This window comes from Momordica charantia (assembly GCF_013281855.1).
Source record: "Momordica charantia cultivar OHB3-1 chromosome 5 unlocalized genomic scaffold, Mcharantia_2.0 BLBB01000005.1, whole genome shotgun sequence".
NCBI classification, from domain to species: domain Eukaryota; kingdom Viridiplantae; phylum Streptophyta; class Magnoliopsida; order Cucurbitales; family Cucurbitaceae; genus Momordica; species Momordica charantia.
Window position 1 is genome coordinate 17,614,929 of NW_028275163.1, and position 144,179 is coordinate 17,759,107.

Genomic DNA, 144,179 nt, shown 5'->3' on the forward strand with positions numbered 1-144,179 from the left:
TTTGCCTATTGGCTTCCTCTGTGCGCAAGTGACTAATCAATTCATGCAAAGTCGGGTCTTTTTTTTGTGTTTCAAGTGGTTGCGATAATAGTGTAGGATCGATATGGCAACACTAGAGGGGGTGAATAGGGGTTGCTAGTGTTGCATACCAACTTTTAGATTTTAAAAATAAAATGAAGAATAACAAAAACCAAACAAAATTGAAATGCACAAATTAAAAGAGTAGAGAGAGAGATGACACTAGAGCTTTTTATAGTGGTTTGAAAATTCTTACTCCACTTTCCAAGACTCCTTTTTAGGTATTTTACTGCACCAACTCTTTTACGGGTTAGAACCAAACCGATCGACCCTCTTTTTGTCCTAGGCTAAAGAGAAACCCACAATCCTTTTAATTGGTTCAAGATCTAACAAATTTTTTTTTCTCACAACCTAAGGTATACCCACACCTTAATACAAAACCCAAAATGTAAAATAAGCAATGGAAATAAATTACCTCACTAAGGTGGATTTTCAAATTTCACACTAAAGCAATAACTAAAAAGATACATTCTAATATATCTCTCACAAAAAATATATATATATATATATACGACAACTTTTGAGCAAAATAATTTGAAGAGAGAAAGATGTTTGCTTTGATAATTGGTGTGTAGGATGGTGAAATTTGGTGGCTTTAAATAGAGTTTCAAGAATGAATTTTGGCCATATTGGATTTAGGGCAACAAAAAATGAATGGTTGAGATGAAGAAGAAAGATAAAGAAAAATGAGTAAGAATAATTATGGAGATTAAAAGAAATTGGTAGAGATTGAGAAATTATGGAGATTGAGAGTGATTGAGGAGATTGAGAGAAATTTGTGGAAATGGGCTTGTGGATATTGAAAGTGCCACATGTCAATCTTCTAATTTGTTCGATTGTTAGAAGCCATATCGGCATAAGTGTGTCCTCTTGATTCCACAAGTCAACTTCTGAGTAGTCCAGTTGTTCATGTCACCCGCCACGTAGAATTTTTCTCCTAACTTGTTTTGACCATAACTTGTTCGTTTAAACTCCAATTTGAGTGATTCAAAAGGCATTGGAATCGTCATTCCGAGCTCTTACACTATGAACACTTTGAACTACTAAAGTCATTAGTGAATACAATTTGTTATCATCAAAACATATGATATGATTGAAGCTCGTAAAGCTAACAAATCGCTTAAGGAATGAGAGAATTTCTCAAGCTGTACATTCGCCTGAAGAATCTCACACGTCTTCATGCCTTCAGACAACACATTCGCCACAAGATTTTCATACTCATGAACTTGAACCATTACTGGTTTGTCATCCAACATCTGAAATTGTAGCCATACCGATGACATCATTCTTGTTGCCTGCATCGTCCTCAATTATATATGGACTCTAAAGTATCCCAAATAATCTTTGCTAATTTTTGGACTACGAACAAATCAAAGAGAGTGTCGTTCATATGGTTGAGGAGATTCCCACAGACCTTTTTGTTGTCTTTCTCTAATTTGTCAATATCAACGACAACGATAGTAGACGTTTTTGAATCAATAGCGAGAACAGAAACGGTGACTGTAGTCTAAACAGTAGTGCCAGTAGCGGCGACAGCAGGCTCAGCAGCAATGAGGATGTAATCAATCTCTAACTGCTCAAAGAAAATCAATAGGTTCTAGGACCAACGACGATAGTTGTACCCGTCTAGTGCCTGGAATTTTAACAAGTATGACAGGACCTTCTTGGGTCGGATAGCAGCCGTGAATTTTGCTTTCAAATTGTTAAAAAGGAGAAGGGCAAAATTGAAACAGCAAGAAAATTTGTCATTATACTGTGAGCAAAACCACTACCTTGAAAGTAAAATTGGCACGACCTTAGTGCTACATCATTGTATTGCCAAAATGTTCTCCAAAGTTAGCACAACCTCCGAGTAAGGTGTTTAATCGTCAAAACGGAGTGAAATCAAATTCATGCTAAAAAAGACCTTAGAAAACTCTAATGAGAGAATAGGGTAGAGAATGAGATGATTTGGAGTGACAGACGAATGTTGTATATATAGCGATGAGAAGGCCAAAAATAGGTTTTTTATTTTCTTAAAAAAAAACTTAATGCAACCAAAACTTTCCACGTTTCATAAGTCACACTCTATAATGTACCTCTCACAAAAAGATGAGCAATTTTGTTTTTTAGGATAAAATGAAAGTTTTGTAGAATTTCAAAAGAAATTAAGGAGAGAAATGTTTTATGAAATGGAAGATGAATTTGATGACTTTACATAGATTTCGAGGATGAAGTTGGACCATTGGATCTATGGAAAAGAAGAATGAAGAGTGGAGATCAAAAGTCACAATAAGGAAAAAAAAATAAAGAAAATTGTGGGAATCGAGAGAAATTGTTGAGATTGAGAAAGAATTGTGGAGATTGAGATAAATTGTGGAGATTGAGAGTGATTATGGAAATTAAGGGAAATAAATCTGATATTAATTAATAATTTTGAATTTCCAAAAGTCCACCACATGTCTCTTCATGAAAAATATGCAACAACCTCTGTAGGAACTTCAATGCGAGGATTGAACAACCATGGACTGAAGTTAAAATCTCCACTATAATCAATAATGAGCTATACCAGATTCTCCCTAGCAACAACAAGAGGCATACAATAATAATATCTCGAGACAACAAATCTCGACAAATACGGGAATAAACCGGAGCAAAAAATTAGAAAGATCTCACTTAAAAGTGGCACAAACTACCTACTATATTTGATTATAGGCAACTCCAAAAGAAATCTCCACCATCAAGATTGAAGACTCTTGTGTTGTGAACATGCTGTTAAAATTTCACCTCGATCAGATCATGGATCGACCCCTAATCGTGCTAACAACCGTTTTATACGGAAGTTTTTGTTTTCTCAAATTACTTTCAGTTTCTCTCTCCTCGTTCTACGTGCAGCTCTTTTTTCCCTCTCTGTATGTGTTAGGCAATTGCACACATGTTATAAAGTTAAAAAAAAAAACCCTAAACAAAGTAATGGCCCATGTGGACCTTCATAATGTGAAAAAATAAAACCCAACACTGGAAATGTGTTGTTATTCTTATGGGTAACCTTTTCATCGACAATCGAAGGATTGTGAAGATGTAAGAGGCCATGGCTGTTTAGGAGGGGATGCAGAACCTCAATTCAAGTGGAGACCGATTCACTGAAGTGGCAAAGCTACTTCGAATGGAAGAAGATAATCTTATTGAAATAACATGGGTGGTTAGCAAAATCTTGAATCTCAAGGATTCTTGTGGCCGTGTCATCTCTTTCAATAAGGTGGATTTCAGAGGGTAATTGTTATGCCCACTGTCTAGCGCATAAGGTTTTAAGTGTTAAGAAAGTGAATGTTGTGAGTTTTTTATTCCTGATCGCCCGGTCCTTTGGCTAATCAAGATTTTTGTTTCTTAATGAATTTTTTCTTTCTAAAAAAAAGTTAAAAGTTCATGATAATTACACACAAAAATGCAATTTGTCTAATAAGCTGATTTTAAAAACGTCGAATATGTCGAAACTTATTATACACATAATTTAAAGTTTGCCCATTAGAGATTTGTAAAGTTGACTTATTAGATATAAAATTAAAAGTATGTACCTGACAGATTTCAAATGGATTCTATTATTTGATACCTAGTTAGATTACGAATCTTATTTTTACTTAAACAATTTTATGGATCCAAATGGTTGGATTTTTACCTGATTTGATAGAATTTCAAAATAAATTACTTATTAAATTTTGTCATATTTTAATTTATGATTAATAAATTTAGATTAAAAACTTCCTTATGAACTTTCAACAAAGAAATTTAATTTAATTCATTTCAAATTATTCTTATCATAAGTAAGAAAAAAAATGTCAAAACCAACATAGTTCAACAGTAGTTGACATATACTTAATCTCTCCCCCAACATTGTACTAAAAAAAATTAATATTATTTTTCGAATTTCAGGCCAGAAATTGAAATTTTTTCACTCTTTTTTTCTTCTTCTTTTCTTCTCAAAAGAGAAAACAAACCCTACGGTTGTGACCCTCCTTCCTTTGCACCCCACTGGTCCACCTCCCGTTCGTTTCTTTCTTCTCTTCTTCCCAGTCTCCCTCTTTGCCGCCGCCGCCGCCGCAGCCGCAGCCGCACGCCGGTACGTCCCCACCTGCCACCGGCCACCGGTCACCGCCCATCAGCCCCTTCCTTTCTTCCGTCGAGGTCCACGCTCTCTCATAAACCCTCCCTTAACCCCCTTGCCGTCCCAATGTTACGCTTCTACCACTCTCCCACTCTCACAAGAGTCCTCCTACTCCGCCGGTTTTCGTCGGCCGCCACCGCCGCCGTCCTCGATTCAGATCCCGAACCTCCATTTTCGTACTTGGAGGATCTTCCAAGACCCGATCCCAAGTACGCCGAGACAATCCTCGCCGTTCCTCGCTCCATCTCCGGCAAGAACATTTCCGCCAAAGAGCGCAAGGCTGGCCGTACTCCAAGCATTGTGTTCGAGCAAGAGGATGGCCAGCATGGCGGAAATAAGCGTCTCATATCAGTTCCCACCAATCAGATTAGGAAGCTTGTAAATCATCTCGGTCGCTCCTTCTTCCTTTCCAGGCTTTTCGATCTTGAAGTTCGCCCCGAGTTTGAGTCCGGGGAGATTATCGAGAAGGTTCGGGTTTTACCTCGGAAGGTAGTGTATGCTATGATCGAACTCGGCTGGTTAATTTCATTTTAGGAAATTATATGAAAATTCCACCTTAGTGAGTTTGGGAAATGACTTATGAGTAAGATTAGAATAATGCTGATTGTTTCATGGGTGGAAGTACTGAAATGAAGGGAGAAAGATTATGTTTTGTACTTTTGAATTCAAATGTTTTCACCATAAAAAATTTCATATGCTTAGTGCAACCGAGTTACTTGGCGTGTATGAAGAATATTAGAGCAATGTATCTTTTAATTTTACGATTGCTCCCATCATGATCATTATATTTCATCTATTTGTTTGTGTTCTATATTCAGAATACAAAAATGGTAATTTTAGTTTAGTTTTGATTATAAATCAGTGTGAGATTTTGTGAGAATGTATATGTGAGTTAGATAATACCTCTTCTGAACTAGAACCGTTCATGTTTGTTCAGATTCATCTCCATGCGGGAACTGATGCACCTCTTAATGTTACTTTCATAAGGGCACCTTCACATGCTTTATTAAAAGTTGATGTGCCTCTTATGTTCAGAGGAGAGGATGTATGTCCAGGATTGCGGAAAGGTACTACTACAACACTAAGTTTATTCTATTTGATTTTCTTTTGAGAGTAGAGTACAAATGTTGTGCAGTAATAAATGGGCTAAATTTAAGCGATTTGTTGATGACTGCCACAATGACACTCTTAGGACTTAGTATGGACTTCCAAATGCAATCATTTCTTTGATTTTTTAAACTGAGAAACGGACCCGCTCACTGATGGCATGAAAAGCACAATAGGGGATGAAACACCTAGGTCACCTAGTACAAGAGCCTAAAACATTGTTGCTAGCGGAATTGATTACAAAGATAAATAATTACAAAAAGGTTTACATTTAACCAAAGAGGATAGCTGGGTGCTACAAAATTTCCAAAATCTAAAAATACTAGATGGCTGCTTCTTCCTTCCTCATTGTCGATGCCCATAGAAAATCTATAATCTTCTTTCCCGTCTCTTTAGCGATCTTCAAAGATATTTCATTGGCAAGTTTGAAATAAGGGAGGAAAAAGAACCCCCTTAGTCATACAGCTTATATATGCGCTCTGCATTTGGGGAATGAAAGACAGTAACTACAAAAAGGGATTAGAATTGATATCCAAGTGGAGGCTACAAAAGGAAAAACTCCCTTTTCTTTGGGGGACATGCTTATGTTATTAGTATTCCACTTTACTATTTTTCCATTCTTAAAGCTCCGGTGGGGGTTGTAAGGGATATAGAAAAGATTACAAGAAATTTCCTATGGAATGGTAATACTCAGAAGGGTAATTACATCCACCTGGTTAATTGGGGGAAAACGTCACTCCCTATACAGTACGGGGGTCTTGGAATTGGAGGACTTCAACAAAAAAACAATAGTCTTCTTCTTAAGTGGTTGTGGAGGTTTTCACAGGAGACAAATGCTCTTTGGAGGAGGGTGATAGCCAGCATCTACGGTGAGTCCGCTCACAGGTGGTCTACTATTCCCCCAAAAGGGAAAGCTCAAGGGAGACTGTGGTTTGATATTGCGAAGAATAGCACGTTCTTTCACAGGTTTTTGAATTTCAAAGCTAAAAACGGGGAGAGAATTAGTTTTTGGAATGATAAATGGATTGATGACAGCACCCTTTGAGACTCTTTTCCACTCATTTTTAATATATCCATGAAAAAGAAGGCCCCAATTGCTGATTGTTGGAGGGAGGAGGAGCAAAGATTGGGACTTAGGTCTATGCAGAGGGCTCTTTGACTGGGAGATTGATAGCTGGTTGGACCTTATTCAAAGGTTGGAAGCCGTTCAGATAAGAGAAGGGGAAGATAAGGCTCTATGGATGCTGGAAAAAGAGCAAAATTTTACCACCAGATCAGCCTTTTTTTGAAATTAACAGAATGCACTCCCTTGCTGAAGGTCCCCCTCATCAATTCCATCTGGAAGTTCAAAATTCCAAAGAAAATTAAGGTTTTTCTTTGGTCAATGGCTTACAGAAGCTTAAATACTCACGAGATCATCCAAAAGAAAAACACAAGCTGGGCACTCTGACTCTCCCCTTCGGTGTGTAGTCTTTGCCTTTGTGGGGAGGAGACCATTGACCACCTTTTCATTCACTGTACCTTTGCAACAAGATGTTGGTCTTTTATTCTGGATTCTTTTGGCATTTCCCTATGATTTCCTCAGCAGATTGATGGGTGGCTTCCTGAATTGCTAACGGGATGGTTTCTTCCCAAAAAAGCAAGGGTAATTTGGAATTGCGCTACAAGGGCTCTTCTTTGGCATTTATGGGGAGAGCGAAATCGTCGTATATTTGAAGATATGAACTCTACTTTTGAATCTTTTTGTAGTGGTGTTCAACACACTACTTCTTGGTGGTGCCTTAACTATAGCAATTTTTTTTGTAATTACAATCTTTCCACCTTCTTACACAATTGGAAAGCTTTTGTATAGCTTCTCTGGGTGGGGTTGACTCTACCCCAGCCCTTAGGCTGTTTCTCTTTTGAGTTTTTCTAATCTAAGGTTTCTTATCAAAAAAAAGTTATTGCTATTCTCTCAAGTCTCTACCTACTTTCTTTTGATCTCTGGAATATCTTGTAGTATAGCCAAGATGATCGAGAGGATGTTCTAAGAATTATTCTAGTTGGGTTGAGTAAAACGTGAAAGGACAGGAGCTTTCAACATGAGGTTCTGTGGCATGGGATTGTGTTGCACTCATTCCAATGCAATTATTCTAGTTGCAAAAGCTTCTGGAAGACTATTTCTAGGGTAAGGAACTTGGTAGATGATGGTTGAGGGGTATTAGTTTGTGGTTGGAAACAATTTTTTTTTTATTATAATCGGGAGTCAGAGCTTTGTTGTCCTATACCCAATGGCATCCGTGCCCTCCCTAGGGCCCGGACCCGGGATACATCAAGGATTTATGGTATTAAACTCGCATGAAGGTTCGAACTTGAAACCTCTAAAGCTAGTATGACCAAGAGACCTCAAACCCTAACCAATTGGGCCATCTTGGGCTTGTGGTCGGAAACAATTGAATGTCGATTGTGGCAAGATCTGAGATGGGACTATCAACCTCTCTCTAATCTACCTTCTTTCCTGAATTTTTGCTTTATGCCATAGTGAGACCAGCCAATTGTGGATTGGTAGAATGTATCCTTATACTTTTGGTGTTTTAACTCCAGAGGAAACTTGAATGATGCAATGGTCAGTCGAATTGGTATTCTTTGATAACAATTGGTTTGTTTGATTAGATTGTTAAAATGTGGTTGCTTTGTAGGTGAAAGAAGAAAGATGACATGATATTTTTTTTTTCCTTAGTGGAAACAATTTCATTGATAAGATGAAATTAAATGACAAAGAGGGAGAGAACCCAATATGGGGGTTACAAAAATGCTCTCCAATTAGATAACAATGAAGCGAAACTATAATGATGAAAGAGAGGAGAGCATTTACACCAAAAAAAATAACCAAATAAACTATAGACTAAAAAATGTTGAGAAGAGATCACTCCTTGTCTTTAAAGATAGCATGATATGATGATTGTGTGTATAAAAAAATTATATATAATGGCTAACGTACCCCTCCCCACCCCCTTTTTTTTTTTTTTTTTTGTAGATATATTACTTTGTGGGTGGGTGGGGTTTACATCGAAGCTATACTTGATGATGTAGGATACTTGAATTTTCAAGTTAGATAGGGTATAGATCTAAATATGTTGACATCTGCCCCCAGTTACAGGGAAAAGGCTAAATAGCTTCGATTATGGGTTATTAAAAAAATGTTAACATCACCAGAAGCTAGCTGGTAGTAAATTGCAACCTCAGGTTTATTTTCTGATATATTAAGTTGAAATGATCTAGTATCTGTTTCCTTAACATAATTAGATCTTTTTGGAAAAAGAGATAAAATTGCTCCAGAAAAGAAAGCTTTGCTTGTATTTTTTCTGTTCCTTTTAGCTTTTACTTCTTCATTTGTACTTTTTGAAAAGTTCCTGGTTTCTCTAAAAATGTTCTGCATTCTCTAAAAAATACAGCTGTTGATCCTGAAATGTAGTCTTCAAACGACAGAACAATTATATGTATTTTTTTTAAATGTAGTCTACAAACGACAGAACAATTATAGTTTTACTCCTTTGATGATCATTGTTTTAAAAATTATTGGATAAATTGGACAGGATCTTATTTGAATACAATCAAGAAGACTGTTAAATACCTTTGTCCTGCCGATATCATTCCTCCATATATTGATGTCGATCTGAGTGAGTTAGATGTTGGCCAAAAGTTGGTTATGGGTGACCTCAAGGTTCATCCTGCATTAAAGCTTCTTCAATCGAAGGATGAGCCTGTATGTAAGATCGCAGGAGCCAGAGTTTCTGACCAGCAAAGGAAATCAAAATAAAGACCTCCATGATTATCGATCTATTAGTTGCTTCGGCTTTAAAGCTTCTTCTGTAAGATTATGGGAGGTGGGATTTTCTGACCAGCCAAAGAAATCTAAATAAAACCCTCCAGATTTTGATAGCCATTACTTTTAATTTTTTTAGGAGTTGCTCAGAAACCAGGTTGTTTGTTGATGGTTCATTAGCATATGTTTGATCTCTCTCTGTTCATCGAATGCTTGAACTCTGCTGCTGCATCTCCCTCCTGTATGTACCAAAATATTTTCTCATTTTTTGGGTGGGCTGAGATAGAGGGATTTTTTTTTCTTTCTTTCTTGAGTTCAGCAATTGTCGGGACTGAATATCGACCTTTGGATGGTAATCTGTACCTAATCTATTGAGCTATGCTCGGCATGGTGGAGGAAGGGAGTGTTTCGCATTTGTGTCTACAGTACATTGTGTCCTTGAAATTTGGATGCTGTTCAAGATGATTATGTTATGGAAAAAAATTAAAGAGAAATTTATAGCTTAGCCTGTCTTCCAACGAAACAAATAGAAAAGTGCTGCAAGGAGATTGAGACAAATCCTCAAAGAAGTTTGGTTTTGTACTTCTCGGATGAGGTAAACATGTGCCATGCCTGTGAAATTTTATAGTTCTAACTACAAAAATTTTAAAAAATATAAGGTCATTACAAATTATAACAAAAACTTGATTCTACGAGAGAGACTGATGAAATCACAACTAAGTGAATTGTAGTATTAGTCGAAGCCACTGTGCGAGTGAAGCCACTGTTGATGGAGAGTTGGGCACAAGGTGACAATGTAGATAATGTCAAAGGATGATTTTGAGAATGCAAAAAAGAGATTTAACACTAAAAAGACCAGAGAGAAAGAATAGTTAAGAAAAAATATAGCTCAAATCATGGTATATTCTCAAAAAAGAGATTTAACACTAAAAAGACCAGAGAGAAAGAATAGTTAAGAAAAAATATAGCTCAAATCATGGTACAAAATGAGTAAAAAATGTCATTTTATAGCGGTGGAAAATGAAAGGATTATAAAACTCTTGAAAGTTCAAAACTTTTTATATTAAAAAATTAAAGATAATTAAAGGTTATAATTCTTCAATTAATTTGAATTAAAACAAAACTTTTCATATTACATTTTATTATTTAAATTAAACTAATATAATTTAATAGTTATTGATATATTTTTTAAATTTAAAATTTTATATAGAAATAAAATTGTCCAAAAATATTTTTCAAGAGTAGATGTTTTTAATATATTTTATATAGTTATAAATTTATAATTTGTTTTTTTTTTAATTTATAACTTTTTGAAATTCCATTATTAATTATATAATTAAAGATAAAGTCATTAATTTTATAATTAGTTTTTAAGAATAAATTGAAACAATTTTATTCAAACTTTTCCATTATTTTCCTAGTTCATTTGAACTTAAATAAGGTACTAAAAAGATAAGGCAAAAAGAAAAAAAAAAAAAAAGAAAAACGAGGAGGGTGACGTGAAGCGAAAGGAGAGAGAATGAGTAGAATTCGAGGGGATTTGGAGAGAAAGAAGTGCGTGGAATTTGAGAATGATGGAATGACAAAATTGCAATTAAAATAATAAAGAAAACATCGAAATTAAATGGCAAAATAGGGAATAAAGTTTCCCCCCATAACCCTAGTATAGATAATATGATGAATGTTTTAATAATCTTGTTTATTATTTGGATTTTACTTTGCAGAACCTTGACAATCATCTCTCATGAATCAAAAGTCTGATTTTTTGCAAGGTGAATTTTCCTTTTTCTATAATTTGGTTAGTTAATCAACTGGTTAATACTAAATTTAATTAGGAAGCGCTCGTTTGGTAACGTTCTCGTTTCCTATTTTTTGTTTCTGTTTCTAATTTTTTGAGAAAGAGACATGTTTGGTAATCTCGTTTCTCGGTTCTAGATTTTGAAAAACTTTTTCAGAAAAGGGATCAATTTTTGGAAACTAGACTAATAATAATAATAATAAAGCTAGTTTGTTATTTACTATTCGAGCATTTTGTATGCTACTGTGAATTAAATAACGAATTGATAAGTGTATGTATATATTTTTCACTACAATTGAGAAGTATATTGAACTATATGGTTTAATTAATGTTGATGCAGAAATTTGGCTTCTTGGGATTCCGCCAAATTCACACGAATCTTTAAGAATAAAAAGACATCAACGAGATCTGCAAATCATAATAGTATTAAAGACCGGTGTAGCTCTTGGCACACAGACTTCGATGCTTAAGTCAAAATGAAAGTAGTTGAATATAAAATGTAGAGTGTTGTGAGCATACCTTTAGGGTTTGACTTACTTCCCTATGAAACATCTAACTAGCTTGCTAAAATATTATTCTATTTTTCTAAAGTTATAAATTTTTGGATCTTAGAAATTAAAACAATGAAGTGAGATGACACAAAGACGCTTTTTACGTGGTTCGATTTCCCAACCTACTCCACGAGGCCACGATTAGAGAATAAGATTAACAATCAAAAGTTAGTACAATTTACAATCAATATTGACTTATGCATAAAAGAACTCCCTTCTTAAATCATGCCGCAATACTTGATTGACTCCTCCTTCGATTGAATCTTTCCAAACACAAGCTCCCCTTGTGTTGTAAACCACCACTTGAACTCCCTTTCAATGGTGGATGTGTCTTCCCAATACTTGATAGAAATCTCACAAAAGAAAAACAACTCACAAAATTGCACTTATCCAATTATATAAAAATTATCTCTCAAGATCTTACACCATAAACAATGCTTGAAAAATTTGAGAGAATAAAACAAACTTTGCTCCACACTTATTGCTTGATATGTTCCAAGACTACACAATAAATAAACAAGAAAAATTGACATGAGAAGGAAAGTGAATTTGTCACAATTCCAATTCAACCACAAATCTCTCAATACAATTAAAATCCAATTCTCGTATAATCAATTAGTAAAACATTCCAAGAAAGAAACTAGTCGTTGGAAACATTTAAGAGCTCAAATTCAAATTCAAATTCAAACATACAAATAAATTAAATTATACACATAAAATAAATAGAGAAAATGATTAAATAAAACTTAATGTTTTTTTCCAAAAATGCCAATAAATAAAATTCCTTTCACCCTATTTATAGAAGTTGAATCATGATCCCTCTAGGATTGTGGAATTTGAATCCTGATACATCTAAGAAATCTGGTTATCTGAATCTGGGGAGAATCTTGACACAATCGGATATCTTCTCCTTTTGAATATAGGATATCTTCTCCTGAATCATAAGATATCTTCCCTTTTGAATTCTTTAAATAAAGAAATTTGAATTGTAGAAAATTGAGATTTTCTCATCCATAATAATAACCCCCACTTTTAAAGTTGAAGATTGTCAAAGTTCTGCTTTGAGAGTATTTTGTCGTTTCATGAGTTGACTTTTGTGGAATAGCCTCGTTTTTGTATGGAGCAGCGGTGGATGTTGGGGGTTGTCTCGAATTCCCATCAACCTCGCTATTGATTGTCGTCTAATTTGGCTTACTTTCCTAGCTCTCATTCTCTTTTGTTGTAGTCCGCTATTATCAAGTCTCTTATCATTAAGAGTACTTGTTGTCAGTTGTTGCTTTTTATGGATTGACTGTCATAGCCCTCATACCCTTTTGTCGTAGTTGGCTGTAGTCAAGTCTCTTGGTTTACTCTTGGGTTTCCACCCTACTTGGCTTTTGCCAATGGTTTTATACCCTGAGTCCAGTCAATACCCTTTTGTTGTAGTCGGTTGTCGTTTTATAGGCTGGCTGTCATAGCCCCCATTCTATTTTGTTGTAGTTGGTTACAATCAAGTCTCTTAGGCACTGCTATACGGTTAGTTTTTACCGTTAGATTTTGGCCTTCGAATTTAACTTTTCAGCAAGGTCACTGGTACTTCTTTGGGTTTCTAACCTATTTGGCTTTTGCCAATGGTTTTATACCCTTAGTCTAGTCGGCCCTGGGTTTCTAACCTTTTGGCTTTTGTCGGTTTTTTACCCTAAGTTAATCAACACCCCTAGATTTTTAACCTATTTTGGTTTTTACCAAATGGTTTTCTACCCCTGGGTTTCATTGATTGGTTGCTTTTTGTTTTAACCTTGTTGGGCCTGTACGCATGCCTTTTTCAGCACATTGGGATTCTTTTCCCTGGTTTCACTGATTGACTTTTAGCTTATCGGCCTGCTTCTAGGTCTGTCCCTATTCGAGTTCCTTGACCAGCTTGATTTACTTACCCATGTCCCCACTTGAGGGATTTTCATTTAGAGTAAAAGATAAATGTCAAGTAGTAAAGATATAGTTATATTTTAGATGTCAAAAGTCTTATTCATAATATACAAAGAGATAATTGCTCAAGTAATAAGTAATTAATTAAATTTCAGATGCTAGGAGCTTTTTTAAAATCACAAATGAGTAAGTATCTTTGGAAACATAATATCAACATGCAGTTACCAAAATCAGTCCTAAATTATGCGATTTACCAAATATGCGGTTACCAGAAAATTAAACTTAAACTCTCGTAATCATAAACAACCAGAATTACACAGCAAACTTACCATCGTCTGAAGTAGAAACTCCGTATGTTAATCAGTTGATTTTTTTTTTCTGGGATTTTATTGACTCGTTTATCCCAGAGTCTGTTTTGGAATCCTTCGATTTATCTTATCCAGGATCTATCTTGGAATTTGTTGATTCATTCGTTCTGGATCATGTCTCATAACTTATTAATTTGTTTTTTTCTTAGCTACCTCAGGTAGGGGAAGCCCCCAAGTCGTATGGCATTCATCGTTAGAAAGTTGTGGTCTGCCTCCATAATACATGTCGATTCGTTTCTTTCGAGATCTCCTTGGATTTAAGCATTTCTCGATCAATTCGTCTTCAATCGTCTTGACTTTTAGATATTAGTCGTCCCCACAGACGACGTCAATTGTTGATGCAGAAATTTGACACCTTGGGATTCTGCCAAATTCGCACGAATCTTCAAGAATAAAAGGGATCGACAAGACCTACAAAACAGAATAGCATTAAAGACCGGTGTGGCTCTTGCCACACAAGCTGCGATGGTTAAGTCAGAATCGGAGTAGTTGAGTATAAAGTGTAGAGTGTTGTGAGCATACCTTTCGGATTTGACTTATATAGGAGTTGAATCCTGATCCATCTAGGATTGTGGAATTCGAATCCTAATACATCTAGGAAATCTGGTTATTTGAATCTGGGGAGAATCTTGAAACAATCAAGATCTCTTCTCCTTTTTGAATATATGATATCTTGTCCTGAATCATAAATATCTTCCTTTTTGAATTCATTAAATAAAGGGAATTTGAATTGTAGCAATAGAGATTTTCTCATCCATAACAATTAATTTTATTAAAAAAAATTAGAATCAGTAATTAGAATCAGTCAACACTATTTTATTATTTTATATCAAATTAATAACAAATCATGAGTTTCTGAATTTCATTTTGGTAATGTACAATGACTAACTTTTTGGGACTTAAAATTTTAAGGGACATTACTACATGTATGCTTTCAATATTTTAAAAGCCTTTTAAAAATAAATGATAATAACTAAAACAAAATACAATCTCATAACATAATTATATAAAATTAAAATTAAAAAAAAACTTTATTTGGGATCCCGTAAATAGTTTACATAAAACATAATATTAAGATAAATGACTCATAATGCAAATAAAAACAAAACATGAAACTAAAGCAGAAGCGAAAACCCATGGCACAGCCTGCAGATATCCTCATCACACACCTTGTACGTATTTATTATTCCCTAAAAAAAATAAGTGGAAAGGGGTGAGTATTAAAAATACCAGTAAGTAACCCAGCTAACGGGGTCGCATACACATACAACATGAACATGTGGGACCTAAATACTTATTCAATCAAATTCTTTTCCTTTTCATTTTTTCCTTTTCATTTTCCTTTTCCTTTCCTTTCCTTTTGGTCAAAGTGAGCAATTAACCCAACCCTCACACAGACGATACCAACTCCATTATGGTACGTAGGTGGGTTTCCTGACAGACTCTACTCAAACTAATGGTAGTTGACACCCAGTTAGTAGAGCGAAGTCTCACCCACCTAGGTCCTCAATTTCAGTCTAGTCTGTGCATTACAGTAGGGTGGTTGCTACAACCTTTATATATATATAAATATATAAAACCAGTTTCACATTCAAGATCATGCATGAGACCCCATAACTGAACATTTTGTAATGCAGCACAACAATTTCACATAACATTCAATTCACAAACAGAAATCATCACATAGCAATTCAAAACATCATATAAAAATTCCAACCTAGCCTTAAGGCATTCCAAAGCAGAGCCACTAACCTCAATAGCGACTCAAAATAATTGTTGGCTCAATCTACGAAATTTACTGGTGAAGCCTAAATCAATTTCCCAAAAATTAACTAAAATAAAAAAAAACAATAAGATTCAATTGATAAAATTTAATACCTGGTATAAGATTACCAAACCAAAATTTATTCGTGACTTATCGGACTAACATTGGATGTGTGTGCGAGAGAGGGAGGAGAAAATAAAACAGTTTTGCCAGAGGGAAAATTGAGAGAGAGAGGAAAGGGAACGATATAACCTAGGGTTTGTGATATTCTTTTTAACTAATTCTAACCTCAACCCATCTTTTATTCATTTCTTTTTTTAATTTATGTTATCTTTCTTTCCTTTTATTTTATTTTCTTAATGTGCTTGATCTAATCCAACCTTAGAAAAAATCTCAGAAAAATAATAATTCTCTAGTTTATGGGCTAAAACACTAAAATATCATATATAAAAAAAATATGGGGCGTTACAATCTACCCACCTTAAAGAACTTTTGTCCTCGAAAGTTGCTAATTTACTAGATAGGGCAGCATTATTTGTGCTATATCACATAGATAGAACTTAACTCAACAATTACAACTCTAACCTAAACTTAATTTACCAACAAAGCATATATAAAAGAGTAAATCAAATCTAACACAAACAAATATCAATGCATGGTCTAAAAAAAAAAGGTAACGTACGTGTTACTACAAATCTAACTCCTTTCGCTCCATGTCAGGTAATATTTAGGGGGTGTTTGGCCCACGGGTTCGGAATCAATAGCTTGGATTTGTGTAACCTGGGGGTTGATGTTGGGGTGTTGTATAGCCTGGGTTTGTGTAGCCTGTGTTTGGGGTGCAGCGTTGGGTACCCTGGATTTGTGTAGTCTGTGTTTGGGGTGCAGGGTTGGGTAGCCTGGGTTTGGCAGAAATTTTTTATTTGTTTCTTAAAAAATTGTTAAATATTTGATATAGTCTAATTAAATTTGTAAATGTGTTTTAGAAGGCAATTAATCTATTTATTTAGAAATTTACATTTGTTAATTTATATATTTTTCAACCATAATTTTCTTCATTTTTCTGTTGAACCGCCACAAAAGTTTAATTTTAAAATCAGACAAATAGTTCACTATAATTTGGACCAAGATCCTATAATTTGAAGTAAAAAAAATTGTCTTATTTGAAACAAATGTGTTGATATAACATACATAATACTTGTACATTTAATTAGAAATACTTAAGACATTCCACAAGATTAATTAGAAATACCTAAGATATTCCACAAAATTACATCATAGGTTCCTGACATATCTAATATAGTCCATAAATTTACATAATAGACAACATAATTAAAAGCTTAAAAAGTCTTGGAATACGTACTGGTTCACAAAATTACATCGTATCCAACATGTAATTACAAAAAAATAAGCTTAAAAATTCTTGTAATAGCAAGTTAGTCCACAAAATTATATCATATCAAAAATATATGAAGATATTGTTAAGTATCACGATTATGGGTTCCTTCCAAGTAGACGTATGCTACTTACAATTTGGTGGGAAGTCAAGGAATGTGTTCACCTTATTGGAGTCCACAAGTAAAGTTTCTCCGACTACCAAACAGTCATCCAATGCCATTCCAGGGACGGACTCAAGTTCTGGGAACACTCGTCTCCTTTGAGCTGAGGCCCTTTCATCTCTTTCAGTTGGCTAAGCTGCGATCTTGTCCAGAACAACTGTCTGGATGTGCATCCCTGATTGGACTACTCCAACCAAGTCCCCAGACGAACACTGCTTCCTCTTGCTCGTTCTTGACGTTCCTGTGCCATCCGACCTGCTCGAAGGGGTCAATGGTATGTCTTCCCCGAGAACGTAATCGAAGGCTAGGGGTTCTGGTATGTAAGGTTCTTCGTTTTGCGTATTCAGGTCCTCGTCTGCACCCAGATTTTCAGCAGATGCCATGTCAGATGGAGTCTTCGCGCCTGCAGCTGTGGCCCTATCCTTCTCAAATACAGTGGCAAGGTCAACAAAGTAAGGGAATGGCTTGTTTCGAAGAGCCTTGACATTCGGATGAGTCTGCACATATTAATGCAAGCGTAAATATAACAGACTATTAATTAAAGTATTAATGCTTGTATTCGTTGTACCTTGACCCATTCATCGTACACATCCTTCTTTGCCTCAATGCATTTAAGTTTATCGTTCCAACCGAATCCACTACACCCTGGTCCCGTCATCTTAGCAATAACAGTATATTGTTTCTTTAAAATTTTGACTCTTGATTCTAAGTGGGGGTTCACTCGTATGTCAGACCCTGGAATTTTTTCTCTCATTAATTTTTCAACTTGCACTAAATAACCGGGCCTGAACGTCCCATTATCTCCCCTCCAGCCACCTGATTGCACTAGTTGCACCAGACATTCAACTAACTTCTCGTCCTCAAATGAGTTCCGTACATGTTTGGGTTTGGTACCATACTCTGCCATTGACACTAAAACACATGCGAAAAATAAAAAACACATTTAATTATGTAATATGTTTATCACAATTCACATGCATACATTCATATATATATATATATATATATATATATATATATATAAATAAAAGTAGTTCAAAATGCAATCTCCTGCAAAATTATATTTTAACGCGTCGTACATAATACAACAAAACATATTTATGCATTCGACCATTGAGCAAACATCTCGTTCGCGAGGCTATCTCTCCATGCAGTAGTTGTTTCGACAAAGTTTATGCTATCTCCACTGGAACCATCAAATTCATTGACAATAGGACACACTGACTCGAATGATGGATCTAGACCCATTTCTCTACATATCAAGTTATGTAACAGGCAACATGCTGTTATCGTTCTACACTGTATCTGGATGGGGTAATATGATTTTCCTCGTAGGATTACCCACCTTCCCTTTAGAGCGCCAAAAGCCCTCTCGTAATATTTCTTGCAGAAGAATGTCTCATGTTGAATAGCTCTTTCTGAGTAGTTGGTTCATTTCCCCCATCCCATTCAGTCAAATGGTATCGTTCTCCACGATATGACACCAAGAATTCTCCGGCATTTGGGTAACCAGCATCACACAAATAATAGCACCATGTGGTGCATGGATGAATAAGTTTTTTTAGTTGACAACATGGTATATGGTATATGCACTTTGTAACACTAAGCATCATCTTACCTCTTGGGACATTCAGACCATTAGGTTGAGATACTGCATCTCTTAGAACTCTTGAATCGGATGTGGATCCTTCCCACCCAGGCATAACAAATATGAACTGTCCATTCTGGGAGCACATAGCAAGCATGTTCATTGTAATCTCCCCCTTCTTATTTCTATACCTTGGGCGGTCGCCGACTGGTACGTTCACTTTTATGTGTGTGCAATCTAATGCACCTAGGCAATTCTGTTATGTAGAGATACAAACGTTGGATAATTGATTTTAAAATCACCATTTAGATTAAGAACCTACTTTATTTCTTATACCTGAAACCAGTGCCACCTCTCGTCCGTGCAAGAGTTAGTAATTGGCTCGGGTGTCTTCAAAAGGACATTGTGAAGTCTAAGTACGACATTTAGGACAGAGTTGAAATGTCTAGACACCGTCTCGCTGGACCTTGCAAATTGTCGCCTTACGACTCTAATCTTAACATCATGTGCTAGGATATGGAGAAAAATAGTGACCATCTCCTCGACATCCACATATTGAGTCGCTGTCAACTCCCCTGTTGTCCTAAGCAAGGTACATAGTATAGCGAAACATCTCCTATCCATCCTCGTACTTTCTCGACATGATAAATCGTCCGCATGAATAAGTCAGAAGAAATTCAGTTGTCTAATTTGGTGTCTAAAGTGTGGTGATTGATTCTCTATCCTCTTTTGGCTCTTTAGTATGGTATCTAAGACTACTATGAACTGGCGTTGTGTTGTGCATATGACAGTTAATATTGCAATCAACTCATGGGGTTCTATGTCCATGTCCATTACTAACAATTTTCGTTAAGGTCCTGAAACAAAAGGATTCGATACATGAGCCTCACAAATTTTTAATGAAACAACTTCCTACATACACTACAAGTATTCCAAGTATAAACCCTATTGCTAACAATCCGATAACATAAAATCTTCCTTCATATCCTCCTACGCGGTGAGTACTTCTTGTGGGTTGGGCGATAAAACCATGATTAGTAGGTCCTAGATCAATCGATTGGGCAACTGTGACTGCAATGTAGGCATACTCAGCTTCTTTTAGTGTCAAATATGACTTGTGCACCGCCCCAGTGAAGCCATAAACTTGTCTATTACAATCATATCATGTCTTGTAAATTTCAGGCTACGACCGACAAATACGACATAGAATTTCATTTTTCCCATATTCCTAATATGTAGAATAAAATCAGTTTACATCTACCCCTAAGGAATTGTAATCTATCATTGCTTCCCATAACATTCCTAAAATAAGTTGTCATTCATTATTTAATCATGGTTCCCATGGTCACTGATTAATTAAAAGCATATTTTAGTAAGCTGATTTTAAAATTAATTGTTACTTATTATTTCAAAATATTATCAGAGTTATGAATAGAATAGTCCATATTTATGACACCATTTTTCCAATCATAGATAGTCCAACTTTAAAAAAAAAAATTCAACCATTTTAAAATAATTTGGACATTATTTTAAAATATTATCATGATTATAAACTACTAGTATAAAATATTATCTACTTTTCCATTATTATATTAGGATCAAATATTTTGAAACATATTAAGCAAAAAAAAAAAAAATTCTCAAATTTTACGGCCATTTTTAAAATAATGGTGCAACCATTGCAACTGAAGACATATTTTAGTAAAACCATTTTGCAAGCATTTCAAAATAATGTTTATTGATTATTTTACAATATTATCATGGTTATAAATGAACAATATAAAATATTATCTACTTTTCATTTATTATATTAGGATCAAATATTCTAAAACATATTAATAAAAAAAATCTCAAATTTTACCGCCATTTTAAAAATAATGGTACAACCATTGCAACTTAAGGCATATTTTAGTAAATTCATTTTGCAACCATTTCAAGATAATCTTTATTGATTATTTTAAAATATTATCATGGTTATATATTAGTATTATGAAATATTATATAGTTTTCGTTGATTATATTAGGATCACAGAAAAAATTAATTGCAAACTTAGACATATTTTAGTAAAAGCATTTTATAACTATTTTAAAATTAATTGTCAGTTATTATTTAGAAACATTATCAAAATTATGAATATAACAATCTAAATTTATAACACTATGTAAAAAATAATTGTTATTGATCGAGTTCAAACGTTCTAAAACATATACCTAGAAATCTAATCTTAGCAAAAACATTTGTACATTCATTTACAAATATCATTATCATTCATTATTGGAAAATATTATCAAAGTTATACATATAAGAATATAATTTAATTAACCACTAGTTTTAGCATAATTTATTTTTAAAAAAAAAATCTTAGCATTCATTCCATGTCTTGAATACTTGGTGTTGGGATCTCATTCATTTCATTCTAAAAGAACATCTAAATTTCTCTTATTGTTATGAAAGATATGTAAATAAGACAATAAACTTGGCATAATAAATTAAAATATAGTAATGTCCAATACAGATGTAAGCTAAAGTTGATTCATAATACAATAAGTTAAAAAATATGTTTGAATTTGCAATCGCAAACATAAATGAGTAATGAATTTGAACAACATATAAAACTAATAACTATAATGGTATGTGCACATAGCAAAACACTAACAGATGAACCAATGCGTAAATATAGATTGAGAAATCGAATATTACGTAAATGCAAAGATGTGAGGTCGAGATGTGCAGTCACGAACTGCAAGGAACATGAACAATATAATAAGTAGGTGAGTGGGGGCATGAAAAAATAGATAAAAGGAGAGGAGAGTACCTTAGGAAGCTATGATCCGTGTGAAATGCATGCTACTAAATAAGAAATGCTTGTAATAAGAAGGTAATAAGAATAAAAATAAGGGAAAAAATTAAAGTGAGAATAAATAGGTTAGGTCATGCAATAAAAATAAAATATATAAAATAGAAGAAGCAAAATTTTGAAGTTGGATCCCTTGCTCATACATTTGAATAAAAACTAGTATGAGATCCAACACCAACTACTCAGATAATGTAAATATTGCAAATCAAAAAGATACATTACAGCTCATGGGAGATAAATTCATTTTACAAAGCATCACCAAGTAAGTTTTAAGGAAGAAAAAAAACTACAGTAACAATGAATAAGTTAGGGCATGTGTTAAAAAAAAAAAACTATGTATAAGAAGGAGGAATTTTAAAGTTCGGCTTCAGTTTCGAACCATTGCTCATACACGGTGAATCAAACAAGTAGTATGAGATTCAACACAAAGAATGGAAAATTTGAAAGACAAAATATACATAATACAACTTACCATAAAAAAGGCACAAGGGGTAGCAAACAAAAATTACAAAGAAGAGTCCGAGTGTTGGGGTGAAAAGAGGGTGAATTTATAGGGGATGTGGTTAGTTGAGGAGGTGAAGGTATTTATTATCCATCCATATAGGTTAATTAACATCCCAACCACCATTACACGAATATAAAGAAAATTAAATTGAACTTCATAGAAAATAGAAGTAATAAGTGAATATATTTCAGATTTTCAAACAAATAAAAAAAATTAAAAATCAAATAGGAATTATTTTTTTATAAAAGATTAAATATCCCAACCACAATTTTATTTCATGGGGATGAAGAAGAATAAATTGAAACTGACAGTAGAAGTAAATGGATATGAGGGCTATCTTTAACGCAATTAGTTGTGGGAATACGAATAAAAATCAAATATTATTGAATAATAGAAACCTCATGCATGGAACAACAAAGAACATAGCAGAACATGAAAACGTGGAACAACAAACCAAAGGCAACAAGAATATAACAATGCCCACGATGTGAATCACAGACATCTAATCATTTATGTACTCAGAAAATTAAAAATAATGGTAACAAAAGAAACAGAGGACATCAATGACAACCTAGTTCGAAATTAGTTTTGGAAGGAAGTTGAGAATCAAATGAAATTTCAAACTACACCAGAGAAATTTCCAGATTTAGTTTAAAAGGAGATTAATTATGACATCAATCTGAAAAAAAGGAGAGGCAAGCAAATATGGGAAGGAAGCATAAAAATTATAGATGATACAATAACATACAAAAATTTCAGAAAATGTTTCTCATCATCGGCCGTAAAGGATAGAAAGCAAACCTGTTTGAATACCCTCCCCTGCCAAGCTCCAACAACCCCATCAATTGTCCTACCAAGCATTCATCTGAGAAGAATCATGTTCTGTTCTTGTTGGGTGTGTTGCCCTAAACTCGTAGTTTGTATTTTGTAAAAACAAATGTCTATTTAATAAAGTTTTATTCAATAAATTTGTTGTTGAATCATAGCTTTGCATTGTCCAAAATCCAATAAACTAAACATCCAAGGTTATTTTTGATGTAATCGAGACAGTATATATACTGGGTATATAGTTGATATACGGAGTATATATTTGATATACCCCTGATATATGAATGGATAATGTCCCGTGAATAACCTAAAGGGTCTATAGTATATGGATAAGGCTAGGTACCTTATCCTGGCAACACTATGGATACGACCCGCTCTGTAAAGGTTACAGACGACTCGATCCAGGTCGTTCGTGTGGAGACATGCGAGTGGGGGTATCTTATACAATGAGTTTGTATAAGACCGGACCGCGAAATAGGCAATCTTTAGATGTAACACCGTTAACTAATAGATTGCCATTTCTTAGGATGACCATGCAACTCATTCTCAATCCTGAGTGAGTTATGGACTCTTGCCCGTTAGGGCTCGTTCTTTGATCTGTATGGGTGAGAGTGGCCCGAGTCACCGACTCAACATTCCTACCTTTTTGGGGACGAGACCGAGTGGGGAGTTGAGAACATAACTTTACAAGATGGAATTCACTCCTCCCCGACTTTAGGGGAGTAGATGAGTGTTCCCTTAAATGCTGACTCCGGGACTTGAACAAGGGGCCCCATCCTCTCATTGGTCGAGAGGGACTTCCGGTTATTGGTTGGACCATAACCGGGTTGTTCATTAGAGGAGCAGTGGTGTTTAAGGAGTAAGATGTAACTCAGGGGTAAAACGGTAATTTGACCCAACTTGAGTTACGAACACTCGTGAAGGATTGACTCGTAATTTATGGTCGTATTTCTGTGGACACGAAAATGTTCTGCAGTGAGAAGAGTGCAATTGCGGGTCTTTAGTGGAATGACCCGTAGTTAACGAATCTTGATTAACTCGGTCAATGAGTTTGACCGATTAATCTCGCATCGTTGGAACTTCTGATCTGTAGGTCCATTAGGTCTCTTTGCTAGCTCATAACGGGTACAACGAGGATTAAGGTTTTGGAAGAATTTGAAATATTCAAATTACTTAAGGGATTATATGTATATTGATACATTATAATATATAGTTAATTTTAAATTAAAACTATATATTATGAGAGAAATTATTTGAATGAGATTCAAATAAAATTAATATGAATAAGATTTATGTTAAAACTATAGGTTAAAAATAATGTGCATAAGATGTACATTAGAACTATAGGTTATACGAGAGAAATCTTATAGAATATGATTCTATTTTTATGATAAATAATTAAATGTTAATTATTTATTTGATTTATATATATATATATTAATTATTAATTGGATTAATAATTAATAATTATTTATTAATTAATATGATTAATTAATAAATTAATTTTATATTTTAATTATTATATATATATGTTATATATATATATATTAATTATTTATATAAATATATATATATTATTAATATTAATAATATTAAACTCCCCTGCAAAATTGCAGGGGAGTGGGAGATTAGTGTGACGTGGGGAGTTACCCCACGTCACTGTTTTTTGTTTTTGTTGCAATTCTGCAAAAATACAAAACACACAAAAAAGCTGCAAGCCTCTTTGAGTTTTTCTCTCGATCTAGCTCTCTCCCTGAACTCTCCCTGATATTCCAAACAAAAGGCTCCCACAAGCACGGTTCTCGAAACCAAAGAGGATAGCAAGGAAGACGTAGTGGTGGTGTTCGAGGGAAGCCATTGAAGAAACGTTCTTCAAAGGTATTGTTTCCCCTGTATTTTCCTTATTTCCAATTCGATTTTATATCCCGAAAAACAGCAACGAAGATCCGCTTTCGCTCCGGGATTCACATCCCTTCAATTGATATCAGAGCCAGGTTGTAGTTCTGATTTTTTGGGATCAAAATTGTTGAGTTTGGTGGGTGATTTCATATTTTCGAAATATGGGTTTGCGGGTTGGAAAATTTCCGGTTTTTGGCATTTAGATAGCGTGTTTCTTCGTGATTTGATCATGTAAGGGCTCGGTGTTTTGGACATTTAGTTTCTGTATTGTTTCTGTAAGTCCGGGTCGCTCGAAAGTCGTTCGTGGCGTCGATTTGGGCAAAAGTTGTAGAAAACAGCGAAGAAGACGAAGCAGACTGTGCAGACAGCGCCATGGCGCTGCGGGACAGCACATATCGCCACGGCGCTGCACTGTAGCGCCGCGGTGCTGTTGCTACAACATTTTGCTGTAGCAGCGCCGTGGCGCTGCCCTTAGGCGCCGAGGCACTGTCCCGGGTCTTTTCGACGCGGTTCCGAGGCTCCGGTTCGCGGTTCGAGGGCGGATGCAGTCGGTTTTCTTATTTTTTTTTATTATTTCGTTTTCTTAGGGTGCCAAAAACCGTTCTAACTTTTCTATTTAATTATTTTATGCATTATGAATGCATATTTTAATTAAAATCATATAGCATATTGTATGCCATATAGTTTTAAAATCCCACCATAGGTTACATGCATAATATGTATGTTTGATATATAATATGTATGGATGGTCATGCATCATATAGTTATAAATGTTATGATGTATGTATGCATGTTTTATTTTCATAATTAATATAAGTGTTGTATTAATTAGATAAAAATAAAGTTGCATTGAGCATGACATTATTTTGGATAATATAATTGTTATATTAATGTATGCTTTCAATGCATGTTTATAGTTTTAATTTCTTAAAATTTTATAAGAGTTATAAAATGTGGTAGATAGAAATTAAAATCTATAATAAAGAGTTGCATGCAAACATAAGGTCTAAGTTAATTAATTTTAAAGGGGCATAAAATTAATTAGACCTTAGGTTATATCTTCTAATGTGATTAGGGGGTAGTCTTTTATTTTGTTTTAACTAGGTTTAAAATGAAATAACAAAAAACTAAATATAAAATGTTGTCTATAAGGGAACCTTGTCTAAGGAAGGTTCTGTCTAGGCTGAGGTATTTAAATTGACCGTAAGGGAAAACCTCTACCTGGGAACCGACCTGGGGGTTGAATTAGTCAATATTTTATATACAAGCAATAATGTCGTTGGTTTATTAAAGTGTTTAACGAACTAAAACATTATTGTACAACTTCCGATATAATAGTTATATTAGGCCGACTAAAAATACACTTAGTTAATTTCACTTAGCCGGAATTTATCTAAGTAATATACCCTAGTCTTAGAATACTAAGTGGGAGCAAAAGAGAACATATAATATACAACGTATATATTTGATATACATATAGTGTTCAGCTTGTACGTATATATTTGATATACAACGTATATATTTTATTATTCCCACCTCATCTCACAGACCTTCTTGTACGTGGAGGCATATTCTAATAACTACAATAGTGTTCAGCTTAGTTTAACATCACACCAATAAACATCAAACATATTGCATGTTCATAACAATACAACATACTATTGTATATTTTTTATGCCTATACATTTTTTTCTTATATAAAACAAAATTTGCTAAAACAAAAGACATACCTGGCGGTGACAAGATATCTATGTGGCTGGCCATGGTAACATACTAATGCTTACGATGTAAACTGTCTACAAGACCATTAACTTGCTCTGATACCAACTGTAATGACCCGACTTTTTGGGACTTAAACTTCTCAGGGACGTTGCTGCATGCATGCTTTCAATATTTTAAAAGTCTTTTAAAAATAAATGATAATAAATAAAACAAAATACAATCTCATAACATAACTATATAAAAATAAAATAAAATAAATACTTTATTTGGGATCCCATAAATAGTTTACATAAAACATAATATTAAGATAAATGACTCATAATGCAAATAAAAAAAACATGAAACTAAAGCGGAAGCGAAAACCCATGGCACAGCCTGCAGACATCCTCGTCACACACCTTGTACGTATTTATTATTCCCTAAAAACAATAAGTGGAAAGAGGTGAGTATTAAAAATACCCAGTAAATAACCCAACTAACGGGGTCAGACATGCATACACATACAACATGAACATGTGGGACCTAAATACTTATTCAGTCAAATTCTTTTCCTTTTCCTTTTCCTTTCCTTTCCTTTCCTTTTGGTCAAAGTGAGCAATTAACCAAACCCTCACACAGAATACCAACTCCATTATAGTACATAGGTGGGTTTCCCGGCAGACTCTACCCAAACTAATGGTAGTTGACACCCAGTTAGTAGAGCGAAGTCTCACCCACCTAGGTCCTCAATTTCAGTCTAGTCGTGCATTGCACTAGGGTGGTTGCCACAACCTTTATATATATAAATATATAAAAACAGTTTCACATTCAAGATCATACATGAGATCCCATAACTAAACATTCTGTAATGCAGCACAACAATTTCACATAACATTCAATTCATAAACAGCAATCATCATAGCCATTCAAAACATCATATAAAAATTCCAACCTAGCCCTAAGGCATTCTGAAAGCAGAGTCCACTTACCTCAATAGCGATCCAAAATAATTGTTGAATCAATCTACGAAATTTACTGGCCTAGCTTAAATCAATTTCCCAAAAATTAACTAAAATAAAAAAAAAAACAATAAGATTCAACTGATAAAATTTAACACCTAGTATAAGGATTACCAAACCAAAATTTATTCGTGACATAACCGACTGACGTTGGATGCGTGTGCGAGGGAGGAGAAAATAAAATAGTTCTGCCAGATGGAAAATTGAGAGAGAGGAAAGGGAACCATATAATATAGGGTTTGTGATATTCTTTTTAAGTAATTCTAAGCCCAACCCATCTTTTATTCATTTCTTTTTTAATTTCTTTTATCTTTCTTTTCTTTTATTTTATTTTCTTAATATGCTTTGTCTAATAAAACCTTACCTAATAAATATTATCTCTTTTTTTTAGAAAAGATAATAACAAATAACATAAAGACTAAATTAGAAAAAATCTCTACTGTAACGAAAATAAAAAAAAAATTCCTAGTTTATGGGCTTAAACTACTAAAATATCATATATAAAAAAATGCGGGGAGTTATCTTCGTTCTTATATTTTTTACCTTTGTTTATTTTGGTTCAAGTAATTTTAAAAACTGATATTATTCATCATTTTGTTTAGGTTAAATTAAAATTTTGGTCTTTATGATTTGGAAAAAGTTTGGTACTCATTTTTAAAATTTTAATTTAGAATCTTTAGGGTCCGTTTGATAACCATTTTTGTTTTTGGGTTTTCTTGTTTTTCATTTTCTATTTTTAAAAAACAAATGTTTGATAACCAGTTTTTGTTTTTTGTTTTTAAAAAATAGAAAACCAAACATGTTTGGTAACAATTTTTAGTTTTCTGTTTTTAAAAAGTTAGAAAATTGAAAATACATATTAGAGAAAAAAATTTATATGTAGTGTAGAGATGACAATGATGTGAGTACGACTAGGATGCTCTCTCCAATTTTCGTGCTCGTGAAAATTTTTAGTTCCCATCTCCACCTCGTTCTTCGGTCCGAGAGATGTTCTCGAGAAAAATTATATGTTTTATAATTCTTTTTAATTAATTTTTAGAATTTAAGTATAAAAAAGTGTACTAAAAAAATATATGAATTATTAAAAAAATGGAATTGGAGACGGGGTTAGGACATGCATTTCCTTCAGGGCCTGGCCATGCGGAAATTTTTGTCTTAAATAAACTTTTGGAAGATAAATTTTAGAGGGATAAATAAAAAGATTTAGAAAAAAATTGTGAAATAAAAGTTAAAACAAAAAGGGAAAAATTTAGAGAGAAAAAGAAAGTAAAATCAAGAGGAAAATATATGTTAAAGAAAAAAAAGAATTTATAAAGAAAGAGAAAAATTATAGTGAAAACAAATTTAGACATAAAAATAAAATAAGTATTGAGCAAAGAACTAAATTGTTATAAATTTTACACTATAGAGACTAAATTGCTATATACTAAAATTAAAGAACTAAATTGTTATCATTTTGAGTACACGGACTAAATCGTTACAAATAAAAATTTAGAGACCAAATCATTACTTTAATGAAAGTACAAAAATCAAATTTTTTTATCGATAAAATATATCTTAACTAGTTGATCTATAGAACTTTTATCCTTTAGGGCCCGTTTGGGTTTTCTGTTTTTAGAAAGCAAAAACCATATATGTTTGATAACAATGTTTGTTTTTTGTTTTTAAAAAACAAAAAACTAAAACTTGTTTAATAACCATTTTTAGTTTTTTGTTTTTAAAAAGTTAGAAAATTGAAAATACATATTAGAGAGAGAAAATTTTATGTAGACTAGAGATGACAATGGTGTGGGTGCAAGTGAAGATGTTCTCCTCCATTCTTGGGCACGTGAAAATTTTTAGTCTCCGTCTCCACCTCGTTCTTGAGTCCGAGAGATGTTCTCGAGAAAAATTATCGATTTTATAATTTTTTTAATTATTTTTAGAATTTAAGTATAAAAAAAGTGTAATAAATATATATTAATTATTTAAAAAATGGAATCGCGGATGGGGACGAGGTCGGGACATCCATTTTCTATTTTTGAGACTCGACTCTGCAAAAATTTTTGTCTTCCCCTAATGTAGAGACATGAAAATAGAGATGTAAAAAAACTTTTGGAAGATCAATTATAGAGAAATAAATAAAAATATTTAGAAAAAAAATAGTGAAAGAAAAGTTAAAGAGAAAGAAAAAAATAAAGATATAAAGAAAGAGAAAAATTATAGTGGAAACAAATTTAGAGATAAAAACAAGATTCAAAATATAATTTTCCTAGAAAATAAATAAATACAAAGATAAATAAAAGTTAAGAAAATTAAATGGAAAAATAAAATATAATTTTTAGAGGAAAAAATAGATTAGAAAAAGAAAGAAAAGTTATAAAATATGAAATTTTAGAGAGGAAAAAGTTAGGAAAAATATTAAATTTTTAGAGAGAAATGAAATTAGTCTATTAAAAAAAAACAAAAATACATAAAAATTTAGAGGAAGACAAATAACACTAAATATTCAAAATATGAAAATTTTGGAGAGAGAAAAATAAAGTTCGTATAGAGAAATTTAGAAATAAAAAAAATTAGAGTGAAAAATAATTTTTTAGAGATAAATATGAAAAAGAAAAAAAAGTTGAGTATTAGAAGAAAAATGGGACAAAATCCTGTTTTTGAAAACTATTTTTTTTGTTTTTAAATTTACATAGAATTTAAAAATGGTTTTTGAAATGAAAAAAAAAAAAATTGAATTGATTATCAAATAACCACCAAAAATAAAAAACGAAATGATTATCAAACCAACCAAACGAAATGATTATCAAACCAACCCTTAATTATTTCTGTGATTTATAATTTGTTTGATTGTTATGCAATTAAATTGAAGTGTGATAGTCATTGAACAAAAAGTATGATAAAAGATTTCGAACATGCCAATATACAAGAATAGTTCGAGACAACACTTATACTTCGCAACCCTAATATTTTCAAATAAATTTCATACTTTGGTAGCCTTGTACAACATTTTCTCCATATATATTAGTAAGCAAAAGAAAATAATAAATCAATTTACTCTAAACCATGCAGCCAACAAAGATTAATTCTCTTCTTCCATTTTCTACAATGAAGTCTTTAAGATACAAGAATATTATTAAGTTTTGTTTGCCAACAATTTAATTGAAGTATGAATTGAATATTTAATATTTTCTAAAAAAATTTCATGAAAATGCAGAAACTTGTAAATAAAAAAAATATAGATCCTAATCTATGGAAACAAAAAACAAACCAAAAGCTCCAAGAACATAAGGGATTCATTTCCATGTGTCCATATCTATTCCATTACGAAAGCTCTATCAAAGAGTCGAATAGGACATGCAGTAATCTTCATATGAATAAATGTTTACCCAAAAGTTAGGGACCAAAAGATAGGAATTCTGGGACGAGCTTCTGCTTACTCTGCAGCAGCTGTACCGTTACGTTAATAGATCTCCTTTCGACTCGTAAAAAACATGAGTATACACGTTTGCTCCTGCTACTGTCGCATTTCTGTACATTCATGTCAATCAAGGTCATTGGGACAAAAACCACAGTTTTCGTTATTCCTGTCAAAATTTTCATGCACCCAAATAAGTTTGGGAAACAATATGAACTAAACTAGCAAGTTGTGGATACATGGCTAAAAACTTGTAGCACATCTAGTAAGAAAGAAACATACTAAAAAGGACAAAGAGGATTTACCTTGGTAATCTTGAAGTTGTGTGGCCCTTCCAGCTCAAATTTTCTTGCTTGCAGAACCAACACCAACAAACAATTTGTGTATAACACAAATAATAAGCCCATATGAATACAGCCTTTTCATTCACTGAAGTTTGGCATTGGAGATACTACTAACTGCTTGTGCTTTTCGTCTTTTCTTTGCTTATAGGTCTGTCTTTGGTTGCGCTTACTTCTTTCCGTATAAATTTCTTTTGCAGTTTTGCAGCATCCTCCAATGAATTACTCACTTTAACATTAGTTTGTTCAATGTTCTCCCTTCCAGCTCTCTTTGATGTGGCTTTATCAGGGCCCTTTTGAACTGCACTCTTGTTTCTGGAGGGGTTATCTGTATTCTCCTTTGAACTGGGATCCTGATCAGCATCAGGAAGCAGTGCACGACGGCTAAGGCGGAGCTGCCCCTTCTCATTTACCTATATCATTGTGATAATTAAGAGCTAAATAAATACAATATCATTTAACATTTACTCCAAAAGGACCTATGATTATCAACATCTTCCTCGTATTTGTCTTTCTAAATGTTTCTAATAACAGATACCATATATTGAAGTTGCAAAAAAAGTGAGCCAACAAGAAGAATTCTCCAGCAAGCAAACAGAAAAGCCTATAAAATAAGCTTGTACCGTTGAATTAATCCTAGGAGTTAGAAATCTTGTCGACATTATTTTGTTTCTAGTTTCTAGATGATGCTCCTTATCTAAAATTTTTTGCAACTATTCTTCATTTCTTATTCACAGTAATTGGGGATTAATAGAAAAAGTTAAGAATGTTGCCGACGTAGTGTGTGTATATATATATATTTGTTTTAGCTTCTAGATCCTTTTATTTATTTAATTATTTTTTAACAAGAAACAAACTTTTCTCTGTTCTTTTATCTTAAACTTTCTGCAACTATTCTTCCTTTCTGATTCTCATTATAGGAGAAAGTTTTTGAAATCTAGTTCCGAGTCATGCTAGGAATAGATTCCTTATCACTATCTTCCTTGTACATTTTGATCACTGATTAGGATCATTTAATGAATCTGCTTTTATGTTATTTGTTACTCTGCAATTTCCTTCTCATTGTTTGTGGGATAGATTCCTTATCACTATCTTCCTTGTACATTTTGATCACTGATTAGGATCATTTAATGAATCTGCTTTTATGTTATTTGTTACTCTGCAATTTCCTTCTCATTGTTTGTGGGATAATTTTCTTATGAGAGGTAGCTAAAAGCAAGTATAGATTGGGCTATTAGTATACTATTTATACTTTTAAAGTTGGTGATTAAAACTAAATATTTCTAAGATTGAAACTCAGCCCTACTTTGAATGTTACATAACATAACAATATTAAGAAAGAAACCAATAGTTAGCAGAGCTGTTCTTAGATTTCACATTTCCTACTAGTACTTGTTTCTCAAATATTTGTAGCATTTATATGATAATTAAGTAGGCATTCTATTTAAAGAATTTTTTTAGAAGAAACAATTTCATTGATGAGATGAAATTACAAAAAGGGAGAGAACCCGGTGAAGGGTTACAAAAAAGCTCTACTTAAAGAATAAAATTGAATCTCTTATGATTACTAGAGTAGGTCTAAATACTATTTTTGTACTTGAACTTTTATATTTATTACCTTTCAACTTTCTACTTTTATATTTTAGTTCTAGTAGCATTAATTTTTCTTTATTGCATTTAACAAAAATTTTAGACTATATATTTCAGAAAAAAAAAATAGACAATATGTTAGAAGACTTGATACACATAGTTTATATAAGTCCATGTGATATGCAAAATTTCTTCTAAATGCAATATGAAAACTTAATATGTAGAGACCAAAATGAATTTTATGTAACGTTCAAGGATGTAAATAGAACATTTGAAATTATGGGATTTGATAATACAATCTAGCTTTAATCCTAAGAAATACTCTACAAAATCTTTATTCATTAACCAAAACTATTGAAAATGCAAGGGACTATTCCTCTATTTATAGGAGGATGTCAACTCCAAACTAAGTAAAAACCAATTTATACTTTTTTTTTATGAATAAATTAAGTAGGTGAAGACTATATAAGTTATAACTTGGAAACAATCAATAATTCCATAAAATCTCAGAACACCTCTAGGGCATAGAATCTAACCTCAATGAGTTTGACATCAATTTTGTCTCCAACTTTAAAAGCCTGCCACAGGAAAAAGAAAAAAAAAAAACTTTTTATCTAAAATGTCATAATCTTCACAACTTTGACTGAAAGAACATTGGCAAGAGTCAAAAAAAAAAAAAACAGAAAAAATTTACTCACGTCTTCTGCCTTTGCCAACCAATCTGAGCTCAACTCACTAATATGGCAAAGTCCCTGCAAGAAAACTTATAATAGGCACAAGTCAAGGGACCGTCTAGTTTTGCATAAAATGGTTTTACGAAAGTCAGAAACTAAAATATGACAAGAAAGGAAATGGGAAATAAGGCTTTTAAAAATAAACAATTATGTAACAAATTGCTAATTTTATAAACAAGGAGAAAAAGTTCATCAATCTCATTGTTTATAATGACAATATAAGTTTAATTGATAGCATTACCATAGAACCTAAGAGTTTGAAAACTTCGTAAAGATAAATTTGAAAGTATAGATCTAAGGCAAGATATTACCTTTATTTAGGGGTGAGCAGAACCAAAATAAGATACTAGTTTGTTTCAAGGATATGTACTCTAGATACATCGAACAAAACTGGAATGGTACATTGTAGGGTACAAGCACACACATCTCAGTAAATTTACAACAAAGATGGGTAGATCAAGAAACTTCCAAAAAATTAGTAAGTTAATAAATAATATATTCATCAAGTTGTAATGATGTTGCTCTAGCAATGAGCATTCTAGTTACTAGTTAATGTAGGTAATTCCACATCAGCTGAAAGTGAGGGAGTTCGGGGGTTTATAGGTAAGGAAAAATGTCTTACATTGACTTAAATTCTCTTGATAGAATCCATACATAAATATATGCGAGCTTAGACCCAAAATGAAAAGTATCACCAATCATAGTAGAGATTTGAAGGATTCATTGTCCTAATCAAGGATCTCATTTTCTGTCATACATGTTAGCTCAACTGACTAAGAAAATTATCAGCACAGCAAAGAATCTCTCTAAAAGAAATGCAGTGTAATTAGTAGTACTTTCGTAATTGTTTGTTTGAGTTTGTCAGTTGATAATTGGTTAATAGTTGGGTTGTTAAGTAGTTTGTTAGTAATTGGATAACTGGGTTTACATCCTCTCTTTTATTGAGGGCTAATCTTTTGTATCAGCAAGATGTGTATAATAATAGAGACTACCAGTGAGAATTCTTGAAGTTTTAAAAAGCTTGCTAATACAAGAAATTAACCCTCGACTCAATTTACAGAGGATTTAAGCCCACCAATCCAATCACAAACAAACGTACAATCAACTTAACAACCCAACTAACTAAATAACAACTAACAAACTCAAACTAAAAATTACAAAATCACTACTAATTATACTTCATAAAGGTTTCTGCCATCATTTATGCATAAAAACAGTTTCAAGTTTCTGCCAGGCATTACCTCTCGTCCAGGTGCTATCTCAACAAAAACACCGTAAGCAGCAACCGTCTTTATCTCACAGTTCCTGGAAGGAAAAAGAAAGAGAGTCCGAGGTAAAACTCCAGTAGTTTTGTTCAAATAAAATATAAATTGTTTAATATAGAGGACACTGCAGCAATTGATAGATTTATAAGTATGAAACTTTATTCATGTTAAGTCATCACTCAACTCAAAAGCTTAAGTTGATGAGTTACAGTAACTTTAATATTTTATCAATACTTTAATATTCTCCCTCATTTGTGTGCTTGCTGCTTATGTTCAACAAGTCAAATCAATATTAATGGGAGAGAAAATGACATTACAGGGGTTTGAAGACTAGACCTCCTCTAATTCCATGTTAAATCACAGCGGAACTTAAAAGCTTAAGTTGATGTATTATGCTAAATTTAATCTTTAATCAATACTTTTTAACCCGATCACAATAACTTTGAAAATAAAGAGATCTGCAGAAGCACTGTACCAGAGTAATGAATGAGCCAACAATTGCACGAAAAAAGCTCATTAAGCTCTCGTGTTCAAAATGATTACATGATTCTTAGAACTTTTCTTCATATATTTATATATATTTAACAAAATGCACAGAAAAGTAAATAATCAAAGTTCTGTATAAAGTTACAATCATTTGGATACTTTAATATCCATCACATCAACATTTTATACATAAAAAGTGTATGTGTCAGAGAACTCTAAGGCATTTTTAAGAGTCTTTAAACTAAACTTTTTTTTTTTTTAAAAAAAAAAAGAGAACTATGAGTTTTAATAGATAACACTGGTAAATTTATAACAATGACACATAAAACCAATTTATATCATAATTGATCAATCTCAAAAATATTTTAAAAATATATATACAATTTCAAAACTCACGAAAAACTAGAAATTTTGAACTTTTATGGAGAATCATCAAAATAATTATTTTCAACAACAAATTTTTTTTTATATATAAAATAAAGGGTTAATTTTAAATGAAAGAAAAAAGTTATTTTTCCTTTTGTTGGTTTTGAATATTATTTGATTTACATGTTGGAGTTTGAATAGAATGCAGTATATTTAAAACTTAAAATATTGTCCATGTTAAATTGGTATCAACAATATTATGGTTATCGGATAACAAATACAATTACTTGACAATATTGTCCTTGGCATTATTAAAATTTCCAACATCAAATTATGGGACTAAATTACAAAATACACATGAATCCAAAAAAATAAAAAATTACAAAATACCCATTAGGTTATACACTTATACAAATGGTTTGCAAGTATATCATTAATTCTTCATCTCAATTCTAACAAAATATTATTTTAGTAATATTTGATAATCCATACAGCATGCACATATATAGAGAACATCATTGATTTATCTTCCGTTAGAACCCAAACAAGAAATACTAGAACTACCAAGTAATTTGAGGTACTTGGACCCTCCCCTCCTCTCCTGAGTATTCTTACTCAAGCCTAAACCATATTCACTCCATTGGATACCTTCATCCTTGCACCTCCATTCTATTTATAACAACACTCCCTAACCACTTTCCTATCTAATTACTAAGGTACCCTCGATACTCTAATAATATCCCTTTATTACCCTAAGGGTGATTCCTATCATCTTCAAATATATTTCTGTTGTTTTTAATATTAATTTATTTCTTATTAAGTAGAAGATCTGTAGATCATATATCATTTGCATTTTTATTAACAGTAGTACTTATTTCTTTGTATTTTAATAATTTAAATTTACTGTTACACAAAAAAGAGAGCTCCTATTGTTAATTTTTTTAGACTAAATATTTTTGGAATTTTTTTCTATGTATAGCTAGTCAATAGAAGAGGACTCAACTTACATTTCATGATCCTAAACAGTAAACAATATATAATTATATTTACCGTTATAGTTATTTATTTGTTTATTTTGGTAAGAAACCATTATATTGATATCTGAGAAGAGGACAAGAAATTCTTCCAAGAAAAGAGCTAGAAAAAGGCTCTACATATGCATTTACCAGAAAAGAAGAACAATTAGAAAAAAATATTGTAAGATGACAGATATGGTGACCAAAACTTGCAAAAAAGCATAAAAATTTGACAAAGATTAAAAATCAAGTGAAGCTTATCAAAATTTCAATAATTGACAAGTACTCATTTTCTCATAAATATAACTCCTTACAGCAAGATTTAAAAATAAATAAATAAAAAAACAAAAAACACCAACCCATTTTAATATAAGTAGTAATTTATTGCGAGAGAAAATGAAATCATGTGAAGCCTAAGTCAACTGAAGTATAAACCATCCCAAGTAGAAGTCCTTGAATACACATGGAACCTTCCTTGAAAGTAAAACGATGTTAAGAATTATTTGGAGAAGTAAAATTACCTATAGATGTCACCCACAGTTGGAACCATCGTCAGATTGCTAATAATAGCTTTCGATTTTTCCAAGCTCGACAAATCCTTTGCAGTAATTTTAACCTACAAAAGCGAAATATATCAAGGTTGCGGCCAAAAGAGTCAGAGTTGGCTAAATGAAGTTGAACTGAACATACTATCCCATCATCTTGAGTGTCAATAGCCTCGACTCCTGTTTCCTCTATAATGCTCTTCACTTTTTTTCCACCGCTACCAATGATTAGATTTATTTTTTCAGGTTGGACCTATCAAAGAATCAGAAAAAAGGAAGAAGTAAAAATCAAGTTTTATTATCAATATACTAGGCCAAACTACAACTACAACATCGAAGATGGGCATCGCCAAACCTTCATGACATGAATCAATGGAGCATATTGTGAAAGTCTTTTCGAAGGTGGAGGAGAAGAATTCAACATTTCAGCTGTCAATTGAAAACGACGTAAAATTGTGAAACTCCAGGAATATCACAGAGCTTTACAAACTTATGCCATGGATCACCACAAATTGGTGATTAGAGGGTCAGACAGAATTTAAAAAAAAATATATATATATATATATATTATATTGGACACTGTTGAGATTCAGTCCAAGAATGGAATGCGATATTCTTCTCTATCCATCTCAAGTCTGTTACACTTGTTGATCAAGACCATACTGGCAGAGAGCTTACATCCTTTTAACTCCTTTTATTTGTTAACCTTGTATATTTTCTGATATTTGCATAAATTTTCTTCTATATTCTTACCCATTAAACATTCATTTTTGGCCCGTTTGGATCACGGGTTTATTTCATGGGTATGGATATAAAATATCTGGGAGATAAATATCTGAGATATTAAATCAGCATAGGGAATAAGGAGGAAGTTATAATTGAAAGGAGAAGCCCGAGCTGGATGTGGAATTTCAAAAGGTTTTTCTAGTAAGTTGTGTATATTTACTATATAAATTTATACTTCTGATTTATTATTTAATGGGAAGCTTGCTTCAATCAAGCATCGCTCTTTAGTTGCCTCTCACTTGAGGCAATCAAAAAACTTGTCATCTTTTTTTTTTAGTACAAAAAAAACTAATGCGTACAAGTATATGAAATAATCTCATTAGTGAGGAGTAAAAACAATAACCAACTTACAATATATATTAAACATTGAAAATTAGAGGTAAACCTAGCAAAACCAAAAATCTTAAAGTTCTCTCTTTAAGAAAAAACCACCTTTTGCTAACTGCCAAAATTGCTCTGTGGGAGAAAGTAATCAAATTTCTCCCTCAACAACAAATTCATAACTATGAAAAAGTTCTAAATAAGGAGTATCAAATCAGGATTTACTGACCAAGAATATGCTTACGGCCATCCTTAGCTTGCAGGAGCGCCTCTCTCATAATGGGTATAGTGATGCCTCCAACCTATCATATTGAGACAAATTCTTATCTTCTCGTGGACTTTTGAACCATATCAAGTGAACATATTTAGAGAAAATGACATAAATATAACTAAATCAATGAGAAAGTGAGATAAAATCTAAGAATAGCATACCTTTATGTCCATCTGAAATGCTGTTATGCCCATTTCGTTACCAGCAACCTGTAAACCACCAATTTTATGCATAATATTTGGAGATAGTAACCACCGACCGTCTTAATATTTTGCATATATATGGGAATCTTTTTTGCATCAAAAAATTTTTTTTTTTTTTATAACACGGAATTGGAGCTTTGCTCCCCCTACCGTGCCCACCCCAGTAAAAAATCAACTAATAAGCTCTAAATTTAAAAATAATACCTTAAAATCCATATCTCCAGAAGCATCCTCGGATCCTGTTATGTCAGACAGAATAAGTGGAGTTCCATCTCCCCCAAATTCCTTTGTATCAAGAACCAACCCCATTGCTATACCAGCAATTGGACACCTTATTGGAACTCCAGCATCCTGCAAAGCTAAAGAGCCCCCACAAACGGATGCCATGCTAACATGGAAAACTAATAAATATTAAAAAAAGAGTTTTCAAAATTATATATAATATAACGAACAAAGATATCATAGTTTAGATGTTTTGACAGCACAAAAACATGTGAATCAGCTAACCTCGAGGAGCCATTGCTTTCAGTGATTGTACTCTCAACACGTATGGTATAAGGAAAATCATCTTCAGAAGGTAAAGATGGTTCAAGTGCTCTCTCTGCAAGCGTACCATGACCAATTTCTCTTCGGCTGGGTGCACCAATACGCCCAACTTCTCCAACACATGATGGGGGAAATGAGTACTAAATATGGATAATAGTTATTATATTAGTAAGAATCACCCCACATAATAGTTATTACATTAGGCCATTTGTTATAATAAACTCACAAAACTAAAATCTGAAGAATATGTAAATGAGATAACTGGGACAACTGTGCACAAATTGCAAATTGAACAGCCATAAATACTGATAATTTTTGGTTTACCAGGTCTAAAATAACTCCAAAAAAAAATTCTTCACAATAAACATGATTAGATTTGTCATAATAAGAGCATACAGAAATCAGTATCCCTCTTTACAAGAGCATATGGAAGGCAGATATCTAAAAATGAAAATTTTCCTATGAAAGCTTTAGTCACAGAGGTATTGATACACAAAAGGTGATCCAAAAGCAATGACCAAAATCTTTCTATTGCCTAATGAAGTGTCATGCAAAAATAGCAACAAATTCCAAGAGTACCCAAAAAAAATTATATCTTCTTGGGAAACTGGTCTTCATAAGACTAGAATAAGCTCCTGAGTCCTGATGGATGGACAAGTTCCTCGAAGCCTGTAAGTGTAGCATCCTTATGGCTGAATCAGATTAGAGGCTTTCTTTGGAATACTTGGCTAGAAAGAAACAATAGATTCTTTTGTGGAAAGGAGAGGAACTTTGCTTATTTATTTGACCTTAATTTGCATACGGCTGCCACTAGGTGGAAGCTAGACAAATTATTTTATAATTATTCTCTGCTAATTGGACAGGATATTTTGTGACCCCATTACCCTTGGAGGTTTTCCTCCTTTTGTAATTTCATTAATGTAATGAAATTTTGCTTCTCTGGAAATAATAATAATAATAAATTTACCCCAACTGTGTCTACATCCTGTTTCCTACAAAATGCCTTGTGCCTTTGGCTTTTTAAGCTTGCAGAAGGATTTCTAAAATTAAACGACACTACACCTGATTTGATAAATTGGAATTAAAGAAAACAATAATTTATGATGGTTAAAGAATTGGATGTCATACAGATATATGCAAGCAGTGTTGATAGGTTGAAAACTTGATCAACAAAAATTAAAAAATTAAAATTAAAATTAAAAAATCTATAACAACCTGAAGGTAGAACCTCTTCAACTCATCTACATCGACAAGGTTGTCCACTCTTTGGGCCATTTGCTTATCCCCAAGTGTAACCACTGCAAGTGACTGAAGAAAAAAGAGCATATAAATATTGAAAATATGGCGATATTATGACTTGATACTTTTCCTGCCTACCAAATCAATCCTGGCATACCAAGGGGCAGGAGCAAGAATTACTGGCCTTTAACATCCTTCCATTCCTTGCTTTATTTAGGACTGACTTGAGAGTTTATTTAGTTTCGCCAGTTACGGATGGAAAACCAAACAAAAAGGAACTACAAGATTTTCCTACTAAAAAGCCAAATAAAGCCAGTTTTTTGGGATTGAACCCTAATTCATCTCTCTTTTCTTTTCTAGATAAGGAACATAAAAGAGGTAGCAAAACCAAAGAAGTTGCAGAAAAGATCCTTGATTGATTTATATTATTTACAAAGAGGCGTTTACATTCACACGATGATCTGGTGCTAAATAAGCATATACAAAAATATAGAAATAGTGATTTCCACACACATGCAATAATGATTGTCACAACCTGAGTTTCTCCACGAGTGAAAAGTGTGCTGCCATGTGCCCGAGGAAGTAACCCACATCTTGAGTTAATTGGACGTATCTCAACAGGTGTCCTCCCATCACTTCTTCTTCCACCCTAGCAGTAACATGCAGAGAGAATATGAAAACATTGCCATGGGAATAATTTTGGTTACTGAAAACCTTCTGCTATATCAAACTAAGTTCTTTGAGCTACAAAATCACCTTTCACTAGTAAACAACGATTTTTATGACTCCCCTTGACTTTTGATTCTCTTATTTTAGTCTTTCTTTCTCTTTTCACTCTTTCAGGAGTTTGTATCCTTGAGCCATTTTGTTCCTTTGTATTTATCAATAAAAAGCTTGTATTTTGTTAAAAAGGAAAAAAAAAAAAAAAAGAAACAAAGAAACAAAGACTTTCAATGGAGAGGAGTTTTTTTTCTTTTTTTTCCTTGTTAATAAAGAACAAACTTTTCATCGATGAGTGAAAAGTTACAATAATGCTTGTACATAACCAACTCCCATAAGAAGTAAAATAAAATAAAATTACAACCTCCTACTTGAAGAGCATCAAAATTGCATAAAAGCCCCCAATTATGACAACTATCATTGAAAGAGTAATTAACAAAAAATGGAGATAAAGAACACTACCAAGATTATTCAATTTTAGCTAATTCAATACATTCACTCCATATTGACAACACTATTATCCAAATTGCAGGCCATAAATTGAATGAGAAGAACTATCTACAATGGTTGAAATCCATGCTCCTATTATTATTATTACTATTTTTTATTTTTATCAAAAACCATGCTTTCATTGAGAAGAATGAAATAATACAAAAAGGCATACAAAAAGATAGCCTAACAAAAGGAGCCAAACTAAAATAATGAGCTCCAATCTAACAAGGACAATCCTAAGGATTAATTACATAAATATTTAGATACAAAAGCCCAAAGAGAGATGTGAGACTAAGTAAGGGCACAAACCTCTTCCCAATATCTCTCAACCCCTCTAAAAATCCTGTTGTTTTTCTCATTCTACAAGCTTCACAGAATAGTGAAAAAACAAAATCCATGCTCAATTGGAAAGGAGAAGATCAGTATCTACTTGGATATTAAAAGCAACCAACCGCTGATGACCCAAAATTTCAAGCAGGTAAAGTCGACAATAGCCTGGTACTGTCCTGGTTAATTATTTCAATACATACTTACGTGGGGAAAAATTCTCACTTAGGCTCAAGGCAAAGAAAATCAGGGGCAATATTATGGAAAATTTTTCTGATCCAGAAAATACTGGAATGCTCTTTGAAATTGAAAGAAAACTATATGATTTCAAGAACGGGAGCTACCACTAAGACTATACTTGAGTGCTTACACAGTTATGGCAAGAAGACATGTATGAATGCTATGATTGATAATGTGCAACTAATACCAAAATCTACCAGAATATTTTGGAGAGATCAAATCTACAAATTTACGTTGGGACAACAAAAATTTGGATAAGTTAGAGGTAGAACCCTACCGATAAAGCCTCTCCCTACTATTCATGAGGCATTTGCTAAAGTACGACATGAAGATTACATTGTGGAAAACATATTCCATAGAGTATAAAGCAATCATACCTCCACAATGCGTCTCCTGAGAAACTTGGATGTCACTTCTTTAAATACTAACTTCACGTCTACCTCAGAAAAGAGCTATAAGAAATAGAAACATATGGTGTTAAAGAAACTACATAATATAAAAAATCATATGAAGAAAGAATGCAAATTAACAAAAGATAACTATTCTAAAAACAGTGCAACCAAAAGAAGACATTTTCTTAACGAAGAGCACATCATAATACAAATACAAATAGATATGGTCGCGAAGGAAAACCTGAGTGTGTCACTTTCAAGTTAGTGGTGAAGACAACTAAAAATAGAACAAAATAGGAAAACATTCAAAATTTACCCCGAAGTTAACAAGGTGTGTCAATTTTTGTACTAAAATTTCAATTTCATCCGATTGAACCTTTACTTTGACATATGTACCAAGTGTTACCTTTTTCATGCTTCATTAAAATAATTCCCACATGCATTGCAATTGATTACAATCGAACATTTGCAATGAAATTGATGGAGTATGGAGTAGAAAGAAGACGCTAAAAGTGGAATTTTGTTGAAATTGGAGTTTTAGGAGATTTATTCCACAGTCAATCTAGATCATTGATTTACTAGAGCTTGATTTGTGAATTGATTTGTTGGAGCTTGATCTCTGTTGAAATTAGTGGATTTTGGGACATTTCTAACTTGGTTTTTTGTTAAATTTAGAAGCCTAATGCAACGGAAGCCTAACAAAAGCCAAAAGGTAATAGTTGCAATAGTTATCCGAGTCTAAGATCTAATTCGATGAAATTCAAAATATAGGGTAAGAACTTATTCACCTTCCAAACTTCATAATGTTTTCCAATAAAATAAACAATTATAACCATAAGAGAATAAATAGGCAATATCCATATAAAAAATATTATCAAATAAAAAAATGAAGCAGTGTGAAACAGAACAAAGAGGCAGAATCTACATAAGATATATTATCAAATAAAAAAAATGAGGCAGTACGACACAGTGACTGGAAGTAACAAAGTTTTATCCAAATGATTTTTTATATTTATCGAGTAGAAACTTGAAATTACCCTCATTAAAATATGATGCCATATCCTACTTAAGTGGCTGGAAGGAGATTTAGATTCATGATGTTGGTTCACATATAGAAAAGCACTTCACTAATTTGGTTGATATTTGAGGTTTGAGCAAATTCTCTCCTCACGCAAGCATTTTACTGATTTACTCAGTGAAGCATTGGGTTATTTCAGATTAAAAATATTATTGGGGCTATGATGGTTTGTTTATAATCATATATTATGTCCACATTACTCTTGGAACAGAAGAAGACTAGAAGAAATAACCAAATACTATCCAAACAACCAAATATAACTAGGGTAGAAGAGTTGAGCATTACTGTCAGAACAGGCTTGCGTGAAGTTGGTTTTATATGGACATCACCTTCATCGACTTCACCATCAACCACCACTTCATCATCCTCATCTTCATCCTCCACCAAATCAGGTATAGGTTCTAGACCCCCTGAAGTAGTATCTGTACTGACGTAACCTTCTTCTGTCAATATGGTAATAACTTTTTCTTCTAATGATGAGAGAGCCTTTCTTCGAGGAATTTTGTTTCTAATTTGGAGGACTTTTTCTATCTCATTTCCAGCAATTTCCTACATGAAAAATTATTCTAGCAATCATCCATCATATGAATAAAGAGCATTCCACAAAACAAGCGGACATAAAAGATTAGTGAAATGTCTTCCATTTAAAAATCATAATAAAGCAGAATTCAAAGATTCTAAGAACTTGAAAGCTCCAATATTAGAAACAAACACCATAGTGTCCATTGACGGACTGTAACATTACCATTCAAGTAACTGAATCATGTAATTGAATCACAATGACAATAACACAAGCATTATTTACCATCACTCTTCTCGGTTTACAGTAGCAAGGATATAAAAGAAAATGTAGTAACAATAGTGAGCACTATAAAAAAGATATGCTCTTTTATGTAAAAATAGGAACTAAGAGAGGAATAATCTATTTATTTGTTGTGAAAAAACTGATGCTCATTCCTTCAATTGGAAGCATTGATCCAATTCAATAAAATTATGTTTCGTAGAGAGATTTCTTTTCTAGTTTTGTTGACTATTTTGACAAAGACATCATTTTCTCAAGGACCCTAAATGAAGGTGCAAATCTAATGTAATTTTCTTTGAATTGTTCTCTTAAAAAGAAAATGTACAAAATCTACCAAAGGCATGTATTGATGCAGAAGAAGAATTTCTTCAGGCTTTCGCACATTATATTAATGAAGGTGAAACCATCATGGGTGGCCCATCGGTCCAAAGGGGTTAGGGTTAATAAATGGGGAATGGGTTCAAACCCCATGATGGCCACCCACCTTAGGAATTAGTAATTTCTATATGTTTCCCGACACCAAATGTTGGAGGGTCATGCAATTGTCTCATGAGATTAGTCGAGGTGTGCGTAAATTGTCCCGGACACTCACGGATATCAAAAAAAAAATATATATATATATTAACGAAGGTGATGAAATTTTGCTTTGCTTGGTAAGTCTTCTGCAAATAATGAAAAAGTTACCACCACTCTTCACACTTGGTTTCTTATTCTTCCAATTGGCTGGTTTCCCACGAAGTTTTCAAAAGGTTTCCGTGTGCCGCAATGTATTACAATAATTACACTAGACACGAGATTTCTCATACCCTTAGCAATTGCTTCCGTCACCAACATAAAACCTTCAATAGTGTTGCTTGTACTTTTCTTACGAAGCATAAAATTTTGATGGCTCTCATCACTTCGAACTTCAGATGCCTTTCTACCAATGATCCTACCTCTTACCTCACCAAATTCCACATTACGACCAGCAAGGAAATTGTAAATTCAATCGTCCTCTATTGTTTTCATGTGATGTTTAGTGTCATCTAGAGATTTCCATTTATAAGTATGAAAAAGGTCTAGGTCTTGCCAAATCCTTTTCAAAGAACCACTTAATTTTAAGGTCATTTGAAATACCTATGACTAATTGCCCAAATTAGAATACATCTCAATCTCATTTACTTTATCTCATAACTCCTTTGCAGTAGTAGAAATAACACAAATAATTTGCATGGTCATTCCATATAATTCATAAACTACAATTTTGCTTCAAGGTTTTGGGAAGACTCCTAACTACTTTGGGGTGGAAACAGCCCTGAATAACCATCCCTCAACCTTCCTTGACTATCTCTTGTCTGGTCATCCTTTCAAAAAAAATAATGCAACTCTCTAGGTCCAGTTCATCTGGGCTTACCGTTTATGGTCAGAGGGGAACAATAGGATCTTTAATGACAAACCCTCCCTTCGAATCTCTTTTTGATAGAGCTACTGTTTTAGCTCAAGGTTGGTGTTGAATTAGTTAGAAGTTAAGATTATGTGGACTTAGTTAGAAGTTGTTTTAAAGTTGTTTAGATTTTGTGTTTAAATTTAGCAAATAAATCTTCTTTTTTGTTAGGGAAGTTAGGAGGTTATTCCTAGATTTTGTTTCCTCTTGTAACCTATAAATAGTGCCTCTATTCCTCATCTTTGATCAATCAATTTGAGAATTTATTTCTTCTCTCTTTTGTCGTGTATGTCTCTCTGGTGTCTCTATCCTTAGTTTTTATGGTATCAGAGCTAGGTTTAGATTGACACCAGAATGGTTAAAACAGCCATGATGACTGATGTGCGCAAGGATGAGAGTTCCGACGGATCAAATACGACCTCAATTTCTCTCCCTAAAAGCACATCCACGACACCTCACATCTCTATCTCTGAAAACACTTCGCTCCAAATTACCTGTCCAAAACTCAACGGAAAAAATTTTCTGCAACGGTCTCGATCGGCCCTCCTAGTTATTCCTGGCCGCAGTCGACTCGGGTACATCAATGGCACGATAGCAGAACCAGATGAAGCTGACCCTTCTTTTTCCGTGTGGGATGCACAAAACTCAATGGTCATGGCATGGCTCATTAACTCGATGGAGGAGGACATTAAAGAATCCTTCATCTTCTACTCAACAGCAAAGGATCTTTGGAATGCGCTCACTATGGCTTTTTCTGATTTTGATAACTCAGCTCAATTGTTTGAATTACGCAATAAGGCACGTTCCTTACGACAAGGTGAATCTGATGTCACCCAATACTACAGCTCATTACGTAGGTTGTGGGCTGAACTTGATTTATGTCTCAATCTCGAATGGGAGAACTCGAAGGATGCTGAACGCTTCCGCAAACACGTCGAGAAGGAACGAATTTATGATTTTCTTGCAGGTCTTCGTCCGGAACTAGATGATGTGCGTGGCCGCTTACTTGCCACAAAGCCAATCCCAGCCATTGACGAAATCTTCGCAGAAGTTCGCTGGGAGTCAAGCCGTAAACGTGTGATGATGGGTGATACACACACAAAACCTCTGTCCCTCCCACTGGAATCATCAGCTCTGGCGGCACGAGGTCCACCATCACCTTCATCCCGATCTACTCGTCGAAACAACCTATGGTGTGATCATTGTAAGCGCACAAACCATACAAAAGATCGGTGTTGGGAACTCCATGGTCGTCCTCAACGGAAGAATTTATCAGGGGATTATCGGCCACCTCCACCTACAAATACTCCATCTTCTCGAACCAGCTCCTCCGGCTATCAAGTGGGCCCTAGTGTGTCAAACTCCCAAGATTTGGCCATCTCTCTCCCTCCATTTTCGAAGGCACAACTTGAATAGCTCTATCGCCTCTTAACACCGCCGGTTGAGTCTACTCCTTCGTCAAGTTTTGTGGCACAACGAGGTATTTTTAGTACAGCTTTAACAAGTCAGCAGCATTCCGATTAGTGGATCTTAGATTCGGGTGCAACTGATCATATGACCGCTTTTCATGATATGTTTACCATGTACTCACCCAACCCGATTCAGACACATGTCAAGCTTGCAGATGGGTCATCGGCCATTATTAAGGGCTTTGGTTCTGTTATTCTTAGCTCAAACATTACATTGCACTCAGTGCTCCATGTGCCTAAATTATGTTGCAATCTAATTTCTGTTCAAAAGTTGACTCATGATTTAAAGTGTCAAGCCCTGTTCACTGACTCTAAGTGTTTGTTTCAGGACTTGATAACGGGAACGACGATTGGCAATGCTGATGGCTTTGAAGGGCTTTGAAGGGCTCTACTGTATTGGTTATAGTCATTTATCTTCAGCAGTTCAGACCTTGGCTCTCAATCTGGAAGCCAATGAGGTACCAAAATCCATTCAAGAGGCTATGAGCAATCCACAGTGGAAAAATGCGGTAGATGATGAAATGAAGGCTTTGAAGCTTAATGATACGTGGACGGTAGTTGATCGTCCTCAAGATAAACCAACGGTAGGATGCCGATGGATCTTTACTGTCAAATATAAGGCTGATGGGTCCATTGAAAGGTATAAAGCATGATTGGTGGCCAAAGGATACTCTCAGACTTTTGGGGTAGACTATCAGGAGACATTTGCACCCGTTGCAAAATTAAACACAATCCGTGTCCTCTTGTCTCTTGCTGCAAATCTGGATTGGAAACTACAACAACTGGATGTCAAGAATGCATTCCTCAATGGAGATTTGGAAGAAGAGGTGTACATGGACCTTCCTCCTGGATTTGACATTGATAAGTATGATGGAAAGGTGTGTAAGCTGAAGAAATCTCTCTATGGTTTAAAACAATCCCCACGTGCATGGTTCGGGCGATTTTCAAAGGCTGTTTGTAAACAAGGATATACCCAAGCTCAAACTGACCATACAATGTTCTATAGGCACTCTCAAGGTAAGATCACCATCCTCATTGTTTATGTCGATGATATTATTGTCACAGGTGACCATCATGAAGAAATAGAGAGACTAAAACAGGCACTTGGAAAGGAGTTCGAAATAAAGGACCTGGGAACACTTCGGTATTTTCTAGGGATGGAAGTTGCTAGGAGCAGAACTGGTATATCTGTGTGTCAAAGAAAATATGTACTAGACCTCTTTAAGGAAACCGGAATGCTTGGATGTAAACCATCTGATACTCCAATAAGTCCCAATCATAAGTTGGGAGAGAGCCTAGATGGGGTACCCGTTGATAAAGGGAGATATCAGCGTCTTGTGGAAGATTAATCTATTTATCTCACACTAGGCCGGATATTGCATTTGCAGTGAGTGTTGTAAGTCAATACATGCATGCTCCTACTGAAGAACACATGGAAGCCGTGTATCATATTCTTAGATATCTTAAAGGAACTCCAGGGCTTGGATTATTTTTCAGAAAGGATGATGACAGAAAGATTAAGGTGTTTACAGATGCTGATTGGGCAGGTTCTATTCAAGATAGGAGATCTACGACAGGATATTGTACCTTCGTATGGGGTAATCTTGTTACATGGAGGAGTAAGAAACAAACAGTTGTTGCAAGAAGTAGTGCTGAGGCTGAATTCAGGGCATTATCTCATGGTATTTGTGAGATAATGTGGCTGAAACTCCTCCTCCAAGAACTCAAGATCAGGTTTGATAGTTCAATGGAAGTCTATTGTGACAACAAGGCTGCAATTGCTATTGCACACAATCTAGTGCACATGATCGTACTAAACATGTTGAGGTTGACAGGCATTTTATCAAGGAGAAGATTGAAGAGAAAATTATAAATCTGATGTATGTTCCATCATCAGATCAAGTTGCAGATATCCTAACAAAAGGACTCTTGAGACCCGTATTTGAAAGGTTGTTGATCAAGCTGAAACTGTTCAATCTGTATAGTCCAGCTTGAGGGGGGGTGTTGAATTAGTTAGAAGTTAAGATTATGTGGACTTAGTTAGAAGTTGTTTTAAAGTTGTTTAGATTTTGTGTTTAAATTTAGCAAATAAATCTCCTTTTTTGTTAGGGAAGTTAGGAGGCTATTCCTAGATTTTGTTTCCTCTTGTAACCTATAAATAGTGCCTCTATTCCTCATCTTTGATCAATCAATTTGAGAATTTATTTCTTCTCTCTTTTCTCGTGTATGTCTCTCTGGTGTCTCTATCCTTAGTTTTTAGTTGGTGTAAATGTTTCTATTCTCCCTTCAATAGCTACTCTCTAAGTGACCTTATCACTAATTGGAAGGCTTTCTTGTAATTGTCCTAGGGGCCTTTTGTATATTTCATACCATCAATGAAATAATTGTTTCATATCAAATAAATAAATAAATTTGCATGGTCATCCATGGAATTAACTAACCAAGTCATTACCATATTTTCAGTGGCCAAAGTAGGTAAATAAAGAATTTTTTTGCGGCCAGTACTTTTTTATCTCCAACAAGATAGTCGATTTTTCCTTGCCCACGAATACATATTCGAGAACTTTGAAGAAAATTGCTCTATTAAGGCGAATGTTAGTTATTTAGACAGGATGAGTTCTGGAGTTGAATCGGGTTTCAGAAATCTTAGCCTCAAGTTATTAAGAGTAGTATCACCCTCTCAAACCCATTAACATCGTATATATACCATACGCATACGATGAACATAGTGTATTTTTCAGAAGGCAAAGAAGATTGACCCGCAACCTTATTCACTGAGACAGAGAAACAAAATACATACTTCAACATGTTTATATAGCTGAGGAGGAGGAAGCTTAATTGCATCGAGCATTTTTGGTTTCCCACATTCTCTTACTAAAGCATCCACCTCTTTGCAAATCGCTGTCACAGCATTCTGGTATAAGAGAGGAAAATTTTGTACTGTTATTCTGGGTAGAGATAAACTTCCACATCATAGAGAAGCTGAACTTAAGAAATGAATGCAAAATATTTCTAAAATAATTACAGCTGATAAAAGATAAATATATCATGATGTCACACAAATTCTTCCACTCATACAAATTCACGTATACATACTCATCATCCCAGCCAAAACATTGAGTACTCAAGTCAAAATAGAGTTCAATACCATAAAGAAAATAAAATATAAATCAGGATAACATTTTTCACATATAGATCCTGTTTTTGTTTAATATACTCCGTTATGTTTCCTATCAAATAACAAATTCTTTATTAACAAAAAAAAAAACTCTTAATGATTTGAGATATAGACGTGGTTTAGCTTGAACAAATATCCAAACCTAAGACATCAACTTAAACAAAACTGCATAAAAAAGATGACCCAAATTACTGGAGTGTAACCAGAACACAAAACACGCTGGTTTACAACTAGGTCACAATCAAACTGAAGTTTCTTTGAAGACAATGTCATAATTTAAAGGACAGGAACAAATGTCAAAACTGTAAGAAAGGTTGCTCCATAGCGCACCGAAAAGCGTTTTTATGTTTTAGATACGAGACAATTTCATTCATATGAATGAAACTACAAAAGAAGTGTCGTCGAAGTTATAACAAGAATCCAATTGTAATGTAGTAGTTAGAGAATAATTAAAAGGAAAAAAAAAAAAAAAGAATAAACTTAATACACCAAGAAGAGGCCGAACGGACAATAGAATCAAAGATTTGAGAGGATTATTGACAAAACAAAAATAGTTAAACTTTAACTGCATAATGCATTCCACCAAATCAAAACAATAACAAGAAATATGCCAACTGTGCTTTTAAATTCTAAACAAAATAGAAACTAACTTCAAATACATCAGAAATAGGCTACATACTTAAATTAAGTAAACAACCTGCCCAATTTCTACAGCATCGAGCAATATCTCTTCTGGTAGAAAATTACAATAGCCCTGCATGGATATTTTAATAACATCTGTTACTCTGAGCACAATCAAAACACAAACGTAAACTCAACACATAATATCCAATCAGCCAATAGAAGAATGTCCTTGCTTCCATAGAATCAAGAATTTCATGACCTACTAAGCAGAAATGCGTATTCTCCACACAACATCTATTGATTTCCATAACGAAAATGATATAAAGGAACTAAAATCTGAGTTTTGCTAGTATCAGAACTAAAATCCCCCATGGACAAACTTCAAACACAAACGAACTACAGAGATGAACGACTTTGAACGGAAAGAGAAGAGCGCATACTTACCTCCAAACTTCTCTTTTCTCTACTTATAAAGCATTTTGTAAGGTTGATTTATGCCAATTAGAAGTCCTTTTTGTAATTGTCTGGACTCCCTCTTCTTATTTTAATTTGGCCCCTTTTGTATTCTTTCATTTTTCTAAATGGAACTGTGACTTTTTCATCCACAAAAAAAGTTCTCCTAGATAATAAAATTTTAGGTATTGTTTTATTCTAATTAAGATCCTAACAATTTGGTCTCAGAACACTTATTCAGCGATGAGTCTTGATTTAGAGTAATAGCTAAGGATAAAAAGGTTGACGCTTAAATTGAGAAGTATTGTAGAATCAAAGAAGATAAAAAAATGGAGGATAGATCCATGACGCTCAAATTCAAAATAGAAGTGGAACCCACAAATTGAAAATATGATAAGTTAGGCAATAGCAGTGAAAGAACAGAATTCAGAAATGAGAGGTGAAAAGTAACTTGAATCTCATCGAAGCAAGAAGAGAAATATCAGTTGCTGAAAGTTGCAAGGTGAACTGAATTGGATCAACATCAAGAGAACCTGCTAGAAATTATCAAGTGTTCATAAGTAAGGGTAGAGGGTAATCGAACATAGTGATCATACAAGAACTCAATCAACGGCTCTCAGCCTTGCCTCCCCCTCAATTCCCCACCCCTCTAACTCTCCCCTTCCTTCAAAGACCCCTCCTCTTTGACTCCCAACCACACAGAAATCCATCAACACCCGTCCTCTCCACCTCCCTCTCAGATATTCGTTGGAAATTGCTCTCCCTCTAAGTTATCTGCCAGCATCTTAGTCCTCCCAGCCACGTACTAGGCAGTATGCCCTACCTGCATCTCGCCATACCTTTGTCTCACTTTGACATCCATAGCCTCTCTCTCAACCTTACTCACTCTCAGTCTTGATTTCTGCCAAAACCAACCAACAAATAAGCGGCTAGTCAGTCGATCAATCGACTTATACGAACCTTCAAGTCGATTTTATTCGAACTCAAATGGTCTGTTTTCAATATCAATTTGTGCCCAAGACCACACCAACCAATCGACGTGCTTCTTCCTTGCTCCCCATTACGTGTGGACTTAAATATTGATTTACTCGAGACTTAGCACACGAACTATTAATGTAAATAGGAGAGAATAGGAGAGAAAATGATGTTGCAACCGTTTGAACTCAAGATCTCCTAATTTTAGATAAGAAATTTGTCCTTTACCTTCCTTTTCTAGGATTTGGTCAACCTTGTATATTTGTCAATATATATAGACTTCAGTAATGAGAATTATAATGATCTGATTCTCTCAAACCTTAGTTTCTACATGGTATCAGAGACCTAGGTTTCCTCTAAAAGTTTTTTTGGATCTTAGGATTTCGTGCCCATTAGGGTTTTGTGCCCACTAGGGTTTGAAGTTTGGAAACCTTCTTTCAAGTGTCCATTAGTCTCCTAGCTCGCCAACGCATCGTCGCCGCCGTCATCCGCTGCTGTTGCGACAGGACTCGAGCTCGGGATTTGTTGTGGCTGATTTCTGTTTTGCTTCCCGTTGCTGCCTTTCACCGCACGTCGTCGTCCGCCGCTGCGCTTCGCCGTTAGTCATCGCACCTCACCGTCAGCCGCCGAGAGTTGCTGTTGTTCGCCATTTGTCATGGAGTCTTTGTTGCCGTCTCTATCTTGCTAGGGTTTCTGTTTTCCATTGTTGTGGTTCGTGTTTCATTCTCCATTAAAGCTTGGCTACTAGGGTTTATATTTTTCAGAAAACATCTTAATTAGCCGATTCAGTCAATGAGGCCCGATTCAGCCAAACCGGTTCATTTGGTTCGATTTAATCGACCCAGGTCAGTTGGTCGGTTCGGTTCAACCAATTCGGTTCACTTGGCTCTGTTCACAATAAAGTTTCATAGGCCCTTTCCATGGAACCTTCAAATCTTATAAAATAATCTTTATCCAGAGTAATTCACAGATGCCCAATGTCATTGCTCTAAATTCTGCTTCTGAACTTGATCTTGCAACTACATCCTGCTTTTTACTTCTCCATGTCACTAAGTTTCCACCTAAGAGAGTACAATAGCCAGAAGTTGATTTCCTATCGTCTATCAATCCTGCATAATCTGCATCTGTATAAACTTCTAGATTGAGTTTATCACTTTTCTTAAATAGTAATCCTCTTCCAATAGTGTTCTTTAAATAGTGAAGTATACGATACACTGCTTGAAGGTGAACTTCTTTCGGACTATGCATAAATTGACTCACCACTCCTACAGCATACGCAATATCTGGTCTTGTATGAGAGATATATTAATTTTCAAACTAACCTCTGATAAGTTTCCTTATTTACTGGAGGACTCTCTTCAGTTGCACATAATCTATGATTTTGATCAATCGGTGTTGCCATTGGTTTGCTACCAAGCTTTCCTGTTTCAAACAGTAAGTCAATATCATATTTCTGTTGTGACGAGAATATGCCATGTTTAGAATAGGCTACTTCTATCCCAAGAAAATATTTCAGTCTTCCCAGTTCTTTAACTTCAAACTCTTGGATTAAACAATTTCTTAGTTTATCTTGTTCATTATTATCATTGCCAGTAACAATAATATCATCCACATAAATAATCAATGCTGTTACTCCCCCTGCAGCAGAATGTTTTATAAACAATGTATGATCTCCTTGACTTTGTTTATAGCCCATTTTCCTCATAACTTGAGAAAATCTACCAAACCATGCCCTAGGAGATTGCTTTAATTTATACAGTGTCTTTCTCAATTTACAAACTTTATTTCCTGCTTGCTCATACCCCGATGGAATCTCCATATAAATTCCCTCTTCCAGATCACCATGTAAAAAAGTATTTTTTATGTCATATTGTAACATGTCTCATCCATGGTTGACAACAAGGGATAGAAGTATTCGTACTGTGTTCATCTTGGCAACAGGTGCAAAGTTTCAAGATAATCAACTCCATATGTTTGAGTATACCCTTTAGCAACTAATCGTGCTTTGTACCTCTCAAGTGTTCCATCAGCTTTATACTTCACAGTGTATATCAATCGACAACCTACTGCTTTCTTATCTTTAGGCATATTAACCAACTCCCATGTTCTATTTTTCTCTAAGGCCTGCATTTCAAGATTCATTGCTTGTCTCCATTCTTCATGTTGTATTGCTTCCATATATGTTTTTGGAATATTTACCTGAGTAAGGTTCACCATAAAGCTTCTATACTGACTTGAGAGTTTGTCATATGATACAAAGTGAGATAATGGATATTGAGTACAAGTTCGTTTTCCATTCCTCAAAGCAATAGGCAAATCCATATCATTAGTAGATACTATAGCGTCAGGCTCATTATTGATATTTTTCTCGTCAATTTCAGTTCCAGAGATATGTTCAGACTCTTGGACTTGCTTATCTTTTTCAGTGTTCTTTCTCGAACAAACCTGTAATGGCATAGTAGTAGGGGGGTTGGATGTCTCTAATGAGGTGTCTAAAGATGAAGAGGATTGACTAAGGTCAATGTTAGTAGGGTTTGGTGCATGTGATGACAAAGGGTTTGAAGGGTTTGAAGGAAAGGTGAGGTTAGGAATAGGAAAATTCTTATCTTCCAACAATATGTCCTCCCCCTAAAGATAAGGTGATGTAAAGAAGCTAGTATCATCATAACAAGTGACATCGACGGAGATGAAATACTTTTTAGAAGGATGGTAGCATTTATATCCCTTTTGAGTGTTCGAGTATCCAACAAAAATACATTTGAGTGCTCATGGATAAAGTTTACCTCGTTGATGACTATGAACATGAACAAAAGCTACCCAACCAAACACTCAAGGAATCAAGTTATTTGTCGTACAGAAATCAGGGTAAAATTTTGATAAGATATTCATGGGAGTTTTTTGACCTAAAATAGCAGATGGTAGCCGATTGATTAAGTAAGTGGCTGTCAGTACAACTTCCTACCATAAGGATTTAGGAACATTTCTTTGGAAAAGAAGGGCACCGGTCACGGAAAGGAAGTGACCAATTTTTCTTTCGACAATCTCATTTTGTTGAGGAGTTTCCACACAAGAAGACTCATGAATGACTCCATGTTTTTGAAAGAACGATGTTAATGTTTGGTTGAAGTAGTCTCGAGCATTGTCAGACCTTAATCGTTTGGGTTTGATTCCAAATTGATTTTCGATCATATGGAAGAATGTTTGAATGGTAGAACCAACATCAGATTTTTGTTTTAGAAGATAAACCCACGAAACCCTAGTACAATCATCGATGAATACAATAAACCAGCGTAATTTGGAAGTATTTGGCACGTTGGAGGGACCCCAAACATCACTATGAATAAGAGAGAGGAACTAAAATTCGTTTATTATTACTAGGAAATGGAACACGCTTGTGTTTAGCAAATTCACAAATGTCACACTGTATTATTGAATCAAAACTAAAGTTTTCGAACAAATTCGGGTATAAAATTTTAAGAGATCTAAATGAGGCATGCCCTAGTCTATAATGATAGAGCCAAAGTTTATTTAAAGAGGGATGAGTTTCTGAGGAAACAAAGACTTGAACATCCTTCCTAACACTATCCTTGCCAATAGGTTCATCAAGATAATATAGTCCATCTTTTTCTTTAGCAAGTCCAATCGTCTTCCCATTGCTCTGGTCTTGAAAAATACAAGAAGGAAAAAATGTTACTTTGCATCCCAAATCTTGTAGCAAATTTCTTACTGATATCAAATCAACAGTTAAACGGGATATATGGAGCACATTTTTTAAGGTAACGTTTGAATTTATTTGGACGTCTCTTTGACCAGCCACTGTTTATAGAGTACCATCTGCAGTAGATATTTTTTTATTGCTCGGACAAGGACTATAGGAGATAAAATGACAACTACTCTTTGTCATATGGTCAGTTGCACCAGAGTCAATAATCCAAGTAGAGAGTTTAGGATGTGAATGTGTACCTGAAAAGGCTACTGAACATGTACCTTGATTAGGATTCTTTTTTAAGGTTTCCAAAAAACTTCTTAGTGTTTCAATCTCATCTGTGTTTAGTTTTCCTTTTTCAGAAATCTTTTCTGTCACAACACCTTTCTGACTTGATGAAATATGAGCTTGACTATTTCCTCTATTTGCATTACCTTTATTTGACCAATTCTTGGAATTCGAATTCTAATAGTTTGCAGGTTTTCCATGTAGCTTCCAACATTTATCCTTGGTGTGCCCTGGTTTCTTGCAATAAGTGCATACTACACGGTCTTTATTTCCTGTTTTTCCTACGTCACAATTGTTAGCTCCTGTACGTTGCTCTTCATCAGTCATTTTAGTACCTCTTGTTTTGATGACCGATCCTTCTGTCTGTGGTTCCAGCATAATACTACGGCGAGATTCCTCACTTCTAACAATACCAATAACTTCATTCAGAGATGAGGGATCTTTGCCCAAAATTTGTATTCGAACAGCATCAAATTCTACATTGAGACCGGCAAGAAACGTATAAATTCGGTCTTTTTCAACAAACTTTTTTTAGAGTAGCAGCATCATCAGTACATTTCATATCAATGCATCGATAATGATCCAGTTCTTGCCACAAACTTTGAAGAATTATAGAATATTATGTCACTGTTTGATTACTTTGTTTTGTCCGAAAGATACGAGTTTTGATATCAAATATTTGTGCGTCATCTTTTACTTTGGAATAAGTTTCCTTCATTGTTTCCATATGTCCTTTGCAGTCTTAAGAAACATACATGTATCACTAACAGTAGGAGTCATTGAATTCCATAACCAAGACATAATCATTGAATCTTCTTCATCCCATGCATCGAACTTTGGATCTTTCGGTTTAGGTCCTTCCCCAATAATGTGGTTCAATTTTCCTTTTCCTTTCAAGAAAGTTCGAATAAGTTGAGACCATTTTAAATAATTTTTTCCATCCAATCTATAACTAGGATGGATGTATTGTAGGTCTCCTGTGGAAGATTTATTAGTTTCTTCCATGATAGTTTCTTTGGAAGCTTTGGTGGAATCCGTTGACTTTGATTGGAGAAGAGTTAAACAAATAACTTGAGATAAATGGAGTAAACCTACTGAACCGGAACAAAAATGGCTAAACCGCACAAAAGTAAACCGAAACGAGGCTAAGCTTAACAGAGGTTAGAAACTGAACCAAACCAAACCAGAAATCGTGAACCAATCTGAACCAAAAATCGTGAACCGAACCAACAAATGTTTAGATTTCCCTTTTTAAACCCTAGCAGCCACCCTTTTCGACAACAACCCTAGCAGCCACGCGAAATCACTTCACCAATGACAGTCACACGAGGCAAGAATCCGACGACCAAGAAACCTGACGTCGACGGTACTTCTGATGGCGACTCCGACGACTGAACACCCGACAGTGAAGATGACGACCTTGGCATCGAAATAATGGCGATCCAAACCTCAAACAATTACGGCGCGACGTCTGAACGGAATCGACGGTACTGGTTGTACGGCATCTGAACAGGGTCGGCGGCAGAGGCTGGAAGAAACCCTTGAACAAGAAGGAGATGGACCCGAAAAGTAAGAAACAAAATGTAGTGTCGCGTTCAAGTGCTGAATCAGAATATCGAGCTATAGCACAGTCGGTGTGCGAATTAGTATGGATATATCAGCTTCTGACTGAATTGGGATGGCATCACCACTCCAATGAAACTTTGGTGTGATAACCAAGCAGCTCACTGTTAGGATCCCAAATACAGGAACCTAACTAGAACACTATATTGCAATTCAAAAGAGTAATTACATTAACGATAGCCTTTCGAGAGGACTATCTCTCTCCCAAGAACTCTCTCAAATCCTTCACCAAAATACTATTCCCAAGTATAATCTCCTTCTCCCCTACTACCCTTATTTATATCCATCTTACCCCTAACTAATTATCATACTAATTACCATACTACCCCTTCATACTAACAAACTAATATTCCCCTAGGGCTTTCACAATACCCCACCCTCCAAAGACACCTTGTACTCAAGGTGTGCATACACAAAACTATTTTTTTTTTCCTTTTTTTTTACAAGAAAATATCCACCCAAAAACTGTTTCAAATAGAAAGTAAAAGAAAAACCCTAGTTGGTCGACTGGTCTGATGAAAAGTGCGGCAAACGATGATAACCGGTGGTGTGCGACAGTCGGCGACGGTGGTGTGTGACAAACAACATCGGACGATGGTGTACCCCGGCGACAGCGTACGCGGATGGTGGCGACAGTAGAAAATGGTGTGCAGTGGTGTGTGACAAACAATGGCGGTGGTGGCGTGACGAACGTCAGTGGGCGATGGCGTACACCGACAGCATACAGCGGATGGCAGTAGCATTAGCTGCAGACAGTGATGGCTGAGGATTGACAACAACGGTGGATCCCCAAGTCACGATCGACGGCAAACATAGTGAAGGTGGACGGTGGCGTCACGTTGGGGTTAAGATGGAATTTCCCAATGACGGCTACTAGGGTTTCTCCCATCTCATAGGTAGGGATATGTCATTTCGGGTGGGGTTTTGGGTTTGGATTTAAAACAAATTTTGACCCGACCCGAAACCCAAACCTATCTTGCCTAACCTCCTTTTCTGAATCAAAATAGGCCTCACCAAAGTCATTTGATTTCAGTCGTCTCAACCCAGTCTCTCTTCCAGCCTAGGGTCCAACTTTTCCACAGAACCTTCTTCTTCCTTGCCCTTCACGTGATTCACGTGGTTAGGGTTCCTTCTTCCCTCTTTCTCTTGTGACCCCTGTTCTCCTTGAACCTCCATGATTGCCTCTTCACAGAACTTCCATCGACACCTCCTATTGAGCTTCTTCTCCGAACATGCCTGCTTTCGCCAGTGATGTCTTCCATCTGTCTTATGTCTCTTTTTCCTTTTGCTTTCACCATTACTTACACCTTTTCGCCAACGATTATTAAAACTCCTTCCCCTTCGAGTTTTCGATTCTCGTCACGGAACCCTCCATGGTCGACCTCCATTCAAAACTTCAGCCTTAGTCACAACATTCATCAGTTCAACTCGCCCGATCTTCGAATTTCGTCGAACTTTAATTTCTACTTCATCCCTCTTTTCAAACTTTCGTGATCTGTGTTGCCTTCTTCTCCTCCCCAGCTTCTTCCCGCTCAGTTGAGGATAATTTTTCTCATCCGTTCTCGATGAATCCCTGAAAGCTGACCTTTACATACCTCGATTGATTTTCCATCGAGCTCCCGTCCACGTTATTGGGTATGATCGCCGTCTTCCAGCAACTCTTCGCCCCTGCTTCCGACAATCCAATAACTTCAAGACGGGTTTCTTCACAGTTGGTTCTTCCGTATTTGGTCTCTTTTTCCCTCCCAAACGGTCTTGTTGTGCACTCCGTAAGCATATTTTGCATTTTTTTGAGTTGTCGTTGCAATTCTCAAAGGATTATCCTTTACTACCGCCCATCTCTTTAGCTTCTGCAATACTAACTCTGATACAAATCCAATGGCCAGGATGAACTTGCTCTGAGACCAGTTTGTTAGGATCCCAAATACAAGAACCTAACTAGAACACTATATTGCAATTCAAAAGAGTAATTAGAATAACGATAGCCTTTCGAGAGGGCTATCTCTCTCCCAAGAACTCTCTCAAGTCCTTCACCAAAATACTATTCCCAAGGATGATCTCCTTCTCCGCTACTACCCTTATTTATATTATATACATCTTGCCCTTAACTAATTATCACACTGATTACCATACTACCCCTTCATACTAACAAACTAATATTCCCCTATACTCCCAATAGGGCTCTCACACTCTCCATATTGCATCTATATCAGTATTTCATGAACGAACCGAACACATTGAAATTGATTATCATTATGTACGTGAGAAAATATAGCAAGGATTGGTGGCTACAGGATATTTGAAGACTGGAGAGCAGTTAGGAGATATCTTCACTAAAGCATTGAATGGAGCACGGATAGATTATCTCTCTAACAAGTTGGGCATGATTAACATATATGCACCAACTTGAGGAGAAGTGCTAGAGTATATATATATTAGTATATTTTATATTCTTGTAATAATATGTATTTATTTGTCTTTTACCTTCCTTTTCTAGAATTAGGTCAACTTTGTATATTTTTCTATATATATAGACTTCGGTAATGAGAATTATAATGATCTGATTCTCTCAAACCTTAGTTTCTACCCATATCAAACTAAAGAGGTACTTGACATATCAATCGAATCACGTACATTGATAATGCAAATTTCTTACTTAAGAAAAACAACTGCAATTGCAAAGCTACAAACAAATGTAAAATGCATAATGCAATCAGCAAGTATGAACCACTTCAAGGTGAAACTGAACATATTGAGCGTAAAATTCAACGACATTAGGTCTTAAGCATGAGCAAAATGTGTTAAATACGGTGTATAAAACCTATGAATAAAACAGATAACCTACCACCTCAAGAAAGTAATATCAGTCACGAAGATAATTTGTATTAATATGCTTAAAACCCTGCTATGGTAGATATGGATCAAGAGAAACCAGAGTTTTTCAAGTACTAATAAGGATCTTTTGATTAATTAGATCTTATGACATTTTTAGCTTCCTCTTGATGTACTCTCCCAAGAGATTATTATCAATGAAGTTTATTTCCCTTGAGTGCCCAAGGTATAGGCTCCGACTCCCGGTTATAAAATAAAAATAAATAAATAAAAAGCTTATTTCCCTTTTTTGAACTTTTTTATTGCCTAGATGAAAAATGTTGTCATATCAAAAAAAATAATAAAAATAGAACATGAAGAACACACGTGCACGATATATATATACACTTTATATTTTTGGGAAAAAACAGAACGTCATTTCATTAATATACTGAAATTTACAAAAAGGCTAGTTTTGTTTACAAAAATCCCTTCCGTTTAGCACAAATATCTCTAAGAGAGTAATTAAAAAAAAGGTTTGACCAACTTGCACCAGGTAGCTGATGTGAATAAAATAAGGTCAAATAAGTAGTAGTAGGTGCATAATCTTTTTTTTTTTTAATAAAAACCAAATATTCCATATGAAACGCACACTGAACTGAAGGATGCAGGGAGCACAAAAAGTAGAAACACAAAATCATCCTTCAAGAAAGCTAACAAAATGTACTTGCCTCTATCATCAATATTGCACTGTCTGTGCCAGCAAGTACTAAATCAAGCTTAGAGTCTTCCATCTCTTTCATAGTTGGATTAACAATAAACTTGTCGTCCACAAGACCAATTCGAACTCCAGCAACTACTTTTGAATTAGGAACTTCTGAGAGAGCACTGTACATTGAACCATGACTATTTAGAAAATGAAGGACTGAGATGAAAATGTATGTATAACATAAACGACTGCAGAAAAAGTGACAAACAAAAAGATAACAGACTTACACTGCTATGCCAGCTGCCGTAATAGCCAAACAATCAGGAGTGTGCAAACCATCATAACTCAAAACCTGTAAGAATATGGAAAAACCAATAGTTCTTGTAGATGAAGAAAAATCCAATATGATAGATACTTTTACTTGGGGCCTCGGTTATAAATGATCAAGGTTATAAATGATCAAGGGCTGGTGTGCCGCAATGTGTAAGGATAAGTGTTGGGGCGTTGGGTACAAATAGTCGAGGGCCAATGGAATGGGTTTAAATGAAGTTAAGAATTGGGGCCTTGAGAATAAATGGTGTCAATACGTTGCATTGTGAGGAGTTAGCATGAGGGCCTTGGATTTAAATGGTCAAATATTGATGCATCTCGTTGAGTAAGTTAGCGGAAATTAAGTACGAGGATATGCATATTAGAACGAACATGTGTTACTCTGGGTCCTCCATTTATAGATATATTATATGTTCCATATATTTGGATATATTTTGATTTTCATTATACTTCAAATTTTTCAGGTGGCTATATGGAGAATGAGATTGGTGATGGCGTGGAGGAGCCTTGAGGCTGAAACAACAATAGGTTGCTTTCTTGTTCTTTTCTTTTGCTATTAGTTGAAGGAGTTTCAATTTGAATTTGTTTATTCTTCGATTACTAGGATAATTTGATAAGATTCATTGTTAAGTTTTCTTTTTGAAACAATTTGTTATTTTCTAGTTAAGTTATTGAATTAGTTGCTTATTTCCCAAAATTAGATGTGTTCGTTCTTAATAAAGTCTAGAAAGTTTTCTTTATTAGTTTTTGTTTTTTAGTATGATTTGAAAGAAACTGTTAATTGATAAGAAAAGAAAATAATTCTTACTTGATTACACCAAATGATTGATACAAGGCTATAAATAGCAGTCACAAAGGAGAAACTAAAAAGAAATTCTTGCCTATTAGGATAAGGAAACACTTACCTATTAGAACAATAAAACCCTAACCTAAATAAAATAGGAAACCTTTAAAATAAAATAAACTATAATTTAACACTCCCCTCAAGCTGGTGAATGAATATTTTTCCATTCCCAGCTTGTTAATCAAATGCTCAAAGTTGATGTTGTTCAATCCTTTTGTAAGAATATCTGCTATTTGATTGTTTGTTGGTACAAATGGAGTATTTATGAGGCCGCTATCTAACTTCTCTTTTATGAAGTGTTTATCAACTTCAACATGCTTGATTCTATCATGTTGAACTGGATTATGTGCAATACTGATGGCAGACTTGTTATCACAATAAAGTTTCATAGGCCCTTCCCATGGAATCTTCAAATCTTCTAAAATAATCTTTATCCACAGTAATTCGCAGATGCCAATGCCATTACTCTAAATTCCGCTTCTGAACTTGATCTTGCAACTATATTTTGTTTTTTACTTCTCCACGTCACTAAGTTCCCACCTAAGAAAGTACAATAGCCAGTAGTAGAATTTCTATCGTCTATCGATCCTGCATAATCTGCATCTGTATAAACTTATAGATTAAGTTTCTCGCCTTTCTTAAACAACAATCCTCTCCCAATGGAGTTCTTCAAATAGTGGAGTATTCGGTACACAGCTTGAAGATGAATTTCTTTTGGACTATGCATAAATTGACTTACCACTCCTACAGCATACGCAATATCTAGTCCCGTCTGAGAAAGATATATTAATTTTCCAACTAACCTCTGGTAAGTTTCCTTATTTACTGGAGGACTCTCTTCAGATACACATAATCTATGGTTTTGATCAATCGGTGTTCTTATTGGTCTGCTGCCAAGCTTTCCTGTTTCAGAAAGTAAGTCAATCACATATTTCTGTTGTGATAAGAATATGCCTTGTTTAGAATAGGCTACTTCTATCCCAAGAAAATATTTCAGTCTTCCCAATTCTTTAACTTCAAACTCTTGGATTAAACAATTTCTCAGTTTATCTTGCTCATTATTATCATTGTCAGTGACGATAATATCGTCCACATAAACGATCAATGTTATTACTTCACCTGTAGCAGAATGTTTTATAAACAATATATGATCTCCTTGACTTTGTTTATAGTCCCTCTTCCTCGTAACTTGAGAAAATCTACCAAATCATGCCCTAGGAGATTGCTTTAATCCATACAACGCCTTTTTTAATTTACAAACTTTATTTCCTGCTTGTTGATACCCAGGTGGAATCTCCATATAAATTTCTTCTTCAAGATCACCATGTAGAAAAGCATTTTTTACATCATATTGTAACATGTCCCATCCATGATTTACAGCAAGAAATAGAAGTATTCGTACTGTGTTCATCTTGGCAACAGGCGCAAAGATTTCAAGATAATCAACTCCATATGTTTGAGTATATCCCTTAGCAACCAACCATGCTTTGTACCTCTCGAGTGTTCCATCTGCTTTATACTTTACAGTATATATCCATCGACATCCTACAGCTTTCTTATCTTTAGGCATAGTAACCAACTCCCATGTTTTATTTTTTTCTAAAGCCTGCATTTCAAGATTCATTGCTCACCTCCATTCTTCATGTTGTATTGCCTCCATATATGTTTTTGGAATATTTACCTGAGTAAGGTTAACCATAAAACTTTTGTACTGACTTGAGAGTTTGTCATATGATACAAAGTGAGACAATGGATACTGAGTACAAGTCCCTTTATCCCTTCCTTAAAGCAATCGGCAAATCCAGGCTTGATTCATCATTAGCAGATATTGTAATATCTGACTCATCATTAGTAGATACTATAATGTCCGATTCATCACTGATTATTTTCTCGTCAATTTTAGTTACAGGAATATGTTCAGACTCTTGGACTTGCTTATCTTTTTCAGTGTTCTTTCTTGAATAAACCTATAATAGTGTAGTAGTAGAAGGGTTAGATGGTCCCGGTAAGGTGTCTAAGGGTAGTGGTAAAGGATTTGATATAGGAAATGTGAGGTTGGGAATGGGCAAATCCTTATCTTCTAATAATAGTTCCTCCCCCTGAAGATATGGTGAGGTAAAGAAGCTGGTGTCTTCATAGAAGGTAACATCAGCAGAGATGAAGAACCTTTTTTAAGGAGAATGATAGCATTTATATCCCTTTTGAGTGTTCGAGTATCCGACAAAAATACACTTGAGTGCTCGTGGATCAAGTTTACCTCACTGATGACTATGAACATGAACAAAAGCAACACAACCAAATACTTGAGGAGTCAAGTTATTTCTTGTTCAAAAATCAGGATAATATTTTGATAGGATATTCGTAGGAGTTTTATGGTCTAGAGTAGCATATGGTAATCGATTGATTAAATAAGTGGCTGTTAACACAGCTTCCCCCCAGAAGGATTTAGGAACATTTCTTTGAAAAAGAATGGCACGTGTCACAGAAAGGATGTGACCAATTTTTCTTTCGGCCACTCCATTTTGTTGAGGAGTGTCCACACAAGACGACTCATGGATGACTCCATTTTTTTTTAAAGAAGGATGTCAAGTTTTGATTGAAGTACTCTCGAGCATTGTCAGAACGGAATCGTTTCGGTTTGATTCCGAATTGGTTTTCTATCCTATGAAAGAATGTTTGAATGGTAGAACCAACATCGGATTTTTGTTTTAAAAGATAAACCCATGAGACTCGAGTACAGTCATCAATGAACACAATAAACCAACGAAATTTGGAAACATTTGGAACATTGGAGGGACCCCAAACATCAGTATGAATAAGAGAGAAGGGAACTGATATTCGTTTATTATTACTAGGGAAAGATACACGCTTGTGTAGCGAATTCACAAACTTCACATTGAATTAACTCAGGATTAAGATCTTGGAATAAATCAGAAAACAATATTTTAAGAGTTCGAAATGAAGGATGTCCTAGTCTATAATGATTCAACAAAAGCTTACTTGAAGGATGATGAGTTTGTGAGGTGAAGAAGATTGGAACACTAGTCTGATCGACAAGTTCATTAAGATAATAAAGTCCATCTTTTTCATTAGCAAGTCCAATAATCTTCCCATTGCTCTAGTCCTGTAAAATACAAGAAGAATCAGAAAAAATTACTCTGCAACCTAAATCTTTGATCAAATTCTTTACTGATATCAAATTAACAGTTAAACGTGGTATATGAAGCACATTCTTTAAAATAATGTTTGAATTTATCTTGATGTCTCCTTGACCAGCCACTGTTACCAAGGTACCATCCGCTGTAGAAATTTTCTTATTGCTCGGACAAATACTATAAGAGATAAAATGACAGCTACTATTCGTCATATGGTCTGTTGCACCAGAATCAATAATCCATGTACAACGTTTAGGCTGAGAAGTTGTACACGTCAAAGTTACCGAACCTGTACCTTGACAAGGAGCATTATCCAAAGTTTTTAAGAAGCTCCTTAATTGTTTGATCTCATGTATGTCCAACTTTTTTGTAATTTTGGACGATTGTGACATTGATACCAAGACTAAACAACTCAAAGAATGGAGAACCACGCACAAAACTGAAAAATCAGCACTAAACAGAACCGAAAGAGGGCTGAACCTAATCAAAATCAGTTGAATTGAACCAAAATATGTCGAACCGAACCAGATCTGACTGAAACGAACCACTGTGAGAATCGAACCAACTGCCGAACTGGCTGAACCGGATTAATTGAACCAGACTATCTGAACCGAACCGTCCGAATCGGGTTGATTGAACCGGACCAACCGAAATGGCAAATGTTCTGAAGCAGAAACCCTAACAGATGCTACCCCACCCGAAACGTCAGAACCAGACCAAACCACCAGAACCAAACAAAACAGATGAATCAAACTGCACCGGATCAAGTGTTTTCTGAAACCAGAAACCCTAAGTGCTACCCCACGACAACCAGAAGGGCGAAGGCGACGGGTGGCACTTGGCGGTGACGAAAGCACACGGCGACGACGACGATGATTGTCTACGAGACAAAACCCACGAACAGCAATCGGAAAACAGCAGCACTGGCGAATCAGCAAACGGCAGCAACGACGGGCGGCGGTCGACGGCTGCGGCGGTCGGTGGCGGTGGTCGGCGGATTCGATATTGCAGTGGGTTGGATACAATGAACACTTGCAAAAAAGTGTTCAAAACTTCAAACCCTAATGGGTACAAAATCCTAATGGACACAAACCCTAATTCCCACAAAAATTTTAGAGGAAACCTAGAGCTCTGATACCATGTTAATATTCATGGGGTTCCATCTCAAAACCAATTGGCAATGAGAGAAGTAGCCCATGTCTATTATAAACCATTGTTAGGTCCCCTTTCTTTTCAATGTGGGATCCTTAACATGTCCCTTCAAGATCGTGGCTCTTTTGGCTCATCGATCTTGGCCGGATCTCATCTTTGGACCAGTTGCTCGTTTGAGCTTTTGGGCTCTGATACCATGTTAATTGATAAGAAAAGAAAATAATTCTTACTTGATTACACCAAATGATTGATACAAGGCTATATAAATAGCAGTCACAAAGAAGAAACTAAAAAGAAATTCTTGCCTATTAAGATAAGGAAACACTTACCTATTAGAATAATAAAACCCTAACCTAAATAAAATAGGAAACCTTTAAAATAAAATAAACTATAATTTAACAGAAACCAAATAATTTTCTAAGGGAAAAGAAGAATGGCTTTGGAAAGCTTCAGTATTGCTCAGTTCAAAACTTCTCAATGGTGTGCTATTTCTAATTTATTCTCTAATTACTCTCCTAGCATGATTTGCTCTAATTGGGAGGCCTTCTTGTGTATGATTTAGATTTTGTAAGCTCTTTGGTTTGCTTTTACCTCTTTATCTTATATTTATACTTTTCTTATTGTTAGAGTATATATTAGTATATTTTATATTATTGTATTAATATTAATTTGTCATTCACCTTCTCCTTATAGGATTAGGTCAACCTTGTATATTTGTCTATATATATAAACTTTAATAATGAGAATACATAGTATTGGATTCTCTCCAACCTTAGTCTCTACATGATATCAGAGCTCTAGGTTTCTTCTAAAATTTTTGTGCCCATTAGGGTTTTGATGCCCATTAGGGTTTTGTTTATTGCTATCCAACACTACGACCGCCGCCGCCGCCAACCGCCACCGCCGCCGCCGCAGTTTGCTAATTCGCCAATGCTGCTGTTTTCCAATTGCTATTCGTGGGTTTCGTCTCACCGTTCTTCGCACCTTCGTCGCCGCCAATCGTCGTGCGTTTCCGTCACCGCCAATCGCCTTCGCCCCTCTGGTTGTCGTGGGGTAGCACTTAGGGTTTCTGGTTTTAGAAAACACCTGATCCGATTCAAGCGGTCTAGTTCAACCGGTTTGGTTTCAAGTGGTTTGGTTCATCCGGTTCAAGTTCGGTTCGGTCTGGTTCGTCACATTCCGGTTCGATTTGGTTGATTTATACCGGTTTTGGTTCGGTTCATTTGTTTCAGTTCAATTGGTTTGATTCACTTGGCTCTGTTCAATTGGTTTGATTTAATTCCCTTTCCTCCTTCAGATTTGGTTTGGTCTGTTCAGTGCAGTTTTTGTTTGTGTCCATATTGTTGAAGCTATGATTGAAAAGAAATTAATGGTAACGATTTTTGCGGAAGAGTTTGCTAAATTCCAACAGTATCAAGAGTCATTGATGGCATCATCCTCTAATCCAATCACTGTGATTACTGATTCAGGTAATACCAATAAATGTCTTATTTCCTCCACGTCAAAATGGGTCATTGACTCTGGTGCTACGAATCATATATTAGGTAACCCCAATTTATTTGCTACTTTTTCACCATCTACATCTTTACCTGATGTTACAATAGCGGATGGCACCACTTCTCCTATTCTTGGCTCTGGCACAGCTCATCCCTCCAAAACTCTTTCATTGACCTCTATTTTAAATTTGCCACAATTTTTTTTAATTTGATCTATGTCAGTAAACTAACTCGTGATCTCAATTGTTGTGTCTTATTCTTTCCTAGTTATTGCTTATTTCAGGATCTTACAACGAAGAAGACTATTGGTAAAGGGCGTGAATCTAATGGCCTCTACACGTTTGATACACAAATACCTACAGCCACCGTTTGCACTCGAGTGCCAACTCCTTTCGAAGAACATTGTCGTTTGGGTCATCCATCTCTCTCCGTGTTAAAGAGTCTTCGTCCTCAATTTCACAGTTTGATTCTTTAGATTGTGAGTCATGTCAATTTGCTAAGTTTCATCGTCTCAGTTCCTATCCTATAGTCAATACACGAGCTAATGCTATTTTTGAATTGGTCCATTCTGATGTTTGGGGTTCTTGTTCTATTAAGTCCAAAAATGGATTTCGGTATTTTGTTACTTATGTCAATGATTTCTCTCGTGTAACTTGGTTATATTTGATGAAACATCGTTCTGAGTTACTTTCTCATTTTCGTAACTTTCATGCTGAAGTTCGAATTCAATTTGGTGGCTCTCTTAAATTTCTACGGAGTGATAATGCTAAGGAATATTTTTCTGGTGCTCTTGGCTCCTATTTAAGTGAACATGGTATTATTCATCAATCCTCGTGTGTTGATACTCCGTCTCAAAATGGAGTTGCAGAAAGGAAAATAGACATCTTCTCGAAACAGCAAGAGTCTTAATGTTTCAAATGCATGTTCCAAAATACTTTTGGGCTGATGTTGTTTCGACGGCTTGCTTCTTGATTAATCGCATGCCTTCGTCAGTTTTTAATGGTGGAATACCTTATCGTACTCTGTGTCCTACGCAACCTTTATTTCCTATTAAACCTAAAATATTTGGTTGCACTTGTTTCGTTCGGGATGTTCGCCAGCTCACCAAATTAGACCCTAAGTCATTGAAATGCATTTTCCTTGGTTACTCTCGTGTTCAAAAAGGGTATCGATGTTATTGTCCTGATCTCAATAGATATCTTGTCTCTCCTGACGTTACGTTCTTTGAAAATACTCCTTTTTCATCGTCCTTGAGTACCAGTCGAGGGAGAAGTCACAGGAAGATAATACCTTGTCTATTCTATTGTTTCTACTTCTACTTAAGAACTTCCTAGCAATACATCTCCCTCTGCGCCTGATCCTTCTCTCCCCACTATTACTCAAGTTTATTCTCGTCGGCAACCTCCTACGGACTCATGCCCTATACCAGCAGCTTCTTTGCCTGTGGATCCAGGAACGAGTGATGACCTTCCTATTACCCTTCGAAAAGGTAAGCGTAAGTGTACTTATCCTGTTTCTTCTTTTGTTTCATATAACCATTTATCATCATCTACTTGTTTGTTTATTGCATCCCTTGAATTTGTATCTATTCCTAAAACTGTTCATGAAGCTTTGTCTCATCCTTGTTGGCGGGCTGCTATGTTGGAGGAGATGACTGCCTTAGATGACAATGGTACTTGGGATTTAGTGTCTCTTCCTGCAAGAAAGAAACCTATCGGTTGTAAATGGGTGTTTGCTGTTAAAGTTCATCCGGATGGATCAATTGCCCGTTTGAAAACTCGCCTTGTTGCTAAAGGATATGCGCAGACTTACGGAATTGATTATTCTTATACTTTTTCTCCGGTTGCTAAATTGGCTTCTGTCAGGTTATTCATTTCATTGGCATCTATTCACCATTGGCCCTTACATCAGCTTGATATTAAAAATGCATTCCTCGATGGTGATCTTCAAGAAGAAGTTTATATAGAGCAACCACCAGGTTTTGTTGCTCAAGGGGAGAATGGAAAGGTATGTCGCCTTCGTAAATCCTTATATGGGTCGAAACAAAGTCCGCGAGCATGGTTTGGAAAATTTAGTCAGGTGATTGAGAATTTTGGAATGAAGAAGAGTAAGTCAGATCATTCTGTTTTTTATAAAAAATCTGAGTTTGGTGTTATCTTACTAGTTACTAGTTGTATATGTTGATGATATCGTGATTACTGGTAATGATTCATCAGGCATCCTATCACTCAAGTCTTTTCTTCATAGTCAATTTCATACTAAAGGTTTGGGACTGTTGAAATATTTCTTAGGAATTGAAGTAACAAGGAGCAAGAAGGGGATCTTTTTGTCACAAAGAAAGTATGTACTTGACTTGTTAACTGAAACAGGAAAGTTAGCTGCTAAGTCGCGTAGTACTCCAATGATACCTAATTTACAACTTACAAAGGAAGGGGAGTTGTTGAAAGATCCTGAGAAGTATAGGAAATTAGTAAGGAAGCTGAATTATCTTACGGTTACGAGGCCAGACATAGCTTATCCAGTCAGTATTATGAGTCAGTTTATGAGTTCTCCTACGACTGACCATTGGATCGCATTGGAACATATTCTATGTTATTTGAAAGGTGCTCTGGACGTGGCTTGTTATATAAAGATCATGGTCATCTTAATATTGAATGTTTTTCAGATGCTGATTGGGCAGGTTCTAAGGAAGATAGAAGATCAACCTCAGGATATTATGTATTTGTCGGAGGTAATTTAGTTTATTGGAAAAGTAAGAAACAAAACGTGGTGTCGCGTTTGAGTGCTGAATCAGAATATAGAGCTATCGCACAATCGGTATGTGAATTAGTACGGATACATCAACTTATGACTGAATTGGGATTTGGCATCACCACTCCAATAAAACTTTGGTGTGATAATCAAGCAGCTTTTCATATTGCATCTAATCCAGTATTTCATGAACGAACCAAACACATTGAAGTTGATTGTCATTATGTACGTGAGAAAATACAGCAAGGATTGGTGGCTACAGGGTATGTGAAGGCTGGAGATCAGCTAGGAGATATCTTTACTAAAGCATTGAATGGAGCACGAATAGATAATTTGTCTAACAAGTTGGGCATGATTAACATATATGCACCAACTTGAGGGGGAGTGTTAGAGTATATATTAATATATTTTATATTCTTGTATTAATATTAATTTGTCTTTTACCTTCTCCTTATAGGATTAGGTCAACCTTGTATATTTGTCTATATATATAGACTTTAATAATGAGAATACATAATTTTGGATTCTCTCCGACCTTAGTCTCTACACTTATATTTTATTTTTGCATCTCATCCCTTTGGGGTTTGTATCTTTGAACAATTACTGTTCTTTTTCATATATCAATGAAAAGTTCGTTTCTTGTTAAAAAAAAATAAAAAATTGAATAAGAGAATTGAGTTATGGGCTTTGATTACAGTGGCTAATTCTAATTAACCTACAGTAACTAACTCTAACCTAAGTAAATAAACAATAGTTAAGTAAATAAAAGAACTTGGACAGAAATACAAATAGACCCTCAAAATAAACAAACAATCTACTAGATCATTTCTTGAGCTTTCCAAAGAATCAAAATAATCTTCCTCCACCGTCAAGTGTGGCAGTAATTAGGAGAAAAAACTTGGGACCTTAACTTTTTCATGAACCTCAAAGATGAAGAAATTATGGATTCGCTCAACGGTCTCTCTATCTAATATGCCTGATGTGTGGGAATGGTTTTTGAAGCTTCCTAAATGCTTCCCCATGTGTTCCCTCTATAACATGCTTAATTCAACCATGAGTATCGACCATTCCCTCTAAGCAAATTCATTTAGCACGATACACCCCAATAAGATTTTCTTTACTGGGAGCTCAGTCCAAAATTAGCATTAATGACATGGTCCAAAAGAGATTCCCTCACATGCCTTGTTGCTAAATTGGTGATGGTGTGTAATTTGAGTGCAAATTCCCTCGAGCACCAATTTCTTTCCAATACCTTTGCTCAATAATAATGGATTTTCATTCTTGAAGCCTTCAACTGGCACATAGCCTTCAACCTACCAATTCATAAGACCTTCTTGCTTCCATTTTTTCGTAGGTCATCCATTCAAAAATGAGATGAATATCCCATGGCTACATTACATATTAACATGGTACTTTTTTGGAACCTATGGCTAGAGAGGAACAACCAAACCTTCAATAACCCTATGGAACCTTTTAACTCTTTCATGAATTTGGTCCTTTTTTTCCCAACTTTATATTAACATACCTCCTTATTGTAACTCACTTGCCTCATGAGGCTTGAGTTCCCCTCTTTTGTAATATTTCATTCTATCAATGAAATATGTGTTTCCTCTTCAAAAATATATATATGTATATTCAAACAATGGAACAGCCTAAATATAAGAAAAGACAACTGTATCAGCATTGAAACAAGCTAAAAGGTAACAACTTTCCAGGGAAAAAATATAAATATCTACATAAGAGAGAAAAAAAAAATTTAAAAAGGAAAAGGGACATGGGCTACTAGGCTTTGAGCCAACTGGATCTTCTTGGACGGGCTTTTTCAACTTGTTGGGGCTATTCCAGGAACAATTCTATTAAACAGTGAAAACAACTTTAGAAAAGGAAAAAAAAAAGGTTTATCCAGCCAGGTTTTCCATATTAAGAAACAAATTTTGTTTTTGAAATCAAGAGCAGTTTGTTCAGTTCACCTCAAAAATCAAGAACATATTTTATCATCATTTCCAAACAACACCTTAATAACAGAAAAATACTAGTTCATGGAATTTAGTGTTGCGAAGAGCTTTGAAAGAGGAAGAAGTGGAGGAATTTTCTACATTATTATCAGCTCTAAATCTGCTGTCCATTTCAGATATAATTGATAGCAGATTTTGGAGTCTTGAACCTTCTGGTTTGTTCACAGTTACTTCACTAAGAAGATTTGGTTCAAATGCATCGATGCCCAAGGAATTTTTTGCTGCTTTATGGAAAACCAAGAGCCCAAGAAGGGTTAATGTGTTTTGCTGGATTCTCTCTCAAGGAAAGTTGAATATGACTGATATTGTTCATAAGAAATCTCCTTCTGCTGCCCTACTTCCCTCTTTTTGTTGCCTCTGTACAAAGAGTGGGGAGGATCATGACCATCTATTTTTTTCATTGCTACTATTATGCCTCTAAGTGTTGGAATCTGTTATTCCATCAATTCAATGTGTTGGCGTTTTGATCTCAAGGCCGGGGACAATGTTTATCAGCTTTTACATGGGCCTCCTCATCTTTCCTCTTCAGTTTGGTTTTCCTGGTTAAATGTTGTCAAAGCCTTATTATCGGAATTGTGGTTCGAGAGGAATTCAAGATTATTTGAAGAAAAACGAAGACTTTACGACGAAAGTTTCTATTCAGCTAAGTTTAAAGCTTCACTTTGGTGTTCGCTTGTCGACTCTTTGACGCATCACTCTCCTTCTATGATTTATGCTAATTGGGAAGCTTTTATTAATTTTGTGTAATTCTGTTATTTACATTTTTTATTTTTCATTTTTCACTCTTTCGAGAGTTTGTATCCTTGAACACTATTATCTTTTCATTATTTCAATGAGAAGTTGTATCTTTGTTAAAAAAAAAAAACAGAAATCAATAACAGTTTTTAACATCATTTCCAAATAACACCTTAAGATCAGAAATCTAAAGGAAGATATAGAAATGCCTTAACTCCAAACATCCTCTCAAGATCCCTTCACCATTCACCTGTTCCTTATAAAAAAATATTCCATAAATTAGTTGTTATTTGCTTTAGTTAGTTAACAATAGCTGTCAGCTGTTCTAATAACCAATTAGTTGCTGCTTTACATGGTTTGACAATTCAGTGGAAACAGTTAGTTGAAAGCGGTTGTACCCTTTAGATGGGCAGGCTACAATCTTTTTGCATGTTTTAGATTTAAATAAGTGAAAATTGATTGCATCATTAAGCTTAAAATCATACCCAAGATAGTATTTGGGTTTCATGGTAAAAGCCTTTGAGCATGGTTGGCCGCAAGGGCCGATCAATCAATCTACAAATGAGAACCTGAAAGCAACAAAAGCAATGAAATAAATAATATAACAGAATGAAGAGAAAATTAATTGATCGGTCCTACTACATTTGGTTACCAAGAAAACAAATAGGAAATTAATTCTTAGGTAGGTGGCCATCATGAGGTTTTAACTATTTCAATTAACAAACTCAAACAAATTACTTTATTATCTACTTTGACAAAAGATTGGAGAGGAGTGTTTGAGTTAGTAAAGTTTCAATATACTATATAGAGAGAGTTAGCAACCATACTCCTGCAACTAACGGTTGGTTTTTGTAAGTTCCATTGGGGAGTTTGGCCTGCATGTAATACTTGGTATAGTGGACATTATGAAGTAACCTTTCACTAATCAATAATCAATTTATTTCTTGTTTACACATTTCTTGTTTATCTTATTCTTGCAACTCCATTTTCCTATATATGCTTCTTGTATTTTGCATCTTATCATAATGAAAATAATTAAACTCTAGCCCGTGATCAACCTACATTGCCAAACTCGTTCAAATTTAACTTAGAATATTGTGTTCTTATTTAGACAATGTTTCTATACAGCAAATAGAATATACCTCATGATCTCTTGCTCTTCCTTCTCGTTTGAAGAACCCTCCACTGAGCCAATGTTATAAATGAGGTTATACATCAAACTGGAAAGAAAAATAACTATAGGAAACGAGTAAGGAGAGGGTGCAAGGCAGACCTAGTCCGACCTGCTGCAGAAAAACGTTCTTGATAATTAACAGAAAGAGGAAAGAAATCTGAAGGTTCGCTCGGAGTATCAGCCAAACAAACAGATGTATAAACAATCTGAAGATATAAATTCAAACATGTTAGTTTCTCCTAATCAACTAGTTTGCAAGAAAAATTATAGTTTCTTTTGCATGTGGAAAATCTAAGTTTTTTAAACAAAGGGACCAACTTTGATTGATAAACATGAAACAATGCCCAAGGAATACATTAAAAAAAATCAATAATTAATTAATAATTAAAAAAAAAAGGCCTAAGGTGAAAAGATTCAAGAAACAAAAAGCAAATAAGCTAGAAAATTACGAGAAAGGGCTCCAATACAAAAAAGAATGAGAGACAAAGGATAATCACGAGACCCAAAGTAAGACATTGAGCCTAGCCGAGGCTGAAACCTCCCCCACAACCTCTCCATTCTCTCAAGCCAAATATTCCATAAAATCGCAAAGAAAGCAGCATACCAAAGAGCCGCCCCCTATCTCAGAAAGGCTAATAAAAATAACACCTCACCCATCATAGACCAATGCGACCTACTATGAGCCAACTACACTCCAAAGGTCTCAAAAGCACTATCCCAAATTGCACCTGCAAACTGAAAATTCCACAAAATCTTCAAAGCACTCTTACCAATGTTGCACCACTAAGACGCTAAGAGCAGAAGACACACTCTAGATAAGGTCAACAGTGTTAATCTCTCATGCGAGACCTGTCAAGCAAATAAATTGACCTTCTTGGGATATGCACCTTCCAAAATGGGGACAACAAAGAGGGAGCTTGAAAGATTAGAAAAGAACGGACTACAGGAGAACTCCCAAAAACGACTGGGACACCATAAAACAAACATCCATAACCCCAAGCAAAAAAAACTAGCCATCAAAGAAAGCAAAAAGGAAATATCCTAAGACCCCCAATCAAATGAAGGCCACACAAAGCCAAAATTATGTGCAAGGGAAGCCCCAAGGAGGAACAAGGAAAAATGCCGCTAAGGCAAATTTAAGATGACAGATAGGCAAAAAAAACCATTAGAACTAAAGGTGTAAATTGAAGAGACTTGATGAATAGTAAGTAAAAATTCTTGGAATCAGAGTACCAGAGTTATAGCTCTGCACCACCTGATTAACAAGGAAACTCAAGTCTGCTCGTTCATTTAGATCCAAAATTACAGCTCTTCCTCTATGTAAATTACTATCCATGAATTTCTTTCCTAATCCCTGTTATTTACTATTGCTCTTACCTTATACTGTAAACTTCTTTATGAATTACTCTGTAAGCTTTGGGGTATCAATGAGTCAATATTAAAGTAAATGAAAATACTATAAATGCATAAACGAAATTACAGAGAGATTTAAGGGAGGGAAAAGACAGACACTGTCATTAGAGCAAAAATCTTTCCGGGATCCCAGTATTACCGTTTGTAAGAGTGGGTGCCAAACACCAATCTAATTTGCAGTTAACAAGCAAAGAATTGTACGAATTCAAAATCCATCTTACAGTTTCTCCATCAGTTACTGTAACAGCACTACTAGCTTGTCTCCCAATATGGCCCGTCTCAACCAAAATCTGAAAGATTCAATAATTAAAATTTAAAATAAAAGCTCCAGCACTGACGCACATTTGTGTTAAACATACTCACCCAGACAATCAGAAATATATAACCAAACAAAGCAAATTACAAAGAGTTCACGGTAAACTGAAGAAGGAAAAACTCCCTCCCCGGATTTCAAGTTTGCTAATTTCTCTTACACCCGAAGCTTCTTTCTTCACTCTGTAGTTCTACCTTCTCTCGAAGCTTCTCTAGCATACAAATCCATAAAACCCGGTGACATAATTTTATATATTTCAGCTACAACTCTCACCCAACCACTTGGAATAACTCAAACTTATGCTTCTTATTTTTAGATAACTACTGGCATACGGCATACTTGAACAGCCAAAACATTTCTTTTGGAAACGCATATACAACGATTTAGAACATTTTCCTCACGGTCTGAATAATAAAATCATTAACCCACCCGAACAATTTAATACCAGCATCCACTTCGGGCACCCTCTTGCCTGTGGAAAAACCTACGGCGACCATATTTCAAGATTCCTGCCTAAAAAAAACTTCCCTAAACTCGTTATTTACACAGCGAAGTCGCTAAAGTAAAATTTTCTCAGACTTACATATCTATCCCCAACAGGAATTTTGACCGAGAAAGGCCGCAAAGAACCAGGCGCTCCATCGCTCGCTACTGCAGATTCCGTAAGAGCCCTCGTAACGAATTTCCTGCCATTTCTGTTACTGCGAAGAATTGACAGAGAAGACGAGTTGGGTTTCCTGGAAGCCTGAAAGCGAGGGCAATAGGAAGATAGAGAGATTTTGGATGTCCCAAAATGAGAGAATTCGGAGGCGTGGGAACAGCATGGTCTGAAATGGAGGCCGCAAGGGTTTGCCAACATTGTTGGGTTAATCTCTGGCTGCAGCTGCGCTGAGCTCGAGGGAAGACGAGAGTACGGATTTTATCCACTTCCCAAGTCTATATAATTAACGGGTCGCCCAAGTTGCGATTTTTTTAGCTACATCTTTGGAGGGAATACTTTATATTTCAAATGTTAGAAAAAGAATAGGGTCAAAATTAATCCAAATGAGAAATGGAAATTAAATAGTTAGAACAAGAAGCACTGGTTTTGTTTGCTGAATGCCCTAAAATGTTCGGCTTTTTTAAAATTAAGGTTTTCTTAGTTTTCGCTGAAATTACGTCCTTTTGCCCTTCATTTGTTTTAAAACTCTATCATCTCCCCTGATATCCCTTGTATCCCTAATAATTTGCAAACTCACCCCTCCACCCAAGTTCCTTCTCGGTGGGGGAGGCTCTAGATGAGAAAGGGTGTCAGAGTCGTCAATGCTGGAACTTTCTTCACCAGTACTAATGAACTCGAACCTCGTTGATATCTGAATATGGTATGAGACCTGTTTGCTTTCATTTTGTAACGGGGCTTTTTTGGGAGGCTGAGGCTTGGATTGAGGCTTGGATTTTGGGACAGGCAGCTAGGTGAGGAAGACGATGGAGAGGGAGTGAGGGATGTGGGAGAGTGTCCATTATTGCTTCGTCAATATTCTCGAATATGGGGTAAAACCACTATTTAATGGAATCACATGTTGGATTTCTAACAAAAGCAATAACCTCAGGATCATGTCTATCGAGTTATTAGAATCACGAACATCTATGAAGAACGATCAAACTTAAATCAAATCACATTTAACATTGGATTAGATCTTCCTCGACTAAACACATCAAGACTCAAAACTCTCTCTGTCAAACGGGAAAAAGGAGAACTGTAATATGTTTAGCGTATTGGAGACTATAACCCTTGTATCCTATTTATAAGCCTAGTAAGAGTAAATAAGTATCCACCTAAATAAAAGTGCATACTCAATAAAGATCAATCGACTCATTTGCTTAGAGATCACTTTAGTTGGCCCAATAATAATTATACTAATATGTGGTTCACGATTTATTATTAAAATTTACAAATGTGCTAACAATCTCCCACTCGAATTACATATTAATTATATTATCAATTCCTTAATGTGCAACTTTAGGCTATTTACTAACAACTCTCCCTAAGAACAATCTTGTCCATTTCTTATTTAATGGTGAAGGAGTAAGGCGGCTTTTGCTATCTCATAATTGTAACTAAACCTTCCTTGGTCACATTACTAATACACTCAACAATGTAGATCGAGCATGGCATGTGGCATGAAAATTGCACGTTAAGTGATTTTACGTGCCAATTTTCAACTAGTCAAACTTTACTGATATCACATAAACAATTTGATATTGCACTATATATATAACCAATGCTAAAAAAACAAACCATATAACATCTTTATTCTGCATAAAGTATATACATCACTTTATATATGTACAAAACCACAAGACAGTAGAAGAAAGTCACTCCCACTTGACCAAGGTACAATCAAGTGTAACACAACACCCATATGAGTAGTATGTTTTAAAAAGACCTTAGGTGTCATTGGTTCCCATATGTTCTATGGTAAATAACTTCTCTTGTACTCTTTCCTTAACAATAAGAAACTTTATGTCGATGAATTTAGATTTCGTCAAATTCTTGTTGTTATTAGAATACATGACTACCGACTTATTGTCACAAAAAAATTTGAGCGGCTTCTCAATATTCTCAATAATCTGTAGTCTCGTGACAAAGTTTATGCCATAAACCATGATTGGACGCCTCATAGTAAGCCACAAACTCTGCAACCAAGGTTGAAAAAGGTACAAGTGTCTGTTTGACACTTCTCCAGGAAACATCTCCTCCAGCCAGCATGGACAGATATCCTAATATAGAACGTCTACTATCTCGGCATCCAACAAAATCGGAGTCAAAATACCCCAATGATCTAAATATTATCCGACCTCAAATACGTAAGCACGTAGTCATTTGTTTTCTACGAATGACTTGTTTTGCAACTTTACAGTGAGATATTCCTTGATCACTTGAGTATCTCCCCAAAATTCTCACTATCGCAACGTCATCGCAACATGGAGCGGCCGACATCATCCCTTGAAAGGTCCCTTTCGAGATAAGGGTTTGGAGTCGCCACCAATCATCTAAGAGGTGTCATTGGTCACCTATTTTAAAAATTTAGTCTGCGAAAACAGATGTAAATGAAATAAAGTTTATATTTATTTCATAAAAAAAACTCTTTTTATTTTATTTTAAAACAAATTTTACCGTGAAGTAATTTATATTATTTTCTAAAACTTATTTTAAAAATGTTTATTTTCTCTAAGAGGAAAATTTTAGTTTATTTTGTTTAAAAAGAATTTTTTTTTTGTTATTAAAAAGAAGGGGTACAGAGATTTCTACCGTCGAGCTTTGTCAAAAAGTCACAGGAGCTCTTCACCGTCATTGAAATATTGTCGATCTATTTGCCGGTGGTTGTTGGAGGGCGCCGGGGTCGTTTTGCTGTTAGTCACCGCGTCGTTCGTGTTCGTCGGAGTGGTTAAGGGAGATTGAAAAAAACTATGGTGGTGATAGTAAAATAGAAGAGGTAAAAGAAGAGGGAGACGTGGGATTTGAGAGAGGATGAACAAATAAACACAAACAAAAAAGGCTTGGACTTTGGATAGTGAAGAAGAAGAGGAAAAGAGATTGAATTTTTTTTACTCTCACTCCTCTACAATACCCTCTGTGCTTGCTCTTTGTATGTGTGCACTGTGTCTTCTTCCCTGTGTGTACCCTCTCTTAAATACACAAAAAAAAAACTGTAAAAGGGGAAAAGTCAAAAAGAAGAGAGAAAAAGGAGGGAGGAGAAAAAGGGAAGAAGAACACACGTTGGTTAGTGGGTTTTGACAAGGGAAAAGAGGAACAAAATCTATTTTAATTTTAAAAACAAATCCTTTTGTTTAAAATAAAATAAAATCAAATTCTTTTAAAACAAAAATCAATTTTTTTAATTTAATTAAAACTTTACCTTAAAACTAATAATAAAGTAAACTTATGTTATTTTTTTAATTAAAATAAAACTTAATACATTATAATACAATATTAAAATTAAATTAAATTAAATTAAAAATAAAAATAAGTCAGACCAAATACGGTGTCTACAGCTTGCCTCCTTTGTGTATCCTTGTAGAACTAAAAGGGTAGCAAAAGACAAAGTATTTAGGAAGGCGAAAATTTTATTCAGACAAGGCAAGATAGAGATAAATCCAACTTGACACTAGGCGGGATCTCAACATGCAAATGACCTGTACTTGACACATGCTTCGACCTCGATCTTGGATCGGGTTCGATTTAACCAAAAATAAGATGCAACGGACCTGGCTTTAACACAGGCTTTGACCTTGATTTGGATCGGGTTCGATTTAACTAATAGATAAAATTTATTGGACCTGGCTTTAACACAGACTTCAACCTCGATTTGGATCGGGTTCGATTTAATCGATAGATAAAATGCAGTGGACCTGGCTTTAAGACAGGCTTCGACCTTGACTTGGATCGGGTTTGATTTAACCGAAAGATAAAGTGCGATAGACCTGGCTTTAACATAAGCTCCGACCTCGACTTGGATCGGGTTCGATTTAACCGAATGAGAAAATGCAACGGACTTGACTTTAACACAGGCTTCGACCTCGACTTAGATCGGTTTGATCTAACCGAAAGATAAGATTTTTTATCACAAAAATGACCAAGCTTGCGAGCTTGGCTCTGATGGAAGGATGAGCTAGAACGTGCTGAGTAGGAGACCGGCAAGAGAAAACACTCTGACGCCCAAGTTAGGAAGAGTCCGAGCTGTATCCGAGAGAAAATACAATGTTCGCGTACTTGGGATAGAAACAAATGGTTTCTACATATAGGCAAGGTCTTCGACAGGATTCCCAACAAGGTCTCAATGAATCTTTAAGGTAAGTGCGAATCACGGCGTGCTGTCGTGGAGTTTGTCGGACTACGAGGCTGAGTAAGATACATTTAGGTTGGTTTGAACAAAGAATGGGAACGGGACCAAAGGAGATCTTGTTGGCTCAGCCATGACGGGTCTCGGCTTGGTAGACAATCGAAATATCTAGGTGATAAAATTTGGCTTCACATACTTAAAGCCATATATGTTTTTCCTTTCCAATAAGGACGTGCCATGTGTGATTCCAACAAATAATGCAATTTTTCGAAAAAAAAAAACTGAAGTTATTTAATTTATTAGGAAGTTCTCGACCTGAGTACATGGTTTTAGGAACCTTCCTAAACTTGCCTAAATACATAAAATGCGCACTTGACACATGACGATAAGACTAACGAAAACCACGTGTTCATACGAATGCAAACTTGCAATGGTAATATGCAGTGAAATTTCAAGAGCTTGGATGCTAAATCTTTGTTTTTTTTTCTCAGAAGGGGTACATTTCAAAGTTACTGAGTAGGTTTAATATGACAGATTCAAAGGTAGTAAAAACTCCTTTGGCCCCACATTTCCAATTATCTATGAAATAGTGTCCAAGTTCTGAGCAAGAAAAGAGAGATATGGAGAATAGTCCATATAATAGTGTTGTGGGGAGCTTGATGTACACAATGGTTTGCACTTGACTAGATTTGGCTCATGGTATGAGTGTTGTGAGCAAACTTATGACAAATCTAGGGAAGGTTTATTGGACAGCAGTGAAATAGCTTCTTCGATACCTAAAGGGAACTAACGGTCATGACTTAGCATATATTGGAGATTACAGAGGTGTTTGTCCCTTGGTGGGATATGTTAATGTTGTTGGGGGCATTGCCCTAAACTCGTAGTTTGTATTTATGTAAAAACAAATTTCTATTCAATAAAATTATATTCAATCAATTTGTTGTTGAATTCATGTATCTGGGACAATATATATATTGGGTATATATTTGGTATACTCTTGATATAAAAGTGGATAATGTCCCTAGAATAACCTAAAGGATCTAGTATATGGATAAGGTGGGGTATCTTATCCTGGCAACACTATGGATACAGCTCACTTTGTAAATGTTACAGACGACTCGATCCATGTTGTTCGTGTGGAGACATGCGAGTAAGGGTATCCTATACAATAAGTTTGTATAAAACCGGACCGTGAAATAGCTAATATTTAGATGTAATGTCGTTGACTAACAGATTGCTATTTCATAGAATGACCAGGCAACTCATTCTCAATCTTGAGTGAGTTATGAACTCCTGCCCGTGACGGCTCGTCCTTTGATCTGTGTGGGTGAGAGTGGCTCGAGTCGTCGACTCAACATTCCTACCATTTTGGGGACGAGACGATGGGTAAAACAGTAATTTGACCCAGCTTGAGTTACGAGCACTTGTGAAGGATTGACTTGCCATTAATAGTTGTATATCCAGTGAGAAGAGTGCAACTGCAGGTCTTTAGTGGAGTGAACCGTAGTTAACGAATATTGATTAACTCAGTCATTGAGTTTGGCTGATTAATCTCGTATCGTTGGAGCTTCTGATCTGTAAGTCCATTAGGTCATCTTGCTAGCTCACAACGGATAAAACGAGAATCAAGAATTATGAAATAATTTGAAATGTTCAAGTTATATAAGGGAATATATATAATGTATATCGATACATTATATATCAGTATATATTGATTTTAGATAAAGATTTAAAATTAATATTATATATTATGAGAGAAATGTTTGAATAGGATTCTTAAATTTATATTAAAACTATATGTTATACAAGACAAAGTTTTTTAATATTCAAATATATAGTTTTGATTATTGTTCAAAAAAATATACAGTTTTGATTAAATATGTGATATTTAATTAAAATATAAATAATTAATGGTTAATTATTTATGTATTTATTTAATTAATATTTAAATTTGATTAATTAATTATTAATTGGATTAATAATTATTAATCAAATTTATTAATTAGTTAATTATTAATTAGATTAATAATTAATTAATTAATAATTACTTTAATTAATTAAATGTTAATTAATTAATTTTAATTTTAATTAATTAATTTGTTAATTTGATTAATTATTTTTTAATTAAATAAATAAAAAAGAAAAAAAAAACTAACTCCCCCAACAAAATGCAGGGGAGTGGTGACGTGGGGAAATTTGTTTTTTTACCTAAGAACAGTTGTGTAGGTGGATCTCTCTCTTCTAGAACCTGCAAAAGAAAACAGAGGAGGATTCTATCCAAAAAGATTGCTCTCTCAAATTCCTTCCATTTGCTCCCACAAGCGAGTTCATCGTTCCCGGAAGATAGCGGGAAGATTGGTGGTAGTGTTCTTGAAGAAAGGTTCTTCAAAAGTTCTTTTCTCCTGTTTTTCTTTTTCAATTGTGTGTTTTTGTTCTTCAAAAATTCAAGAACAAAATCTTCGTTTCCGCTGCGGAATTAACGTTCTTTCAGATGCAGACTATGCTACAGATTCAGACAAATGGCGAAGCACATCAGGGGAGGTATTTGATGAGAAAACTGTGGTTCTTGAGAAGATTACTACTGAGGATAATATTGCTAATGCATTTATGAAGACTTTATCATCCATAAAATTTGAGAAGTGCGTGAAACTGCTTCAGTTAGAAGCAGGCTAAACAGTGACCTTCAGGATTAGAAAATAAGTAGCGTTTTCATTCATTCATTCTTGAACCAAGGTGGAGTTCTTAGCACGGTGGAGTTTTTTTAGCTAGTTGGAGATTTGTTGGGCCATGGGTTCAATTTGGGGCCATCTTTTTCATGTGTTGAAAACTTAATTTGTGGGCTTGTTGTCAATGTAGTTTTTTTTTAAAACAAAAGAACTCCCACGTGTCTAGCTAGGGCGCCCTTTTTGTGGTGAAAAAGAAAAACAGGATTGTTTTTTGTTTTTCTCTTGTGCGGCAGTACAAAAAGCAAAAAGAGACAGGATGGTTTTCTTTTGCGAAATCCTTTGGTAGTTCTTCTCACCATTTGTGTTCTTCATCTTGAAGGTGAGTAGCTACTTGTTGGGTGAGTTCAATAGGGATTTTATTGCTGTAAATATTCTGCTTATTGAGAATACTCCATATATATATTTTGTTATTGCTCTTGGTGATATGAATGGAATGGATGAGTCGTTACAGTAGATGTAGATCACGTTGATCAAACCACTATAAATCAGTGTGTTATTTCTTCTCTCTTACTCAGTTATTTTGTTGAATTTATTGTTGGAACTTAGTTATTATTATATATTTTTTTAAATTGTTGGTGTTGTTAGCGTAAGTTGTAATTACCCAAAAAATAGAAGAGATAGCCTATAGTACCATGATCCTATGTTTACCAGATAATGTACTTCGACAAGAATGATGTTGAAAAAGAGGGAGATCTATGAAAGAAACTAAGTACCCTCTTACTTTAGTAAATCTCTGTTTAATACGTAGGATACACATCGGTTTGCATTGGTCTCTCAAAATCGACTAGTCGCGTTTGGTCATATGATTATTGGCAGTTTTTGAAGGCTCATATAATTGACCAACCGTTCCGTCAATTTGGTCACTGAAATTGAGTGAGGTGATAGAAGCTCAAGAACTTTGAAAAAAAGAAGTTGGGACGAAGATGTTGTCACATAAAGAGTTAAGATGTGTTGAAAAGAACGAGAAACGTTGCGTTTTGTTTCCAATTCATTAAAGTTTCATGTACTAATTCTTGAATACCAATTATGGTAGAGTATTCATGTGGAATTTTTTCAGAAGTTTTTTGCATCGCAATGCCTATAGTATCGGCTTGACCCTTCATAGGTGGAGACAGAATAAAGCGTCCATAATAAAAACGCTGCTCTTGATTCAACACACTTCCACTTTAGTGTATGAGTTAGATACTCTTATTTTCTCCCAAACCATACTAATACTTTTTTGATCAAATCATTGAATTATTTATTTCTCTTGAAATTTCTCTTCAATGTTTTCGTTGCATACCCTGATCCACTACTGCCCACTTTTGATTCAATCTGAAGAAGCATAATCCAAATTGCATACCAAACAAGCCTTAAAATACTTTATACTCCATTCAATAACGATTTTTTTTTATTTTTTTTATTTTTATATTTTTAAAATTAAACTCGGTAACATTACTTTCATAGTCTTCTTTTGTTTTGTTATATGATTTTTATAAACATTTTAAAATCTAAGTCAAGTTTAAAAATATATATATATTGTCTTTAAAATTTCACTAAACATTCAAATATATTTTTAGGAAAGCGAAAGACTTAATAATGAAATTGTAAAAAAATAATCCTAATTTAAAAATAAAATAATTATCAAACAACACTCATTTATTCCTGACATCACATTTAGTGTCAGCAAAGTTTACGTTAGCGAAGTGTTGAAAGGGATTCTCGAGTAGCTATACACATATTATGGTAAAATCTAATTGGCTAATATTGAGCTTTTCGAGACTTGGCTACAAAACTTGACTTGTATACTTGAAGGAAACACTTTGAAATTGATCACACGTAAATTACCAAATAAATGTTTCCATGTACATGAAAATTATGGTCGCATTATAAGAAACTAGCACATACATTTCTAGGACTGCTCAAGCTTAATTGTTAAATATATTTTCAACCAAATAAGCTTCAAGTACAAACCCCAATTTCATTCATACAAAGTTGTTAAATATGATGAAAGGAAAAGGCAAAAGTAACAACAAAGCAGTTCACAGCTGTAACAGAAAATATATAACTTCAAACGTAACTGTCAATTAGTGACTTCCTCATCTCGTCAACAATCGAACTCGGTTGAGCCTCCCTCAATTTGAAAACGCTCTCGATCACCGATAACTCGGTTGCAGTAGTGTCTGAACCACAAAATGCAATCCAGTCATTTGCTGTTAAGCCAGCAGCAATCACTTCACTTCCACGATTGACAGTTCCGGCTACTAAAGGGACCTGAAGAAGGGTTGATAATTCGTCCAAATCTTCAATAGACGTATGGGGATGAACCTGAAGAGAGATTGCATAAACCAGGTCTCAGAGAATTTATCACCATGATGTTAAAAAAGCTCAATATGAGATGATTACACTTGGAAAAAAATAACAGGAAGGATGAAACTTACCAAGCCACCCCTATTTGTGAAGCTGCAGTAGCTTCCCACAAGAACGTTACCCGCCACCGTCTGCCTAAAGACCTCTACTCCGAGAACATCAGCAATGAGTTCTTCAGTTTCCTGATCAAAAAGAGAACATGTTAATTCTTAGTAGAAAGGGAATAAATGAAAGAGAACTAAAGCAGTCTAAAGTTCCATATGCATAATTTTCGAAAAAATTAATCAAAGAAAGATAGTCCACACAATGTGTCCGTATTCTGTACCCTGTCCAGTATTTATAAATGTGCAACACTGACAATCAGTTCAGAAAAGAACACCCACACTGCTCAAAAGAAAAGAGCCACTGCTTCCAAGGTGGGAATAAGATCTTCAACTAAACACATAGATATGAAATGTCCAAATGCGAAAAAGGGGAGGAGAGCAATGTCACAAACTAAAAAAGGTGATAGTGATGTAGTAAACGGTTTAATTTTAAATTTCTACGAAGTCTTAGAAGCATAATTTTAAGTGGGGAGAGAATAAGTAAAAATACCCGGTCAAGATCAGTATGTGCGAGAGCAACATGATCATTACAAGCAATGGTATTCCCTAAAGCAGATAGTCTCTCTTGTATGCGTTGAACAACAACTTGGTCGGGTAGACTGTTCCTCAAGTGCTGAAGTTCTTCAGAATGCAAAGAATAGGAACATGATCTTAATTAAAATAATTTGGAGATACACATCACATATTAACATAAATTAGAGAACATCTAAAAGAGTTTCGTGAAATCAGAACAAACAAAATCATACATTAATTTCGTGATGCATCCACAATAAAGGAACTTGTATGGACACAAGTTTAATAGTGCCAATTCCTACAACTGCAGGGACCGTGCAACATGAATTCAATACTGCATAATGATGTAGTTGCTCAACTCATAAAATTGAGGACAGGGACAGCCACCAAAGTGATCATTTGAAGATGGAGGAAAAATGGAAACGCATATTGATTTTGTAGCAACAGTTAAAATTATATAAGATATGGTTAGGCTCCACTGACATCACAAAATAGAACCTCCAAACAGACTACAGAATTTAATAATTCAACCTCATGGTTTTATTTTAGGCATACTTCCTCTCCAAGAGGTATGTTAGTGAAATCTGGGCATACCAGACCAAGAATTACAAATATCAGAGGATGGCAATTAAGGTTTTATCCTCTCTTTTGCTCGTGATTCAAGCTATGATGCTCCCTAGGTCGAGTTTTCATCTTTCTTCCTTTTTTGAGATTCAGTCTGTATGTTTTAGATTATTAAGTTGTTTTTACTTGGGAGATTAAGGGTTTGATTAAATGGGTGATTCAAGTTGTTGTGTTGAAAACAAGTTCTTTTTTGTTCTTCTTAATGCTGATAATCATGAAAAAAAATTAAGATGGAGTAAACCAGGAGAGGATATCATTTTGTTATCAATATAAGCTAGGACCGATTAAAATGGCTAGAGAAGTCTCTGGGGTAATCCATAGGCTCTTCAGAATCCACTGAACATGAAGTTTTTTCGTCAAGAAGGAGAAGCTTTGGGAACCATATGGTTGCATAAAAAGATGAACCAAGTTTTGATGGAGACACAAATTTACTTCGCTGATCAGCAATGGGGAAAGGAGTTATGTAGTCAGGCAGGTGTGAATAAAAAAGGCTGGTCCATTTTCTGGAAAATCATAAGGGAATTCTAGAATAAATTTGATGTCGGAAGGTATTTGAAGTAAACAAGAGAAGTGCAGAACCAGAAAGCCAAGGGCGACTCTTAACAAACGTTAATCAACAAGGTTAATGATAAAGGAAAGGGTAAGAAGTCATATGCAGAGGTGGTATCCCAGAAGCTTCAATCAGGTAAGAGATTGGGATGAAATTTCGGAAGGAGAAGACCTTTTGGAGATTAATAGGGAAAGCACCGTTATAGTGTCAAGACTACATTATCATGACGATAGGATGCTAATTTCAGCTGAACTTATGAAGGAAGTTTATGAGCCTGCATTGTTAAACCTTATCAAGCTGACAAAGCTTTACTAAATCTTAGAATAAGGAGGTTATGAAGGGTCTGTGCAAGGATACAAAGTGGAACTAATAGGCAAAATTTGTTACAAGTTAGAACGATAAAATGTGATGGATCATGATGGCTAGCTATGGAGGTTGGATAAAGATTAGGAACTTACCTTCACCCTCGTGGAAGAAAGATGTTCTTGTTGCTATGGGCAACAATTGTGGTGGATTTGAAGGATTATCATCATACACGTTGAACTAGTTAGATTGTCACGTGGCACATTTTGAGGTAAGAGAACATTTATGTGGCTTTCTTCTCATGGAAATAGATAACAATTTGCCTCAAGAAGGATATGTATTTGTTCAAATCGATGTGGGAGATGATACAAAGGTGTAAGCATTAAAAAAAGCTTTCAAAGGCTTCCTGGAACTATCAATGGGAAACATTGAAAATAGGGTTGAATGGAAAGTTGGAAGTTTATGATGAAATATGAACCATCAGAAAGTCTTTCTAGTGGATATAAATAAGAAGAGAATCCAGACAGATCAGGAAAACAGGAAAAAGGTTGCTGGAAAGGAAGATGAAAAGGCCTACGCATTAAATGAGACAAGCAGGTTAGGCAGGTTAGAAGGAACAATACTTAGCTACCAACCGACCAGCCAATAGAAATCTTCCAACTGACCACCACTAAAAATTGGACAATTTTATTTCTTGGAAAACGAAAAAAAAAAAATCTCCCCTCCCCCTTACTACATTCCTCTCCTACTTGTAAAAAACTTAAACGGTAGTCAGCAAGAGATTCCTCCCTCTCACCACACAAAAACCATCAATAATGTTACTCACTACACCTCTCGAAACCACTCTACTAAGAACATCCACACAACAAGAAAAGGGAAGGCGAAAAGAGGAAAAATTCATATAGAGCATTCTATATTAATGGGCTTTTGACTAGATGTGTGAAGGAAAATTGAAGTTTATTCCAAAGAAGGAGAAGGCCAAAGCAGTGGGGGATCCAAATGGCTTCACAGTTGAATTATATAGAGCATTTTGGATAATTTTGGACTTTATGAAAATTGCAGAAGAATTCTATGTTCACGGACATTTGAATGGATGTTGAAGGAAAATTTCATAAATTTGATACTAAAGAAGGCCAAAGCAGTGAGTGATTATACACCAATTAGATCAACAAGTGATTATAAGATAATTGCAAAGATTTTTGCAGAAAGATTAAAAGGAATTTTTCCAAGGATAATATTGGAGAATTACAATGCTTTTACCAAGGGGACCAATTGTTGAATTTTGCCAATGATAGAATTTTTTATAGGAAAGGCTCTTCATGAGAGTTTTGAATTAATTAGATGATATTAATCTTCCTTGGAGCAGTCTTTCTAAGTCTTATAATAATTTTTCTGTTAATGAAATTCTTGTTGGGTGGAAGGCCTTTGTTAATAATTTAGAATAATATTCCAGGTGGTGGCTGTCTAATTTTCGAAATTTGGAGGTTCTTTTCTTCCGGATATTTTTATCTTTATATTGTTTTGGTAGTTATCTTTTTGGTGTTACTGAAGGCCTAGGAAAAGAAGGTTGCTAAAGGAACAATCCATGAGCTTCTTGTAGATGATAATGCTTGAAGGTCTTAGGTAGGGGAAACAGAGAAAAGGGGAGAGAACTGATTGTAAGAAAAGAAAGGTAAAAGCGATAAGGTGGGAGGGTAAAAGTTTGAAGGAAAAAATAAGAGTAGAAACAGGAGAAATGTTAAACAGTTAGAAGTGAGAGAAAGACACATGGGTCAACGAAGATGGCCGGTTGGGAGATGGCTCTCTCCCTCTGTTTTGGAAAGACACATGGGTCAATGAAGAACCTTTATGTCAAACTTACCCCCTCCTTTTTGCTCTTCATACCAGGAAACATGGCCATGTTCGGGACTTTTGGTCTCTTGAAACCAAAACTTGGAATTTATGCTTTCGCAGAAACCTCAAGGACGCAGAGATTGTTGAGTTGGCTGCCCTTTTACACTGCCTTTCCTCAAAGCAACCATCTCTGAATAGGGACTCCATTGTTTGGAGACTGAAATCCCATGGATCCTTCACTACCAGCTCCCTCATCAAAGACCTCCAAAGCATCCACATCATCTACTCCACCGGATCTTTATAGAGCAATATGGAAGGAATCCTACCCAAAGAAGATTAAGTTCTTCCAATGGGAAGCTAGCCACCAAGCATTGAATACTCACGACAAACTACAGCGACACATGCCATATATGGCCTTATCTCCACAATGGTGCCCTCTATGCAAGCAACACAGTGAGTCCATCGGACATCTATTCCTCACATGCCCCTACACAGCAGCTCTTTGGAACAAACTCTTACCCCTCTTTGGATGGTCGGCTGCCCTCCCCACCAATATGTCTCAACTGCTTGCTTCGACTCTTGTGGGCAATATGCCTATGGATACACTTGGCAATATGCCTATGGATACACTTCATTCGGGCTCTTCTTTGGACTACATGGAATGAGCGGAACCGTCAAATCTTCCAAGATTTGGAGCGCTCACCACATGCCACTTTTGAATCCATTGTTTTTTCAGTCATTACTTGGTGTAAATACTCCCCCCTCTTCCACTCGTATAGCTTTGCCTCCTTATTGACAAATTGGAGAGCTTTTTTGTAACCCGCCTGTGGGTCCTCATTCTTTTTTGTAATCATCTCTCCCTCCTTTTTTCATTATATCAATGAAATCGTTCGTTTCCAAAAACAAAAAAAGTTAGAAGTGAGAACAAAAAAGGAAGGGGAAAAAAGAGAAGAAAGAAAAATCAGAGAAGAAAAAAAAGAAAGGGAGTAAGAAAAAGAAGGGAGAAAAGAAGAAGAAATAATAAAAATAAAGCAAGAGTTTTACAAGTTCTAGGGTTCCTTCAGAAGCTTGAAATGTTTCTTTGTTTTTATCCATTCTTGCATTGGGGTCGGTCCTCGTCTCTTTTGGCTATGCAGTGTTTTTTAAAGCTTAGGCACACTAAAGTGCAATAGTCTTCTGGAGCTTAAGCGCAAGGCGCAAAAAAAAAGAACGGACTTTTTTTTGCGAGGCGCACTATATATAAAAATATATATGGATATAAACATTTATGGAAATAAAAGAGTTATAACAGGTAACAAGATATAATATAACATATAAAAAGCCAAATAAGATTCAAAATATTATTAGTCTTTTAAATTAAGGAGACAATGTTCCAAAAAAAACATGAAAACAATTCTAAAATAGTAGGATAATTGCAAATATAAATCTAAAGATCAAAGGTTGGTTGCTGTAGAAAGAAATCGCAATGGCTGGCTGTTGGAGAAATCTTTTTTAGCAAAGGGTTGTTCAAAAAATTGCCACCAGAGAAATCGCAAAGGCTGGCAGCTGGCTTAAGAAATAATAAACATACTGGGCAAGGCCCATTTAAGTTTGCAGCTGACTTTCAAAATAAATAAAAAAAAAAAAGAAAAAAACCCTAGAAGCAAGGGTTTCTGCATTTAGGGTGGAGGTTTCTTTAAAAAAAATAATAATAAAAAAATTAAAAAAAAACACAGAAGCTCCAAGGCACACGAGCATTGCACCTTAGAGCCTTTTGGAACACGCGGCTCTGTAATTCCGCCTTGCACGACAAGTGCACCTAGCGCCTAGGCGGCCACCTCAACAAGCTTTTTAAAGCCCTGTGGCTATGTTCTTAAAGCTTTAGAGACTTGAGCTTTGTTTTTCCTCCTGATATTTGTTCTTTTTGTTCCTTTTCTTATTATGAAAAAACCACACTTTTGTTGAGGGGAAAAAAAAAAGATAATACAAGCAACACAAGAACAAGCACAGGGCATACAAAAAACAGCCTGAAACCAGAAGAGCCCTACACCTACCTAAAAAATGAGCTCAATCCAAAATAATGAGACTTAAAGGATAATTACAAAAGTCCTTAGAGACCGACACCCAAGAGGTAACCTAGCTAATGATCACACCTCCTGCCAAGGTCTCTCAAACATTCTACAAAGTCTATTGTTCCTCCCTAGCCAAAGGCCCCAAAGGACGGCAAAGAAGCCAGCTTGCCACAAATTCCAACCCTTGCTCCTGAATGGTAGACCATCCACCATAGACCTGCACACTCCCTGATCCAAGCCAAACAAACACCAAACACCTAAAAAAAGTTGTCCCAAACTAGGCAAGTAAACTCACGACCCTAAAGGAGATGATCCATGTCCTCAGCCGCATTTCTAGCCAACATCACTTCGGCCCCACCACAAAGAAGAATGTCTCACAATACAGTCCATAGCGTTCACCCTCCCGAGTAAAATTGGGGACGCAAATAATTTGACATCCTTTGAAATTTTGACCTTCCACAGCAAGGATAAAAAACGCCCAGAGGGAGGGTCACACAAAAGATGGAAATAAGAACTACAATAAAACCCCGTAGATGGGGAGGGGCCCAAAGGCAAAGTGCACTCCCTCCCTAACAAAGACAAAAGGTCCACAGCATCGGTTGTATCTCAATCAAAGGACGGGCCCATGGCAAGAGCCGAAATAGAAAAGAAAGAACCCAAGAAAGGAAGGACAGAAGCCACCAAAAAACACTTCATAGAGGACAAATAATAAAAACAAGGAAATCTATAACAAAGACGCGTAACACCAGACCAAATGTATTCCCAAAAATAAGTTTTGAACCCATTCCCCACACAACACTTCACAAACTGAAAGAAGAAGGGAACCCAAAAGAAATCGATCTTTAGGGGTTCATGATGTTTTGTTCCTTCATCCGTGCATCCAAGATTTGTTGCTGATTCTGGTCTTCAAAGGTTCTTCTTAACGTATTGAGCAGGCAACATTTGTAAAAGAATCAAGACACATCGGTGGTTTTTTCTTCCGTCCTCAAATTTAAAGCAATCAGAAAGTTTCCTTTTGAAGAAATCAAGCTGCTGTTATTAGATCTTGAAAAAGGTTACATGATTTGAAAATGTTACTAGTTTGGAATTTTGTAGGTTTGGAAGCTTTCAAGTTTGAAGGATGTGTGCTCACAGTTCGGTATTCAAAGTTCGTGAGTTGTCAAAGGTTTTGTTTAGCTGCAGTTGGTTCACATTCCACTTTGAGTTAGTGCTATTTCCTCCCTGTCAGCATCCAGTATTTAAAGATTTTTTTTAGAATTTTCAAAGATGCAAGCAGAGAGTTTTTATTGAACCAGAGAAGTAGAAGATGGAAAGCTTTTGGATTGTCTAAAATTTAGACCCTTTTTTCTTTTATCAGGATTCGAGCGTAGTTTAGTGTTCCTAGTTTTTCAAGTACATTGAGTTCAGAGTCCTGTAATTTAGTTTTCCGTTCTTTGCCAATTGCTACTCTTATGTAAGTTTTCATTTCATAAATGAATATTTTTGTTTCCTTTTTCAAAAAAATAATTCAAACGCACAATGCATTCATAAACAACAACCTGAAAACCCTGTTGATCAAGATGGTAACTATTTAGAATTGTATCATGTTAAAGGCAAGAATCGAACATTTGATAGGCCTCCAATCATTAATGTGTATAAGAGGAAACATGTGAATAGGGGAGATCGATATAATTAGCCGCACATTCATAAAAAGAACAAGAAAGTAGAAAAGAGGCTTGCCTTGATCAGTAGTGGTGTGGGGTACAAGAAGCCCATTTTTGTTTCCTGCAATAAGGAATATAAGAAAATGAATAAACTGACATATTAGATCAACATGAAATAAGTAGTATTGGGCCCCACAACATTAATACGTGCCTTCTAAAGATATGGAAAATAATGAGAAACAAAAAATAAATTTGACAAACCAGCACATAAGCGGCCAATAATGCGAGTGCCATCAATGGATGCTTTAACAACCGGAATGACACCACCCAATTCAGATTCGAAGGCACTATACCATGCAAACAATTTGTGAGAACTTGCTTCCAGATCAAACTAGTCAATTTGAAAAAGAGAACATTTTCTATTTTGTTCTGCTATACATTATATAGAATCGTGGAAAACAAAACCTGTAGAAGTTCTCAGAGCCACCAATTGCAACCAAACAGTAAGCATTAGTGAGTTTGGAGAAAACCCCAATTTCACATGAGTTCTCAAACATAAGCCCTGATGAATAAAGCATATAAGAAACATTGTAGTCACACAACCCCACAAGTGGAAGAAAACACTTGGTGAGACTTACTCGTCGCCATGAGTTGCAAGATAAATTTTTGATCAATCAACAGATAAATTCCAAGTCCTGCATGGTAAAATGAAGTTAAACATGGCCCTCACTTGATTATAACACAAGAGGGTGTCCTAAGAAGAACAGACACGGACATGAACAATACAAAATGGACATGGCGACATGAAAGTTTCTAAAAACAGTAATGGCGATAGGAAAAAGCCATCAAAATATAAGATATTTGTTAGAATTTAGAATGATTAGCATCTAAAAGTGTTCGAAATTTTTCTGTTTGTTATGAAGTTGAGAAAAGAAGTACGAACCCTGCAGCAGTTGGCGGCAAAGTGGTCGGCGGGCGCTCTGCGAAGTGGTAACAGTCGGCAATGTCCTCGAGGGTTTTTCTTGGAGATTAGAAAAAGAATAGCGATTTTGAAATTATTTGAAAAGATATTTTAGTTTATGTCCATGTTGTACTGTTTTCCACTAGATTTTAAAAAGAGAAAAGGAAACGAAAAATAAAAGAAAAAAGGGACAAACCTCAACTCACTGTACGGCGACGGCGACGGCGACAACTGAAGGCGGCGGCGGTGGAGACTGAAGCTTGGGGAAGAGAAAATTCGAGGGAGGGAGGGAGCAGAAGAGGGTCGGAGGGGAGGGAGAAAAAATGTTTTAGGGTTTCTTTGTTTTTTTTTTTTTTACTTTTTAAATGATTTTTTTTTTTAATCATGGATTTTTTTTAATATTATTATGTTTTTTTATATAGAAAATAAGGATAATGAGTCGTAAAAAATCAATATAATTTGAGTTATAACGATAGGTCTTTTTTTTAATTGTTTTGTTTTTTTAGTTACATATTTGGGATTCATTAATGGGACATAAATGCCACTTGGATTACATTGTGTGCGTATTCCTTTTCACACCACAAAGAGACTGAGAGAATCCGAGTGAGCCAAAAGATATTTTCACTTGAAGCCAAGACGATAAGTTATCGTCAACGATGGTAGCCCCCTTCTCTCTCAAGCATCACCTTCAAACTTTCTCTCTCTAACTCTCCCTCTCCCTCTCCTATCCATATTTTGGGTATTACCTTTAGTAATGAGAAATATGACGTATTCTCGTTAACTCGATAAAATAATACATCAGAGGTCTATATATATATATACAAAGACTAAGCTCACTAAATACAATGTGAGCATAAATATAATGTGAGCATAACTGAATACATAACAGATTAACCAATAGTAATAACAAGTTTAACCTCTAATACTCCCCCTCAAGATGGGTAAAAAAGATCTAAAAGACCCATATTGGACTTGAGAAATCGAAAAACAGAGAACACCAACGGCTTAGTAAAAGCATCTGCAAGCTGATGAGTGGAACGAACTAGTAAGAGGCGAAGAAAACCATCTTGCACACGATCTTGAACAAAATGACAATCTAACTCTATATGTTTAGTGTGTTCATGAAGCACCGGGTTAGTAGCCAAGTGAATTGCTGTTTGATTATCGCAAAATACTAAATATAGGCATGGGAACAGTAACTTGCAAGTCTTGAAGCAAATGAAAAAGCCATAGAAGTTCACAAGAAATAGCATCCAAAGACTTGTATTCAACCTCAACAGAAGATCGTGATATAGTAGTTTGCTTTTTAGACTTCCAAGAAATCAACGATGTTCCCATAAACACACAAAACCCTGTAGTAGACCAACGAGTATCAAAGCAAGAACCCTAATCAACATCTCCATAAGCACGTAACTGAAAAGAAGAACTGGCAGAAAGGAAGACACCTTGCCCGGTGACCCCTTCAGATAACGCAACAAATATAAAGCTGCTTGATAATGAGTAGTAGAGGGCTTAGAAACAAACTGGCTAAGCCGATGTACAACATATGTGATGCCAGGCCTCGAGATAGTAAGATACAATAGTATACCAATGAGTCTGCGACAAGAGGTGGAATCATTAGAGGACTCCCATCAGCAAGACGAAGCTTTATGAAGGGATCCATAGGAACAGTTGTTGGTTTACACTCAAGCAGACCAAACTCTTCAAGAAGAGTGAGGGTATAATGCCTCTTAGACAAACAAATACCCTTGGCAATTCGAGAAATTTCAAGACCAAGGAAGTATTTCAATGAGCCAAGATCTTTAAGCTGAAACTGATCGTGAAGTATAGTCTGCATATCACGAATAAGAGAGATACTAGCCCCAATAATAACTATATCATCTACATACACAAGCAAAGCCACAAAAGTATCATCATTGCCACGAATGAAAAGAAAGTAATCGGACTTGGATTGCCGAAAACCAAGGCCTAACAAAACGGAGGAAAACTTGGCAAACCACTGACTGGAGGCTTGTTTCAAACCATATATAGATTTATTCAACCAACAAACCAAGCGCTCCCCCTGAGGACAAGAAATAAAGGGAGGTTGATGGCCAAGTAGTAAGTCCATGTATACTTCCTCAGCCAGATCACCATGGAGGAAGGCATTGTTGACATCCAACTGAATGAGACGCCAAGATTTGGATACTGCAATAGTGAGAAGAACTTTGACAGTGACCATTTTAGCCACTGGAGAAAAAGTCTTTATGAAGTCGAGTCCTTCTTGTTGAGTGTATCCTTTGCCCACTAGATGAGCTTTGTAACGTTCGATTGAACCATCAGATTTAAGTTTGACTTTATAAATCCAACGACAACCAATAGAGTGGCGATGATTAGGAAGGGAAACCACAGTCCAAGTGTGATTATCAGTCATAGCTTGCAATTCAACACTCATGCCTTCACGCCAATGAGAATGAAACAGCTTGGTGATAAAAACTTAGGCTTATATGGTAAAGGAGACATTTAGAACATAATGTTGATGAGCAAAAGAAAGTCGTGAATATGACAAATACTGCTGTAAGGGATGCCTTGTAAAAGCAGGAGATGGCAAAGAGTTAGTCAAAATACTACAATGAAAATCCCGTAAATATGAAGGCATTTTGGAAGGCCTAGTAAAACGCCGAGGGATAATATCCAAAGGTCCAACTAAAGATCCTGTGTTAGGCATAGGTGTAGACACACTAGGTTTTGTGTTAGGCATAGGTTTAGACACATCTGGCATGGATGAAGACCCATCAACACTAGGCGTAGTAGCAGGAGCACATGGCTCAATGGGAATAGTAGTACAACAACTAGTATATCAGTATTAGCATTAGTCATATCAATATGATCAGTAAGTATAACAGTTCGAAAATAAACAGCATTTGACAAAAGGGTCAACTGATACATCAGTACCCAAGGATTCCGAAAATGGGAACTTAGTTTCATGAAAAATCACATCACGAGAGACAAATAAGCGTTGAGTTTGAATATCAAATAGTCGATAACCTTTCATCCCTAGTGGATAGCCAAGAAAAACTGCCTGACGAGCTCTAGGTTCAAACCTTGTGCGATGAGAAGCTAAGGTAGAGGCGTTGCACAAAGATCCAAAGGTTCTCAACATGGAGTAATCAGGATCAGTTTTATATAGGACTTGAAAAGGAGACTATCATTCCAAAACAGGTAAAGGAGCCCTATTAATAAGATATGCAGCTGTAAGAACACACCATTCCAAAATTTGAAAGGAACTCTTAATTGAAAGTACAAGGCCCGAGTAACATTCAAGAGGTGTTGGTGTTTACGCTCAACAACAGAATTTTGTTGAGGTTTCTCAACACATGAAAACTGATGAATAACACCTTTGGAAAGAGAAAACTCCTTGAAAAGAAATTCTGGTGCATTATCATATCTAAAGGCCTTGATACTAACACTAAATTGAGTCTCAACAAATGTGAAAAAACGAGTTTTGATATTCAAAACATCGAACTTGTGACGAAGCATAAACAACCATGTATATCTAGAGCAATCATCCACAATGGTGAGAAAGAAACTATATCCAGCATGGGAAACATGAGAAAATTGTCCCCAGACATCAACGTGTATTAAATCAAAAGGCTTGTTTGGCAAATGATTATTTGAATGAAAAGTCAGCCTCTTTTGTTTGGCTAATGGCATTCATCACATGAATCAGTAACAAAATTCTTCAATGAACAATTATCAAGAGGTAACACACTCTTTAAAGCTTGTAATATAGTAAAGGATGGATGACCAAGGCGATTATGCCAAACATCAAATGAAACAAGAGTATAAGCAGCAACACAAACAGACTGTGTAGTAGAGAAACATTCTGAAGTACTGTCAAGTAGATAAAGGCCACAACACAATCTACCCCTATCAATTGTCTTCGAAATGGACTTGTCCTGGATAATGCAATTGCCGTTAGAGAATTCTACTAATAGAGATGGCATGTCCCTCAATAATACATTGACCGAGATGAGGTTGAAAAAAAACTCAGGAATGTATAAAACATCATGTATAGATAGATGATCAGATAACCGTACGAACCAGAGTATTCAACCACAAATCGAGATTTATTTGGAAAATTCACATGGACAAAAGAAATCTTGTGTATTTTATCAAACAATTTGCGAGAACAGCATATATATGTAGATGCACCAGAATCGAGGATCCAAGATTGAGGATCAATACCTGCTGTGTAAGAAGCAGTAGTGTTTGTGTCAGCAACAAATTTGCCAGTCTAAACCTGAGATTGAAGTAATTGAAGAAGTTGTTTGCAGTGGCTAACAACATCAGAATTCGCATTTGAAGTGGCTAGGGTAGAGGATTTAGAAGACTTCGAAGCACCAGAATTCTGACATCTAAATGAATATCGCTGACCACTTCGATAGCCAAGCGAATATCCATGTAACTTGTAGCATCGATCAATAATGTGACCAATGAGTCCACAGTGAGAACAAACTGGATGGTCTTTGCATACCTTTTGATTCGTCACAGAATTAGTGGCTTTCAAAGGTGGTTTAAACGTAGAGTGTTAAGCAGCCAGTGCAAAGGAAGGAGCAGTAGGAATCGTACTGAGGTGCCAATCGATCTTTGCTGCTCCTCCTGTCGAACTAATGAAAAGGCTTTATTGACGGAAGGCAGCAAATCCATTAGTAATAACTATGCTCGAGTTGAAGCGTAGGAATCGTTGAGTCCCATGAGGAAATTGATCATGTATTCCAGTTGTATAAACTCACAAGCGGACTTAGCACCACCACATGTGCAAGTACAAGTACAAACGAGACGAAATTGATGCAATTCATCCCAAACAGTTTTCAATTTGGTGAAGTATAAACTCACCGATTGCTGCTCCTAAGTTATAGTGCAAATGGGACGTTTGAGTTGAAATATGCGTGGACCATTGCTCTTCTGGAATCTCTCCTTAAGATCGAGCCAAATATCTCTGGCAGATTCCGAAAACAAGATGCTTGCAAAAATATCCTTCAAAACGGAATTCAAGATATATGCAATAACCACATGGTTATTGCGAATCCATGTCGGTAGGAGATCACCGATGGGACGCTCAATAGATCAGTCAATAAAACCTAATTTGTTTTTGACTGATAACGCGATTATCATAGATCAGCTCCATGATATATAATTTTCCTCCGTCAGAACTTGATTCACAAGAACCAATCCAGTATTATCTGTATGATGGAGATAGTACGGATTTGTCACAGCCTTAGAAACAGATTGAGGCGTTTCTAGTGAATCGGAAGGATAGTCGATGGGAACATCGGAGGCCATGGAGATGAAGAATAATCGCGAAAAAATAAAGGCACGAAAAACAAGAAAAGGTAAAAAAATGGCGCGAAGTCAAAATTCATCTGATACCATTTTAATAATGAGAAATATGACGTATTCTCATTAACTTGATAAAATAATACATCAGAGGTCTATATATATATATATACAAAAGACTAACCTCACTAAATACAATGTGAGCATAACTGAATACGTAATAGATCAACCAATCTAGGTAACAGTAATAACAAGTTTAACTTCTAATAATTACAAAAATTGGGAGTTTGTCGCACTTGACCTGTATACCCCTCAAATCTAACTTTCATTGCTTCGTCATTCACAGTCCTCACCAATCCAACCAATTCGAGAATTCATTTAAGAATCTCAATAAATGGAATGCCTAGAAACCTGAATTGGGCAAAGTTCTTCAGCTATAGGTCGAGTATTTTGATTCGTTAGAAAAGAAATAAAAAAATCAGAGGAGATGATGATGGGGGTATTTTGATTCGCAAGCGGAAGTTATTTCCCTTTTGCGAGAAATCCCCAAACTCCACTTTCCCTTTTATGTAAGAAAATCCCCAAACTCCATAAAGCCCTCCAGCACACGAAAATGGACGCCAGAAGTTTCATCGATGGAAAGATTGACCATTTGAGAGCTTCGTTGGTCAGCTTGAAGCGTCGACGAAAGCAGCAGCACACTGTGTAAGCTTGCTTGGACATGAGGATGGAGAAGAGAAGGATAGTGGAGGGTTAGAGATAGAAAGTTTCAAGGGGAAGCTTGAGAGAGAAGGGGGGCTATGAATAAAAAGTAAAAGAGAAGAAATAAAAAATCACAAATGCCACCTCATTTTACACAAATACATCATCAATGCCACATAATATCTCAATTTTCCACATCATCATTCTGTTAGTCTTAGTGACAGAAGTTTAACACCAGGGACCTTTTAGAATCATTTTATAAGAGTCAAAGACCAAAGTGTCACTTTTTGAAACTTAAGGACTAAGTAGAAACCTATCCTCAAACTCAGGGACTAAAACTGTATTTTACCTTATTTTCTTTCTTCAAAAAATGTTTAATATTTTAAAAAGTAAAACTTTTTTTTATAGAATACAAGATAAATTAATATAATTAAATACCATTATGCTTTCCAATCCAACAAATTTTTAATTACTAAAAAAGTATAAAAATTAAAATTGCGGTTGGAGGGAAAGAGAAATAAATTTGAGGTTTTTAAATTTGATAAAATATTTATTTAAAATTAAAATATTATTATTGATATTATATATATTATTAATATTGTTATATATATGATTTCAAAAAAATATTGTTATATATATAATAATTATTAATTATTAAAATATTAAATGTGGTAGAGTTAAGGACGGGTGTCCAGCGGGGATCGAGTTCCCACGGGTTTTTCTACCATCCCTAGTTTTGGAGTTTGTCTGTCTCTAGGCATACTCAAAGACAATTGCGGAAAAGAGGGATGTTTTGAACTTTAGTTCCTTCATTATTTATGGTTTCAATTTCACCAAAAAGCATATGGATAGTTGTGATGGAGTCGAACTTGAACACCACGACATTGCAAAGGTTTAGGCATTCTACTAGGCACACCCCTTCCAAAATAGCAAAAATTTATACTCGAATAGGTGATTATGTTACTTTAGACAATTTCGTCATTGTGGCAACTACTTCCCATCTCTCATTTGGCGTATGATCACAGCTTCGGTTCGATTGAGTGTGCTTCTCCATGGGGCATCAACATGTACTTCAAACCAACCTTGCGATAGATGGAGGATTCCAACAATATTGTTGTTTGTTGGCTTGGAGATCTCCCTTTAGTTTTCATCTTCGGCTTTCGAAAGATACTGCATTTTGTTTATGTTGCTATTTATTCAAACCATAAGTTGGAGAACAATGAGGAGGTGGTCATTTTACCGGTGAAAGATTTACAATTTGGAAGAAAAAAGAGAAATCACAAACTCATGTTTAAGGACCAAATAATACGTGCAACCAAGCTAAGAGTAAATGTGAAGCTCTTTTGAAATAAGAACAACACATCAAAAAATTTATTAGTAAGATATTAGTAAGATGTCTGACCAAACAAGAATTGATTATTGAACTTGATTAGGTGCAACAATTGATTGTGTCTGGTCTTTGTTGTGATAGGGTCTTCCATTTCGTGGGGCATGATGAAAATGATGATTAAAAAAATCAAGGTAATCTTCTTGAACTCCTACGATGGTTATGCAACCATAATAAGGACATTGAAGTTTTTGCTTTGAGAAATACTCCTAAAAATTTGAAACTAATTGCACCAGATGTCAACAAATATGTTGTGATTAAACACTTTGCATGTATTGTATATGTTATAATACAAATTTTCTGTAGCTTAAGGAAGCTATTAATGAGTTCTTTTCTAAACATGGCTTAAACATTGCTAGTTTGCAAGGACAAAGATATGATGGATCAAGCAATATGCTGGAAGAATTCAATGAATAAAAAGTATTAATTTTGAGAGAAAACAAATGTGCATTTTACCTTCATTGTTTTTTGCATTAACTCTAATTAGCTTTGATAGCTACTGCAAAAAAAAAATGTAGAAATCAGGGGTCTTTTTATTTTAGTTGCAAATATGGTAAATTTTATTGGGACGTCAACAAAACATCGAGATATTCTAAGAGAAGCATTGTGAACTCTTGAAGCTTTGGATAATGGTGAGCTAACAAGTGGACATGGAATAAATCAAGAAATAATTATAAAACGACCATGAGATATACGATGAGGATTACATTACAGTACTCTAGTGAACTTTGTTGCAATGTTTTCATCGATGGTAATTTACTCGAGACAATTGTAAAGGATAGGTCAAATTTTGAATAAAAATATGAAGCAAAAGTTCTAATAAATTTGATTAAGTCATTTAATTTAGTTTTCTATATGCATCTTGTGGAAGTTATTTGGAGATCACAAATAAATTGTCTTAGGCACTACAAGGAAAATCAAGATATTATGAATACAATGAATTTGACCGGACAGTAGAAATCTTTGTGCCCCTTCTTTTAATCATAACAAAAAAGACAAGAAACTAAAATTTTCCTTTTAAAGAAAGTAAACATTTTTAAAATATGTTTTATAAAATAATATAAATTACTTCACAGTAAAATTTGTTTTAAAATAAAATAAAAAGAGTTTTTTAATGAAATAAATTTAAACTTAATTTCATTTATATAAAAGATTTTGTTATAAAATTTTGGTTAAAATAAGTTTGAAAAAAAATAGGAGTTTTATAAAATAAATCTAGTTTAAAAAATAAATCGAATCCTTTCAAATTTCAATTCAGAGTTTAAAAAAAGGTTTTTAGCGGTAGGATTTTAAAAAAAACAGGAGATAGAAAGAGAGTATCTAAAAAAAATCTTTTTAGAATAAATCTTCCTTTTTAAATTTTATTTTAAACAAGTGTGATGGTTTTGGTGGGTATGGTTTCGAAAGGAATATTAGCCAAGAAAATTAGTTTTTAACAAATAAAATTTGTTTAAGTAAATTTGATCTTATTTTGTTAAATTTTGAAATAAAAGTTTTTTCTTTTAAAGAATCTCTTTAATTTCGAAATAAATAAAAAGTTTTTTTTTTTAATTTAACAAAATTCTTAAGTTTTTTTTAAATAAAAAATTAAAAGCTTTATTTTTGTAAAAGAATGTCATGTAAACACCCTTAGTTGTTGGTATTGTGGTATGATGTTTGGATTTTAATATGCATGACCCAAGTTTGAATCTTTACATACCTCAAAACAATGTTATTTTATTTTTTTATCATTGTTTTTACTAAATAATTATCATAAATATAAGATTTTTTTCTTTTAAAATAAATTTTTTTCGTTTTTTTAAACAAACTTAAAAACTAAAATGTTTAAATTAAAAAAAAAAGAAACTTTAGATGATTGGTGGCGACTCCAAACCCGTATCTCGAAAGAGACCTTCAGGGGATGACGTCGACCGTTCTGCGTCGTGATGACGTTGCAACATTTGAAAATACTAAAAACAACTATGTTTTCCGATCACCAACTAAATGCACCATAATAAATCTTCATTGAAAAAAATCTCTTCATCAATCAAAATTAACTCAAAACTTAAAGTGGACCTCGATGGTTTGTATATGAGTCTCCACACTTACTCTTCAATTTAACATCATTTTTACTAGCCATTCCTTTTGAAACGGCTCCAACTTCTCCAATAGAACATATTTTTTCCAAAGGCACGTTCATATAACTATTGGAAATTGAAAACTTAAAATGTAAATATAATTGACATTGAAGAAAATAATGAATATGATATATGCCTCAAACCCAAGACAATCCATATATATAGTAAAAAAGTAATTTGAGTTCCCTAAAAGATATATGTAATCGAAAAAACTAAAAATAAAATAGAAATCTAGTAAAATGAAGTGAATAATTCCAAAACACTTTTCTGAGTAAATAAGGGCATATTTGGTATGCAATCCAGATTTTGTTTCTTGTTTTCAGATATACTGAATCAATATACTGAATCAAATTGATTCAGTAAATAACTTGTTTTTGAAAACCGTTTTCGGATTCTGTGATCCAAATAGTGAAAATTAAGAAAACAATATTTTTAGGGTGGTAAAACAGAAATCTGAAAACAAGGATTCAACAAAAATAGGGTTGTATTCCTTGTTTTCAGATATGTGATTGTTAGCAGATTTGAAAATTGAATCTCAATTTAAATGAAACAAATTCAAGATGTTTGGTAATATATTGGTAAATAATTGGTTACCAACTAAATATTGAGTTTAATCTAAAATATTATTAATTAATTTATTAACATAAATGTTATAAATTTTGTTAGAATTAGTATTTTACAATATTATATAATTTATAATGTATCATGTTTTACATGTTTTAATTTTAACAAAAAATTAAATTAGTTTATAACAATAAATAGTGTATTTATCAAAATTTTTATCTTTTAAATATAACTTTGCATTTTAAAGTTTTGGATATGAAAATGTAAAAAAGTTGTTTTAAGTATTTCCACTAGTTGGATTACAGAATTTGAAAACATCTCTGCCAAACAGTTATTCATTGAATTCATTTGATTCAGTGAATCTGAAAATAAGAAAGAGAATTTGAATTCCCTACCAAACACGCCCTTTCAGTCTTTTCATATTTTGAACGTAAAACTTTAAATTGAAGAATTGCATTAAGAAAAATAATAATTTTGATAAATATATTATATCATGTTATAAATTCATTTCATTTTTGTTAAAACTAAAAAAATGTAAAATATAATATACTATAAAATATATAATATTGTAAAATAATAATTCAACAAAATTTACAACATATATGTTAATAAATTAATTAATATTATTTTAGATTTAACTAAATATTTAGTTAGTAACTACCACTAGTTTATAAACGTTCTATGAAACACTATGAAATTTTGTTAAACTAAGATTCAATTTCCTAATTTGCTACGAAACACATATTTGAAAATACTAAAAACAACTCTGATTTAAGACCACCAACCAAACGCACCCTAATAAATCTTGATCGAAAAAAATCTCTTCATCAATAAAAATTAACTTAAAACTTAAAGTGGACCTCGATGGTTTGTATGAGTCTCCACACTTCCTCTTCAATTACCATGATTTTTAATGGCCATTCCTTTTGAAATGGATCCAACTTCTCCAACAAAACATATTTTTTCCAAAGTCATGTTAATATAACTATTGGAAATTGAAAAATTAAAATGTAAATATAATTCACAATGAAAGAAAATGATGAATATGATATATGCCTCAAACCCAAGACAATCCATATATATAGTAAAAAACTGATTTGAGTTACCTAAAACATATATGTAATAGGAAAAAATTACAAATAAAATAGAAATATAGTAAAATGAAACGAATAATCCAGAAACAATTTTATGAGTAAATAAGGGCATATTTGGTATGCAATCCATATTTTGTCTCTTGTTTACAGATTTACTGAATCAAGTTGATTCAGTAAATAACTTATTTTCGAAAACCGTTTTCGGATTCTGTGATCCAAAAGAGTGAAAATTAAGAAAACAAAATTTTTAGGGTGCTGTTGGTTAGTGATAAAAAAACAAAAATCTGAAAAACAAGGATTCAATAAAAACAAAGTTGTAGTCCTTGTTTTCAAATATGTGTTTATTAGCAGATTTGAAAATTGAATCTCAATTTAAATGAAACAAATTCAAGATGTTTTGTAATATATTGGTAAATAATTGGTTACCAACTAATTATTGAGTTTAATCTAAAATATTATTAATTAATTTATTAACATAAATGTTATAAATTTTGTTAAACTAATATTTTACAATATTATATAATTTATAATATATTATATTTTACATGTTTTAATTTTAACAAAAAATTGAATTAGTTTATAACAAAAAATAGTGTATTTATCAAATTTTTTTATCTTTTTAAATATAACTCTGCATTTTAAAGTTTTAGATCTGAAAATATAAAAAAGTTGTTTTAAGTATTTCCACTATTTGGATTACAGAATTCGAAAACATCTCTGCCAAACAGATATTCATTGAATTCATTTGATTCAATAGATCTGAAAATAAGAAAGAGAATTTGAATTTTCTATCAAAGAGGCCCTTTTAGTGTATTCATATTTTGAATTTAAAACTTTAAATTGAAGAATTACACAAAGAAAGATGATAACTTTGATAAATATATTATATCATGTTATGAATTCATTTTATTTTTGTCAAAACTAAAAAAATGTAAAATATAATATATTATAAAATATATAATATTGTAAAATAATAATTCTACAAAATTTATAACATATATGTTAATAAATTAATTAATATTATTTTAGATTTAACTAAATATTTAGTTAGTAACTACCACTAGTTTATAAAAATTCTACGAAATACTTTGAAATTTTGTTAAACTAAGATTCAATTCCAAAATCTGATACCAAACACATATTTGAAAATACTAAAAACAACACTGTTTTCAGATCACCAACCAAATACACCCTAATAAATCTTCATTGAAAAAAGTCTCTTCATCAATCATAATTAACTTAGAACTTAAAGTGGAGCTAGATGGTTTGTATATGAGTCTCCACACTTACTCATCAATTTACCATGATTTTTACTAGTCATTCCTTTTGAAACGGCTCCAACTTCTCCAGCATAACATATTTTTTTCCAAAGGCCTGTTCATATAACTATTGGAAATTGAAAAATTAATATGTAAATATAATTGACAATGGAAGAGAAATGATGAATATGATATATGCCTCAAACCCAAGACAATCCATATATATAGTTAAAAATGTTATTTGAGTTTCCTAAAAGATATATATAATAGAAAAAAATTAAAAATAAAATAGAAATATAGTAAAATGAAATGAATAATCCCAAAACAATTTTATGAGTAAATAAGGGTATATTTGGTATGCAATCCAGATTTTGTCTCTTGTTTTCAGATTTACTGAATCAAATTGACTTAGTAAATAACTTGTTTTCGAAAATCGTTTTCGAACTCGGTTATCCAAACAGAGAAAATTATGAAAACAATATTTTTAAGGTGCGGTTGGTTAGTGATAAATAAAAAACAGAAATCTGAAAACAATGATTGAATAAAACAGAGTTGTATTTCTTGTTTTCAGATATGTGTTTGGTACCAGATTTGAAAATTAAATCTCGATTTAAATTAAACAAATTCAAGAGTGTTATAATATATTGGTAAATCATTGTTTACCAACTAAATATTTAGTTTAATCTAAAATATTATTTATTAATATAAATGTTATAATATTTTGTTAGAATTAGTATTTATAATATATCATATTTTACATGTTTTAATTTTAACAAAAAATTAAATTAGTTTATATAACATGAAATAGTGTATTTATCAAATTTGTTATCTTTTTAAATAAAACTCAGCATTTTAAGTTTTTGATATGAAAATGTAAAAAAGTTGTTTTAAGTATTTCCACTATTTGGATTACAATATTCGAAAATAACTCTGCCAAACATATTCATCGAATTCATTTGATTCAGTAAATCTGAAAACAAGAAACAATATCTTAATTCTCTACTAAACAAGCCCTTTCAATGTTTCAGATTTTGAATTTAAAACTTTAAATTGAAGAATTACATTAAGGAAGATAATAACTTTGATAAATATATAATATCATGTTATAAATTCATTTCATTTTTTTGTTAAAACTAAAAAAATGTAAAATATAATATATTGTAAAATATATAATATTGTAAAATATTAATTCTACAAAATTTATAACATATATGTTAATAAATTAATTAATATTATTTTAGATTTAACTAAATATTTAGTTAGTAACTACCACTAGTTTATAAACATTCTACGAAACACCTTGAAATTTTGTTAAACTAAGATTCAATTTCCAAATCTGATGCCAAACACACGTATTTGAAAACACTAAAAACAACTATGTTTTCAGATCACCAACCAAACACACCGTAATAAATCTTTATTGAAAAAAATCCCTTCATCAATCAGAATTAACTTAAAACTTAAAGTGGACCTCGATGGTTTGTATGAGTCTCCACACTTCCTCTTCAATTTACCATGATTTTTACCAGCCATTCCTTTTGAAACATCTCCAACTTCTCCAACAGAACATATTTTTGTCCAAAGGCATGTTCATATAACTATTGGAAATTGAAAAACTAAAATGTAAATATAATTGACAATGGAAGAAAATGATGAATATGATATATGCCTCAAATGCAATGAGAAAATTAAAAGCCTTTAATTTAAATGAAAGATTTATGATGAATGTCGTCGCAACGTCATCGCGATGCGGAGCGGTCGACGTTATCCCCTGAAGTTCTCTTTCGAGATTAGGGTTTTGAGTCGCCACCAATCATCTACGAGGTATGATTGGTCACCTATTTTAAAAACTTGGTTTGTAAAAACAGATTTTTGATTCGGGAGTCGATTGAGCGTAGAGAAGGTGCTAGCACCCTACGACACCCGTTTGAAAACTGTACCATATTTTGTCAAAAAAGAAATTATCCTATTATTTTTATTTGGTCCAAAAAAATATTTTTGTATTTTAATTGAAATGTCCGACGTTATATTAATTCAAATTTTGTTATAAGATATGAATTAATAGGTATGAGTGGCACGAAAACCATTAGAAAAATTTATCACCTCGAAAATATTGGAAGGTTCCAATTTCCGTCATTAGGGTTTGCGAAATAATTCTTAAAAAAACAATGATAAAAAGGAAATATAAAACGGCATATAAGGACTTGAATTTGAATTGTGAATCTCAACAATCAAGCCTATTGCCACTATGCCAACACCTAAATTTATAAATTAAGTTTACTTTCCGAAATACAAAGGTTTTATTTTGAAATTTGTTTAAAAAAGACAAATAATTTATTTAAAAAGAAAAAAAAATCTTTTATTTAAAATAATTATTTAGTAAAAACAATGATAAAATATAAAATAAAATAAATTTATTTTGAGCAAGCAAAGACTCGAACTTGAGTCATAAAAAAATTTATCCCCAACTATCTTACCATTATGCAAAACCCTAAGATGCAAACTTTAATTTCTTTCAAATAAACAAAACTTTTAATTTATTTTTTAAAACAAAAAAAAAACTTTAAACGAAATCTTTTATTCACTTTTAAAAGAGACTTATTTAAAGAAAACAAAACTTTGCATTTTTTAAAAAATATTTTTTAAAATATGAAACAAATCTTTTCTTTTTAAAAAAACTTCTTTTTTACAAATGCAAATCTTTTCTTTAAAAATCCTTCAAAACTCTAAATATTTGTTTTAAAAAGCATGTAAAAGTGTACTAACAAACCCATTGAAACAAATAAATATTTTTAAAACAAATTTTAAAAATCTTTTATTTTAAAATATCAAAATTTTTATTTTCTTTTTAAAAACTTATTTAAACTTAATTTAATTTCTTTATCCTTTGTTTTAAAGTAAAACTTTATTTACTTTGCATTTTAAAAAGGATGCTTAAAACTCAAAACAAACTCTTTCCTTTTCAAATGATTTTTTTTTATGGAATGAAAGTTTCTTTTTCTTTAGAAACTTAAAAACTCACCTTTACTTACCAATGGTGGAGGTCGCCGGATCGTTGGTTGTGGATGCATCGGGATGGGTTGTCGGAGGTTGTCACTGCCGCGGATGTTGTGCTACCACTCATTTACGAGTGAAGAAAAATGAGAGTGAGAAGGAGGATGAGAAAGAGATGGAGGAATGCGATTTTGTGAAAGAGGGAAAAAGGTAGGAGACAGATGAAGATGATGAGTTTTATAGAGAAAGAAAGGAAAATGAATTTTTTACTAAAGAGGAGGAGAGTGTATTGGCCTCAAATTTTATCTTCCTTACTCAGCTGTATCCTCTGCGCTGTGTGCAACATCCCTCTTAAATACACAAAATTGATAACGGTAACATAGAAGAGTTAAACGAGATCTAGAGAAAACCAAGGAAAGAAAGTCAGGTTGGTAGAGGAGAAAAACAAACAGCTGTATTTAAAAAAAAACCTTTTTATTTATGAAAATAAATCTTTCTTTTAATTTACAAAGCAATAGTAATAAAACAAATCCAACCAAATTATTTAAACCAAATCTTAACCCTTTTTTTTTGTTTAACCAGATTAATTTAAACTTTATCTTAAAATTAATAAGAAAGTAAATTATGTTATTTTTAACCAAAACAATTAAAATTAAACTTAATAAAATAAATAATAATAATAATAATAATAATAAATAAATAAATAAATTTAACAAAAGAGAGTCGGACCAAATACGGTGTCTACAAATGTGAAAATGTTTTTGTTTTTTCTATTGATTTATTGATAATTAATATTTCAAGTGGAGTTGTGTTATGGAAGAAGATATAAAGTTATTTTATTGATTTATTGATCATTAGTGGAGTTGTGTTATGGAAGAAGCTAGATAGTTTATTTTATTTTATTTTTAGAATTGTTTCATTTTTTATAGATATAATTTGTGCTATTACATGAGTGTGGGCGTAAATTTTCACCAAGAAAAATAAAAATAGGTGAAAATAAAAAGCCTTGGGTGTGAAAAAGGGTGAAAATGAAAAGCATTGTTCAAATACTATAAACACTATAAAAAACGTTTAACTATTAAAGCATTGAAACACATTTGTTTTTTCCTAAATAAATGAGCTAGGTATGGTGAGTTGATTAGTGCGGGTCTGGGCCTTAACAGGTGATTAAGAGCGAGGGTAAAAAGGTGAGCAAATGAAAAGCCTTTAATTTAAATGATACGTTTACAATGAATGTCACAATGCTTTTATTTATTTTTTATTGATTTATTGATAATTAATATTTAAAGTGGAGTTGTCTTAAGGAAGAAGCTAGAAAGTTTTTTTCTTCTAATTTTTTATTTGTTTAATATAATTTGTGTTATTACCATGGGTGAGCTGTAAGTTTTTTAAATAATATTATGGGTGCAAAAAGGTGTGATAGAGAAATTAATGATCACGAAGAGCACGAGGAAAGATGAGCAAGCTCAAATGAAGCTTATGCTCAAAGTCAATTGAGATCAGCTCAAGTTCAACCCAATCATGAGCAAATCATTATGCCACAAGGTCCAATCACAAGAGCTTGAGCTAAAAGACTAAAGAAGGATTGAATGGTCACTTCCAAGCTAAAGTGTTCACACTTGGTGAAGAGTTGCATCCCTTCAAGCTTGTAAATGCATTTTGTCCTCTAAGAAACTTCATGAATATGAAAATCCAGATTCATTCACGCATTAAAGGTTCATGAATGAATTTGAAGGGGTGGTGGCTGAATTTGGACTACTTAGACCAAGGGTTGTATCATTTCATTGTGTCTTTTCAATTACTATAAATAGGAATGTACGTTTGCTTTTCAAACACAACATTTGATTAATGAAATTTCAAATTGAGTTTAATCTCTTTCAAGCTTTAAGCTTTCTTTGTATTCTTGTGATGTGAACCAAAGTGTCTTAGTGCTCAAGGATTTAAAGGAAGATGTTGAAAATCCTATGTCCAAGTTGACAACAAATTGGAGTTGCATTAAATGCACTCTAGTTTCATTTATGGCCAACTCAAGTTGCATTCATGGAAGTCACAGTTGAACTCAAGATGCATTCATGGAAGTCAAAGTTGAACTCAAGTTGCATTCAATGAACTTAAGTGCATCTCAAGCTTCATTTATTGCAAGTCATCTATCAATTAATGGAACTACACTTCAAACTACTTCAAGTGAAGCTTCATTTACAATTGGGAGGTTACAAAGACTTTGAAGGGTGACCAAGACTTCAATTCTCGAATTTAAATCTCTTTTTATTATATTTTCAGTTTTAAACATTTCATTTATGTGTTTTAAGTTACATTTTAGCTAGTGGATGTTATAGCCATCGTGTAATTGGGAGTTACAACCTTTCAAATGCCTTTAGGTTACTTTTAGGGTTGTTTTGGAGGCTATAAATAGCTTAGCTTGTTTCCTTTGAAAGAGAGATTTTATAATTGAATGAAAGTTGTTATTTTGCTTCAAACGCCTAGAGCTTGTTTTTCTTTGCAATTCTTGAGTGTTAGATTTGCATACTAGAATCATTCAAGTAGCATTGATCAAGCTATCTTGTGGAGTGGTTCGAATCTTGAGTTTAGAAACAAGTTTTCTCTACTCTTGATATTGCTCATCAAGGTAAATCCGTTCTAACTTCTTCCTTGGGTTGACATCATCTCGATTTGGGGTTTTAGCATTTGTGATCTAGGGGTTTGCATAACCATAAGGGTTCTTAGATCCAATTAGCTATTGTTTTCTTATCATTTGGTATCAGAGCACTAAGCTCTAGATCGGATATATGTTTCCGTTTTTGTATTGCTCTTCTTGTTCTTTGTTTTGAAATTTTTGTTCTTATTGTTCATCTCGTTACATTCTATCAACGTATCTAAAATACAAAAAAAGTGTCATTTCCATTATTCTTTTCGTCTTGTTGTCTTCTATGAGTTTGTAGATCTCTGTCTTATCTACAACTTTTTCTTCTTTTATATCTTCTGATTCGAGTTGCTTCTGGGTGAAAAGTTCGAAAATTGATATTCTGTTCTGGAAAACTGCTATACCCGAGAGCATGTGTTATTCTTTGTTCTTTATATTTTTACTTGCAAATCATGCTAGATCTTAGTTGTGCTGTTGAAATTGCCTATTTTTGTTAATCTAGCTGTTGGCAATAAATCATATCAATCATGTCTTGATTTATTTCCATAACTAGTCGTTACTCATTAAATTTTTGGCAGTTACAATTTTCTCAAATAATTTCCAGCCATTTGTTGTTCAATTCTCATAATGTTTTTATCGTGTAACTCATATCTGTTGCGAAGGCTTAATTAAACTCTATAAATTCTCAAAATAGCCTTATTGTTCAAGAGTTACATTTTCTGGTCTTTTGAACTTCTTGTTCCATCTTAATTATCATGTTCCAATTTTGTCACTTTCTTCTTTTGCTTGTTTCTGATTTGAGTTTTGAATTTACTCCTATATCAAGTTACTTGAGTGTTTTCTTTGTGTGTTATATCTAACCACTTGAGTTGGAAACTTTGCTCATTGGCTTATGTGAGTGAGATTGTGAGTTTCTTGAGAGTGTTGTTGTTTTGAGTAAAAACACGAGTGACTATACCTTTACGAGTGTAAACACGTGAGGGAGTGCTTGTGAGATCCATTTTTCTTTGTTACTTTGTTTTATTTTGCAGCCATGTCTCCGCAAGAAAATTTTAAACCAATTTAAAATTACTTTGTTACTTTGTTACTTTGTTACACGTGAGGAAGTCTACAAGGTATACTAAATCTAAACCAATTTCAAAGATTCATTTATCTTTAGAGAAGATTAGTTTACCTACTGAATCTAAGTCTATTGTTGAGGTAGCATGTGATAAAATTCAAAAAGACATAGTTTGTGACCTAGTGCCAATGCATGCTATTGTAACACCTACTTCTAAGGAAGCATATAATGTTGTGTGTGAGTTAGGGAAAAAGGCGCATGAGCTCGAGACAAAAGCATGTGAATTTCTTGAAAAAGAATTGTGTGAGAGAAAAGCATGAGATTAGTCTATGGCCTAAAGAGAAATGAGAGAAAAGCCAAGAATTTAAGCTTGTTTGAAGAAGTTTGTGATGTCAACTATGTTTTATTTTCCAAACAAAACATTCTTGATCTTTTGTACAAAGGCGTTTGTTATCTATCGGGAGAGCTTAAACCATGTTGGTCTAGTGTTTCCCTTGAGTTTTTACAGGAGGCTAGAACACTCATTGAGAAGATTGAACCAAAGATTACTTCCAAAGTACACCATGACAGCCAACATGTGGCTTACAAGGCTGAAGCATCTTGTGAGAAGCAAAAGTCCAAATTTGTTTCTATATTTTTTTATGACAGGAAGCATACAATGTTCAAATCGGGTAATTGGGTTTGGAGACCCTATTGGAAGGCTCGATTTTCTGATGGAAAGAAGTGGAAGAGGAACCTATGTAGAGATATACATTTGACTTTGGATGATTTTAAGAGTGCTCTACACGGCGAGTTTGATGAAGATTACATATTCAATGCTGCTGATTTCCGTCCATTTGATGTAGGAGATCCTTTTGATTCGAGGACGAATCTTTTTGAAGAAGGGGGAGGATGATATCAACCAAAGTGTTGGATCTAAGAACCCTTATGGTTATGAAAACCCCTAGATCACAAATTCTAAAGCCCCCAAATCGAGATGATGTCAACCCAAGGAAAAAGTTAGAACGGATTTACCTTGATGATCAATATCAAGAGTAGAAAAAACTTATTTCTAAACTCAAGATTCGAACTACTCCACAAGATAGAGGCTACTTGAATGATTCTAGCATGCAAATCTAACACAAGAATTGCAAAGAAAAACAAGCTCTAGGCTTTTTGAAGCAAAATAGCAACTTTCATTCAATTATAAAATCTCTCTTTCAAAGGAAACAAGATAGGCTATTTATAGCCTCCAAAACAACCCTAAAATAACCTAAAGACATTTGAAAGGTTGTAACTCCCAATTACACTATGGCCATAACATCCACTAGCTAAAATGTAACTTAAAACACATAAATGAAATGTTTAAAACTGAAAATATAATAAAAAGAGATTTAAATCCGAGAATTGAAGTCTTGGTCACCCTTCAAAGTCTTTGTAACTTCCCAATTGTAAATGAAGCTTCACTTGAAGTAGTTTGAAGTGTAGTTCCATTAATTGATAGATGACTTGCAATAAATGAAGCTTGAGATGCACTTAAGTTCATTGAATGCAACTTGAGTTCAACTTTGACTTCCATGAATGCATCTTGAGTTCAACTTTGACTTCCATGAATGCAACTTGAGTTGGCCATAAATGAAACTAGAGTGCATTTAATGCAACTCCAATTTGTTGTCAACTTGGACATAGGATTCTCAACATCTTCCTTTAAATCCTTGAGCACTAAGACACTTTGGTTCATATCATCTTGTGTTAGAATGCATGTATTAGAATTTTCAATCTAGTTCGATCAATTAGGTTATGGAGAGTTCGAAATCTTATATATAGGAACAAGTTCTTCTTTATTCTTGATCTTTGATCATATCTTTCCAAGTAAAATAGGTTTAGCTTTCTTGGGGTGATTTATCATCTAGTTATTAGGGTTATTTTTATTATTTTTGTTGGGCTTCACCTTGAATAAGAGAGTTCTCAAGCATAATTGAGGTAGTTCATTTATTAAGGTGTGAAAATGAAAAACCTTTAATTTAAATGAAATGTGTATGATGAATGTAAAAATGTTTTTTGTTTTTTGTTTATAGATTTATTGATCATCGGTGAAGTTGTGTTATGGAAGAAGGTATAAATTTATTGTATTGATTTATTGATCATTAGTGGAATTGTGTTATGGAAGAAGCTAGAAACTTGTTTTAGAATTGTTTTTTTTATAGATATAATTTTTGTTATTAAATGAGTGCGTGGTGTAAGTTTTCATCCAAAAAAAGAAAAATGGGTAAAAATAAAAAGATTTGGGTTTAAAAAGGGTAAAAATGAAAAGCCTTGTTTAAACACAATAAAACACGTTTACGTATTAAAAACATTGAAAACCAATTTGTTTTTTTCTAAATAAATGAGGTATGGCGGATTGATTAGTGGGGGTGTGGGTAATAATAGGTGATTTAGGAGTTAGGTTTTTACCTTAAAATATTTACGTATGTGTTGGGTTTAAGGTTTATGGAGGCGTGAGTTTTTTTTTTTAAATATTAATAAATGAGGCATGGTGGGTTGGTTAATGGAAAATAGAAAGATTATACACCGATATGGTGCTAGTTGTCACAACCATACAGTAGAGAGTAGGTTGTGACGCCCACGTAGTGTGCAAGTGCAGCGACAAGCATATGTCGCCCATCGGGCCATGACGAGGGCCGAGAGAGAAGTGCCGTGATGCGACCAAGGAGGATGGTGCATCACCTCACACCATATGGATGTGCTCAAGAATGGCTAGAGAAGGCATATGCAGAATGCAAGGCGAAGGCAATGTCAGTGGTGTCGGTGACAAGCTCAACGGGGGCCAGTTGGGCCCCGGGCCACGGCCCTAGAAGTCGGGGTTCCGTCGAGAGTTTGGACGAGCGACTTTAGAGTTAGATGCATATTAGTGAGATATGTAAGCACGCCAAGTTTTGTATCAATCGGAGTTCGGACGTGCGCTCTACGTTGGCGAGTGACTCCTCGCCACTTTCGACGTACATGCCTGCCAGACCAAGTTTGCCTTAGAATGTACCTTAGGAGGCATGGTGTTGGCTCTCCACCACCCCTGGGCCATGTCAGGGCCTAAGTGAGCCACCCCATGGCACATGCGTGTGTCATGGCGAGGGCAAGCGTCTACAAGACGAGTGTCTTGGGCGACTTCCGTCGAGGATAGTAAACTCGAGGACAGTGTCGGGCGGCACGGGTGTGCCGGCATTGCGCCTCGATCCATGTGTCGGAGGTTGCACCACGGGGGTCCCTATGCGGTACGGTATGCTCGAACGACACGGCACGAGCGCAAGAGTCGTCGTGCCACGATAGTGTCCGGATGGCTGGATGTCCGGAAGGTCCCGATCATTAAGACAAACACATGGGTCGGTTCTCGGTATGCGTGCCCAATTGAGCAGCGAAGCCCGATGACATCCCAATGCTCGGGGTGACATCCTAAAGTACCGGTGGGCACCCGGTAAGTGAGAAAAAGCTAGTCTTGGCCCAGTAAGTGGCAAGACTCATCCCGGTTGCCAAGTTTAGTCATTCCTTGTCCGGAAGTCGGCAGGAATCATCCCGGCAGTACCCGGTAAGGCCGTTTAGCCCGTTATTGACTAGTTTCTCTCAGGAATGGTCTTAGAGGCGTCCGATGGGTCCGATAAGCTACTTCTGACATAGTTAAGCGGCAGGAATGTCCTGGTTGTACCCGGTTGGCGTTTTAAGCTCGTTCTGGCCCCGTTATGGGTCAGAACTCATCCCGATAAGGTCCCGACTCATCGTAGGAGCGGGACGGCCGAGTGGCTGAGAACCAAGATGGTTGAAAACAAGTTGCGACGTCGCGTTCAGAAGACCTTGGCCTAGAGTAGAGGCAAGGTAGAGCCGTGGGGCTTGGCCTAGCGTAGAGGCAAGCCGGCTAGAGTCGAGTTAGAGTTTAAATGCACGTACGGGCGACGTGCATTGCCGAGTCAAGTGAGAATTCCGCTGCAAGTGAAGCTCGGTCGAGGAAGAAAGAACCTCGCCTAAGGTCCGACGAAGCCACAAAGGGGCGCGAAAAGTGGATTGGAGCTAGAGTTCCTCGTATGGCTGGCCATGGTCGAGCTTAGATCATGGCGCCGCACGGTTGAAAAATGTATGACCGTCACACTAGTCACACATACTTTGCTTGAGTCAGAATCAAGATTTTATGTAGTATACGTCAATTATGAGTATTTTCCTTCTACATATAGAGGTAAAAACCTCGAGTATTTATGATATATTCTCCTAAATATAGAGAAATCCTAAAACCATTAAGATATCTTCTCCTTTTGAATTACTTAAAGAAAATTTAAATTATAGAAACTAGAGATTTTTCCTATCCATAACATTAGCTCTCACTCTCAAAGTTTAAGATAATGAGTTAGATTAAATGCTTTAAAAGTATTTGATGTAAATTCATAGTCGGTTATTTATTGTTTGCTCTTTTTATTCGAGCATTCTTGGTCATCCATCATTGGTCTGCCATCATTGGTTCGCTATTTTTGGTCCATTATCCCTTGTCGGTTATTCGTAGTCAGCCTTATGGTTTGTTGATCTTGATTGGCCTTATGAGTCGTTGATCTTGATTGGCCTTATGAGTCATTGATCTTGATCGGCCTTATGAGTCATTGATCTTGATCGGTCTTATGAGTCGTTGATCTTTGATCGTTCTTCTCCATTCAAATTCCTTAGATAATAAGGCAATTTTAATTCTATAGATCTTTAAATCTTCCTCCCTGACGTAGTGGCGGATCCATAAATTTTGTTCAGGGGGGCTTTATACTAATTTAACAAGTAATTCTTTGAAGTAAAAAACAAGTAAGTAATTCTAAAAAATCATAAATGAAATGAACTATAATTTAATACATCACAATTGTCCTTTACGAGATTTCATATTATGAAATCGTTGCATAATAATTTCATTATCTATCTTATCAAATAAATCTTACTCAATGTATGTGATAAGACTATCATTCATCCACTGGTCTTCCATCCGATTACGCAACCGAATCTTTACAATACTCATAGAAGAAAACGTTCTCTCCATGGTAGCTGTTGCAACTTGTAAGACTAATGCCAATGTGAGCAACCGATAAACTAATTGGTAGACTTTATCTTTAGCTGTTATCATTATGTTTAGTGCAAGATCACTAATATTTGTTAGTTCAAGAAACATATTATCTGAACGCATATCAATGATGTAATTTGAAGCTGATCCTCAAGAACAACAAGATCAGTAGTTGAAAAATCTCTACGATAAAACTGGGCTAGACGAATAAGTTTTTGACTTTCAAAAGTAGCAAACAAGTTGCTCGGATCCAGGCATGCTACACAAAGAAGTATATTTGTACTTGTTTCGGTAAAACGATTGTTCAGCTCTCAAAGTTGCATATCAATGACCGTGTAAAAAACCTCAACACGATAATGGTGCATATTTGTGATTGGCTGAGATTTTCGTCTTTTCTTCCCTCGAACCGAAAACATAGCATCTATCTCAAACATTTCAATATCATGTTTATCACAAAAGTTAGAAACTTGATTTAACATTGAATCCCAACCTGATTCTCTCATCGTTTGTAGTCTTTCTTTACAAATCCTGACCAAATTCATTGCATTCACAATATTTTGATCTTTTCTCTGCAGTGCTTGAGACAATTCATCTGTGATTCTTAATATAACTTTCATAAGATGCATATGAAAGATGAAATCAAATGTCTGAATCGAATTTATTAGAACCTTTGCTTCATATTTTTGTTCAGAAGTTGACCTATCCTCTACAGTTGTCTCGAGTACATCACCAATTGATGAAAACATTGCAATAAAGCTGACTAGAGTATTGTAATGTGAGCCCATCGTGCATCTCCTGATCGTTTAATCATTCTTTCTTGATTTAGTCCTCGCCCACTTGATATCTCACCATTATCCAAAGTTTCAAGAGTTATAGCACTATGTTTTTCTCTTAAAATATCTCGACGTTTTGCTATGCCCCAATAACATTTACCACATTTGCAACTAACAAAAAAATACCACTGATCTCTACATGATTTTTTGCAATAGCTACCAAAGCTAATTGAAGTTGATGAGAAAAACAATGAATGTAAAATGTACATTCATTTTCTCTCAAAATTAATGCTTTCAATCCATTGAATTCACCCCGCATATTGCTTGCTCCATCATATCCTTGTCCTCACAAACTAGCAATGCTTAACCCATGTTTGGAAAAAAAAAAATTCATCAATAGCTTCCTTAAGCGACAAAAATTTGTAGTAGTAACATGTAAAATACTAGCAAACCGTTCAATCACATGTCCTTTGTCCACGTATCTCTACACAATTGACATCTGCTCTTTCGGAGATATATCCTTTGACTCATCAATCAAAATTGAAAAGAACTTATCACTAATATCTCTTATAATTGCATCAACAACTTCTACTGCAATACAATTCACAACATCTTTTTGTATATCTGGAGCAATTAGTTTCAAATTTTCAGGAGCATTTCTCAAAGCAACATCATCAATATCCTTATTGTGGTTGCATAGCCACTGTAGGTGTTCAAGAAAATTCTCTTGATTTTTTGAATCTTCATTTTCATCATGCCCACGAAATGGAAGCCTAATAAATATCGAGCACAATCAATTGTTGCACCTAATCGAGTTTGATAATCAATTCTTACTTGGTCAGACATCTTACTAATAAATGTTTCGATGTGTTGTTTTTGCTTCAAAAAGGCTTCACATTTACTCCAAGCTTGGTTATGCGCACTATTTGGTCCTCCAACATGAGTTTGTAATTTCTCTTTTTTGTTCCAATTTGAAAAAATCCTTCCCCAACAAAATGGTCACTTCCTGATTGTTCTCCAACTTCTGGCTTGAATAAATAGCAACATAAACAAAAGGCAGCATATTTCGAAATACTATATTCCAACCAATTAGAATATTTAGTAAACCAGGCTGGATTAAACCGTGTTGACTGTGACCTCAATTTCTTCAATGGAAAAGTATGATTTTGAGGTTGGCAAGGTCCTTTTTGTAAATACGCTCTACGAACTTGGTCCCGAATATTACAATTGTAATCAAGAATTCTAGTTCTTAGACCAAGATCTGTCGATAATACTTCTAAATTTACTTCTGTAAAACTTCTATCGTAACTACTATTACTTTTCTTCGATGGACTTTTCTTCAATGGAGACGATGACCCAATAGATTTTCTTTTATAGTACCTCCCCATTTAGATTTCAAATTAAATCTACAAGAACATTAATAAAAAATAAAATAAAAAGCAAAAACATAAAATAATAATGATAATAGTTATATGTTTAAAAACAGTTAAAAGTTGAAACATGCAGGCTTATATTCTAACCCCAATTTTACCAACTATTAAATTTAAAATTACCTCAAATCCATATCATATATGATGTAAAGTTAAGAAAATGTATCTTAGACAATTAATCTCTAAATAGTCGGTTTCCTTTAACTTTGCAGACTGCAAAATGAAAATTAAAAAGTAATATAAATAAAAACAATGGAATCTCAAAACTGATGATTTAAAGAGGAAAAAAGATAGATTGATACAATAATTAATAGAAAACATATTATTTATGTGTAACGACAACGTATAAAATTGAAAGAAAAAAAGATTGGCCTTGAAATTGCAAGCAACAATTGGTTTAAAGAGACGGCAATGGCATATCAATTTAAAAGAATGTCTATGTCTTGTAGGTTAAAAGAATAGATGGTGGCTACACCATTTAAAATTAGGGTTTACCTATCTTAGTAATATATATATATTTTTTTTGGTTTAAATATTCCATTAATTTATAGATATTTTTTCATTTTTTAAAAATTATCGCATTTGTTTGAAAATGATGTGTTTTTCAATTCTTTTGGAATTTCAAAAATTAACTTAACTATATACTTTAGAAAATATTTTTTCCGCTTTTTTAACTTGATTTGCAGATTAATAAATACATGATTGACATTGGTGCCACCAGGGTGGCTTAGACACGCACAAACCACTCTGCCACTTCCAATTTTATTATTAAAGGTCTTTATGTTTTTATCATATATTATACGAAGTTCGGGGGGGCTCGATCCCCCCTGGGCCCTTAATAAATCCGCCCCTGTCCTGATCGGCTTCTGTACAGATTCTGGACTAATTGGCTCGTGACTAACTAGAGGGCGACCAATCGAGTGACCTATGCTGGTCGAGTCAACCACCAACCGAAGACGGTTTTGTACCCTAACCGAACGAGCGGGTCAACTAGCAAGTGTTTGACCGAGAGGCAAGGCCTAGCTCACCAGGTCAACTATAAGGCTTAGCCAAGTTGACCAATTGATCCACCGGTTGGCCTCGGTCCTTGGTTCTTGGGTCGGTTCTTCTTCATTGTCTCGACTTTTTGAGTTCTCGACGCCCGCTTGATATCCATGTTATGAGATTGATATGATTTAGGAATCAATTTGATATGATTTGCGATTTAGCATTTAATTTTAAATATTATTTCGATTTAGATGTATTATTCCTATTATGATTAGGAATTATCCTATTATAAATAGGATGATACGTTTGTATCGAGATGGAGTAAGAAATTCCATATGAAATTATATTTTGTAATTTTTTCTATCTTCACTCCTTCCTAAAAGCCTCCCAAATTTAGCATGGTATAAGAACCTAGATTATTTTATTGGGCTATTTAGAATTTTCTGATTGGCAATTCAATCAATCAAGTAAATTTTGTAAACTTGATTTTGATCTTTGTACCCGCGTGTGGTGGTTCTCCATTTGTGGTTGTTCTTTGTACCCACCTGGTATCTGCTTGCTGCAGATCTGTATTAGGCAAAATTTGGTCTCTTCTTGGTATTTGTCACCAACAAAAAAGAAGGATATCATCGCTTCGGTCTCGTTGTTGCTGCAGGCACACACTGGGAATTGTTCGTTGTGGGTGTCATGCCAGATTCGTCGTCGCCTAATCGTGCCGCCAAACTGTACTTATAGTTGCTGCCCATTGGCCGAAAATGCTGTAGCTGTCTCGATACACCGTTGGAGAAGAAGCCAGCGCCGTTTGTTCGTTGGATTTGTTGCAGATGACACCGGAGAAAAGGTTGCATAGTTGCTATTGTAGCCGTCCTCCACTGGTCGGCGTCTATTTCGTTTCACCGTCGCCGCGGTGTACCGAAGACCAATCATTCAAAGATTGACGACTGCTAATGCTAGGGTTTTATTTGTTGAAGATTGAAGTTTGTTATTTTAGAGATAATATGAAGGCTGTTTTAGAAACTTATTTACACAAATGTTTAAATTTTTCTAATTTTACACTTTTAGATTTCTGCCTGTAGGATTTTATTTTAATTTCGATTTTACCCTTATTTATTTCATTTACATTTATTATAGCTATTTGTTTTTTTTAAGTATAAAAGATTTAATTCCATAAATTATTATCATAGTCCTTTAATTATTGTGGGCCCCATACTAATTTTCAATACAAATCTCTTAATTCACTCCTTCAAAACCTTAATTTACTCCTTCAAAAAGATTGATTTTCCCTTAATTCACTCCCACATTGGTGGTCAATCTTCAAAGACAATTCAAAATCACATAAACATCTTTTGAAATCTCAATAAACATATATCCGAATATTCAAAAAATATATTCAAAATCACAGTTTATATCCACTTATATATCCGCGTATATACATTCAAAATCACTATAGTATATATCTGCATATCTGCATATATACAAGTTGAGTTATAAGATATATCCACTTATATATCCGCATATATACATTCAAAATCGCTATAGTATATATCTGTATATCCGCATTATATATAAGTTGAGTTATAAGATATATCTTAATCAAATCACTATACAATATATCCTCACATATACAATATTTCACACCAAATCAGAAAGTGAAAACATCCATTGAAATGCAAACCTTTCAATCTGGAGATGAACTGCTCTGGCGACTAGTAAAAACGGAGGCGGTCTGAGATGAAGACGGGGAAACGTCGGCCAAAGACGAAGACAGGTAGAAAGCCCGGAGAATAAGAACTGACGGAAATCTCTTTTCGAAGGTGGCCGGAGATGAAATGCTCTTGCGACGAAGAAAAGCGGAGCCGATCGGAGAGGAAGGCAGACGGTTGGAGAAGAGGAAAAGAGGGTCGAAGGAAGGAAAACAGACGATTGGAGGAAGAAGAGAAAAACGAGGAAGAAGAAAGGGGTGGGTTTCGAAAATGGATGAGTTTTTTGGGTTTTGGGATTTTTTAATTTTGGAAAGTATCATTAGCACATTTCAAGGAATCGGACCTCCCAATTACCAATCTAAATTTTAATAATTATTTAATATTGAGATGAATCATAAGGATATATTAGTAATTGTGTTATGAGTACCATCTAATTAGGGATTGTTTCATAACAAAAGTGTAAATTCTATACTTTTCCATCCTTTTACGTAATTATGATTTCTAAATAGACCATCTATCTACTAATCTCTTTTTTTAGGTCCGGTCCATTTCAAATTTATGGTCCGATTCAAACTTCCTTGTCAGTTCGGTTCAGCTCATATTTAAGTTTGGTTCGGTTCAAACTTCCTTGCTAGTTATACTTATACGAGTTCACAATGACAATAGCTTTGACAATTAATACAAGTTCACTGTTGGAGTTCGTGGTCTCTCGTGCCAACAAATCGAGTGTTTGCCGTGCCAAAAAATCGGGTTTCATCTCCTTTGCAAGTGGAGCATTTATGACTTGCATGCTCCCACTCGAGGGAAGGTGTTATGAGATTGATATGATTTATGAATTAATTTGATATGATTTGAGATTTAGCATTTAATTTTAGATATTATTTCGATTTAGATGTTTTATTCCTATTATGATTAGGAATCCTATTATAAACAGGATGATATGTTTGTATCGAGATGGAGTAAGAAATTCAATATGAAATTATATTTTGTAATTCTTTCTATCTTCACTTCTCCCTGAAAGCCTCCCAAATTTAGCAATCCAGGTTTGATTTGTCGGATTTTCATCTGGCTTTATTTTACCCGTAACATTAGCCCCCACTCTCAAAGTAGAGAATAATAAGTTAGATGAAATGTAAGGCTTCTATATTGAGAATATTTGTTGCTCGGTTTACTTTAAAAGTTGTGTTTGCTCACGGATATCTTAGGTTTTTAATCAAATCTCTTAGGCTTAACTGGCTAGTTCATTTACATGTGTCATGGAACGCTACCAGATCTGTGAGTTCGAGCGCTCGTCATCGATCCGTGCTGCACCGTCACAAGTCGTCAGAGGTCTGGCAAGTGGATTTGAAATCCCGTGGTCTTATAGGTGCACCTCTGGTGTAGAGCTAAAATCTCGTGGCCTTGCTATCGTCTGTGGAGGAGTGTTGCTGCTGCTGCTTCACTGTCACACGTCTATGGGTAGTCTCTGACGTTGTGGGTCGCAAGAATGGTGTACGCCATCAGGTATTACAGGGGAGGAGCTTTGCTGTTGTGATGGGCTAATTGGAATTTGGGTTTGTGGGTCTTCGCCGAATCTAGCTTGCATCATTTGTGTAAAAGCTTAACCCTCTTTGTTCGTGTGACTACGATTGCTATGCATGGGCCACCAGAGAAGAAGGTTTGTGCCAGTCTGGACAGCTGGTCTCACACGAAGGGGAAGATGAGAGAAAGAGAGAACTTAGGTTTATATATCCTAAGAAGAGAGTGAGTGAGTTTGCAAAATATTTTATTTAGTAAAAATTATTCACCAAAATTTCAATCCTTATTTCATGGCCAATTTTCTCAAACTTATTCGTGTCTAATTGTGTAAGCATGCATGTAGCTTGCTCCCATACTCTTATTCATATCAAATTGTGTAAGTATGTATCTCGCTCACTTTTGTACTCATAATCAAGATTCTATGTGAAGCATAACAAAAAGTAGGATTCTACAATGTAGTTTAATTATGAGTATTTTTCTTCTATTTATTGAGAGAAAAATCTCGAGTAAATAGTATATCTTTTGTTAAATATAGAGAAAATCCTAAGAACATAAGGATATCTTCTCAATTTAAAACTTTTAGATAAATAAAATTCAAATTATAGAAAATAGAGATTTTCTTATTCATAAAACAAAGAATACGATTTTTTTTGGCATATTAAAAAAGTTGTGATATGTTTATTTATTAATTCACATAATTTTAAAAATTTCTTAAAGTTCAAATCCTATTTTGATCTTGAATTTTAATGATTATTTCATGCACTCCCTAAACTTTCGAATGTCTATTTTAGTCCCTAAACTTAAAAATAATCATGTTGGTTCTCATTGTTATTTTAGATGATGTAGCTTAAAATATATCTATACCATGCTTACATGGATATAAGTTGGTGTTACGTGGTATTGAGTGAGAGCAACAAAATGGTTATTTCTTAGGGGCAACAAGAGGCATGGCCATAAAAAATAATGTGTTTTGTAAAATGACTAAAAGTATCTAATATGGTGATGATGGATAACTGCCAATTATGATTTAATTATAAATTTTATTTAAGACAAATATGCCCTCTGAAATCAAATGGCCAAATGTATCGTACAAATATTCATTTTGTTTATGACAGATATACCCTTTGTTTGGGGAGAGAATACCCTGGACACGTGGATGACCCCTATTGGTGCTCCAAGATGACTCATGAGTCATGCCCAGCTCGGACGCTCGAGATCACCACCGCTAGCATTGACAGATGCTAAGTATGAGGGCCGAGGTGAACCTGGCCGAGGTCCGACCTACCGGGAAGCTCGGTGGGGGCCGATGTGAACTACTGTCAGCGGCGTGATTATCGGGTGTAACCGTCGATCCCGAGATTACCGGGTGTAACCGACGGTCCCGAGATTACCGGGTGTAACCGTCGCGAGATTAGCGGGACTACCACCCATAAGTAGAGGACCTCACTCCGCGATCAGGTACGATGATTTCTGACCTCGAACTAAACTGGGAATCCGACCTATACTGACTTGATCGTCGGAGTGCTCACCTTTTTGTGCAGGTCCGCCCAAGTATTCAGATCGGTCCGGAGGCCGAGTTCGAGCTGCAATCTGAAATATACTGTTGTGCATATCCTTGCATAAACATTTGGCGCCGTCTGTGGGAACGACAATCTAAGTCATCCCAATTCTTTTAAACCAACACGCGAGCGAACATGGTTCAACCAGCGAACTCGACCAATACGGCAGATCGAAGGACTCTAGCTGCCAGCGATGCCCACCAGAGGGAGGTCGGAGCAGCAGTGGTAGAGGGGCAAGGTCACGACGGCCTAGCAACAGAACCCCTCCGCAGGTCGGCACGAATCACCGCGCCTGTCCTACCACCTGCGCACCCAAGGACATCCAAGACCACCCGTGGCCGAGGTGGGACCTCTAAGAAGGGCGCCCGGGGTCTAGCCCCGGCTCCAACAAGTGAAAACTTTGACGCACTCCAGAGAGAAATGGAGGCAATGCGCACACAAATGCGGTCCATGGAGGAAATGTATTACGAGATGATACTAGCTGCAGGCGCAGGGTCCCGATCTGAAAATCGAATGACGCGCATTGACATACTCGAGCAAAGGGGTTCCCACCTCAGCCCAGTTGAGGAGGAACATCCCGAAGACAACGAAAGCGAGGGACACACTCGCCGGAGGGGAGACCTCCGTGAGCATCTCAATAGGAAGAGAGGCTCATCTCTCCGAAAAGGACAGTCACCATCCCGCTCACACCGGAGCTCCAACCAGCAGGCTGAATCCTCTCACAACCCAGCAACTCCTGCAGGAGTGATTACAAGGGAGGAGTTCAACCAGCTGAGGGGCCAGCTCGACGCTCAGGTGGAGGCCTTAAAGGCCAAATGTGAGCAGAAAGAAGGTTCACTAAACGATGGCGACTTGGGAGAATCGCCCTTCACCTCGGACGTTTTGGAAGCACCGATCCCTTCGAAGTTCAAAGCTCCTACCGTGAAGCCTTATGATGGGTCGAAGGACCCTAAGGATTACGTTGAGGTCTTTGAGGGCCTCATGGATTTCCAAGCGGCATCAGACGCAATCAAATGCCGCGCCTTTCAGATCGCGCTTACTGGCAGCGCGCGATTGTGGTATCGAAGACTGCCAGCCAGGTCGATCTCGACCTAGTCTCAGCTGAGAAGGGAGTTCCTCGCCCAGTTCTCTTCTCGGCATTATGACAAAAAGACAGCGACCCATCTCGCCACCATCAGACAGAAGGAGGGTGAGACGCTGCGAGAGTATGTCACCAGATTCCAGAAAGAGCAATTGAAGGTCGCACACTGCTCTGATGACTCGGCCATGTGCTATTTTCTCACCGGTCTAGCCGACGAAGCCTTCACGGTGAAACTTGGAGAGGAGGCCCCGGCCACCTTCACCGAGGTGCTTCAGAAGGCGAAGAAAGTCATCGATGGACAGGAGCTCCTCCGAACCAAAACCGACCGACCAGAACGAAAGATCGGCCGGGGCAGAAGTGGAAAAGATATAGAAAAGGCAGATCCCAAGTCCAAGGACAAGGGATCCTTTTCCAACGGCCGAGCTGAGTATCGAAGGGCGGAGAACGGACCTACCAGGAGCCGACCTTACGAACGCTTCACTACGACCACGATTCCAATTTCCGAGATCCTAACAAACATCGAGAAATCTGAAATGGAAAAACTACTCAAGCGTCCTGAGAAGCTTCGGGGAGCACCGTAGAGGCGCAACAAGGACAAGTATTGCCGCTTCCATCGGGAGCACGGCCATAACACGTCGGACTGCTGGGAGTTGAAGCGCCAAATTGAGGATCTAATTCAAGATGGCTACTTCAAAAAATTTGTGGGAAAGCCCAGGACCAGCTCGGCAGAGAAAAAGGAAGAGCGGAAGCGTTCGAGGACGCCGTCCTGGCGCACTGACCGACCTGCGGTCATCAATACCATTTTCGGAGGGCCAAGCGGGGGTCAATCCGGACACAAAAGAAAGGAGTTAGCTCGTGCAGCCAGGCGCGAGGTGTGCATCATCAGGGAACAGAGGCCAACCTGCTCAATCACCTTCGACAGTACAAACTTAGAGGAGGTGCACCTGCCCCACAATGATGCACTTGTGATCGCTCCCTTGATTGATCATGTGGTGGTCAGGAGGGTGCTGGTAGACGGAGGCGCATCTGCTAACATCGTGTCCTTACCGACCTACCTCGCCCTGGGATGGACGAGGTCGCAATTGAAGAAAAGCCCGACACCGCTGGTTGGGTTCTCTGGAGAATCGGTCATCCCGGAGGGTTGCGTCGACTTGCCGGTCACGCTTGGGCAGGACCAAACTCAGGTCACCCAAATGGCCGAGTTCGTGGTGATTGACGGTAGATCGGCCTATAACGCCATCTTTGGGAGAACCATCATCCACTCATTTCGGGCCCTTCCCTCGACACTTCATCAAGTTTTGAAGTATTCCACCCCCAATGGCGTGGGCACGGTCCGAGGAGAACAGACCGCTTCGAGGGAGTGCTATGCCTCCGCACTCAAAGGCTCATCGGTCTGCGCCCTTGAAACTCTCGCCAGTAGGGATGGGACGCTCGAGTTCGAGGCCGACCTGCCGAGGAGGGAGTTTGCCGCACCCACTGAGGGGCTCGAGCTTGTTCCTCTGCTTAGTCCCGAGAAGCAAGTAAGCATAGGAACCAAGCTGGGGGCCACCGACAGAGAGGAGCTAATCCACTTCTTCAGATCCAACTCGGATGTCTTTGCGTGGTCCCATGAGGACATGCCTGGCATTGACCCAAAAATTATGACGCATCGCCTCAGCATAGATCCGTCATTCCGACCTGTAAAGCAAAAAAGAAGACCTATAAACAAAGAGCGGAGTGATGTAATTGTTGAGGAAGTTAGCAAACTTTTGGAAGCTAAATACATAAGAGAAATTTTGTATCCCGAGTGGCTCTCCAATGTTGTATTAGTTAAAAAATCTAACGGAAAGTGGAGAATGTGCGTAGATTTTACGAACTTAAATAAGGCATGCCCGAAGGATTGCTTCCCACTGCCGAGGATTGATCAGCTCGTGGACGCCACAGCCGAGCACGAACTGCTCACCTTCATGGACGCCTACTCTGGGTACAACCAAATCAAGATGCATGTCCCCGATCAAGATCATACCGCATCCATAACAGACCAAGGTCTGTACTGTTACAAGGTCATGCCCTTCGGTTTAAAGAATGCAGGAGCGACCTACCAGAGAATGGTGAACAAAATGTTCGCCAAGCAGATCGGCCGGAATATGGAGGTGTATGTGGACGACATGCTCGTAAAGAGCAAGCAGTCGAAGTCGCATCTCTCCGATCTGACCGAAGCCTTCGAGGTTCTGAAGACATATCAAATGAAGCTCAACCCAGCTAAATGTGCCTTTGGAGTCTCTTCGGGAAAATTCCTTGGCTTCATGGTGAACAACCGGGGAATCGAGGCCAACCCCGAAAAGATTAAAGCCGTGATCGAGATGGAGGCACCTAAGACGCTGAAGCAGCTTCAGTGCCTCAATGGCAGGATTGCGGCCCTGAACCGGTTTGTTTCAAGATCGACAGATAAGTGCCTTCCTTTCTTCAAAGTCCTACGAAAGAAAGGGCCGTTTGAATGGACAGCGGAGTGCGAACAAGCATTTCAGCAATTGAAGAGCTACCTCTGTTCGGCACCTTTGCTCGCCAAGCCCATGCCGGGGGACAAGCTCCAATTGTACTTAGCAGTGTCTGACAGTGCCTTCAGCTCGGCCCTAATCAGGCAAGAGGAAGCGCGGCAAAACCCGGTCTACTACACAAGCAAGGCTATGACCGAAGCCGAGACTAGATACCCTCAGATGGAGAAGTTGGCTCTCGCTTTAGTCACCTCGGCCCGACGGCTTAGACCATACTTCCAAGCCCATACGGTGGTGGTGCTCACTAACTTGCCCCTAAAAAACATCTTCCATAAGCCAGAAGCTTCTGGACGCCTGATGAAGTGGGCAATGGAGCTAAGTGAGTACGACATCCAGTTCGAACCCAGAACTGCGTTGAAAGGACAAGCAGCGGCAGATTTCATAGCCCAGCTCACACCACCTTCCGAGCTGAGCGAGTCCGACCTACCGTGGACAATCTATGTCGACGGATCCTCCAATGACAAGGGGTGCGGGGCCGGGGTCCTCTTGCTCGGACCAGGAGGCGAGCGATTTGAGTATGCCATGCAGTTCGGCTTCCGGACTTCCAACAACGAGGCTGAGTATGAGGCATTTATTGCCGGTCTATGAATCGCCAGAGCATTGGGGGCCTATTGTGTTAAGGTCTTCAGCGACTCCCAGCTGGTTGTGAGCCAGATCAAGGAAGAGTACCAAGCCAAAGACTCCCGAATGGAGAAGTATTTGGGCAAGGTCAGATCGTACCTCGCCCAGTTTCGAACTTACGAAGTAAACCGGGTCCCCCGAGCAGAAAATTCTAATGCCGACGCCTTGGCCAACTTAGCATCAGCGTACGAGACCGACCTGGCCAGGTCGGTCCCCGTCGAGATCTTAGATAATCCCTCGATCTCAGAGCCAGATCTGATGGAGATCGATGCTCCAGAGTCCTCATGGATGGACCCGATTGCGGACTTCATTAGGGGCAATTCACCACAAAACCCCAAGGAGCGCAGAAAGTTGGCAAGGCGGGCAGCTCGGTTCGTGGTCCGAGGTGGAGCATTGTACCGACGCGGCTTTTCCCTGCCTCTATTGAGATGCCTAACCCCTGAAGAGGGCCTGTACGTCCTCAGAGAAATCCACGAAGGAGTGTGCGGCAATCACTCAGGCGCCCTGTCGCTGTCAGCCAAAGTGATCCGACAAGGATACTATTGGCCGACCCGCAGCCAGGACGCCAAGAAGTTCGTTAGAACTTGCGACAATTGCCAACGCTACGGAAACATAATCCACCAACCTCCCGAGCTGCTCACCCCCATCTCGGCCCCGTGGCCATTCGCGCAGTGGGGGGTAGATATCATTGGTCCTTTCCCTTTGGGCAAAGGCCAGACCAAGTTCGCTGTGGTTGCTATGGATTACTTCACAAAGTGGGCCGAGGCCGAGGCACTCTCCCACATAACGGAATCCAGAGTCACGTCCTTCGTATGGACAAATATCATATGTCGCTTTGGTATACCGCAGGCCATTGTGACAGACAATGGGAAGCAGTTTGACAACGCCAAGTTCAAAGACTTTTGCAGCAAGCTTGGCATAAGTCACCTTAGCTCCTCCCCCGCACATCCGCAAGCAAATGGACAGGTGGAGGCAGTGAACAAGATCATCAAGCGAGGCATCAAACTTAGACTGGACTCCAAGAAAGGCAGGTGGGCCGAGGAGCTACCAGAGGTCTTATGGTCGTACCGTTCTCCCTGGCCTTCGGCTCCGAAGCTGTAGTCCCGGTTGAGATCGGCATGCCATCCGACAGAGTAGAGCATTACGAGCCTACAGCAAATGAGGAAGAGCTGCTCCTCAACCTCGACTTGTTGGAAGAAAGAAGAGCAATGGCACAACTATGCCTGGCGGAATATCAGGGCAAAATGGCCAGACACTACAACGCCCGCGTTCGACCTCGAACCTTCCAGGTCGGACATCTGGTCCTAAGGAAGGTCCAAACCCATGTGGGTGCCCTTGACCCGACCTAGGAGGGGCCGTTTGAAGTCAAGGGAATAGTCCGACCTGGGATGTACGTGTTAGCCGTTCTGAAAGGAGACGTCCTCGCGCACCCATGGAACGCGGAGCACCTGAAGCGTTATCATCCTTGAAATGCCGAAATGGTTTTCAATGGATCTGTAAAAACTATTTCAAAAGAATTATGATCGGAATAAACGTGATGATTTAATTTCATGATTCCGAGTTCGACCAGAAATTAAATGGGGGCCGCGGACTCCCACACGATCCCATTCCAACAGTCGGTTAAAATCCAATCCTCCAAAACCTAAGGGTACGAGGTGCGGTGCCAAAACCACTGACGAACTTAAAATTCAAACCTTCAAGGTAAAGGGGCGATGTGAAAAGTTCAAAATGATCAAGCCTCCGAACTTGAGGGTACGAGGTGCGATATGAAGAATAGCTACGGACTTAGGATTTTAGCCTTTTAACGTTTTTAAGTTAAGGGTGCGATGTTAAAAAATCCAGAGTTGGTGCAATGCATTGAACACTAGACAGAGATTCGAATTCAAAATTTCAAGTATTTTTGAAGGCGCGACCTCAAAAGTACGAGGTGCGAGGTGAAATTGGCTTTAGCTTAAAGAAAAAGCAAAGAAAGGAAGACAACAAAGTAAAAACAAATGGGAGCCTCTTTATTGAATGGAGAGCAGAGCCAAGGCTTATAGACCTTGCAGCTCTGCCCTGACACTTACAAACAAAGAAGAAGAGAAGAAAGACAGAGAAAGGCCTCATGAAGGATGATCGCCTAAGAGCCTGCCTGAGAAGCGCCCTCCTGAGTGGTGCCGACCTGGTCCTCTTCGAGATCGGAGTAGTCAGAGTCCAGATCTCTGACATACTTATCCACCAACGCTTGGGGGCCAGGGGTGCCGCCAGGCCCAGACGCCCACTGCTCGGCATACCTCTTTTTCAGACCACTGAGATCGATCTGAAGGTCAGGCATGTCGGAAGCAATGCCCTTCATGAGGAACTTGAAGCCCGCGTCAGAGAAGTCTTTGGCAAATCCATCGAAGTCAGGATGTTGCCTAAACGATTCCTCCAATAGGACTCCATTGCTGAGACGCTCCTTCGCCGTCTCCAGCTCGGCAGTCGCATGCTTTAGCTCCTTATCCTTCGCTTCAAGTGCCTGGAGCATGTCGTCCTTCTCCTTAAGGAGTTGGAACTTCTCCTTCTCCAAGCCCCTGGTGATAGCATGGGCAGCTCGGAGCTGGGCCTTGCGTCTGTCCTCTTCCTTCTTCAGCAGCTCGGCCTTGGTCTCCACCTCGGCCTTCAAAATTTCCACCTCAGAGTGAGCCTTCAGCAGCTCATCCTTCATGGTGGAGGAAGCAGCCTCCAAGACAGCAGAGAACTCCTCTTTCTCCCTCGCTGCCAGAACTTCCCTCCCATCCAGCTCGGCCTTTACAGCCAGAGCCGATTGAATGGAAGCAACAAACGCCTGAGAAAAGGTACAAAGAAGAAAATTAGACCGAGCTACCTGTTAGGTAAATTAAGCAAAAATGGAGACACTAGTCTTACCTCAGCGGCGTAGTCGATGGTCCTCTGCAGAATGGACCCTGGGTCGCTCACAAATTTGGACGCCCTCCTTAGGCAGCGGTCCAAACTTGCGGTCGAGATGCGGGACACCTGGTCCCTCACCCCAGAACTTGATGGCTTAACTCTGAACCGTGCCGTCACATCGGACGTCCCGCCCATCCTGGCCTCAGGATCGTCCACCCGATCTGCGAAGCTCGCAGGCAAGACCCCACGAGCTCCGACCTCCAAGAGGGAGGTCGTCTTCTTCTTCTTCCTCCTTCGCTTCAGAGGGACTTCCTCCCTCACCTCCTCGCCCAAGGGCAAGGCGTCCACCGCCTCGGTCTGATCCCTGGGGCGCTTCTCCCTCGAGGGACCCCAAGAAGACTCCAGCTCGATCACTGGGGCTGGATCTTCCGAGGCTGGCCCTACCACAGCAGGACTGGCAGGTTTCGAATTCTGGGCGGCCTCAAGAGCATGGGCTCGGCCCTTGGACTTGCGTTTCACGTTACTCGCAAACCCGCAAACCATGGCTGAAAAACAAAGGAAAGAAATCAGCACAAAGTTAGAGGAAAAGGAAGGGGTAGCAAGCTCGACATACCTAATTCGGAGTTCGGCCTTGAGGATTCAATGGGACGAACTGCAGGGTTGTAATCTAGCAGCCTGGACTCAAGCAGCAGCTTGTCGGTCACCAAGGTTCCGACCTTCCTACCCCTCGGAAAACGCTCATTGTAATATTTCAACGTGTCGAAGGAGGCTTGCGTAAGCTCGGGGACTAGTCGGATTGAAACTGCACGAAGACAAAATCCGAGTTAGACCTGAATGACAGAAAAGAAAATCACAAAAAGTAAGAACTACTCCGTACCTAGGTTCCTAAACCTAGTGGGGACGTCAAAGAAGAAACGACCTGACTCGTCCTTTGCAAGTCATTCCCCAGAAGCGTAGAACCACTTCCTCACCCATCCCTTAATGGAGGTCGGCCCCTTAACTATACCGCCTGCGCCTTTCCTTGGGCACATATAGAACCGACCAGGCTTTTTAGCTATCCTTTTCGCTTCGAAGCACGCGAGGAGCTGGTCTACGTCCAACAGCTCGGCCTCTTCACTATCCCGAGCTCGTAGCCAAAAAAGGATGGCCAAAGCGAAAATGACACCCCACCACTTGAGCCGGAGCCAACCCAGTCCGGAAGAGAAATTCTTGGACAAAAGGGTGAAGGGGAAGTCTGAGGCCGTACTCAAACATTTTGAAGTAGAGAGTGACCCATCCCTCTGGAGGATTGTCAGCTCTCTCTCCCTCCTCCGGAATCCTGAGGAGGATGTTCTCAGGGATAGCGAACCCCCTACGAAGGGATCCGAGGTAGTGCTCAGGTATCCTAGAAGGGTATTCCAAACCCTGACCCGAGGTGGAGGCATCACTATCCTCCCCGTCATCGGAGAACCTAAAGTTTTCTATCTCCTCGAGCTCGGACTCTAACCTACGAGCTAAATCCTCATCGAATCCTAAGTTACTGCTAAAAGAGGACGACATGGCAACTACGTTCGAAAGAGAAAGTGAGGGAAGAGACCGACCTACCAAGGGTTCGAGTTGCCTTCAGATCGAACTCCAAGAATTCAGGGAACGTAAGGTATGACCTGAAGGATTGGGGGCATTTATAGCCCGTCGGAAACATTTCCCCACCGTACACGTGTAATCAACGAGCGGTCAGGATCCTCCCTAAGATCCGAAGCGTCGGAATATTTGAATATTCCGACGATAAATTCACCGCAACGGTTATATTTTCCCAGGAATAGGAAGTCGCCACTCGTCCAAAGCAAGTCGAATGAACTTCTCTGCCAGGTCGAGATCGGACCAGACAGAGAGGGGGCCAATGTTTGGGGAGAGAATACCCTGGACACGTGGAGGACCCCTATTGGTGCTCCAAGATGACTTATGAGTCATGCCCAGCTCGGACGCCCGAGATCACCACCGCTAGCGTTGACAGATGCTAAGTATGAGGGCCGAGGTGAACCTGGCCGAGGTCCGACCTACCGGGAAGCTCGGTGGGGGCCGATGTGAACTACTGTCAGCGGCGTGATTATTGGGTGTAACCGTCGGTCCCGAGATTACCGGGTGTAACCGTCGCGAGATTAGCGGGAGTACCACCCATAAGTAGAGGACCTCACTCCGCGATCAGGTACGATGATTTCTGACCTCGAACTAAACTGGGAATCCGACCTATACTGACTTGATCGTCAGAGTGCTCACCTTTTTGTGCAGGCCCGCCCAAGTATTCAGATCAGTCCGGAGGCCGAGTTCGAGCTGCAATCTAAAATATACTGTTGTGCATATCCTTGCATAAACACCCTTAAACAAAAAAAATAAAATAAAATATTGATTTGAGGAAATCTCTAACCAACTTATACTACCTAAAAAGGCGGATAATAGTTTTAGGAATCAATGATCTATACCTAATAAAAAAACTTGAAGATCATTTTTACTTTATTCTTTAAAATCCTAAATTTATAAGAAAAAAAATCCAAAAGCTAAAAAGATGAACTATAAACTTAAAGAAGATTTAATTCAAATGACTTTTGAAGGTTTTTGAAATACAGAGAGATTAAGTATATTGAAAGACTAAATAACCATACTATTATGTCATGCGTCTAGCACAGGCATATGCTCCCAATTACAAAATTTTTGTCGAGTTTGAATCGTACGTCTACATGTCTTAAGTGACAGTCACACTTCCTCTGTATACAGAAGTATCTACCAGGTTTGTATCCACAACTATACAGCAGGTTCTAGGCATATACAACATATGTCATCCAGACTTTGTATATGAAACTATCTCCACAAATCTTCTCTTTCTTTTATTCTCTTAATAATGCGTCTGCTGGTGCATCTAGAATAGATATGTGCTCCCATTATAGAGTCACTGTCAAGTTTGCGATTGTGCATCTATATGACTTGAGTGACATTTACACTTTCATTTTTTCTGTATGTGGAACTATCTACGGGGTATGTATGCATAAAATCATTGACCGTGTAATTTGACAAAAGTGATAGGACCCACACCACTCCGATTGCTAAAATGTCTTCTGAAATTTGTATTTCCATGACAAAAAACAACCATAGTAGTAGGAAGAAGATTAGAAGTAGATTTGCTTTTGCAATACTTCCCACGAATGTTTGCTGTTATGATGCCTTTTCAAAGGATCTCTTGCTTGTAAACTACCTTTTCATCCTAGCATAGCCTAGAAATTGGATATTATTAGTACACTCATTGTCTTCTACATGGTGACCGATATTGTTATTTCGATAATGAGTTCTTGCATCAATGAGGATGCACAAATAAGGTTTTTGTAATAAGGAGAGATTGATTTAATTTTGAAACATAATCTAAATTAGTTTGAATTTTATTTCCCATTTATGTAGGATAGAGATTTTAGGGATTTAGTTGAGTATGAAACATAATTTGTGGCTCCTAAAATGTGGGTAGGGTAAAATTGTCAAATGATGCATTGACAGTCTCTGTGAACCTACGGACAACAGATGTGGGTGGGGTAAAAATGGAAAATTACCTCTTGCATAATTTCGCAAAAGATATGTGGGTCATTTTTAAAATTATAAAATTTATGGTCATTTTTCATTAGTATGTCATATATTTGCGCCCATTTGACGATTTTATTTCTTGTTTCTTGTTTGCTCTTTTTTAATAAATGAAAACAAAACTGCCTTTCTCAGTTATTTTTTGTTCTTCTGGTTTTTGTTCTTTCCTTTTTTGATTGAAAAAAAGAAACATAAACATATTTGATAATCATTTTTTTTTCTTGTTATCTAAAATTTTAAATAAAAGAAATTAGTTTTTTATAAGTCAATAATAATAAAATAATGCTTTTATTTATGTTTTGGAAAAAAAATGAAAACAGAAACCATAAACAAGAAACCGTTTGGTAAAGTTCATCTGTTTCTGAAAAAAATTTATACAATTTTGAGAATGTTCCCAAAAAAAGATGAAACAATAAACATAGTTAGTTGTAAAATATTATAGATTTCTTAAGAAAATTGGAAACAAGACAGAGAAAGAGCCTTAATTTGACTATTTCTAAAATGTCCACACAATTTTAAAAATATTTTCTAAAAATGAGAGACGAAAAATAGTAACAATTACTAATCGTTTATATTTCTATAAAATTAGAAACAGAAAACCAAAAAAAAAAAAAACACAAGAAACGTTAAAGTTAATCCTCAACTAAAATAGACCTCCCCAAAAATTCTAAAATCAAAATCATTTTTTACAGTTAACAAATAGATTAAGAATTTAAACAGCAAGAATAAACCTTAAAGGGAGCAACATGTTTTCTATCCCAACCACTTTGAAAACTTCTAGACTAAGTTCAATAAAACACTCAATTTCAAACTTTACTGAAAAGATGTTGGGTCGGCAAGTCAACAAACCTGATCTTGTTACAGTTTTGGTCGGCAGTCAACCTTTTCACACCAAGAAACCACATAAATTTCTCAAAAGGAACACGAGAGATAAGAAACAATACACATTTAACAAAACTAGAAATGAACGACAAGTATAATACGAAATTAATCTACCTAGATTCGAAATCAAATTGCAAGACACTAACAAATTTACTTGTCTTTCGATGTATTGAAATATACATATAATATCTTCTGAGCTTCGAAAAACTCAAGCGACGACGTTGATATAACTGTAAAACAGATCATCAAACCTTACAAAACTCGAAACTATTCCAAATCAGATCATCAAACCTTGCAAAACTCGAAACTATTCCAGAAAATGGAGAAGAGTTACTTTACACAAAACTAACTAATTGCTTCGTCAACATTAATAAACACAATTACTCTTTTTCTTTCTTTCTTTTTTTTTTTTTGGCTTTTCAAATTTGATAGGGTGATAATAAAAGAGTGAGTGTCAATGGTTCTAATTGGAAGACCCAAAGGCTTGCAACAACCTTAAGAGCAAAGAGGTCAAGTAGATAGCCAGAAGGCCTCCTCCCAACACTGCATCAAGCCTCATTTCTCTCCTCGGCAGAGCCACAACTGCCCAAAGCAATCCTCCCACCAACAGCCCCAATGTTTCCATGACATAAGGGTCCGGGGGGATGGCGATCGGCTCGGGATACTTCTTCCAACAAGCGCAGACGAGAGACAACCCGAGACCGAACAGAGTGTTGAAGATGGGGCCGGCGTAGCAGCCGGAGATGGCGATTTGGGCGCCCCGCTGCCCGCCGTTCAAGGCCATGGTCACATTGGCAACCAAATCCCCTAGAGAGTTTCCCCAAGCCAGGAAGGTGAGTCCTAGAATCGAAGGGCTTATGCCCATTATGTAGCCAAGTGAAACCAATAGGCCTACCAGTTCATCAGCTACAATATAACTCCATGTTAAGCTCATGGTGAAGCCAGCTGCAAGCCAAGGGAACAGGCACTTCTTTGGCGGGCTTGAATCCTCGGTTGTCACAAATGCAAGAATTCCAAAAGTAACTCCGAGGATCGAACCGATGACACAGATGATCAGGTTCGGGTGAGAAGCATCGTCTGAGAGGTTAAATGTCCAAAGAAGGGATAAGAGAAGGGGAGCCAATGTCACTGAAGCAACTGCAAATGGTCTAGACCAGTTTTCTTCAGCAATGGCTGGAATTGTCAGTCTTCTAGGCAAGTAAAGAGGAATCTCAAGAATGCGAAGAAAAACAAGACAAGAAGGTGATAATCTTGGACAAAAACAGAGTTCATTAACGTCAATTCGAACATCGTCGTCATCGTCATCGTCGTCATCGTCTCGTGATTCATTTCGACCCTCAAACTCACCTTTTGGTGGCTCTTTCAAAAGGGGTTCACAGATATTACTTCTGAAACTAATCCATTGGACATGGGAGATGTAAACAACCAAAACATAAACAACATACATGGAAAAAAGGCCAATGGAACCCCAAAGATTGATATGACCATGAAGCAAAATCAAGAAAACAGACAAGAGAGCCAAGAGGAAGAACAAAATATCTCTTATGAAGGCCGACCTATTCACCTTGATCCGACGCCGACGCAGCAAAATGCTTACGATTCCGACGACGACACAGGTGACGAACGAGGCTCCGCCGAGAACCGTATTCAAACCGACATCGCTCGTTCCATCCCCCATGAAGGCAACAAGGCTGGAAAAAACATCAGGTGCCCCATTGCCAAGAGAAAGCAGAGTAACACCAGCAATTGTTGGGGACAGATTCAACAATTTTGACAAGCTCTCAAGGGAAGAGCAGAAGTATTCAGAAGCAGTGTTACCCAGAAGATAGAACAGAACAAGAAGCCACAGAAACAGGAGAGTATAGCCCAAAATCACAAAACTTCCATACTGGCAATAGAAAATGTAAAGATAATCTATATATCCTTGGGTCTCACATGGGTTGCTGGATTTCAGAACAGAGCACTTAGCCTCATAGTCAGTTAGACTAAGAAAACTCTGGCAATCATCCTGAGCGTTGCCATGGATTTTCCTCAAGCTTTTGTTGAGAACATCGAAATGGGGTTCTGGAGAGCGCAATCGAATCGCAAAAAAAGCACAAGCCAGTGAGAGAAACGAGAGATTCAAGAAGATGATAAAACCCCTGCGTTTGGAGAGACCAATTAAGAAACCCATTCAAGAAAACGAATCAACAATCACGAACAGAGAAATTGGGAGTGGTTCATGATTCAGGATAATGGGAAGTGGGTAATTGGCAGAAGAACACGACAGTTTTCTTCGCCAAAATCAAAGAGGGGCGAATTAGGAAAAAACAAATTAAAAAATTGAACAATTAGCTCATTCTGATTCCACTTCAAATCCAAAGATGTGGGTAGAATTTGTCGGCTAGGGCAGAATGAAAGCGTAATGGAATTGTGTAGACGGACCTGTTTTATCCATATGCCGAACAGTTTGCGGTGTTGATTTCTGTGTCGCCATGCGAATTTGCGATTAATCAAAAGGTAAGCAGTAGAAAATGAAATTGGAAAGGTGAAAGAAAGGAATTAAAAAACAATTGGAGAACCCACCTGTCAGACGATTGCATCACCTCCTTCTGAAGAAAATCGCACAAAAAAGAGACGCAGAATCGGATCCTGTGGAGTGATTGGAGAATGAAGATGCGTTTCAGATGGCCCAAAACGTGTATTACTTTTTGGGAATTTACACGCACAAGAAAGCTCAATTTCCAATCAGCCAAGAAAGGTAATAAAATTCTGAACGAAATTCACCAGACTGGTAAACCGAACTTCTGATTTTGCTTTTAAATTTACGATTATTGGGTTCACCAAAAAATGAAATAAAATAAAATATAAAGAAATAAAGAAATCTCCAATTACTATTCAATGAATCTGGGAGTAACTCTTTTAATTAATTGATAAGATTAAGACATTAATATCGGATAAAAAAGGCCTTAATTTTGGACTCTGACGCCACATGTCGTTGTATTAAATTTTTTTTAATTAATTTAAAGGTTTTTTTTAGTAACTATTTGATTTATTTTTAGTGTTTTCCAATTTTTTTAAGGCAGTGTAATCCACTCCACATATGATGTAATATTCTTCATATCTATATATATTTTAATTTAAAAGTTAACATAGGTTTGAAGTACTAACCCATTTAAAGTATAAAAAACTTCTTACTATGCTTAGAAATTTCCAATTACTATCTGATAAATTTGTGGGTGATTACTCCTCAAAAGTTGTAATTCCTAAAAAAAAAACTATTAAAAAGCTTTTTGAATAACTGTTTAATTTATTTGAGCTTTTTTTCATAGCTTTATTCAGCCGTTAAAACATATTTATTTGAGCGCTTTTCAGAGTTTTATTTAGGAGTTAAAACATTTTTTTTTATTTAAGTTGTAGGTCTAATCCACCCCTTGTATATCATGTAACGTTATAAAAAAACCGTGATTAAAAAGATATATGTTGAATGTATTACTAAATTTAAAATATTGTGAATAATTAATGATCTAAACATAACTCAACCGGTTAAAATATTATAAATTTTTTTATATTTCGTGAGTTGGAACCATCATGTATTTGTTTGATTAATAGATATAGACAAATATTTAAAGTCACCTATGGCAAGTTAAATGTTTGGATTGATTGGATCTCTTCAAATAATCAATACAACAATATTACCGGTGAGCTTTTTCTTTTAATTTTTTTTTATAGAAAAATTGAGTGATCAAAATAACCCTTTAAAAGTTTAGACACTGAAATATAAAAGCAAGTACTAAATTTAGAAACTAAAAGCAAGATTCACAACATGAATCTAGTTTATTAATTAAAATTAAAATAAGTTCAAATTCAATTTTAGTTCGAGAACTTATAACACCATTCCATTTTGATCCTTCCACTTTGAGTACATCTATTTTAATCTCTAAAATGACACACTTATTTCATTTTAATACTAACTTTCAAAAGTATCTATTTTAGTAACAAAGTTTTAAAAAATAATTTAGTTAACTCAAAAATTTAATTTGTGAACTTCTAAGTTCGTGCCTAGTAGGTCTCTAAACTTAAAAAAATGTCTAATAAATGTCAAAACTTTTAATTTTTTGTGTCAAAGAAGTCTCTAAAATTTCAATATACTGTATTTAATATTTCTCTAAACTTTCAGTTTTGTATCTAATAAGTTCTCGACGTTTTCAATTTTTTTTTAAAAATTCATGAATTTTTAGATATAAAATTGGAAGTTTATGAAACATATTAGACACCTTTCAAAATTGGAAGTTCTATGAGATAGAACTAAACTTTTACCGTTTATGAACTAAACCCGTAATTTAACCAATAATTTTTTTATTCTTGTCATTATTTTGTTCATTTGTGATTTTAAATATTTAAATTAACATGTTGATATATCTATTGGAACTACATATAAGTTAGCCAAACTAAGTGACTGAATAACATAAATTAGCTAAAGTTTGACATTGGATAAGTATTAAGTGACATAATATACAAACCAAAATTATCATTTTAATTTAAAAATTCCAAACTAAAATAAACTTTTTCAGAACCAGAATAAAATGATGGAAAAAACATTAATTTTGATCCTCGACTCTCAATTTTATCAAAGTTCACTTTAAAATTTCATAAATGTTGCAACTTTTACCTTTAAATAGATTTTTGTTTAAAAACTTGTTAA

At 35.7% G+C, this 144,179-nt stretch overlaps 5 protein-coding genes and 1 pseudogene across 11 annotated transcripts; 1 reads left to right on the forward strand and 5 right to left on the reverse strand.

The window, feature by feature from the left end:
* Positions 1-4,042: 4,042 nt before the first annotated feature.
* Positions 4,043-9,636, forward strand: LOC111016648 (Ribosomal protein L25/Gln-tRNA synthetase, anti-codon-binding domain-containing protein). The gene is made up of 3 exons (XM_022292106.2): positions 4,043-4,708; positions 5,157-5,286; positions 8,902-9,636. Exons 1-3 carry the CDS (start codon positions 4,286-4,288, stop codon positions 9,123-9,125), a joined length of 777 nt encoding a protein of 258 aa, XP_022147798.1. The 5' UTR covers positions 4,043-4,285; the 3' UTR covers positions 9,126-9,636.
* A 21,096-nt stretch (positions 9,637-30,732) lies between these two features.
* Positions 30,733-78,316, reverse strand: RIF10 (polyribonucleotide nucleotidyltransferase). 4 transcript variants are annotated; one of them, XM_088123699.1, is made up of 25 exons: positions 77,853-78,310; positions 77,178-77,246; positions 75,643-75,749; positions 75,512-75,554; positions 74,855-74,938; positions 62,179-62,243; positions 61,914-62,070; positions 51,400-51,456; positions 50,325-50,438; positions 44,116-44,379; positions 42,738-42,812; positions 41,117-41,230; positions 40,558-40,650; positions 39,304-39,482; positions 39,001-39,184; positions 38,755-38,802; positions 38,552-38,624; positions 37,571-37,644; positions 37,361-37,468; positions 37,192-37,286; positions 34,779-34,842; positions 33,502-33,555; positions 33,340-33,381; positions 31,178-31,626; positions 30,733-30,985 (listed from the first exon to the last, which is right to left on the reverse strand). In XM_088123699.1, exons 1-24 carry the CDS (start codon positions 78,126-78,128, stop codon positions 31,327-31,329), a joined length of 2,739 nt encoding a protein of 912 aa, XP_087979825.1. In that variant the 5' UTR covers positions 78,129-78,310; the 3' UTR covers positions 30,733-30,985; positions 31,178-31,326. The 4 variants fall into 4 exon arrangements, with proteins under 4 accessions (XP_087979825.1, XP_022147752.1, XP_087979826.1 ...); XM_022292060.2 differs by having other exon boundaries at positions 30,733-31,041; XM_088123700.1 differs by lacking the exon at positions 51,400-51,456 and having other exon boundaries at positions 30,733-31,041; positions 77,853-78,311.
* Positions 78,317-86,716: 8,400 nt separating this feature from the next.
* Positions 86,717-96,103, reverse strand: LOC111016616 (eukaryotic translation initiation factor 6-2). Of its 3 annotated transcripts, XM_088124038.1 has the most exons (9): positions 95,946-96,099; positions 95,732-95,808; positions 95,427-95,483; positions 95,227-95,350; positions 95,050-95,135; positions 94,865-94,909; positions 87,762-87,892; positions 87,239-87,349; positions 86,717-87,125 (listed from the first exon to the last, which is right to left on the reverse strand). In XM_088124038.1, exons 3-9 carry the CDS (start codon positions 95,434-95,436, stop codon positions 86,868-86,870), a joined length of 765 nt encoding a protein of 254 aa, XP_087980164.1. In that variant the 5' UTR covers positions 95,437-95,483; positions 95,732-95,808; positions 95,946-96,099; the 3' UTR covers positions 86,717-86,867. The 3 variants fall into 3 exon arrangements, with proteins under 3 accessions (XP_087980164.1, XP_087980163.1, XP_022147757.1); XM_088124037.1 differs by lacking the exon at positions 95,732-95,808 and having other exon boundaries at positions 95,946-96,103; XM_022292065.2 differs by lacking the exon at positions 95,946-96,099 and having other exon boundaries at positions 95,254-95,350; positions 95,732-95,807.
* Positions 96,104-119,841: 23,738 nt separating this feature from the next.
* On the reverse strand, positions 119,842-122,100 carry LOC148211476 (uncharacterized; annotated as a pseudogene).
* Positions 122,101-134,130: 12,030 nt separating this feature from the next.
* LOC148211477 (uncharacterized) lies at positions 134,131-142,484 on the reverse strand. 2 transcript variants are annotated; one of them, XM_088124117.1, is made up of 5 exons: positions 142,061-142,484; positions 141,920-141,959; positions 135,627-135,815; positions 135,032-135,558; positions 134,131-134,951 (listed from the first exon to the last, which is right to left on the reverse strand). In XM_088124117.1, exons 2-5 carry the CDS (start codon positions 141,930-141,932, stop codon positions 134,265-134,267), a joined length of 1,416 nt encoding a protein of 471 aa, XP_087980243.1. In that variant the 5' UTR covers positions 141,933-141,959; positions 142,061-142,484; the 3' UTR covers positions 134,131-134,264. The 2 variants fall into 2 exon arrangements, with proteins under 2 accessions (XP_087980243.1, XP_087980242.1); XM_088124116.1 differs by lacking the exon at positions 142,061-142,484 and having other exon boundaries at positions 141,920-142,054.
* Positions 139,627-141,907, reverse strand: LOC111016630 (Sodium/calcium exchanger family protein). The gene has a single exon (XM_022292081.2). It carries the CDS (start codon positions 141,666-141,668, stop codon positions 139,959-139,961), a length of 1,710 nt encoding a protein of 569 aa, XP_022147773.2. The 5' UTR covers positions 141,669-141,907; the 3' UTR covers positions 139,627-139,958.
* Positions 142,485-144,179: the final 1,695 nt, after the last annotated feature.

Excerpts from the sequence above, each read along its gene's own strand:
- RIF10 (XM_088123699.1), bottom strand. The coding sequence starts at position 78,128 with ATGTTGGCAAACCCTTGCGGCCTCCATTTCAGACCATGCTGTTCCCAC. Across the intron at positions 75,750-77,177 it reads CAGTAACTGATGGAGAAACT|ATTGTTTATACATCTGTTTG; the intron begins GTAAGATGGATT and ends TTATATCTTCAG. Across the intron at positions 74,939-75,511 it reads GAAGAGCAAGAGATCATGAG|GTTCTCATTTGTAGATTGAT; the intron begins GTATATTCTATT and ends TGTTGCTTTCAG.
- LOC148211477 (XM_088124116.1), bottom strand. The coding sequence starts at position 141,971 with ATGGCGACACAGAAATCAACACCGCAAACTGTTCGGCATATGGATAAA. Across the intron at positions 135,816-141,919 it reads TCGGCATATGGATAAAACAG|TTTCAATCCGACTAGTCCCC; the intron begins GTCCGTCTACAC and ends GTCTTCGTGCAG. Across the intron at positions 134,952-135,031 it reads CCATCGACTACGCCGCTGAG|GCGTTTGTTGCTTCCATTCA; the intron begins GTAAGACTAGTG and ends ACCTTTTCTCAG.
- LOC111016630 (XM_022292081.2), bottom strand. The coding sequence starts at position 141,668 with ATGGGTTTCTTAATTGGTCTCTCCAAACGCAGGGGTTTTATCATCTTC.
- LOC111016616 (XM_088124037.1), bottom strand. Across the intron at positions 94,910-95,049 it reads TATTGGCCGCTTATGTGCTG|GAAACAAAAATGGGCTTCTT; the intron begins GTTTGTCAAATT and ends TCCTTATTGCAG. Across the intron at positions 87,893-94,864 it reads CCACACCACTACTGATCAAG|AACTTCAGCACTTGAGGAAC; the intron begins GCAAGCCTCTTT and ends TGCATTCTGAAG.
- LOC111016648 (XM_022292106.2), top strand. The coding sequence starts at position 4,286 with ATGTTACGCTTCTACCACTCTCCCACTCTCACAAGAGTCCTCCTACTC. Across the intron at positions 4,709-5,156 it reads TTCGGGTTTTACCTCGGAAG|ATTCATCTCCATGCGGGAAC; the intron begins GTAGTGTATGCT and ends ATGTTTGTTCAG. Across the intron at positions 5,287-8,901 it reads ATGTCCAGGATTGCGGAAAG|GATCTTATTTGAATACAATC; the intron begins GTACTACTACAA and ends TAAATTGGACAG.